General features: G+C 46.7%; 2 protein-coding genes and 1 long non-coding RNA gene across 3 annotated transcripts; 1 reads left to right on the top strand and 2 right to left on the bottom strand.

Annotated features, from left to right (window-relative positions):
* Nucleotides 1-27,125: 27,125 nt before the first annotated feature.
* Nucleotides 27,126-86,970, top strand: LOC142248839 (uncharacterized). The gene is made up of 3 exons (XR_012724950.1): nucleotides 27,126-27,236; nucleotides 59,117-59,253; nucleotides 86,675-86,970. It is a non-coding gene; the product is annotated as an uncharacterized LOC142248839 (long non-coding RNA).
* On the bottom strand, nucleotides 83,240-94,096 carry MKNK1 (MAPK interacting serine/threonine kinase 1). Its single transcript, XM_075320169.1, has 12 exons — nucleotides 94,011-94,096; nucleotides 92,387-92,488; nucleotides 90,490-90,587; nucleotides 90,287-90,366; nucleotides 90,090-90,163; nucleotides 88,587-88,691; nucleotides 87,278-87,333; nucleotides 87,112-87,207; nucleotides 84,264-84,458; nucleotides 84,017-84,181; nucleotides 83,872-83,915; nucleotides 83,240-83,523 (listed from the first exon to the last, which is right to left on the bottom strand). Exons 1-12 carry the CDS (start codon nucleotides 94,018-94,020, stop codon nucleotides 83,319-83,321), a joined length of 1,230 nt encoding a protein of 409 aa, XP_075176284.1. The 5' UTR covers nucleotides 94,021-94,096; the 3' UTR covers nucleotides 83,240-83,318.
* Nucleotides 94,097-106,662: 12,566 nt separating this feature from the next.
* On the bottom strand, nucleotides 106,663-132,988 carry MOB3C (MOB kinase activator 3C). Its single transcript, XM_075320166.1, has 4 exons — nucleotides 132,530-132,988; nucleotides 131,526-131,993; nucleotides 120,268-120,470; nucleotides 106,663-109,526 (listed from the first exon to the last, which is right to left on the bottom strand). Exons 2-4 carry the CDS (start codon nucleotides 131,941-131,943, stop codon nucleotides 109,497-109,499), a joined length of 651 nt encoding a protein of 216 aa, XP_075176281.1. The 5' UTR covers nucleotides 131,944-131,993; nucleotides 132,530-132,988; the 3' UTR covers nucleotides 106,663-109,496.
* Nucleotides 132,989-144,179: the final 11,191 nt, after the last annotated feature.

Genomic DNA, 144,179 nt, shown 5'->3' with positions numbered 1-144,179 from the left:
GTGTTGTCTTCTCTCCTGTGAGTTGTTTCCATACATGGTGTAACTCTTTGATCTGCTTCCTTTTCTCTTGCTCACCTGCTGTTCATCCTGTGTAATGAGACTGGTATAAATTTAGGCCATTAGGTCTGTGCACCTTGGTCTGTGTACTTCTACAAGTGCTTCATAAGTGCTCAGAAATATACCAGAAAGCAGAGATGTAATTCTGTGGAGTGACTTCTCCATGGTCATCATTCATCTATGATATTGACAATCCATCTGTCTCATTCACAGGTATGAACACTGTTCATTTGAACTGACCCTCTGAATTTCCTGCACAGATCCTAATCTATTCTCATGCTCTGTCTTCACACTTAAAGCTGTTTCTGATATTGGTATGTTAAACTGACCTATCTCTGCTGTGTAATTAGTTATGTGTTGTCTTCTCTCCTGTGAGTTGTTTCCATACATGGTGTAACTCTTTGATCTGCTTCCTTTTCTCTTGCTCACCTGCTGTTCATCCTGTGTAATGAGACTGGTATAAATTTAGGCCATTAGGTCTGTGCACCTTGGTCTGTGTACTTCTACAAGTGCTTCATAAGTGCTCAGAAATATACCAGAAAGCAGAGATGTAATTCTGTGGAGTGACTTCTCCATGGTCATCATTCATCTATGATATTGACAATCCATCTGTCTCATTCACAGGTATGAACACTGTTCATTTGAACTGACCCTCTGAATTTCCTGCACAGATCCTAATCTATTCTCATGCTCTGTCTTCACACTTAAAGCTGTTTCTGATATTGGTATGTTAAACTGACCTATCTCTGCTGTGTAATTAGTTATGTGTTGTCTTCTCTCCTGTGAGTTGTTTCCATACATGGTGTAACTCTTTGATCTGCTTCCTTTTCTCTTGCTCACCTGCTGTTCATCCTGTGTAATGAGACTGGTATAAATTTAGGCCATTAGGTCTGTGCACCTTGGTCTGTGTACTTCTACAAGTGCTTCATAAGTGCTCAGAAATATACCAGAAAGCAGAGATGTAATTCTGTGGAGTGACTTCTCCATGGTCATCATTCATCTATGATATTGACAATCCATCTGTCTCATTCACAGGTATGAACACTGTTCATTTGAACTGACCCTCTGAATTTCCTGCACAGATCCTAATCTATTCTCATGCTCTGTCTTCACACTTAAAGCTGTTTCTGATATTGGTATGTTAAACTGACCTATCTCTGCTGTGTAATTAGTTATGTGTTGTCTTCTCTCCTGTGAGTTGTTTCCATACATGGTGTAACTCTTTGATCTGCTTCCTTTTCTCTTGCTCACCTGCTGTTCATCCTGTGTAATGAGACTGGTATAAATTTAGGCCATTAGGTCTGTGCACCTTGGTCTGTGTACTTCTACAAGTGCTTCATAAGTGCTCAGAAATATACCAGAAAGCAGAGATGTAATTCTGTGGAGTGACTTCTCCATGGTCATCATTCATCTATGATATTGACAATCCATCTGTCTCATTCACAGGTATGAACACTGTTCATTTGAACTGACCCTCTGAATTTCCTGCACAGATCCTAATCTATTCTCATGCTCTGTCTTCACACTTAAAGCTGTTTCTGATATTGGTATGTTAAACTGACCTATCTCTGCTGTGTAATTAGTTATGTGTTGTCTTCTCTCCTGTGAGTTGTTTCCATACATGGTGTAACTCTTTGATCTGCTTCCTTTTCTCTTGCTCACCTGCTGTTCATCCTGTGTAATGAGACTGGTATAAATTTAGGCCATTAGGTCTGTGCACCTTGGTCTGTGTACTTCTACAAGTGCTTCATAAGTGCTCAGAAATATACCAGAAAGCAGAGATGTAATTCTGTGGAGTGACTTCTCCATGGTCATCATTCATCTATGATATTGACAATCCATCTGTCTCATTCACAGGTATGAACACTGTTCATTTGAACTGACCCTCTGAATTTCCTGCACAGATCCTAATCTATTCTCATGCTCTGTCTTCACACTTAAAGCTGTTTCTGATATTGGTATGTTAAACTGACCTATCTCTGCTGTGTAATTAGTTATGTGTTGTCTTCTCTCCTGTGAGTTGTTTCCATACATGGTGTAACTCTTTGATCTGCTTCCTTTTCTCTTGCTCACCTGCTGTTCATCCTGTGTAATGAGACTGGTATAAATTTAGGCCATTAGGTCTGTGCACCTTGGTCTGTGTACTTCTACAAGTGCTTCATAAGTGCTCAGAAATATACCAGAAAGCAGAGATGTAATTCTGTGGAGTGACTTCTCCATGGTCATCATTCATCTATGATATTGACAATCCATCTGTCTCATTCACAGGTATGAACACTGTTCATTTGAACTGACCCTCTGAATTTCCTGCACAGATCCTAATCTATTCTCATGCTCTGTCTTCACACTTAAAGCTGTTTCTGATATTGGTATGTTAAACTGACCTATCTCTGCTGTGTAATTAGTTATGTGTTGTCTTCTCTCCTGTGAGTTGTTTCCATACATGGTGTAACTCTTTGATCTGCTTCCTTTTCTCTTGCTCACCTGCTGTTCATCCTGTGTAATGAGACTGGTATAAATTTAGGCCATTAGGTCTGTGCACCTTGGTCTGTGTACTTCTACAAGTGCTTCATAAGTGCTCAGAAATATACCAGAAAGCAGAGATGTAATTCTGTGGAGTGACTTCTCCATGGTCATCATTCATCTATGATATTGACAATCCATCTGTCTCATTCACAGGTATGAACACTGTTCATTTGAACTGACCCTCTGAATTTCCTGCACAGATCCTAATCTATTCTCATGCTCTGTCTTCACACTTAAAGCTGTTTCTGATATTGGTATGTTAAACTGACCTATCTCTGCTGTGTAATTAGTTATGTGTTGTCTTCTCTCCTGTGAGTTGTTTCCATACATGGTGTAACTCTTTGATCTGCTTCCTTTTCTCTTGCTCACCTGCTGTTCATCCTGTGTAATGAGACTGGTATAAATTTAGGCCATTAGGTCTGTGCACCTTGGTCTGTGTACTTCTACAAGTGCTTCATAAGTGCTCAGAAATATACCAGAAAGCAGAGATGTAATTCTGTGGAGTGACTTCTCCATGGTCATCATTCATCTATGATATTGACAATCCATCTGTCTCATTCACAGGTATGAACACTGTTCATTTGAACTGACCCTCTGAATTTCCTGCACAGATCCTAATCTATTCTCATGCTCTGTCTTCACACTTAAAGCTGTTTCTGATATTGGTATGTTAAACTGACCTATCTCTGCTGTGTAATTAGTTATGTGTTGTCTTCTCTCCTGTGAGTTGTTTCCATACATGGTGTAACTCTTTGATCTGCTTCCTTTTCTCTTGCTCACCTGCTGTTCATCCTGTGTAATGAGACTGGTATAAATTTAGGCCATTAGGTCTGTGCACCTTGGTCTGTGTACTTCTACAAGTGCTTCATAAGTGCTCAGAAATATACCAGAAAGCAGAGATGTAATTCTGTGGAGTGACTTCTCCATGGTCATCATTCATCTATGATATTGACAATCCATCTGTCTCATTCACAGGTATGAACACTGTTCATTTGAACTGACCCTCTGAATTTCCTGCACAGATCCTAATCTATTCTCATGCTCTGTCTTCACACTTAAAGCTGTTTCTGATATTGGTATGTTAAACTGACCTATCTCTGCTGTGTAATTAGTTATGTGTTGTCTTCTCTCCTGTGAGTTGTTTCCATACATGGTGTAACTCTTTGATCTGCTTCCTTTTCTCTTGCTCACCTGCTGTTCATCCTGTGTAATGAGACTGGTATAAATTTAGGCCATTAGGTCTGTGCACCTTGGTCTGTGTACTTCTACAAGTGCTTCATAAGTGCTCAGAAATATACCAGAAAGCAGAGATGTAATTCTGTGGAGTGACTTCTCCATGGTCATCATTCATCTATGATATTGACAATCCATCTGTCTCATTCACAGGTATGAACACTGTTCATTTGAACTGACCCTCTGAATTTCCTGCACAGATCCTAATCTATTCTCATGCTCTGTCTTCACACTTAAAGCTGTTTCTGATATTGGTATGTTAAACTGACCTATCTCTGCTGTGTAATTAGTTATGTGTTGTCTTCTCTCCTGTGAGTTGTTTCCATACATGGTGTAACTCTTTGATCTGCTTCCTTTTCTCTTGCTCACCTGCTGTTCATCCTGTGTAATGAGACTGGTATAAATTTAGGCCATTAGGTCTGTGCACCTTGGTCTGTGTACTTCTACAAGTGCTTCATAAGTGCTCAGAAATATACCAGAAAGCAGAGATGTAATTCTGTGGAGTGACTTCTCCATGGTCATCATTCATCTATGATATTGACAATCCATCTGTCTCATTCACAGGTATGAACACTGTTCATTTGAACTGACCCTCTGAATTTCCTGCACAGATCCTAATCTATTCTCATGCTCTGTCTTCACACTTAAAGCTGTTTCTGATATTGGTATGTTAAACTGACCTATCTCTGCTGTGTAATTAGTTATGTGTTGTCTTCTCTCCTGTGAGTTGTTTCCATACATGGTGTAACTCTTTGATCTGCTTCCTTTTCTCTTGCTCACCTGCTGTTCATCCTGTGTAATGAGACTGGTATAAATTTAGGCCATTAGGTCTGTGCACCTTGGTCTGTGTACTTCTACAAGTGCTTCATAAGTGCTCAGAAATATACCAGAAAGCAGAGATGTAATTCTGTGGAGTGACTTCTCCATGGTCATCATTCATCTATGATATTGACAATCCATCTGTCTCATTCACAGGTATGAACACTGTTCATTTGAACTGACCCTCTGAATTTCCTGCACAGATCCTAATCTATTCTCATGCTCTGTCTTCACACTTAAAGCTGTTTCTGATATTGGTATGTTAAACTGACCTATCTCTGCTGTGTAATTAGTTATGTGTTGTCTTCTCTCCTGTGAGTTGTTTCCATACATGGTGTAACTCTTTGATCTGCTTCCTTTTCTCTTGCTCACCTGCTGTTCATCCTGTGTAATGAGACTGGTATAAATTTAGGCCATTAGGTCTGTGCACCTTGGTCTGTGTACTTCTACAAGTGCTTCATAAGTGCTCAGAAATATACCAGAAAGCAGAGATGTAATTCTGTGGAGTGACTTCTCCATGGTCATCATTCATCTATGATATTGACAATCCATCTGTCTCATTCACAGGTATGAACACTGTTCATTTGAACTGACCCTCTGAATTTCCTGCACAGATCCTAATCTATTCTCATGCTCTGTCTTCACACTTAAAGCTGTTTCTGATATTGGTATGTTAAACTGACCTATCTCTGCTGTGTAATTAGTTATGTGTTGTCTTCTCTCCTGTGAGTTGTTTCCATACATGGTGTAACTCTTTGATCTGCTTCCTTTTCTCTTGCTCACCTGCTGTTCATCCTGTGTAATGAGACTGGTATAAATTTAGGCCATTAGGTCTGTGCACCTTGGTCTGTGTACTTCTACAAGTGCTTCATAAGTGCTCAGAAATATACCAGAAAGCAGAGATGTAATTCTGTGGAGTGACTTCTCCATGGTCATCATTCATCTATGATATTGACAATCCATCTGTCTCATTCACAGGTATGAACACTGTTCATTTGAACTGACCCTCTGAATTTCCTGCACAGATCCTAATCTATTCTCATGCTCTGTCTTCACACTTAAAGCTGTTTCTGATATTGGTATGTTAAACTGACCTATCTCTGCTGTGTAATTAGTTATGTGTTGTCTTCTCTCCTGTGAGTTGTTTCCATACATGGTGTAACTCTTTGATCTGCTTCCTTTTCTCTTGCTCACCTGCTGTTCATCCTGTGTAATGAGACTGGTATAAATTTAGGCCATTAGGTCTGTGCACCTTGGTCTGTGTACTTCTACAAGTGCTTCATAAGTGCTCAGAAATATACCAGAAAGCAGAGATGTAATTCTGTGGAGTGACTTCTCCATGGTCATCATTCATCTATGATATTGACAATCCATCTGTCTCATTCACAGGTATGAACACTGTTCATTTGAACTGACCCTCTGAATTTCCTGCACAGATCCTAATCTATTCTCATGCTCTGTCTTCACACTTAAAGCTGTTTCTGATATTGGTATGTTAAACTGACCTATCTCTGCTGTGTAATTAGTTATGTGTTGTCTTCTCTCCTGTGAGTTGTTTCCATACATGGTGTAACTCTTTGATCTGCTTCCTTTTCTCTTGCTCACCTGCTGTTCATCCTGTGTAATGAGACTGGTATAAATTTAGGCCATTAGGTCTGTGCACCTTGGTCTGTGTACTTCTACAAGTGCTTCATAAGTGCTCAGAAATATACCAGAAAGCAGAGATGTAATTCTGTGGAGTGACTTCTCCATGGTCATCATTCATCTATGATATTGACAATCCATCTGTCTCATTCACAGGTATGAACACTGTTCATTTGAACTGACCCTCTGAATTTCCTGCACAGATCCTAATCTATTCTCATGCTCTGTCTTCACACTTAAAGCTGTTTCTGATATTGGTATGTTAAACTGACCTATCTCTGCTGTGTAATTAGTTATGTGTTGTCTTCTCTCCTGTGAGTTGTTTCCATACATGGTGTAACTCTTTGATCTGCTTCCTTTTCTCTTGCTCACCTGCTGTTCATCCTGTGTAATGAGACTGGTATAAATTTAGGCCATTAGGTCTGTGCACCTTGGTCTGTGTACTTCTACAAGTGCTTCATAAGTGCTCAGAAATATACCAGAAAGCAGAGATGTAATTCTGTGGAGTGACTTCTCCATGGTCATCATTCATCTATGATATTGACAATCCATCTGTCTCATTCACAGGTATGAACACTGTTCATTTGAACTGACCCTCTGAATTTCCTGCACAGATCCTAATCTATTCTCATGCTCTGTCTTCACACTTAAAGCTGTTTCTGATATTGGTATGTTAAACTGACCTATCTCTGCTGTGTAATTAGTTATGTGTTGTCTTCTCTCCTGTGAGTTGTTTCCATACATGGTGTAACTCTTTGATCTGCTTCCTTTTCTCTTGCTCACCTGCTGTTCATCCTGTGTAATGAGACTGGTATAAATTTAGGCCATTAGGTCTGTGCACCTTGGTCTGTGTACTTCTACAAGTGCTTCATAAGTGCTCAGAAATATACCAGAAAGCAGAGATGTAATTCTGTGGAGTGACTTCTCCATGGTCATCATTCATCTATGATATTGACAATCCATCTGTCTCATTCACAGGTATGAACACTGTTCATTTGAACTGACCCTCTGAATTTCCTGCACAGATCCTAATCTATTCTCATGCTCTGTCTTCACACTTAAAGCTGTTTCTGATATTGGTATGTTAAACTGACCTATCTCTGCTGTGTAATTAGTTATGTGTTGTCTTCTCTCCTGTGAGTTGTTTCCATACATGGTGTAACTCTTTGATCTGCTTCCTTTTCTCTTGCTCACCTGCTGTTCATCCTGTGTAATGAGACTGGTATAAATTTAGGCCATTAGGTCTGTGCACCTTGGTCTGTGTACTTCTACAAGTGCTTCATAAGTGCTCAGAAATATACCAGAAAGCAGAGATGTAATTCTGTGGAGTGACTTCTCCATGGTCATCATTCATCTATGATATTGACAATCCATCTGTCTCATTCACAGGTATGAACACTGTTCATTTGAACTGACCCTCTGAATTTCCTGCACAGATCCTAATCTATTCTCATGCTCTGTCTTCACACTTAAAGCTGTTTCTGATATTGGTATGTTAAACTGACCTATCTCTGCTGTGTAATTAGTTATGTGTTGTCTTCTCTCCTGTGAGTTGTTTCCATACATGGTGTAACTCTTTGATCTGCTTCCTTTTCTCTTGCTCACCTGCTGTTCATCCTGTGTAATGAGACTGGTATAAATTTAGGCCATTAGGTCTGTGCACCTTGGTCTGTGTACTTCTACAAGTGCTTCATAAGTGCTCAGAAATATACCAGAAAGCAGAGATGTAATTCTGTGGAGTGACTTCTCCATGGTCATCATTCATCTATGATATTGACAATCCATCTGTCTCATTCACAGGTATGAACACTGTTCATTTGAACTGACCCTCTGAATTTCCTGCACAGATCCTAATCTATTCTCATGCTCTGTCTTCACACTTAAAGCTGTTTCTGATATTGGTATGTTAAACTGACCTATCTCTGCTGTGTAATTAGTTATGTGTTGTCTTCTCTCCTGTGAGTTGTTTCCATACATGGTGTAACTCTTTGATCTGCTTCCTTTTCTCTTGCTCACCTGCTGTTCATCCTGTGTAATGAGACTGGTATAAATTTAGGCCATTAGGTCTGTGCACCTTGGTCTGTGTACTTCTACAAGTGCTTCATAAGTGCTCAGAAATATACCAGAAAGCAGAGATGTAATTCTGTGGAGTGACTTCTCCATGGTCATCATTCATCTATGATATTGACAATCCATCTGTCTCATTCACAGGTATGAACACTGTTCATTTGAACTGACCCTCTGAATTTCCTGCACAGATCCTAATCTATTCTCATGCTCTGTCTTCACACTTAAAGCTGTTTCTGATATTGGTATGTTAAACTGACCTATCTCTGCTGTGTAATTAGTTATGTGTTGTCTTCTCTCCTGTGAGTTGTTTCCATACATGGTGTAACTCTTTGATCTGCTTCCTTTTCTCTTGCTCACCTGCTGTTCATCCTGTGTAATGAGACTGGTATAAATTTAGGCCATTAGGTCTGTGCACCTTGGTCTGTGTACTTCTACAAGTGCTTCATAAGTGCTCAGAAATATACCAGAAAGCAGAGATGTAATTCTGTGGAGTGACTTCTCCATGGTCATCATTCATCTATGATATTGACAATCCATCTGTCTCATTCACAGGTATGAACACTGTTCATTTGAACTGACCCTCTGAATTTCCTGCACAGATCCTAATCTATTCTCATGCTCTGTCTTCACACTTAAAGCTGTTTCTGATATTGGTATGTTAAACTGACCTATCTCTGCTGTGTAATTAGTTATGTGTTGTCTTCTCTCCTGTGAGTTGTTTCCATACATGGTGTAACTCTTTGATCTGCTTCCTTTTCTCTTGCTCACCTGCTGTTCATCCTGTGTAATGAGACTGGTATAAATTTAGGCCATTAGGTCTGTGCACCTTGGTCTGTGTACTTCTACAAGTGCTTCATAAGTGCTCAGAAATATACCAGAAAGCAGAGATGTAATTCTGTGGAGTGACTTCTCCATGGTCATCATTCATCTATGATATTGACAATCCATCTGTCTCATTCACAGGTATGAACACTGTTCATTTGAACTGACCCTCTGAATTTCCTGCACAGATCCTAATCTATTCTCATGCTCTGTCTTCACACTTAAAGCTGTTTCTGATATTGGTATGTTAAACTGACCTATCTCTGCTGTGTAATTAGTTATGTGTTGTCTTCTCTCCTGTGAGTTGTTTCCATACATGGTGTAACTCTTTGATCTGCTTCCTTTTCTCTTGCTCACCTGCTGTTCATCCTGTGTAATGAGACTGGTATAAATTTAGGCCATTAGGTCTGTGCACCTTGGTCTGTGTACTTCTACAAGTGCTTCATAAGTGCTCAGAAATATACCAGAAAGCAGAGATGTAATTCTGTGGAGTGACTTCTCCATGGTCATCATTCATCTATGATATTGACAATCCATCTGTCTCATTCACAGGTATGAACACTGTTCATTTGAACTGACCCTCTGAATTTCCTGCACAGATCCTAATCTATTCTCATGCTCTGTCTTCACACTTAAAGCTGTTTCTGATATTGGTATGTTAAACTGACCTATCTCTGCTGTGTAATTAGTTATGTGTTGTCTTCTCTCCTGTGAGTTGTTTCCATACATGGTGTAACTCTTTGATCTGCTTCCTTTTCTCTTGCTCACCTGCTGTTCATCCTGTGTAATGAGACTGGTATAAATTTAGGCCATTAGGTCTGTGCACCTTGGTCTGTGTACTTCTACAAGTGCTTCATAAGTGCTCAGAAATATACCAGAAAGCAGAGATGTAATTCTGTGGAGTGACTTCTCCATGGTCATCATTCATCTATGATATTGACAATCCATCTGTCTCATTCACAGGTATGAACACTGTTCATTTGAACTGACCCTCTGAATTTCCTGCACAGATCCTAATCTATTCTCATGCTCTGTCTTCACACTTAAAGCTGTTTCTGATATTGGTATGTTAAACTGACCTATCTCTGCTGTGTAATTAGTTATGTGTTGTCTTCTCTCCTGTGAGTTGTTTCCATACATGGTGTAACTCTTTGATCTGCTTCCTTTTCTCTTGCTCACCTGCTGTTCATCCTGTGTAATGAGACTGGTATAAATTTAGGCCATTAGGTCTGTGCACCTTGGTCTGTGTACTTCTACAAGTGCTTCATAAGTGCTCAGAAATATACCAGAAAGCAGAGATGTAATTCTGTGGAGTGACTTCTCCATGGTCATCATTCATCTATGATATTGACAATCCATCTGTCTCATTCACAGGTATGAACACTGTTCATTTGAACTGACCCTCTGAATTTCCTGCACAGATCCTAATCTATTCTCATGCTCTGTCTTCACACTTAAAGCTGTTTCTGATATTGGTATGTTAAACTGACCTATCTCTGCTGTGTAATTAGTTATGTGTTGTCTTCTCTCCTGTGAGTTGTTTCCATACATGGTGTAACTCTTTGATCTGCTTCCTTTTCTCTTGCTCACCTGCTGTTCATCCTGTGTAATGAGACTGGTATAAATTTAGGCCATTAGGTCTGTGCACCTTGGTCTGTGTACTTCTACAAGTGCTTCATAAGTGCTCAGAAATATACCAGAAAGCAGAGATGTAATTCTGTGGAGTGACTTCTCCATGGTCATCATTCATCTATGATATTGACAATCCATCTGTCTCATTCACAGGTATGAACACTGTTCATTTGAACTGACCCTCTGAATTTCCTGCACAGATCCTAATCTATTCTCATGCTCTGTCTTCACACTTAAAGCTGTTTCTGATATTGGTATGTTAAACTGACCTATCTCTGCTGTGTAATTAGTTATGTGTTGTCTTCTCTCCTGTGAGTTGTTTCCATACATGGTGTAACTCTTTGATCTGCTTCCTTTTCTCTTGCTCACCTGCTGTTCATCCTGTGTAATGAGACTGGTATAAATTTAGGCCATTAGGTCTGTGCACCTTGGTCTGTGTACTTCTACAAGTGCTTCATAAGTGCTCAGAAATATACCAGAAATGTCCCAGAAGTGACCAGAAGGTGAACTCTACTTCTTTAACTGTGTGTCTTTCACTTGCATTTTGCTCCTTCCCCCTTATTCCCACTTGAAAACCCAATTCACACCATGTTCACTTACGCCCTCACAGTCTTTGCTCCACTCCTCCTCACTCTCCTTCGCTATCCCCAAACCCCAGCACTCTCCAAACAAATATTCATCTCCCCTTCCCTCTTACCTCCCCACCTGTCCTCATCTGCTGACCTGCTCCTAAACCGCAGATCGCTTCTAGTATCGCGCAGACCAGGCCGTCCACTCTCCTTCTCCCACCTGCTCTCCCTTTCTCTACTTCTCCTCGCTGCTGGCGACATATCTCCCAATCCTGGACCCCCACAGATGGGACACTCCTCTTTATCACCCCCCTACCGCTCCCCATCTAGTAGTAACTACCGCAACCTCTCCAACATAAAATCCATTCCCCTCTCTGCCACTCCGCAGCCCCCTCTCTCTGGAGCGCTCTGGAATGCCCGTTCCATCTGTAATAAACTGCACTTCATTCACGACCTCTTTATCTCTAGCAATCTATCCTTTCTGGCCCTCACCGAAACATGGCTGACACCATCCAACACTGCCTCCCCTGCTGCGCTGTGCTACGGCGGCCTCCACTTCACCCACACCCCTCGCCCTGGCAATAGACAGGGTGGAGGAGTGGGCCTCCTCCTTTCTAACAACTGCAGCTTCACCCCAATGCCACCTCTACCCTCCCTTGTCCTGCCTTCCTTTGAAGTGCACTCTGTCCGCATCTACTCTCCCTCCAACCTCCAAGTGGCCGTCATATACAGACCCCCGGGCCCAACCACTGCCTTTATCGACCAGTTCTCCGCCTGGCTTCTACACTTTCTCTCTGCTGACATCCCCACTATCATCATGGGTGACTTCAACATCCCCACTGACACCCGCCAGTCAGCGGCCTCCAAACTCCTCTCCCTCGCCTCATCTTTTGGTCTAACTCAGTTGTCCGCCTCTGCCACCCACAAAGATGGCCACACACTAGACCTTATCTTCACCCGTCTCTGCTCTCTATCTAACCTCACTACCTCCCCTCTCCCCTTATCTGACCACCATCTGCTGACCTTTTCAGCCCTGTCCTCCTCACCTGCCCCCCCTGTCCAGCACATATCACACCCCCGCAGAAACCTTGCACACATCAACATACACACCCTTTCTGACTCTATCCTACCGCTGTCCTCCATATCTTCACTCCACGACACAAACAGTGCCACCATTTTCTACAACGCCACTCTCACATCAGCTATTGATTCAGTCGCTCCTCTTGTGAACGGCAGAGCAAGACGAATCAATAGACAACCCTGGCACAACAGCCTCACTAAAAAACTACGGCAAGTGTCTAGAGCCGCAGAGCGGCGCTGGAAGAAAACGCACTCCCAGGAAGACTTCACCACATTCAAAAATGCAATTCACACATTTCGCTTGGCCCTTACCTCGGCTAAACAGAATTACTTCAAAAACCTCATATCCTCTTTAACACACAACCCCAAACAGCTATTTAACACTTTTACCTCCCTCCTTCGCCCACCGCTACCCCCTCCAACCTCCCTCATCTCCGCAGAAGAATTTGCCACATATTTCAAAGAAAAGATCGACCAAACCAGACAAGTCTTTTCTGCTGAACCACCACAACCCCTTTATATAACAGACCACTGCCCCTCCCCCATAAACTTCCTCCCCACTATCACCGAAGGAGAGCTTGCACATCTTCTCTCAAAAGCGCACCTCACTACATGCGCACTTGACCCCATCCCATCCCACCTCCTCCCCAACCTCACCACTATCCTTATTCCCGCCTTATCCCATCTCTTCAACCTATCTCTAACAACTGGTACCTTCCCTTCTGCCTTTAAGCATGCAACAGTCACACCTATCCTAAAGAAACCTTCCCTCGACCCAACCTCTACTACCAGCTATCGACCCATATCGCTACTCCCACTTGCCTCAAAACTCCTGGAACAGCATGTCCATGCTGAACTTTCCTCCCACCTCTCCTCTAACTCTCTCTTTGACAACCTACAGTCCGGCTTCCGTCCACATCATTCCACTGAAACTGCCCTGACTAAAATCACAAATGACTTACTTACCGCCAAAGCTAACAACCACTTCTCTGTACTCCTACTCCTAGACCTATCCTCAGCCTTTGACACTGTTGACCACTCCCTGCTACTACAGATCCTCTCTTCCCTTGGTGTCAGAGACCTCGCTCTCTCTTGGATCTCTTCATACCTCTCCAACCGCACTTTTAGTGTCTCCCATTCCCACACAACCTCTTCATCCCGTTCTCTCTCTGTTGGTGTCCCTCAAGGCTCTGTCCTGGGACCCTTACTTTTTTCTATCTATACATTTGGCCTGGGACAACTCATAAAGTCCCATGGCTTCCAGTACCACCTATATGCTGATGACACTCAGATCTACCTCTCTGGTCCAGATGTCACATCTCTGCTGTCCAGAATCCCAGAGTGCCTATCTGCTATATCTTCCTTCTTTTCCTCTCGCTTCCTAAAGCTCAATATGGCCAAAACTGAACTGATCATCTTTCCTCCATCTCCCCTGCACTCTCCACCTGATCTATCCATTACAATTAATAACATCACGCTCTCCCCAGCACCCAAAGTTCGGTGCCTCGGAGTGACCTTTGACTCTGCCCTGTCCTTCATACCGCACATCCAATCCCTCACCACCTCCTGCCGTTTTCAACTCAAAAATATCTCCAGAATCCGCCCTTTTCTCAATCCCCAATCTACAAAAATTCTAGTGCACGCCCTCATAATCTCCCGCATCGACTACTGCAACATCCTCCTCTGTGGTCTCCCTGCTAACACACTTGCCCCTCTCCAGTCCATCCTTAACTCTGCTGCCCGACTGATCCACCTCTCTCCTCAATACCACCCCGCGTCTCCTCTCTGCAAGTCCCTCCACTGGCTCCCAATCTTCCACCGTATCCAATTCAAATTACTAACACTGACCTACAAAGCTATCCATAATCTGTCTCCTCCATATATCTCTGAACTAATCTCTCGCTACACTCCAAAACGTAACCTCCGGTCCTCCCAAGATCTCCTTCTATCCTCCTCTCTCATTCGCTCCTCATGCAACCGACTCCAAGACTTCTCCCGAGCATCCCCAGTCTCCTGGAACTCACTGCCTCAACACGTCAGACTATCTACTACACTCGCAAGCTTCAAACGGAACCTAAAGACTCATCTGTTCAGAAATGCCTATAACCTTCAATGACCTCACTACTTCACCACCGTGCGGAGCTGCCGCCCCACCACCGTGCGGAGCTGCCGCCCCACCACCGTGCGGAGCTGCCGCCCCACCACCGTGCGGAGCTGCCGCCCCACCACCGTGCGGAGCTGCCGCCCCACCACCGTGCGGAGCTGCCGCCCCACCACCGTGCGGAGCTGCCGCCCCACCACCGTGCGGAGCTGCCGCCCCACCACCGTGCGGAGCTGCCGCCCCACCTACACCCCACCTACTGTCTCCTCCCCAAAATCCTTTAGGATGTAAGCCCGCAAGGGCAGGGCCCTCTTCCCCCTGTGCTAGTCTGTCTATTGTAACGTGTACATGTATTCTGTATGTAACCCCCTCATGTACAGCACCATGGAATCAATGGTGCTCTATAAATAAACAATAATAATAATAATAATAAAACAGGAAAGGCATACAAAAAGATATCCAAGGAATTGATAATGACAGTCAGCAGTGTTCAAACTGTGAAAATCAGGGGCTCTGTAAAAACCAAACCACGATCAGGTAGACCAACAAAACTTTCGACCACAACTGCCAGGAAAATTGTTCGGGATGCAAAGAAAACCCCACAAATAATATCAGCTGAAATACAGGACTCACTGAAAACTAGCGGTGTGGCTGTTTCAAGATGCACAATAAGGAGGCACTTGAAGAAAAATGAGCTGTATGGTTGAGTCGCCAGAAGAAAGCCATTACTGCGCAAATGCCATAAAGTATCTTACCTACAATATGCCAAACAGCACAGAGACAAGCCTCCAAACGTCTGGAACAAGGTAATTTGCAGTGATGAGACCAAAATCTAACTTTTTGGCCACAACCATAAACGTTACATTTGGAGAGGTGTCAACAAGGCCTATGATGAAAGGAACACCATTCCTACTATAAAGCGTGGATCACTGATGATGTGGGGATGTGTGAGCTACAAAGGCATGGGAAACTTGGTCAAAAGTTGAAGGAACGATGAATGCAGCACATTATCAGCAAATACTGGAGGCAAATTCACTCTCATTAGCCCAGAAGCTGCATATGGGATGTACTTGGACATTCCAACATGAGAATGATCCAAAACACAAGATCAAGTCCACCTATCATTGGCTACAGCAGAACAAAGTGAAGGCTCTGGAGTGGCCATCTCAGTCTCCTGACCTCAATATCATTGAGCCACCCTGGGGAGAACTCAAGCAGGCAGTTCACACAAGAAAGCCCGGGAATTTACAGGAACTAGAGGCTTTTTGGCAAGAAGAATGAGTCGCTTTACCATCTGAGAAAATAAAGGGCCTCATCCACAACTACCACAAAAGACTTCAAGCTGTCATTAATGTTAAAGGGAGCAATACACAGTATTAAGACCTGGGGTATGTGAACTTTTCATCAGGGTCATTTGGATGTTTTTGGTTGTCATTATGATTTAAAAAGAGAAACTATAGTAGTTTGACCATAAATGGCTTCACCCAACCACTAACCATGAGAGGAAAAAAGTTTTTGTGTTATCATTTATATTCTCTGAAAAAAGGCCAAGAAAGCAAAAAATCTGCTGGGGTATGTAAACTTTTGAGCACAATTGTATGTGATCCCCAGACATGCCAGCTTGTACAGAAAAAAGATTCTATGTGGAGCCTGAAAACAAATGCATTGAAAAAATAAAGCAGTTGCACTTGTACAAGTGACTCTGAAGCGAGGGCTGCATGAAACGCAGGCTGCAGATAAATGCAGAGTTAAATGCAATATCATAGTTTAAGATGAGCATAGTTTGGTGTTACCTTTCTAGTTTTCCATTGCTTTTATCTGTAGCGTTTATCCCCATTTAGCATGTCCTCCATTGACAATGCTACCAAGTTTGTGTCTTGTCAGATGTATGCATGCCTTGAACAGCCGTTCGAGGGTGAATATGTCTGCACTCAATGTCAGCGTGTTATATATATGGAAGCCCAGGTAACTGATCTAATTATGCAGCTTGCAACACTTACAGTGCCTTGTGAAAGTATTCGGCTCCCTTGAATTTTTCAACCTTTTCCCACATTTCAGGCTTTGAACATAAAGATAAAAATTTTAATGTTATGGTGAAGAATCAACAACAAGTGGGACACAATTGTGAAGTTGAACAAAATTTATTGCTTATTTTAAACTTTTTAAAAAAATAAATAACTGAAAATTGGGGCGTGCAATATTATTCGTCCCCCTTTACTTTCAGTGCAGCAAACTCACTCCAGAAGTTCATTGAGGATCTCTGAAAGATCCAATGCTCTCCTAAATGACTGATAATGATAAATATAAGCCACCTGTGTATAATAAAGTCTCCGTATAAATACACCTGCTCTGTGATAGTCTCAGTCTTCTGTTTAAAACGCAGATAGCATCATGAAGACCAAGGAACACAACAGGCAGGTCCGTGATACTGTTGTAGAGAAGTTTAAAGCCGGATTTGGTTACAAAAAGATTTCCAAAACTTTAAACATCCCAAGGAGCATTGTGCAAGCGATGATATTGAAATGGAAGGAGTATCATACCACTGCAGATCTACCAAGACCGGCCGCCCATCCAAACCTTCATCTCAAACAAGGAGAAGACTGATCAGAGATGCAGCCAAGAGGTCCATGAGCACTCTGGATGAACAGCTGAGGTGGGAGAGTCTGTCCATAGGACAACAGTTGTACACTGCACAAATCTGGCCTTTATGGAAGAGTAGCAAGGAGAAAGCCATTTCTCAAAGATATCCATAAAATGTGTAATTTAAAGTTTGACACAAGCCACCTAGCAGACTCACCAAACATGTGGAAGAAGGTGTTCTGGTCAGATGAAACCAAAATCAAACTATTTGGGTACAATGCCAAACGATATGTTTGGCGTAAAAGCAACACAGTTCATCACCCTGAACACACCATCCCCACTGTCAAACATGGTGGTGGCAGCATCATGGTTTGGGCCTGCTTTTCTTTGACAGGGAAGATGGTTAAAATTGATGGGAAGATTGATGGAGCCAAATACAGAACCATTCTTGAAGAAAACCTGTTGGAGTCTGCAAAAGACCTGAGACTGGGATGGATATTTGCCTTCCAACAAGACAATGATCCCAAATATAAAGCAGAATCTACAATGGAATGGTTCACAAATAAACTTATCCAGGTGTTAAAATGGCCAAGTCAAAGTCCAGTCCTGAATCCAATAGAGAATATGTGGAAAGAGCTAAAAACTGCTGTTCATAAACGCTCTCCATCCAACCTCACTCAGCTCGAGCTATTTGCAAAGGAAGAATGGGCAAGAATTTCAGTCTCTCGATGTGCAAAACTGATAGAGACATACCCCAAGTGACTTGTAGCTGTAATCGCAGCAAAAGGTGGCGCTACAAAGTATTAACTTAAAGGGAACGAATAATATTGCACGCCCCACTTTTCAGTTATTTATTTTTTAAAAAAGTTTAAAATAAGCAATAAATTTGTGGTGGTCGGGGACTCTATAACTAGAGGACAAACAGATGGTGGTGGTCAGGGACGCTATAATTAGGGGACAGACAGACGGCCGTGGTAGTGGGCTCTTTAATTAGAGGACAGACAGATGGTGGTGGTATGGGACTGTATAATTAAAGGACACAGGTGATAGTGGGTGCTCTATAATTAGAGGATAGACAGATGATGTGGTAGTGACTCTATAATGGACAGACTAGTGGTAGGTGGCTCTATAATTAGGAGAAAAGACAGATTGTGGTGGTAGGGAACTCTATAATGGACAGACTAGTGGTAGGGGCTCTATAATGTATAGACAGGTGGTGGTAGGGGGCTCCATAATTAGCAGGAAAGACAGAAGGTGGTGGTATCAGACTCTATAATCATGGGACAGACAAGTGGTGGTAGTGGTAGGGAGCTCTATAATAAAAGGACAGACAGATATTGGTGGTAGGGGATTCTATAATTAGGAGACAGAGTCATCTAAAGCCAAGAACGTGAATGCCAAACAGTGCATTGTCTGCTGGGTGCTCAGGTTCGGCATATTGCGGATCGGACAGATTGCTAGTTGAGGCTTTGGAAAATCCAGCGGTCATGATGGACATTGGTATTAATGACAAAGTTAGAGGGAGGTGGAAGGTTCTTAAAAATTATTACAGGGAACTAGGAGAAAAGCTGAAGTCCAGGACCTCCAAGGAGGTGTCATCAAAAATACTGCTGGTGCCACGATCGTCACTAAATAGGCAGCGGTAGCTTAGGGTGATAAGTGGTGCAAAAATTGGTGCAGGAAGCAGGTGTTTGGATTCATGGAGAACTGGGCCGACTTCTCTGTTGGCTAGAGGTTCTACGGTAGGGAGAGGCTGCACCTCAATGGGGAGGAGGCAGCAGTGCTGGGAAAAAATGGTCAGCCGGATGGAGTAGGTTTTAAACTAGATTCTCGTGGGAGGGAGGGTAGTTGTGCAAAAAATGAGATTGATTGAGCAGACAGAGAGAGTGGGTCCTTAGGGGTCAAGGCAGGTTTAGGGGGGGGCAGGGACAGGCCACGGAAATAGGGAGACGAGGAGTAAAAAATGTGTTAATAGTATTAAATGTCTACTGGCAAATGCAAGAAGTCTTGTAAACAAAACTGACTGACTTGAATGAGCTGTCATTTCGGATTTTTTTTGCTGTTTGTGATTATTTCTTTTCACTTACAAATTAGTAATGGGGGGGTCTCATAGATCCTCCCCATTACCAATCTAGGGCTTAAGCCTGCTTTACATGTTTCAATATGTCGTGTGATCGCATTTGCGATTGCACCCGCCCCCATCGTTTGTGCGGCACGGGCAATTTGTTGCCCGTGTCGCACAATGCTGTAACCCCTCGTCACATGTACTTACCTCCCGAACGACCTCGCTGTGGGCGGCGAACATCCACTTCCTGAAGCAGGAGGGACGTCCGGCATCACAGCGACGTCACACAGCGGCCGGCCAATAGAAGCGGAGGGGCGGAGATGAGCGGGACGTAAACATCTTGCCCGCCTCCTTCCTTCAGCATTGCCGGCGGGACGCAGGTAAGCTGTGTTCATCGTTCCCGGGGTGTCACACGGAGCGATGTGTGCTGCCTCAGGAACAATGAACAACCAGACGCTCGATTTTTATAAAATGAGCGACATGTCAACGATGAACGAGAAGGTGAGTATTTCTGGTCGTTCATAGCTGTCACACGCTATGATATCACTAACGATGCCGGATGTGCGTCACTTACGACGTGACCTCGCCGACATCTCGTTAGATATATCGTAGCGTGTAAAGCCCGCTTTAATGGCAGGGCATTCAGAAAGATCCAGGTAAAGTTCTGGGATTTTCACATCTAATGAGCGGCTACAGACTGCTATTTTTAAGTTGGAGGGGCTCAATAACCATGGTTATCCTCGGCCTGAGAATACCAGCCCCCAGCTGTCAGGCTTTATCTTGGCTGGGTATCAAACTTGGGGATTTTAACTGCATGCTTTTTTATAATTATTTATTTAAATAATTAAAATAAATGTGTCATGCGGTTCCCCTTATTTTGATACACTCAAGATAAGCGCACGACTGGTGGCTGTAGCGTGTGTAGACACACTGCCACTCAGGGTGGGGGCACTGTCTGACTGCAACCAATCACTGATGCCGATGGGTAGGGGAAGCAGTGAATATACATGAGGCTAATTAGCAACCTCGGATGCAGAATGAGAGGCCGCAGGAGCAGTGACCGCCACGCCAGAGACTCGGTTAGTATAACGCATTTGCTCCAATAATAGTGATCTAAGGATGAAAGATGTGTGTATTCTGCTCCAAATAACAAAAATAATGTTATTTCTAGTGTCATGATATTACACAGCACCTTACATGTACAGACAATAGACATCATATATAATAATAATAATAATAATAATAATAATAATAATAATATACGGTAATATACGGTAGTTCACCAGTTACGGGAGCGAGGGTCCGGCAAAAAAACTGCAATCTAGAAGGAAATAGAGGGTCACAATAGGTAGAAAATGCTGGTCATGTGCGGTCTGGACATCATATCATAAATAGGGGTCTTCATATAAAGCTGCATGAGCCGTCATCCACCAGGCTCTGTCTAATACAGGTACCAGGAGCTACTGGTGCAGGATGATGTGGAGACAGATGAATAGGAGGGAGCAGATTGTGAGTAACAGTCAGGAAGGGGGAACAGTAGAGAGTTAGATTAGTGAAGTGATCGGCTGGCTTAAAGAGATGTGTTTTTTAAAGTAGCCATCAACCTAGGAGGGGCAAAACACACGCATCCTACATTCTTAGGGATCAAACATGTTAAAATAAAGACATTTATGTAGTGGAATTGCTGTAATACTAATTAAATTGATACCTTTTCTTAAGAAATCCACCCTGTTGTTCTTCTTTAATCAGCATTTGAACTTTCTGCTAATTAGATTTCAGTGTGTAGGGGCCAGACATACATTGTGTTCACAGACCAGAGGCAGATGGAGAGGAGAGGGAATCCCAGACCGGAGGCAGGTGGACAGGCCAGGGAATCCCAGACCGGAGGCAGGAGGAGGTGTTGCGGGCGGAGGCCAGACCGTAGCTAAGGGGTTGCTTGGGGATGCTCGGATCCGGGGCTTTACTGTGGCTCGAGTGGGGACCGGACCCGGGCTCGAGCAACGGTCCGCCGCCCACAAGTGAAAAGGGGTTATTTACAAGGGGAATTATCTGTGACGCCACCCGTGGGTTACGGTGATGAGATGGTGGCACAGCCGCTGCCTCTGGGGACCGTGCCCGGGACTGATGGAGCGGGGCAACAAGGTGGGATCCCCTCCACGGGTAGGGGAGATGTAGTCCCGGGGCCCAGTTGGGAGTTGTGGTGGTGGCAGGGATTGCAGGGAATAGTACACTCACAGCTCGGTTGTCCTGGTGCTGGATGAGGCTGTATTGATGTGGAGGGTCAGTAAACACTGATGTGGTTAGTTCAATAAACACAGAGTCTTTTGTAAACCAAATTGCTGGTAACTGGTGCCCTCAGCTGCTGTGAGGACGGGCCCCTCACCAAGTGGTGTAATACGGGTGCTCTTCTCCTGCCTGAGGTCTGTGTCTGCTCCGTGCACAGGTCCGGACCGGGTCCCGACAGTCGGCACCGGCGGGCCACTACCCTGTCTCGGTCCACTTCGGGTCCCCACAAGCGGCTGGCCTATTCCTGAGGCCCTTACTGCCCCTCTTCCCAAGTTCCACACAGGAGCTCCTTCCAGACTCCACACTTCCTGCAGACTGACTGCTCACTGCAAACAGGAAACTCCCTATATAGTTTCCTCCCAGACACTTCAGACCTCTCAGCTCCGCCCACTGGTGTTGTGTGTCACTGTGTTAGAAACTCTCCTGGGGAGAGTGAGATCTGCACCAGAAAGATGGATGCAAACCTCTGTGACACCCTGGTTTTGCCAGGGCGGCACAGAGGGGCCAGGAAATCACAGAATGGAGGTAGGCGGTGGGGCCAGGGAATCACAAACTATACGCATGCGGTGGGGCCGGGTAATCACAAACTGGAGGCAAGCGGGAGGGCCGGGGAATCACAGACCAGAGGCAGGCAGATGATCCGGGGAATCACAGACTGAAGGCAGGTGGAGGGCCCGGGGAATCACAGACCAGAGGCAGGCTGAGGTTGCGTGAGAATTATAAACCAGAGGAAGGTGAAGGGGTCAGGGAATCACACACTGGACGCAGGCGGAGGGGCCAGGAGATCACAGAACTGAGGCAGGTGAATGGGCCAGTGACTCACAGAACAGAGGCAGGTGGAGGGGCCAGGGAATCACAGACTAATGGCAGGTGGAGGGACCAAGGAATCACAGACTGGAGGCAGGTGGGGGGGGCCAGGGAATCACAGAATGTATAGAGAGCGGAGGTAAAAACTTGCAGATGTGTCTTTGTAGAGAGTGGAGGGAAACTAATGGTTTACACTGTATACTGATCCTGATCATATCACTCCAGTCTAAAATATATACTGAACCCCACATTATTCTCCAGTCTATTATATATACAGCGGGTAAAGTAAGTATTGCACACGTCAATCATTTTCTAAGTTAATAGATTTCTAAAGCTTCTACTGACATGGATTTCTCACCAGGTGTCAGTCACAACCCATCCAATCCATTAAGGCAAAAAAAAAAATTAAACCATAGATGTCCGTAAATTAAGTGATGTGTAATAATGACAAATGACACAGTGAAAAAGTATTGAACATGCTTACTGATTTTATTTAATACTTCATACATTCTCCTTTTTTGGGTTCTCCTATATGGAAACACTAGTCACCAGCATTGCTCAGGTGGATTTTGGTCCATTCTTCCACACACACACTCCCAACATCCTGCAGGTCCCAGCTCCTTCTATGAACTCTGGGCTTTAGATCCTTCCCCAAACATTCTTTATTGGATTCAGCTTCGGTGATCGGCTCGGTCATTCTAGCAGATTTATTCTCTTTCTCTGAATCCAGTTGAGTTTCCATGGCTGTGTGTTTGGGATCATTATCTTGCTAAAATGTCCGCCCTCGTTTCATCTTCATCATCCTGGTAGATGTCAGCTGAGTTTTATCAGGAATGTCTTGGTACATTTGTCCACTCATCGTAGCTTTAGTTATATGAAGTTTGCCAGTGCCGTCTACTGATAAACAGCCCCACACCATGATGTGGAGGGGGAGAGCATACAGGCCATGTAAACGGAGCGCATACAGGCTATGGAGGGGAACACATACAGACCACGGAGAGGAAGTGCATACAGGCCACGGAGGGGGTGCGTATACAGGCCACAGAGGGGGAGTGTATACAGGCCACAGCGGGGGAGTGCATACAGGCCACAGAGGGGATCGCATACAGGCCACAGAGGGGGAGTGCATACAGACCATGGAGGAGAAGCGCATATAGGCCATGGAGGGGGAGTGCATTACTTACTGTTTTCTTTAAAACAATTGCACATGCTAATTCCAGTTCTTTCTGTAACTCTCCAAAGGTGGTTCTTGGCTATTAGATAACTTTTTTAATAATTCTTTTCACTCATCTGTGTGAAATCTTTCTGGGAGCGCATGGTGGTGGTCGGTTTATGGTGAAATTAAGTTCTTTCCACTTCCAGATTATGACCCCAACAAGGATCACTTGAGCCTTCAGTAGTTTAGAAATTTTTCTGTAACCAATGCCATCAGGATGTTTTGAAACAATAAGGTTGCAAAGGTCTTGAGACAGCTCACTAGTTTTACCGATCATAAGATGTTTCTTAAGCGGCACCTTGGTAATGAAAAAGTATTAGAAATACTTTTTCTAAAGATCTGTTTATTTATGCTAGTGTATACAGTGACACGCAGGAATCACTAATATGCACCCAGAACTGCTTGTGGTCCGGGGGCATATTGCACCTGACAGGTTCACTTTAATTTGTAGATATCAATGGTTTATTTCGTTGCCTGTGGGGACTGGATGGGTTGTTACAGACATCAGGTGAGAAATTCAGGTCAATAACAGTTTTAGAGATACTGTATATTAGAAAATTGGTGACGTTTTCAATACAAATTTCACCCACTGTATATAATGAAATCTGACATTATCTTCCAGTCTGTTATATACTGTATATATACTGACCCCTCACATTATCCTCCAGTCTATTATATATATATAGTACAGACCAAAAGTTTGGAAACACCTTCTCATTCAAAGAGTTTTCTTTATTTTCAGGACTCTGAAAATTGTAGATTCACATTGAAGGCATCAAAACTATGAATTAAAACATGTGGAATGAAATACTTAAAAAAGTGTGAAACAACTGAAAATATGTCTTATATTCTAGGTTCTTCAAAGTAGCCACCTTTTGCTTTGATTGCTGCTTTGCACACTCTTGGCATTCTCTTGATGAGCTTCAAGAGGTAGTCACCGGAAATGGTTTTCCAACAGTTTTGAAGGAGTTCCCAGAGATGCTTAGCACTTGTTGGCCTTTTGCCTTCACTCTGCGGTTCCAGCTCACCTCAAACCATTTCGATTGGGTTCAGGTCTGGTAACTGTGGAGACCAGGTCATCTGGCGTAGCACCCCATCACTCTCCTCCTTAGTCAAATAGCTTTTACACAGCCTGGAGGTGTGTTTGGGGTCATTGTCCTGTTGAAAAATAAATGATGGTCCAACTAAACGCAAACCGGATGGAATAGCATGCCGCTGCAAGATGCTGTGGTAGCCATGCTGGCTCAGTATGCCTTCAATTTTGAATAAATCCCCAACAGTGTCACCAGCAAAGCACCCCCACACCATCACACCTCCTCCATGCTTCACGGTGGGAGCCAGCCATGTAGAGTCCATCCGTTCACCTTTTCTACAAAGACACGGTGGATGGATCCAAAGATCTCAAATTTGGACTCATCAGACCAAAGCACAGATTTCCACTGGTCTAATGTCCATTCCTTATGTTCTTTAGCTCAAACAAGTCCCTTCTGCTTGTTGCCTGTCCTTAGCAGTGGTTTCCTAGCAGCTATTTTACAATGAAGGCCTGCTGCACAAAGTCTCCTCTTAACAGTTGTGCTAGAGATGAGAAGAAGGTGTGTCCAAACCTTTGGTCTGTACTGTATGTATATATATATATATATATATATATATATATATATATATATATATATATATACTGTATATACTAGCTGTACTACCCGGCTTCACCCGGGTTAATAACTGCTGTTAACAAAATAGAATGTATTAACAAAAATGTATTCTGCACACAAAAACCACAAAACAAATAGATATAAATGTAATTATAATGTCTGTCTCCCCCTCTGTATATATCTCTCTGTCTCTCTCTCTCTCTATCTCTTTGTCTGGCTGTCTCTTTCTCCTTCTGTCTCAATCTCTTTCCCTGTCTGTCTCTTTCCCTGTCTCTTTCCCTCTCTTTCCCAGTCTGTCTCTTTCCCTCTTTCCCTCTGTCTCTTTCCCTGTGTCTGTCTCTTTACCTGTCTTTGTCTGTCTCTTACCCTGTCTATTTCCCTCTTTCCCTGACTGTTTTCCTGTGTCTGTCTCTGTCTCTTTGTCTATGTCTGTCTCTTTACCTGTCTGTGTCTGTCTCTTAACCTGTCTCTCTCTTTCCCTCTCCTTCCCTGACTGTCTCTTTCCCTGTCAGTCTGTCTCTTTGTCTGTATATATATATATATATATATATATATATATACTGACCCTTCACATTATCCTCCAGTCTATTATATATATATTGACCCCACCCACATTATGCTCCAGTCTATTTTATATATATGTATGTATATATATATATATATATATATATATATATATATATATATATATATATATACTGACCCCTCACATTATGCTCCAGTCTATTATATATATACTGACCCCTCACATTAGGCTCCAGTATTATATATATATATATATACTGACCCCCCCCACATTATCCTCCAGTCTATTATATATATATATTGACCCCACCCACATTATGCTCCAGTCTATTATATATATACTGACCCCTCACATTATCCTCCAGTCTATTATATATATACTGCCCCCCCACATTATGCTCCAGTCTATTTTATATATATGTATATATATATATATATATACTGACCCCTCACATTATGCTCCAGTCTATTATATATATACTGACCCCTCACATTAGGCTCCAGTATTATATATATATATATATATATATATATACTGACCCCCCCCCCACATTATCCTCCAGTCTATTATATATATACTGACCCCCCACATTATCCTCCAGTCTATTATATATATACTGAACCCCCCCACATTATGCTCCAGTCTATTATACACACACATATATATACATATATATTTGCTATATGTAGATATACTATATATATATATATATATATATATATACTGACTTCCCACATTATTTTCCAGCCTTATATATATATATATGTGTATATATATATATATATATATATATATATATATACTGTATACTGTTCATAGAAATATATATATATATACTGACCCCTCACATTATCGTCGTCTTTTTGTATGTATATGCTTTACTTTCCCCCCATTATCCTCATCTGTTTTTTATATATATATATATATATATATATATATACACTGACCTCCCCCCCACACTATTATATATGCACTGACCTCCCACATTATTCTCCAGCCTAGTACATATATATATATATATATATATATATATATATATATATATATATATATACACATATGTATACTATATATACAACCCCGCACTATTATATATACTGACCTCCCACATTATCCTCCAGCCCGCTACACAAACATATGTATGTAGAGTGTACTGACCCCGTGTGAGCGGTGCTGCTCCCTGTGCGGGGCGGGCGGGCTCAGCTTCTGTCGCCGTGTCCTCCGTCCGTCAGGCGATGCACGTCTGGGTGTGATGGGCGATGCGCTGATCCAGGAGCTACTGAGCCCCTGCCCTTCTCCTCGCACTCTGCAGGGGGCGATGCTCGCCGCTGCCGGACACAGAGGCTAGAGGCCGACAATCCGCTGCGTGACGCCACCACGATATAGCCATGAGTAGCGATACTCGACAGCGCTGTCTTCCAGTGTAGTGAGCAGAGTTGGAACTGCGCCATCTTATTGCTAAAGTCGCAGCTGTGATTTGTCAACAGTTTCAAAATGATGATGTCAGGGTTAATTGTGACGTTAAAGTGATGAGGAAATAATGATGATGATGAGGTAATAATAACGATGATGAGGTAATAATAACGATGATGAGGTAATAATAATGATGATGAGGTAATAATTATGATGAGGTAATAATAATGAGGAGGTAATGATGATGATGATGATGATGAGGTAATAAAAATAATGATGAGGTAATAATGATGAGGTAATGATGATGAGGTAATAATGATGAGGTAATAGTAATGATGATGAGGTAATAATGATAATTAGATAATAATGATGATGAGGTAATAATGATGATGATGCGGTAACAATAATGATGATGATGAGGTAATAATGATGATGAGGTAATAATGATGATGAGGAGGTAATAATGATGATGAAGTAATAATAATAATGATGATGATGATGATGAAGAGGGTAATGATGATGATGTAATAACGATGATGAATAATAATGATGAGGTAATAATGATAATTAAGTAATAATGATGAAAAAAATTGTTTAACTAACACGGTACAAAGATATATTTTACTTGTAATAATGATGATAATGATGATGACGATCAAGTAATAACGATGATGAGGTAATAATGATGATGAGGTAATAATGAAGACGAGGTAATAATTATGATTATGATGATGAAGTAATAACGATGATGAGGTAATAATGATGATGAGGTAATAATTATGATTATGATGATGAAGTAATAACGATGATGAGGTAATAATAATGATGTTGAGGTAATAATGATGATGATGTAATAACAATGTTGCGTTAATAATGATGATAATGAGGTAATAATTATGATGATGAGGTAATAATAATGATGATGTAATAATGATGATGATGAGGTAATAAAGATAATGATGAGGTAATAATTATGATGAGGTAATAATAATGATGATGAGGAGGTAATAATGATGATGATGAGGTAATAATGATGATGATGAGGAGGTAATAATGATGATGATGAGGTAATAATGATGATGATGAGGAGGTAATAATGATGATGAAGTAATAATAATAATGATGATGATGATGATGAAGAGGGTAATAATGATGATGAGGTAATAACGATGATGAATTATAATGATGATGAGGTAATAATTATAATGATGATGATTAAGTAATAATGATGATAATGATGATGACGATGAAGTAATAACGATGATGAGGTAATCATGATGATGAGGTAATAATGATGACGAGGTAATAATTATGATGATGATGATGATGAAGTAATAACGATGATGAGGTAATAATGATGATGTTGAGGTAATAATGATGATGATGTAATAACGATGTTGAGGTAATGATGATAATGAGGTAATAATTATGATGATGAGGTAATAATAATGATGAGGAGGTAATAATGATGATGAGGTAATGATGATGAGGTAATAATAATGATGAGGTAATAATGATAATTAGGTAATAATAATGATGATGAGGTAATAATGATGATGATGAGGTAACAATAATGATGATGAGGAGGTAATAATGATGATGATGAGGTAATAATGATGATGATGATGATGATGATGAAGTAATAATGATGATGAGGTAATAATAATAATAATGATGAGGTAATAATAATGATGATGATGAGGTAATAATGATGATGAAGTAATAATAATAATGATGATGATGATGATGAGGTAATAATGATGATGATGAGGTAATAACGATGATGAATAATAATGATGATGAGGTAATAATAATGATGATGATGAGGTAATAATGATGATGAAGTAATAATAATAATGATGATGATGATGATGAGGTAATAATGATGATGATGAGGTAATAACGATGATGAATAATAATGATGATGAGGTAATAATGATGATGATGATGATGAAGTAATAATTATGATAATGATGATGACGATGAAGTAATAACGATGATGAGGTAATAATGATGATGAGGTAATAATGATGACGATGTAATAATTATGATGATGATGATGATGAAGTAATAACGATGATGAGGTAATAATGATGATGTTGAGGTAATAATGATGATGTAATAACGATGTTGAGGTAATAATGATGATAATGATGATGAGGTAATAATGATGATGATGAGGTAATAATGACAATGATGATGGGGTAATAATGATGATGAGGAGGTGTCACGGGGTCCTTCTCCCATATCACATAATCAACAGAGCGAGAGATGGATGAACAATCCAAAGTACATTTATTCCAAGCAAAATCAGATGGTCCATAAAATAATCCACCTCACAGAGGGTAAAACAGTCCAGAAACAAGGATACAGTCCAGTAAGGGATACATTTCCAGGTCTCTCTGGGGAGTCTCAGCTTCTCCCACAGAGGATGAATCTTCCTGCTTCTCTCTTGAAGTTCTCAGACAGAATGAATAATTTCCCAGGTAAACAGAGACTTTGGGTTAGTTCCAGGCTCCCCTACCGCAGACCTAGGGACAGAAGAACTGGAGGGGGTTATAACCCTGCAGACAGGACAAATAATACATAGAATTGACAGAGCACCATGCCTAAAATATGAACCTACACAAAATGATACACAACCCACCATATTCCACCATCACAACCACTCCCTCTTTCTTCCTAAGTGAGTGCGCAATGAGGTCTACACAGACCTCTGGCTACCTCACTTAAGTCCATGTTACTCAGCTGTCAACAGTCCCTTCTACAGCGGTAACATTGTAAGGACAAGTTTCTTTTTGTGTCCTCCTTCACTCAAACTGTGTTTCCTGCACCCACAAATCTGTATTTTAGATCTCCCACATCATTTCCTAGAATATCTGCAGGCAGGCCGCTCATCACCCCAACCATGCATTGCTTGACCCCCAAAGCCAAAGTCCAGATCTACAGTTGCCTTTGGGATATTCCTCCTTTGTCCTCTAGCCAATTCAATAACAATCCCTGGTCCAAGATGTATCGCCTCTGGTCGAACCACCCGGGGATCAGCTATTGTGAAAAATGCCCCATAGTCACAAAATCCAATGACTCTGTCCATCCAGCACAACCTCCTGTAAGTGCTTACTTTGATAGTAAGAGGAGCTTGGGGCTGTGGCTCACACCCCATAAACCCCTAGTAGTTGATTATGAGTGTCTGAGCCATTAGGCAAGTCAACTTGAAGGGGTGAGAACTCTTCCCCCATTGTATTTGGCTGCAGAGAATGAACAGGTCGATTTGGTGCAAGGTCATTCCTCAATCGACCAGCAGAGCAAGTGTTTTGCAAATGCCCAGGCTGCCCACATTGATAACATATGCGCTGCATCATACGGCTTCCAATGTAAATATATAAGAAAAGACAGAAGTCTTTAAATTTGCCTAAATATATCCATACATCCCATGATCACAAAGATAAACAGGAAAAAGCTCTATAATGAACATAGAAATTTATTTGAACATAGAGTACATGGGATATAAAAGTACACAGAAATATATCATGACCAGGAAAATGACACAAAAAGGTGAAAAACACCCCATGTGGGGCCACATGTCAAGACAATGTATATACTTTGCTCCCTGATAAAGTGCTGAGTGAGAAAATCACATATACAAGTAAGAAAGCCGTTTGCAGCAAAGCACCTTACTACATTCACTGAACAGAGTCAGAGGGCTGCATGCTGCAAAACAGTAAAGCATGAGTACCACCACAGCACTACTTAAAATGAGGGAGCTTACCAGGATAAAACACCTTGCATGTGGACACACATGGGGACAAGTCCCAACACGTGTTTCGTGTGACTTCTTCAGGGGACCGGTTCCCTGAGGAAGTCACACGAAACACGTGTTGGGGCTTGTCCCCATGTGTGTCCACATGCAAGGTGTTTTATCCTGGTAAGCTCCCTCATTTTAAGTGTAGTGCTGTGCTGATACTCATGCTTTACTGTTTTGCAGCATGCAGCCCTCTGACTCTGTTCAGTGTATGTAGTAAGGTGCTTTGCTGCAAACGGCTTTCTTACTTGTATACAGTCATATGTAAAAGTTTGGGCACCCCTATTAATGTTAACCTTTTTTCTTTATAACAATTTGGGTTTTTGCAACAGCTATTTCAGTTTCATATATCTAATAACTGATGGACTGAGTAATATTTCTGGATTCAAATGAGGTTTATTGTACTAACAGAAAATGAGCAATCTGCATTTAAACAAAATTTGACCGGTGCAAAAGTATGGGCACCCTTATCAATTTCTTGATTTGAACACTCCTAACTACTTTTTACTGACTTACTAAAGCACTAAATTGGTTTTGTAACCTCATTGAGCTTTGAACTTCATAGGCAGGTGTATCCAATCATGAGAAAATGTATTTAAGGTGGCCACTTGCAAGTAGTTCTCCTCTTTGAATCCCCTATGAAGAGTGGCATCATGGGCTCCTAAAAACAACTCTCAAATGAGCTGAAAACAAAGATTATTCAACATAGTTGTTCAGGGGAAGGATACAAAAAGTTGTCTCAGAGATTTAAACTGTCAGTTTCCACTGTGAGGAACATAGTAAGGAAATGGAAGAACACAGGTACAGTTCTTGTTAAGCCCATAAGTGTCAGGCCACGAAAAATATCAGAAAGGCAGAGAAGAAGAATGGTGAGAACAGTCAAGCACAATCCACAGACCACCTCCAAAGACCTGCAGCTTCATCTTGCTGCAGATGGTGTCAATGTGCATCGGTCAACAATACAGCGCACGTTGCACAAGGAGAAGCTGTATGGGAGAGTGATGCAAAAGAAGCCGTTTCTGCAAGCACGCCACAAACAGAGTCGCCTGAGGTATGCAAAAGCACATTTGGACAAGCCAGTTACATTTTGGAAGAAGGTCCTGTGGACTGATGAAACAAAGATTGAGTTGTTTGGTCATACAAAAAGGCGTTATGCATGGAGGCAAAAAAACACGGCATTCCAAGAAAAGCACTTGCTACCCACAGTAAAATTTGGTGGAGGTTCCATCATGCTTTGGGGCTGTGTGGTCAATGCCGGCACCGGGAATCTTGTTAAAGTTGAGGGTCGCATGGATTCAACTCAGTATCAGCAGATTCTTGACAATAATGTGCAAGAATCAGTGACAAAGTTGAAGTTACGCAGGGGATGGATATTTCAGCAAGGCAATGATCCAAAACACTGCTCCAAATCTACTCAGGCATTCATGCAGAGGAACAATTACAATGTTCTGGAATGGCCATCCCAGTCCCCAGACCTGAATATCATTGAACATCTGTGGGATGATGTGAAGTGGCTGTCCATGCTCGGCGACCATCAAACTTAACTGAACTGGAATTGTTTTGTAAACAGGAATGGTCAAATATACCTTCATCCAGGATCCAGGAACTCATTAAAAGCTATAGGAAGCAACTAGAAGCTGTTATTTGTGCAAAAAGGAGGATCTACAAAATAATAATGTCACGTTTATGTTGAGGTGCCCATACGTTTGCACCGGTCAAATTTTGTTTGAATGCGGATTGCACATTTTCTGTTAGTACAATAAACCTCATTTCAATCCAGAAATATTACTCAGTCCATCAGTTATTAGATATATGAAACAGAAATAGCTGTTGCAAAAACCCAAATTGTTATAAAGAAAAAAGGTTAACATTAATAGGGGTGCCCAAACTTTTTCATATGACTGTATGTGATTTTCTCACTCAGCACTTTATCAGGGAGCAAAGTATATACATTGTCTTGACATGTGGCCCACATGGGGTGTTTTTCACCTTTTTGTGTAATTTTCCTGGTCATGATATATTTCTGTGTACTTTTATATCCCATGTACTCTATGTTCAAATAAATTTCTATGTTCATTATAGAGCTTTTTCCTGTTTATCTTTGTGATCATGGGATGTATGGATATATTTAGGCAAATTTAAAGACTTCTGTCTTTTCTTATATATTTACACTAATTGAAGTTGTTGCCTGTGTACTTTCAATGAAATCCACTTTTGCTGCTCAAACGTTTTCCATACTCCTTCCAATGTGCATTCTGGAGAAGGCAGTAGGAGAAGCTGGTGACAAAGGCTGGAGCCCATACACTCCAACAGGGGCATCTATGGTGCATGGTTCAGCGGTACACCCCAGTGAGGGTGGTGGTACCTCTTCCTCAGGCGGGATGGAATGCACAAAATGCACCGGATGAGGTGGAGGTGCGCTGGGGTCCCTCCGAGTGCTTGCGGGACAACTGGATTGCAGGTGCCCAGGTTGCCCGCACTCATAACATCTCCGCTCTGTGATTCCCACAGGGCTCGGTTGCAACTGTTGGGGCCCAGAATTGTGAGCCGTGGTTGTTATCAGCCTGCAGCTGCATGGAGAGGCAGATATAACCGGTGAGGGCTGGGGTGCAGGAGCAGGCTGTGGCTTATTGTCCAGAAGCCTCCTCCATCGCGGTCGGATAGTAAGGGCCTCATCAACCAGGGCTGCAGCTCTATCCAAGGTGCATGGCGTGCGCTCTCTATCCTATTCCCGTATTTCTGAGGGACACTTGTAAAGAAATTGTTCTATAAGAAATACCTGTATACCGTCTTCTACAGTGAATTCGTTTTCCACTTTCAGCCATTAGGCATACATCCTAAACAATCCATGAGAGGTTTCAGGACTGTGCCCTATGTGAGTCTGGGGTGATAGCATGATAATCCAGGATAGTCCGCTTTACAATATTGTAATCCCGGTTCTGCTGTGAGTCAATGGTGCGCTAAGCCTCCGCCAGGCTTCCTTTCAGGAGTCCAACAAATGCATCCAGCCAGAGTGGGGCACCTTTATCACGGCACACTGCTGCTTAAAGTCCTTGAAGAACCCATCCACATCTCCAGAAGCTTCATCAAATAGCTTGAAATCCGCTTGGGTAATCCGTACAGGCTCCCGGATCGCTGGGTTTACACTCCAACTCATATTACTCCCTCTGCCGGACTCCATTGCTTCTTGTCTCCGCTGTGCTTGGCGAGAAGCCTCCTCCTTATACTCCTGAGATACACCTAGGCCCAGAACCACCATCTCTTCTTCGAACCACACCAACTACTGGCTTTTTGGGGTGAGGGTCCTAGTCTCCAGTGCTTGTCCGTTAGACATCTGGGAGGAGGGGGGTCTGGCTCGCACCCACCAGTAGATCAATTAAGGCCTCTTTACTCAGTCGCTGGTAGCTCAGGCCCAGATCTCTAGCTCTCTCCTGTAGACTGGAGCGTGGTCCAGTTTCTGTACTCACTCTGTGGGTGGATCCCCATTGGGCTGTGTTCTGTTGATCCCACCGCTGCCACCAGAGGTCACGGGGTCCTTCTCCAATATCACACAATCAACAGAGTGGGTGATGGGTGAACAATCCAGAGATCCTTTATTCCATGCAAATCAGAAAATCCATAAAATAATCCACCACACAGAGGGTAAAGTAGTCCAGTAATGAGATAAATGTCCAAGGAGGTTAGTCATTATCCTCCAGCAGTACTTTTCCAGGGAAATCGGGGTTTCTCAGTCTCTCTGGGGTGTCAGCTTCTCCCTCAGAGGATCAATCTTACTCCTTCTCTCGTCTTCTTCAACCAAAATGAATAATCCCCTAGGTAAGCAGAGAGTTTAGGTGGATCCCACACCCCCCTCCACCAGACTAAGGGACAAAAGCCCGGCAGGGGGTGATTACCTGAAAACAGGACAATGTAGACACAAGGAATACACAGAATGGACAGAGCACCATGCCTAAAATACAAACCTACACAAAATTATACACAACCCCCATATTGCACCATCACATCCTGTAACCCATCCCAGCCTTGTGCAGGTTTACAATTTTGTTCCTGGTGTCCTTAGATAGTTTTTTGGTGTTGTCCATGGTGGAGAGCTTGAAGTGTGATGGATTGTGTGGACGGATATCTTTTATACAGGTAATAAGTACTAATGGGTGCAATTAATACTGTTAGGGCCAGATGGATGGGCAGACCCGGGAGGTGGATCCACTGGACCGAACTCCCCGAAGAGGGAACGGAGTCCGGTAGCCGGAGCACTTTAGGTAGCAGAACAGTCCGTGCACTTAGAACACAATGGAGAAGTCCCTGGGACCACGGGGTCACTGATGGTGGTCCGGGTGACGGAGCTCAGGTTCGGAAGCCGGGATGATGTCAGGCGGGGTCCGGAACCGTTGGAGCGAGATGGCGGGTCACCGCAGGGAACCGGGATGGTACGGACTGTCAGGATGGTAGATAGGCAGCGTTCGGGGTTTGAGATACAGCAGGACCGGATGGCAATGCAGGATCGGCTCTAAAAGAGAGAGAGGTAAGTATCTCACAGGAACACAAGGAGACCTGACTCCTAGCTTGGGAAACACGAAGAACAGGCCCCGCCCCCTTGGACATTAATCCCCTTTATACCCTGTACCTGTGTGCATCATTTCCTGTCAGTGGACACTGGCCCTTTAAGAAAGGGTCAGTGACCGCGCGCGCGCCCTAATGCGCATGCGCGCGGCCCGGGTGCCAGAAGCCAGGGCAGGAAGCTGAGAGGAGGAAGCAGCAGAGCCGGCCAGGGGCTGGGAAGCCGACGGGCGCCGGGAGCGGGGACCAGGAGGCCTGGGAAGCGCGGCCAATGGAGGCTGGAGAGCGGGGAGCGTGGCAGGTGAGCCGGGGAGCGGAGCAGAGGACCCGGGGAGCGTGACAGTACCCCCCCCCACGCCCCCCTATCCCCGCAATCGGGACAGGAAGGCACGGATCAGCGGAGTACCCACATTCTCCTTGGGCTCCCAGGACCTATCCTCAGGACCATACCCTGCCCAGTCCACCAGGAAGAACTGTCGGCCTCGTACGGTCTTCATGGCCACGATATCCCTTACCGCATAGATGTCGTCCTCAGCAATAGGAGGAGGAGCCGGACTGGCAGCAGCGGAGAAGGGACCAAGGACAACCGGCTTGAGCAGGGAGACGTGGAAGGAGTTGGGTATCCTCATCGTGGCCGTAAGCTGTAGTTTGTAGGAGACCTCATTGATCTTGCCGATGACTTTAAACGGTCCGATTTAGCGAGGTCCCAGCTTGTAGGATGGTAACTTCAATCGGACGTACTTGGAAGCAAGCCAGACGAGATCTCCCGGAGAGAAACATGGAGGATCCAGACGTCTCTTGTCCGCGTGTCTCTTCATCCGCAGGGATGCACGAGCAAGGGACGCCTTAACTGACTCCCAAATGGTTGTAAAGTCACGGAGTACTGCATCAGCAGCAGGGATGTCCGAGGAAGAGGATACAGGCAATGGGACAGACGGCTGAAGTCCGTAGACGACATGGAAGGGAGAACAGGAGGAGGACTCACTGACGTGGTGATTATGGGAGAATTCAGCCCAAGGAAGAAGTGTGGACCAATCGTCATGATGGGCGTTGACGTAGTGACGTAAGAAAGAGGTCAATATCTGATTGACCCGTTCCACTTGGCCGTTCGACTGAGGATGGTAGGCAGAAGAAAAGTCCAGCGTTACTCCCAGATGTTTACAGAGAGCCCTCCAGAAGCGGGAGGTGAACTGAGTTCCTCTGTCGGACACAATGTGTGATGGAAAGCCGTGCAAGCGGAAGATGTGATGTATATAGGCGTCCGCGAGTTCCTGGGCAGAGGGCAGTCCAGCCATAGGAACGAAATGGGCCATTTTAGAGAACCGATCCACCACGACCCATATGACTGTGTGTCCGGAGGACAATGGCAAGTCCGTAATAAAGTCCATCGCAATGTGTTGCCAGGGAACTGAGGGTATGAGCAGAGGCAGTAGACGGCCATATGGCAGGTGTTTGGGCGTCTTATTCCTGGCACAAGAAGAGCAAGCAGAGACAAAAGAGGCGATGTCCGTGCGAAGGGATGGCCACCAGTAATGACGTACAATCGCACTCCATGTTCTCTTCTGACCAGCATGACCGGCTGTTTTCGAGGCATGGCCCCAGTGTAGCACTTTATGCCTGTCTGTCTCAGAGACATAGGTCTTCCCGGGCGGTATCTGTGCCAGGGTGACAGGAGCCACCGGAATAATCTTACTTGGACAGACGATGGGTTGGGATGTCTCCTCTTCCTGCTCCATGGGCATGAAAGACCTAGACAAGGCATCAGCGCGTACATTCTTGTCCGCTGGTCGGAAATGGAGCTGGAAATCGAACCGGGCAAAGAACAAGGACCACCTGGCTTGCCGGGGGTTCAGTCGCTGAGCAGACCGCAGGTATTCCAGGTTTTTGTGGTCCGTGTAAATAATGACGGGGTACACTGCTCCTTCCAGAAGATAGCGCCATTCCTCCAGAGCCAGTTTGACTGCCAATAGCTCTCGATCACCGATGGTGTAATTGCGTTCAGGGGCGGAGAAGCTCTTGGAGAAGAAACCGCAAGTCACCATCTTCCCGGAGGAGGACTTCTGCATGAGCACTGCTCCGGCTCCTGAGGAGGAGGCATCCACCTCCAAGGTGAACTGGCGGTTTAACTCTGGACGGTGGAGTACAGGAGAGGAGGCAAAGGCTCGCTTTAGAGAGCCAAACGCGGCGTCGGCCGCAGGTGACCAGTCCTTTGGATTAGCCCCCTTCTTGGTCAAGGCGGAGAGAGGAGCAGTCAGAGCAGAGAAGTGAGGAATGAACTGGCGGTAATAATTGGCGAATCCCAGAAAACGTTGGATTGCCTTCAGTCCAGAAGGAGGAGGCCAGTTGAGAATGGCAGAGACCTTCTTTGGGTCCATCTGCAGTCCGGTCTCGGTGATGAGGTAACCCAGGAAGGGGAGAGAAGACTGTTCGAAGACACACTTCTCGTACTTGGCGTACAGACGATTCTCTCTCAGTCTTTGTAGAACCAGTTGCACGTTCTCTCGGTGGGTCTGGAGGTCCGGAGAGAAGACAAGGATGTCATCCAGGTATACCACCACACAGACGTAGAGAAGGTCCCGGAACACGTCGTTCACTAATTCTTGGAAGACGGCTGGTGCGTTACACAGGCCGAAGGGCATCACGCAGTATTCATAGTGCCCATCACGAGTGTTGAACGCGGTCTTCCATTCGTCCCCCGAGCGAATACGGACCAGGTTGTAGGCACCCCGAAGATCCAACTTGGTGAAGACACGAGCTCCTCTGAGCCGATCAAACAATTCGGGGATGAGCGGCAGGGGGTACTTGTTTTTTACGGTAATTTGGTTCAATCCCCGGTAGTCTATGCATGGTCGTAGGTCGCCCTCTTTCTTCTTTACGAAGAAGAAGCCAGCTCCAGCAGGAGAGGAGGATCTCCGAATGAATCCCCTAGCCAGGCTCTCTGTGATGTATGTAGACATGGCCCTTGTTTCGGCTGGAGACAATGGATATATCCTTCCTCGAGGTGGTGTAGTTCCCGGGAGCAGGTCAATGGCACAATCGTAAGGACGATGTGGCGGAAGTACCTCTGACTCCTTCTTATCAAAGACGTCCACGAAGGACCAATAGGCTGAGGGTAGTCCCGGTAGGGTCTCTGGAACCGGAGGTCGCCGGATGGGTTTTATGGTCTTCAGACAGGTGTCATGGCAAGAAGACCCCCATCGAGTGATATCGCCAGTGCCCCAGCTGACTGAAGGTTCGTGTGTCCGCAACCAAGGAAAACCCAGCAGGATTTGATGTGACATGTGAGGGAGGACGTAGAGAGCGATGTTTTCGGTGTGCAGAGCACCGATACGCAGTTCAAGCGGCTTGGTGATCCAGGAGATGGTGTCAGAGAGGGGTCTCCCATCCACAGAGGCAATCACAAGAGGTTTGGCGAGTGGAGTAACAGGCACCTGGTATTTGTCCACCGTGGCCTGCTGGATGAAATTGCCTGCTGCCCCAGAATCGAGGTACGCCTCAGCCGTAAACCGCGTCTCTCCCGTTGTCACTTGCACAGTCCATGTAACCGGGTCTGAGAGAGTCCCAGCACCTAGGGTGGCCTCTCCTACCAACCCTAGGCTTTGGAGTTTCCCGGCCTCTCTGGACAGGCGCGTAGCAGGTGTGTGCCCTCTCCGCAGTAGAAGCAGAGACCCTTGGCGAGTCGCTCTGCTCGACGTTGTTCAGACTGTCGCACACGGTCGATCTGCATGGGCTCATGGACGGAGGCACCAGAGGTCGTTGACTGTAGTACGGCGGGCTTCCGTGGAGGAGAGGCATGCCGTACCGGACGTCTCTCACGGGACACCTCTTTGGACCGCTCCTGAAAGTGAATGTCCACTCGAGTCGCTAGGGTAATCAGGGCGTCCAGGGTGGACGGTACGTCACGTCCAGCCAGCTCATCTTTGATTCGACCCGAGAGTCCTTCCCAGAAGGCGGCGGTTAGGGCCTCGTTATTCCACCCGAGTTCCGAGGCCAAGGTGCGGAAACGGATGGCGTATTGACCCACCATCAGAGTTCCTTGACGTAACCGGAGAAGAGATGAAGCAGACGCGGAGGCGCGTCCTGGCTCGTCAAAGGTGACGCGAAAGGCCTGCAGGAACTCTTGGAGGTTCTTGATCATAGGGTCCTCCTTCTCCCACAAGGGGTTCATCCACGCCAGTGCCTCGCCCTCTAGGTGAGACATTATGAAGGCGACCTTGGCTTGGTCGGAGGCAAACAAATGCGGCAGCTGCGTGAAATGAAGGGAGCATTGGTTTATAAACCCCCTGCAGGTCTTGGGATCTCCGGAGTACCGGGGTGGTGAAGCCAAACGAAGTCTGGAAGCATCCGAAGAGGCTGCCACGGGAGCGGGAGCCGTGGATCGACTAGTGGAGACCCGGGGCGCTGAAGATGTGACCGAGGCTTGTAGCGTGTTCAGGCGGGCGTCCACGGAAGTCATAAAGTTCAGCATGCGGGTCTGGACTTCACGCTGGCGTTGGAGTTCCTCTTGCAAGGCCGCTAGTGCTTCGGCGGGATCCATGGCCTGTTCTTACTGTTAGGGCCAGATGGATGGGCAGACCCGGGAGGTGGATCCACTGGACCGAACTCCCCGAAGAGGGAACGGAGTCCGGTAGCCGGAGCACTTTAGGTAGCAGAACAGTCCGTGCACTTAGAACACAATGGAGAAGTCCCTGGGACCACGGGGTCACTGATGGTGGTCCGGGTGACGGAGCTCAGGTTCGGAAGCCGGGATGATGTCAGGCGGGGTCCGGAACCGTTGGAGCGAGATGGCGGGTCACCGCAGGGAACCGGGATGGTACGGACTGTCAGGATGGTAGATAGGCAGCGTTCGGGGTTTGAGATACAGCAGGACCGGATGGCAATGCAGGATCGGCTCTAAAAGAGAGAGAGGTAAGTATCTCACAGGAACACAAGGAGACCTGACTCCTAGCTTGGGAAACACGAAGAACAGACCCCGCCCCCTTGGACATTAATCCCCTTTATACCCTGTACCTGTGTGCATCATTTCCTGTCAGTGGACACTGGCCCTTTAAGAAAGGGTCAGTGACCGCGCGCGCGCCCTAATGCGCATGCGCGCGGCCCGGGTGCCAGAAGCCAGGGCAGGAAGCTGAGAGGAGGAAGCAGCAGAGCCAGCCAGGGGCTGGGAAGCCGACGGGCGCCGGGAGCGGGGACCAGGAGGCCTGGGAAGCGCGGCCAATGGAGGCTGGAGAGCGGGGAGCGTGGCAGGTGAGCCGGGGAGCGGAGCAGAGGACCCGGGGAGCGTGACAAATACAGCTAATCAGTGCATAGTAGGAGGGCTGCATAAAGAAAATTAACAGGCTTGCGAGAGATAGAATTCATACTGGTTGTTCAGTGATCAAATACTTATTTCATGCAATAAAATGCTAATTAATTATTAAAGAATCATACAATGGGATTTTCTTTTTGGATTCTGTAAGTCATAGTTGAAGTTACCTACGATTAAAATTATTTGTACAAGGGAAAATTTCTAAAATCAGCAATATATCAAATACTTATTTTCCGCACTATAGGCGTGTAATATAAGCAAGGTGCTCCATTCAACCGACTGATGCAGAGAGAGTGTCATTTTAGCATCTGTCAGGATGGGGTACTGTGCACCACCTCCATTTCTCTCTTCTTTCTATGCTATTTCAAATGGACCATTTATAATGTTTTCTTTAGATAGTTCATTCATTTACATGTTTAAATGTTTGTACATACAGTATATAAAGTGCTAATAGAAAATGTAGCTACCACCCCATCCCAAAACTGTCACTTATGCACTGTTAGTAGTTACCTGTCTTCTCCAAAATGGCTAATACAAACATGCTTGGTGCAAGCTAGTCAGTTTCCTAGAACCCATTGGTTGCCCTGGCCCTCACACTTTAACTCTAGTAAAAAGATCTGGCCTTAAACAAGCTGGCAAGATGGATATTCAAGAAGCCGTGTCAAATCCAGGAGGGCACATCAGAAACAGTACCCCCTCAAAAAAAAAATAGAGGAGGTAGTGAAATATAAAGCTGAGGTCAATGAACGGGAATAATCAGTTCAAAACACAGGGGCACAGGACAGAAGCACAAACCAGGATAGAAGATCTATTGACTTGGAATGGGAGCTAGCCTCTCTGGGGTTTATATACACTGACGAGCAAAGGGGTAACAATGTTTTAATTTTTTTACTTTCAGGCTCCATATCTCACACCATCCACTACAGCTTTGAGCATGAGTTCCACCGCGTGGGCAGGTCGCACATGAGTCGGTAAAGAGCAAATACTTGGCACTCAAATAGTTGAAGAAACTGGTGTTTTATTGAGTAAGCTTGACCAGATACAGCACAGATGTTTTGGTCTAACATAGACCTTCATCAATGTGCAGTGTAGATGGTCTGCTCAGCTTGTGAGTTAAAGTAGCACTGGTGTAGCTCATGGTGTCCACCGATGTGTAGCAAAAGTGCTTTTTCCACACAGCGGTGGTCACCATGAGTTACTGTGGCGCCCCTGACCTGGTCAGGCACCACTGAGTACTGCACCCATGCTGGGGACAGTACAACACAGGTAATCCAGAAGGCTGACAGGGGTGTGGAACACAGGCGCATAGTGATCAGGTCTCACACATGTACCCATGAGAGGACCCCTGGGGATCCCAGGAGGGGGCAAGCCTTCACCTTCACTGGAATAGTGGAGGGGGTAGAGCCTCCATCTCCTCTCAAGGGGTGTGGTGGAGAGTCTGGTTGCTAGGTGGCGTAGGCAAGAACAGGAGAGGAGGAGCAGTGAGTCAGTTAGAGCAGAACTCCAGAGGGCTCAGTGAGGAGCAGACCTGTGGGGCTGATGCTGTCTAACAGCGCCCGCGCAGTGACTACAGACGGGGGAGAACGGTCAACTAGGAGTGCTGCCTGAAAGCCAGCTTCAGCTAGAGAGTGCACGGAGTGGGAAGTAAGGAGACTTCTAGAGAGCACCAGGCCCAACCGGGCGGCAGATCCCGAAGCGAGGATAGATTCACCTTTCCCTGCTAAACCTGCCGGTGTGGGGCTCTTAAAGCCCACACCACAACACTACAAAAGCCGCAGCCACGTAACCGCAAGTAGGGCCCTTAGGTCACAGGAGGCAAGAGGCTGGAGTGGCCTGGCCTGGGGAACAAGCACACGGCAAAACAAGAAGGGGAGAGAGGCTTGGAGCATCTTCCCTGGGTGACCCCCATAGGGACTCAAAGTCGGGGTCACCCCAAACCACCAAGGGCTAAGGAAGGCGAGTTTGTAGTCACCCTCATACAGTCAGCCGGAAGGATACCTGGTTCCCACCTGGTTCATCCCAGCTACGCCCGGGTTACTCACCCTGCCACCTGAAGTGAGTAAAAACCCTGAAAGACACTCTGCCTGTGTGTGGTCATTCTGCGACTTGTGGTACTACAGCTTTACAAAGGGCCCTGGGGCTTGCCTCACTCTCAGGAGGCTACTACACCCGACTGCACCCACCATCAGCCCCAGGTGCCTCCTAATCTGCAGTGGCGGTCCCCTCTGACCGCAAATCTGAGAGTGGCGTCACGATCAAAACAAGAAGATTTCCTACCAGTGACGGAGATCCAGCAACGTGGAGTCCCTGAAGGTAATGCACCGACACCGACACAGCACCTGCGGGGCTTCACATCTGGCGTCACGAACAGGATAAGGACTAGACCTGTTCAGACAGGTGACCATGTGCCTGGGCGGTCCGCTTGAAAAATTGGAAGCGCCGCCATATTGCCACCATGAAAAGCGCGCTGAAAAACAACAGCAGCCCGCGCTGGAAGAAGTTACCGCCCACGAAGAGGTGTGGCTACCCAGAGATCCTCTGCAGAGTTCTGACCTTGCCAGCTATGAGAGTGGAAGCGTCGAGAGACGGCGGGAAGGAAAGGAAGCCACAAGCCTGCTGCTGGGAGAGGAGCTGCTGAAAGAGGCAGAGCAGAAACTGGACAGCTTGTTACAGGAGGCAGCGAAGAGTCCACTGCTGGGAGACCGTGCAGAAGACGGCGCAGAAGAAATGGCGTCTGACCGCAGGAACCCAGAACCAGGCTCCGCTGCCTGGTGGTACCGAGAGCTGGCCCAGTTTTGCAACCGGCTGGAGACCCGGGTCGTGGAGCAGATTCGGGAGGAACGGATGGAACTGCAGGAGATGACCGCGGCGGTTCGGGCCTATGAAGGGAGAGCTGCGCGCCGGGTGTCAGGCGGGACGGCGACGACGCAGACCCCAGTGCTACCAACAACGGGTGAGTCGAATGATGCCCCGGCCCGCGCAAGTGCCCCGACCCCTGCTGCCACGTCCGCGGTCCCTGAAGAGGCGTCCGGTGCGGCGACGCTGAAGCAGGCCGCAGCCACGCCAGGTGCGGCCCTCCAAGCCCCAGCGGCTGCAGCGATGCCCTGCTCGGCCCACCAAGACCCAGTCCCTGCAGCGATGCCCTGCCCGGCCCGCCAGGACCAGGCCGCCGCCATCCTGGGCGCGGCCCGCCAAGACCAGGCCGCCGCCATACAGGGCGCGGCCCGCCAAGCCCAGACTGCTGCAGCGACGTCCAGCCCAGCCTGCACAGAGCCCCCTGCAACAGCGACACTGATCCAGGCCGCCGCCATGCCAGGCGCGGCCCGCCAAGACCAGGCCGCCGCCATCCCGGGCGCGGCCCGCCAAGACCAGGCCGCCGCCATGCCAGGCGCGGCCCGCCAAGAAAAGACTACCTCAGCATTTACCCCGGCCTGTAAGGCCAGAGCAGACACCGCTCCCCGGTCCACAGAGGTTCCTGATAGGCAGCCCACGGTGGGTGAAGACCCTGCATATTGGCAGATGAGGGCTGACCTGGAGGCCAAATTTCCACAATGGTTGGTGAGCCAGTACATACCCCCTCCGCATACCCCAAAGAGTCTCCTGCTAACTCCTGCAGCAGCTACACCAAGGAGTCCCTCACCTGGGCCGGCCGAAGAGCAGCCATCCCCGGCACTGCCACAGCTGGAGTGCCAGGAAGAACTAAGGGGGAGAGGAGGCCAGGAAGCAGAAGGGTTGACTCCGACTCCAGTGCCACCAGTAGCAGTTGTGTGTTCAGAGCCGGAAATGCTGCCATACTCCCGCTGGGACGAGGAGGACCTGACCCCCTCTGCAGAAGAAGAGCTGCCTAAGAGCTTCACCTGGGAGCCCACAGGCATGGATCCAGCCCGCAAGACACGGCGCAGAAGAACACAGTTTGCTCCAGCACCACAGTCTCCTGAACAGAGAGCAGTCACCGCCAGAGACCTAAAGGAGAAGCGTTTGTTGAGAGAGTCCAAAGCCCAGGCTAGAGGACCCCTGTGTTATGGCGTAGTGGAAGACTTTAATCTGAAAAGCGGCTATGGATTCATTGTAGCACCAGGAATAAAAGAAGGGATATTTGTAAACCGCAGAGATGTGAACGCTCATCTGCCAAGAGGACACCCTTGCAGAAATCTAAAGATGGGAGATTCCGTTCAGTTCACCCTGCATCAAGGCGAAAGAGGATTGTATGCTCTGGACGTAACGCTATGTCCCAACAAACCTTACAGCCATCCCCTGCAACAAGAAAGACAAGAAAGACAAGACAGAGATAAAGAAACAGATACAGAAAAGGAATCAGATGCAGACCAAGAAAGGAAAGACACAGAACCTATAGATGAGGCAACCACAGATGAAGAAAGAGACAAAGAGCAAGAAAGTCACAGGTGCCAGTGCCCAACGTGCCCTCGCCCTAGTGAAAAAGAGGAGTAAAGTAAAGCAAGAAGTAAAGAAAGTTTGACCAGTTTTGACAAGTTTTGTTTGCAACGTTTAAGAAATGCGCCCACAAAAACTATTGTGAGAAATAAACTTTAAGGCTATGAACTTGCTATAGCCACAAACTCTCGCAGTGTAAATAGTTACACCAGTGGCACCACCACCAGGGCCAGCCTGTTTAGGGGCTTGGCTCGTCTGCAACCAGGGGGGCCCGTCCGTAGAAAAGGGCCTTGGCTCACCTGCGACCAGAGAGCATGCCTGTTTATGGGGCCTTGGCTCACCACCACAAAGAGGGTACCTGGTCAGCACCAACTGTGGAGGCCGCCTCTGAATCCTGCCAGAAGAGGCTGACGGCGCGGATCCACCAGGCCAGGTATACCCTGAAACCACCAGCCCATGAAAGCCGCCTCTACATCCTGCCAGAAGTGGCTGAAGTCGCGGCCAACGGGAGAGGAAGATTGGAGGAAAGGTCTGGGGAAACGGATGGCCCAGACCTGGTTACCAACAGGACCGGTGACCTGCCTCCTGAGAGGGTTTTGGGTGGGTTAACGGACTTGTGGGTGGAGGGTGGTGATGTCTGATACCTGGTGGTTTTAAAAATGTTTTACATGTTTTAATGTTTTATGCATTTTAAAATGTTGTCTTGCAGCCCGAGGACGTGCTGGTGATAACTAAGGGGGAATGTGGCGCCCCTGACCTGGTCAGGCACCACTGAGTACTGCACCCATGCTGGGGACAGTACAACACAGGTAATCCAGAAGGCTGACAGGGGTGTGGAACACAGGCGCATAGTGATCAGGTCTCACACATGTACCCATGAGAGGACCCCTGGGGATCCCAGGAGGGGGCAAGCCTTCACCTTCACTGGAATAGTGGAGGGGGTAGAGCCTCCATCTCCTCTCAAGGGGTGTGGTGGAGAGTCTGGTTGCTAGGTGGCGTAGGCAAGAACAGGAGAGGAGGAGCAGTGAGTCAGTTAGAGCAGAACTCCAGAGGGCTCAGTGAGGAGCAGACCTGTGGGGCTGATGCTGTCTAACAGCGCCCGCGCAGTGACTACAGACGGGGGAGAACGGTCAACTAGGAGTGCTGCCTGAAAGCCAGCTTCAGCTAGAGAGTGCACGGAGTGGGAAGTAAGGAGACTTCTAGAGAGCACCAGGCCCAACCGGGCGGCAGATCCCGAAGCGAGGATAGATTCACCTTTCCCTGCTAAACCTGCCGGTGTGGGGCTCTTAAAGCCCACACCACAACACTACAAAAGCCGCAGCCACGTAACCGCAAGTAGGGCCCTTAGGTCACAGGAGGCAAGAGGCTGGAGTGGCCTGGCCCGGGGAACAAGCACACGGCAAAACAAGAAGGGGAGAGAGGCTTGGAGCATCTTCCCTGGGTGACCCCCATAGGGACTCAAAGTCGGGGTCACCCCAAACCACCAAGGGCTAAGGAAGGCGAGTTTGTAGTCACCCTCATACAGTCAGCCGGAAGGATACCTGGTTCCCACCTGGTTCATCCCAGCTACGCCCGGGTTACTCACCCTGCCACCTGAAGTGAGTAAAAACCCTGAAAGACACTCTGCCTGTGTGTGGTCATTCTGCGACTTGTGGTACTACAGCTTTACAAAGGGCCCTGGGGCTTGCCTCACTCTCAGGAGGCTACTACACCCGACTGCACCCACCATCAGCCCCAGGTGCCTCCTAATCTGCAGTGGCGGTCCCCTCTGACCGCAAATCTGAGAGTGGCGTCACGATCAAAACAAGAAGATTTCCTACCAGTGACGGAGATCCAGCAACGTGGAGTCCCTGAAGGTAATGCACCGACACCGACACAGCACCTGCGGGGCTTCACATTACACCAGTGCTACTTTCACTCACAAGCTGAGAAAACCATCTACACTGCACACTGATGAAGGTCTATGTTAAACCGAAACATCTGTGCTGTATGTTGACAAGCTTACTCAATAAAATGCCAGTTTCTTCAACTATTTGAGTGCCAAGTATTTGCTCTTTGCTACATATGGGACTGGATCATACTTGAGCATCTACCATACAGAAATGCCATGTCTATCCACAGCATGAGTCGTTGACTTGGAAAATTCAAGCGCTGTTGAAGCGCTGTTAGCCAGGCAAAAGCGGTAGAGGAATGGCGGAAATGGGCGCTAATACCACGCACCTTCTCAAGTAGGTATGGCAAGACAGGGTGTGTTTTGAGAAATTTCTGAACAACTAGGCTCTGCACGTGAGCCATGCATGGCACGTGTACCAGCTTGCCGACCTTTAAAGCTGCCACCAGATTACGCCTATTACATACCTCCCAACCGTCCCGGATACAGCGGGACAGCCCCGATTTTATAGTCCAGTCCCGTTCTCACGCCCAGGAGCTCCGTAATCCCGCAGTGTAGTGAGAGGCAGCTGCCACGCCCCCGCACTCTGCCGACCACGCCCCCTCCGGATGCCGGCCACAATCTCTGGATGCCTTCCATGGCATCTATCCTGATGGCCACGCCGCTTTGCTGTCGTCCACGCCCTCTCTGAATGCTGGACACATACACTCCTCGGGATGTCTTCCTTGTCCCCTCCTGCTGCTCGCTCTATGCTGGCCACGCCCCCTTTGCCTGTCTCTTCTGCCCAGGATCCTCACATGTGACCGGCTCTCCACAGCGGCTGCTTCGTTTGTTCTGCAACTGAGGTAAGAGCAGCAGCAGGGAGAGAGCAGAGTGAGTGCAGGAGGATAGTGCAGAGTGAGTGCAGGAGGATAGTGCAGAGTGAGTGCAGGAGGGGAGAGCAGAGTGAGTGCAGGAGGATAGTGCAGAGTGAGTGCAGGAGGACAGTGCAGAGTGAGTGCAGGAGGACAGTGCAGAGTGAGTGCAGGAGGACAGTGCAGAGTGACTGCAGGAGGACAGTGCAGAGTGAGTGCAGGAGGACAGTGCAGAGTGAGTGCAGGAGGACAGTGCAGAGTGAGTGCAGGAGGATAGTGCAGAGTGAGTGCAGGAGGACAGTGCAGAGTGAGTGCAGGAGGACAGTGCAGAGTGAGTGCAGGAGGATAGTGCAGAGTGAGTGCAGGAGGATAGTGCAGAGTGAGTGCAGAGTGAGTGCAGGAGGATAGTGCAGAGTGAGTGCAGGAGGATAGTGCAGAGTGAGTGCAGGAGGACAGTGCAGAGTGAGTGCAGGAGGACAGTGCAGAGTGAGTGCAGGAGGACAGTGCAGAGTGAGTGCAGGAGGATAGTGCAGAGTGAGTGCAGGAGGATAGTGCACAGTGAGTGCAGGAGGACAGTGCAGAGTGAGTGCAGGAGGACAGTGCAGAGTGAGTACAGGAGGACAGTGCAGAGTGAGTGCAGGAGGACAGTGCAGAGTGAGTGCAGGAGGACAGTGCAGAGTGAGTGCAGGAGGATAGTGCAGAGTGAGTGCAGGAGGATAGTGCAGAGTGAGTGCAGGAGGATAGTGCAGAGTGAGTGCAGGAGGACAGTGCAGAGTGAGTGCAGGAGGACAGTGCAGAGCGAGTGCAGGAGGACAGTGCAGAGTGAGTGCAGGAGGACAGTGCAGAGTGAGTGCAGGAGGATAGTGCAGAGTGAGTGCAGGAGGATAGTGCAGAGTGAGTGCAGGAGGACAGTGCAGAGTGAGTGCAGGAGGGGGAGCAGTGTGCCTGCAGGAGGACAGTGCAGAGTGAGTGCAGGAGGAGGGAGCAGTGTGCCTGAAGGAGGACAGTGCAGAGTGAGTGCAGAAGGGGGGAGCAGGGGAGAGTACAGCACTTGTCTTCTCAGGTCCCCCTGTACCTGCAATAGAAAAAGCAGAAACAGAGGGGACTGTGAGTGCTGCCATCCTGTGCCCTCAGTGCCCCCCAGTGCTGCCAGCCTGTGCGCTCAGCACCCTCCCCCCCAGTACTGCCAGCCTGTGCCCTCAGCGCCCCGCCGCAGTGCTGCCAGCCTGCGCCCTCCCCGCAGTGCTGCCAGCTTATGCCCTCAGCACCCTCCAGTGCTGCCAGCTTGGGCCCTGAGCGTCTTTCAGCCTGTGCCCTAAGCATCCCTAGGGCCAGTATGTATGCCCCACAGGCCACCACTGTCAGTATGTAGGCTCCACAGGCCCTAGTAATGTGTATGCCCCCCCACTGACCCCAGTAATGTTTATGCCCCTAGTAATGTGTATGCCCCCCCCCCACGGACCCCACTAATGTGTATGCCCCCCCCCCCACTGACCCCAGTAATGTTTATGCCCCTAGTAATGTGTATGCCCCCCCCACGGACCCCAGTAATGTGTATGCCCCCTCCACTGACCCCAGTAATGTTTATGCCCCTAGTAATGTGTATGCCCCCCCCACGGACCCAAGTAATGTGTATGCCGCCCCCCACTGACCCCAGTAATGTGTATGCCACCCGAGTAACATGGATGCCCTCAGTGATGTCTATGCACCCCCAGTAATATGTATACCCCCTGGTGACCCCAGTAACATATATGTCCACCCAGTGCTGTCTATGCCCCCTGTGCTGTATTTGCCCCCAGCCATCACACAGTGCGGCCTGCACAGCCACATACCCTGGAGGAGCTGGACGAAGACAAGCGGGGGAGGTGAGTAAGGCTGCTGCCGACTTCCCCATATTAATACCTCTAATGTGTCTGTGTGTATGATGTGTGTATGACTGTGTGTAGATTTACGTCTGTTTATGTGAATTTTGTGAATTTTTCTTCAAATATATGTGTGTACTAGCTGTACTATCGTCGGTCGGTCTCTCTCTCTCTCTGTCGGTCGGTCTCCCCCCCTCTCTCATACTCACAGCTCACTGGCGTCTCGCTGCACAGCATTCACACTGCTCCGGCGGCTTTTCCTCTTATGAAAATGCCGGCCGCTCATTATTCCATCTCATATTCCCTGCTTTGCCCGCCCACCAGCACCTATGATTGGTTACAGTCAGACACGCCCCCACGCTGAGTAACAGCTGTCTCACTGCAACCAATTACAGCTGCCGGTGGGCAGGTCTATATTGTGGAGTAAAATAAATAATTAAAACAAACGACGTGCGGTTCCCCCCCCCCCCCAATTTTGATACCAGCCAGGGTAAAGCCACACGGCTGAAGGCTGGAATTCTCAGGATGGGGAGCTCCACGTTATGGGGAGCCCCCCAGCCTAACTATCAGCCAGCAGCTGCGCGGAATTGCCGAATCCATTAGATGTGCCAGTCCCGGGACTCTACCCGGCTCATCCCGAATTGACCTGGTGCGATGGCAATCGGGGTAATAAGGAGTTAATGGCAGTCCATAGCTGCCACTAAGTCCTAGGTTAATCATGGCAGGTGTCTCCCTGAGATACCTTCCATGATTAACCTGTAAGTTAAAGAAAATAAACACACACATCCAAAAAATCCTTTATTTGGAATAAAAGACAAACCCCCCCCCCCCTTTTTCACCACTTTATTAATCCCCAAATACCCCTCCAGCTCCGACGTAATCCACATGAGGTTCCGCGACGCATCCAGCTCTGCTACATGAAGATGACAGGAGCGGTCACAGACCAGACCGCTCTCTATCAGCTCCACGCAGCAACTCTAGTGAGCCGCACGATCAGCAATGACGTCACTCATGTTACCCGCGGCCACCGCTGGATCCTCCAACTGTTACAGCAAGTTGCCCGAGTGACTGAAGTGAGCAGCGCGATCAGCGATGACATCACAGGTGAGTTGCGGTCTCAGATGGAGGACTCCAGCTGGCCGCGGGTAACTTGAGTGATGGCACCGCTGATCGCACTGCTCACTTCAGTCACTCAGGGGATTTGCGGTCACCGGTGAGTCCTTCACCGGTTGACCGCTAACCAGGACGCAACAGACAGAGCCGCGGGGTGACAATGAAGTCTGGTGAAGTTCATCCGAGTTCATTCTCATCGCGCGACTCGGTCTGTGTCTGCTGTCCGCGGGCATGTAGCAGAGCTGAATTGACGAGGGAACGCACTGCCAAAAATGCATGCAAAACACATGCGTTTTGGATGCTTTTTTTTTTTTACAAACACAGTGTTTACATTTCTCCAGTCTGCCAGAGGGTGTGTTCTTTTCCGCACTGCGCACATACCAAGCTGAGGTCACACTGGCATATCACATGTGATGCGATATGCTAATGACCCTCGGCTCCTGCTGTGCTATGAGCGTGAGCCATTACACTGTGATCTGATCCTGCGATCGGATCACAGCTGAGGAGGAGAGGGAGGGATTAAGGATGTCAGGCGTTCAGTTGGGATGAGCCCTGGGCCTTGCTGTCTTTTTAAAGGCGACTGGATCAGCAGACGAGAGCGCCCACTGACCCCTGTGTCTCTACAATTGGAACAATCAGAACAGTAAGTCGCCCGTATTCACTAATTCCTCCCATTAACCAAAAGCACAGTATTACAGATATTTTATCTAATAGAGCAGATCTGTCATGAAGTCTGCAGTTTTGAACATGGGGCAGATTTAGGGGAAAGATCTGCTTTAAAACAGAATTTTGTGGTCTAAAACATTCTAGTTTAAATGTAACACGGCTAAGTTTGCATTTATATTTTAATTTACTACTTAGAAATAAATCTCTGTATTTTTTTTAATTATTGTTTCTAAAACAATGATTGTCATTGCTGACTGGGCGTGGTTAGAGGCGTGGCCATGGGTGTGGCCTAAAAATTTGCAGCGGCCCTCTTTACTAGTTACTTCGGCCCTCTTTCCATTCTTTCAAAGTTGGGAGGTATGCCTATTATTGCAGACAACCAGACCGGGTTGGAGGTGCAGTGGGGAGACCTACTGATCAGTCTGTTTTTTTATACCTTGCCACACCTCGGCTGCAGTGTGTGGTGTCTGACCTAAACAGATCAGCTTCAGCAGAGCATGTTGCTGCTTTGCCGATTTGCTGCTGCACATCTCCCAGCTTGGCAATGATGGGGAGGATAATTCAGCAGAGAATGAGGAGGAGGAGGAGAGAAAGGAAGTGGCATATGATGAGGCGGAAAACGTGATAGTAGGTGGGCCCTCTATTCTTGGCGTCGGTAGGATGTGTGATGTTCCAGTTTGCAACTTTGTCCCAGTCTCCACCAGGTAAACCCAGTGTGCCATGACAGATACAGTGCCTTGCAAAAGTATTCGGCTCCCTTGAATTTTTCAACCTTTTCCCACATTTCAGGCTTCAAACATAAAGATAAAAATTTTAATGTTATGGTGAAGAATCAACAACATGTAAGACACAATTGTGAAGTTGAACGAAATTTATTGCTTAATTTAAACTTTAAAAAAAATAACTGAAATGTGGTGTGTGCAATATTATTCGTCCCCTTTAAAGGGAACCTGTCACCAGTTTTTTAACTATTAAACCAAAAGTGTCACCTTCTGCAGCTCCTGGGCACAGATACATCACCGGCGTGCGTGACGGAAACTGTTTTCTGCTCGGCCTGCGATATGGGCAGAGCGAACTGTGCCTGTGCGAGACTTGTCCAGCAGCATGTATGAAGGCGCGCGTGCCAATCATGACAGGAGGATGGTTAGCAAGGCCAAAAGGAGGGACAGGAGCCAAAATAGAGCCCGCCAATCTGGCCAACACAGCTCATTAACATACAAAACAGTGAGATTTTATAAAGTTCTTTTTGCGGTCTGCAAGTGGGGACAGCAACAAGGTGCATGTTCATAGAATGGAGCCTAGGAGCTGCAGAAGGTGACACTTTTGGTTTATAGTAAAAAAGCTGGTGACAGGTTCCCTTTAAGTTAATACTTTGTAGCGCCACCTTTTGCTGCGATTACAGCTGCAAGTCACTTGGGGTATATGTCTATCAGTTTTGCACATCGAGAGACTGAAATTCTTGCCCATTCTTCCTTTGCAAATAGCTCGAGTTGATTGAGGTTAGATGACAGCGTTTGTGAACAGCAGTTTTTAGCTCTTTCCACAGATTCTCGATTGGATTCAGGTCTGGACATTACTTGGCCATTCTAACACCTGGATAAGTTTATTTGTAAACCATTCCATTGTAGATTTTGTTTTATGTTTGGGATCATTGTCTTGTTGGAAGTCAAATCTCTGTCCCAGTCTCAGGTCTTTTGCAGATTCCAACAGGTTTTCTTCAAGAATGGTCCTGTATTTGGCTCCATCCATCTTCCCATCAATTGTAACCATCTTTCTGTCCCTGCTGAAGCAAAGCAGGCCCAAACCATGATGCTGTCACCACGTTTGATAGTGGGGATGGTGTGTTCAGGGTGATGAGCTGTGTTGCTTTTACGCCAAACATATCGCTTGGCATTGTGCCCAAATAGTTCAATTTTGGTTTCATCTGACCAAAGCACCTCCTTCCACATGTTTGGTGTGTCTCCCAGGTGGCTTGTGGCAAACTTTAAACAACACTTTTTATGGATATCTTTGAGAAATGGCTTTCTTCTTGCCACTCTTCCATAAAGGCTAGATTTGTGCAGTGTACGATTGATTGTTGTCCTATGGACAGACTCTGCCACCTCAGCTGTAGATCTCTGCAGTTCATCCAGAGTGATCATGGGCCTCTTGGCTGCATCTCTGGTCAGTCTTCTCCTTGTTTGAGATGAAAGTTTGGATGGACGGCCGGGTCTTGGTAGATTTGCAGTGGTATGATACTCCTTCCATTTCAATATGATCGCTTGTACAGTGCTCCTTGGGATGTTTAAAGTTTTGGAAATCTTTTTGTAACCAAATCTGGCTTTAAACTTCTCCACAACAGTATCACGGACCTGCCTGTTGTGTTCCTTGGTCTTCATGATGCGATCTGCGCTTTAAACAGAACACTGAGACTATCACAGAGCAGGTGCATTTATACGAAGACTTGATTACACACAGGTGGCTTATATTTATCATCATCATCAGTCATTTAGGACAACATTGGATCATTCAGAGATACTCAATGAACTTCTGGAGTGAGTTTGCTGCACTGAAAGCAAAGGGGACGAATAATATTGCACGCCCCACTTTGCTGTTATTTATTTTTTTTAAAAAGTTTAAAATAAGCAATAAATTTTGTTTAACTTCACAATTGTATCCCACTTGTTGATTTTTCACCATAACATTTTTTATCTTTATGTTTGAAGCCTAAAATGTGGGAAAAGGTTGAAAAATTCAAGGGAACCTAATACTTTCGCAAGGCACTGTATGTATCGTCCCTGTCCACGCGACTGTTGTTAGGCGGACCTTCCCGGTTAAGGTGTTGGTGAGAGCATGGTTGAGATTGTGTAACACGGGGACGGCACAATGGGCAAAATAGTGGTGGCTGGGAACACTGTATCGTGGGGCAGCCACAGCTAAGAGATCATGGAAACACTGTGTTCCCCCAAGCCTAAACGACAACATCTCCACGGCTAGCAATTTGGCAGTGTGCGAGTTTAGGTTTTGTGCATGTGGGTGCGTGGCTGGGTATTTAATGCTTTCTTTTGAAGCTCTCAGGCACGGACAACTGGATGCTTCGTTGGGACAAGGAAGTGGATGTGGTTGATGTTTGCTGTGGCTGTGTAATCGCAGCTTGTGGGCAGAATGTATGACAGCAGATTGTGAAGGACATAGCACAGGCGACATGGCAGTGGATTGACCTGCACACTCAAATTTGGTATCCTGGTGTTCTGCCCATCTACTGGGGTGCTTGGCTGGCTTCTTCACATATCTTCAGGGCACCATTCCAGTTGTATAACATGCATTATCTCACAATTACAAAGCATATGAGCCACCTCCACTGCCGTATTTATCGCGCCAGAACAGATAAACCTTGTGATGAGCGACTTGCTGACTCCAATATTTTTAATAAACATCCACCATTTTGCTTTTGAATAGATGGACAGCCTTCAGTCAGTATTCTTCCAGCAGTCATGGGACTCACATGATAAAGTTTGACAATTTTGTTGGCCGAGAGACTGCTATGCAGTTTCTCGGGAAATCTTCATGGCTGCTCCTCAATTCGAACCAGTGACCTTTCACTTGGTAATCAATAGACTGTTACTGGAGCTGAGCAGGTCAGACTCTCTGAAAGTGCTCAACTCAAGTAACGAGTATAATGGAAGTCACTATTTGGGCAGTTCAGCTCGCTGCCCACATACAGTCAGCCATAAACAGAGCATTTCTGGGGGCAAGGAGGGGAGTTTTTCTTTTTTATTTTGAACTACTGTACATCCAAAAACATTGTTTCATCCCCAGTGAGAGTCATTAAAAGACTCTCCCTGGGGTGCCTGCCCACATTATGCAGTGAAGCTACTCTGTGCTTTGTGCTTGTTGTTTCACGGACAACACAGCCAAGCAGCCACGATACTCAGCCGAATACCCTGGTACTCGATCGAGTACCAAACTGGTGAACATGCTCGTTCAACACTAGTAATCAACCTAATTATACACTGAGCTATTAGGGAATGTGAGAACAGAATGAAAATTAATTTTCTCTCTCTATACTACAAATTTCAAATACCAGGAGCAAAACAGTAACAATGCACTGCCATGAGAAGAATTTTCATAACTAATTATATGCTGAATAGTTGAAAGTAAAATTTATATACGAGCTAACCAAGATGATGGTCTGTAAAATGAAGGGCGTCTCATGCTGAAAGCTGTAGTAGACCGTGAGATATGGACCCTGAAAGTCAAAAGCTCAAATCATGGTTACCCTTTTGCTCATTAGTGTAGAACAGCTCCAACCATTGCTGACAGCAGGAAGAAACCAAAACAACAAGAATAAAATACGATTGATGCCATCAAGCATCGGCCACAACAACAGGGTGGCGACGCCTAGCGGCCGAAGCAGAAATCAACACAGATGTTACAGAAACACATTATAGAGGTTGGCCTATCCTTAGGATAGGTCATCAATGTCTGATCGACTGGAGTCCGACTCCCAGCGCCCCCACCGATCATTTTTCTTGGTCTCAGCAAGCTTCAATTCCATGTTTCTGCTTGTAGAATGTATTATTAAAAACAATAAATGACTAAATCCTGTCAAGATTACTGAAAACACAAGATATTTAATATCCTTACAATCCTTGTGCTATGCAGTCGTCATGGTTACTTGGTTTCTATGGAAGCAGAGAAGTCAATTTTGGCGTCAGAAACAGCTCCAGCTCTCAGGTCATAGCAATGCTTGTCTGTTCCGAGTCTGGGAGATAATAAAGAACAAAGTGGACTCCAAGAATTGTTCCTAGTGTCTCCAATGAGTGAAGAGACTATTGTTGTGGATCTCATCTCACTGGTGCTTCATGACTTCAGATAACCTCTTCTCAGAATTATCAAACCCCAACCAGTTTGGCAATCATCACCTAGACACAAAGCCTATCACATAGTACACGCCTATTTCACCTGGTGTGGACTTATTCACCTGGTGCATGAGAGAGAGAGACAGAGAGAGAGACGGATTCCCGGGTCCAGGTCGGACCCTGAAACCGCGCGGATCCGGACTTTTACAGTTAGTGCCGCAGTCATGTGAGAAATACTCTTCTTTCATGCCCCTCCACGTTACATAATAATGAAGGTCTTTTTTTAGGTGTGTGTGTGCTGTTGGTTTTACAAGGGCAATACACCTCTCCAGACTGCATGCTGCCATTGGACAAGGGAGGCCAGGACCAGATCAAGTACAGCGAATTGAGGGAGATCAAAGTCCAAAAATAACCTTTTCTTAACATTAAAGTAAACCTGTCAGTTGCAATATGCACCCAGAACCACGAGTAGTTCTGGGTGCATATCCCTGCCTAACCGTCCCTGCATCCAGTAGCCAAAAACAACCAACTCATTAAAAAACAAACTCAAAAGAATAATAATATAGATTTTTATGAATTAAAGAAAGGAAAGATAAGGTGTAATGACATTGATGACACACAAGATGGCGCACATCCACAGGCCGGAGAAAACATATCAAAGAATAACTGTATAACAACCAGGCAAAAAGCAGATGTATAAAGTGGCCAAAAAGTAATCAAAATCGCTAATGACTAGCCTGTGAAGGTGTCCACTCAGAAGTTCAGACAATGAATAAACAGTGCAAATAAATAAGTCTAAATCGCGGACAGACCTGTGGACATCATTCCCTGCTAGGATGGTGTCAGCTCCCTATGCGCGTTTCAGTACAGGGCCTTCATCAGGGGCCCTGTGCTGAAACGCGCATAGGCAGCTAGCAGGGAATCAGGTCTACAGGTCTGTCCACTTTTTAGACTTATTTATTTTGATTTACTCAACAAACGATTATTATACAAAACAATGGATACAAGAAACTCATGCAAAAATATTTTAATAATAATATTTCTGAAAAAATACAAAAAATACACAAACATCAAACAAACACATTCCTATGAGGGAAAAGGATGCATGCAGATAATATATTGAGTCAATGCTGCTATATCAAAAATTTAGGATCGCGGAGTCCAAGATAAATATATTTAAACGCATATTAGACAGTACATAGCACATGCATGTGAATGCAGATATATGTAGATAATTTTATGCTAATAATTCATACGGGACCCGCGTTATAATAAGGCACTAGTTATAAATATGAGTACCTCGACCTGAATAATCATTATAATTGTTCATGTGCACATATAGTAGCTCAAGGAAGCGGAGATCAATAACTCCAATCAATACATAAGGTGCTCGCTGTTTGCAAAACGCATATATGTTCCTGCTAAGGAGAACGGGCATGGCCTCCTGAAAGAAGCCCAGAGGCGAAACGATCGTCGAGGTGGAGAGACGTGTATGCTGCTAATGGTATATTATTTGCCCTTATTTTTCCGCTGCTATTAAGGTATTATATCATGTATATTTTCTAATGTGCCTTGACCTGCACAGATTCATTATGTAGCACCTGATATCTTTCCATTCCATAGATCTGGTGTTTTTTGCATGAGTTTCATTAGACAGGTGAATGCGCATGGCATTACTATGTAAACTTCACCTGCAATTTCTGCGATAGCTCTAAAAAAAAATATTTTAGGCTCCAAAATATTTTTTTCATTAACTGCACTGTGCACTAGGTATTAAATCAATGTCTACTACGCTAGCAGATTATATCATTGTGATGTTCAGCTTTTAGCCCATCACTGATTTTCTGCCTTATGGATTAACTTGCAGCATCGCATGCGTTTTCTCCACACTTGGATTTATTATAGCAAGTTTTTTCCATATTGTGCTATAGATTATTATTACATAATTTTTTCCTTTTACCTATAATATGCCATGCCCGTTCTCCTTAGCAGGAACATATATGCGTTTTGAAAACAGCGAGCACCTTATGTACTTATTGGAGTTATTGATCTCAGCTTTTTTGCGCTACTATATGTGCACATGAACAATTATGATTATTCAGGTCGAGGTACTCATATTTATAACTAGTGCCTTATTATAACGCGGGTCCCGTATGAATTATTAGCATAAAATTATCTACATATATCTGCATTCACATGCATGTGCTATGTACTGTCTAATATGCGTTTAAATATATTTATCTTGGACTCCGCGATCCTAAATTTTTGATATAGCAGCATTGACTCAATATATTATCTGCATGCATCCTTGTCCCTCATAGGAATGTGTTTGTTTGATGTTTGTGTATTTCTTGTATTTTTTCAGAAATATTATTAAAATATTTTTTCATGAATCTCTTGTATCCATTGTTTTATATAATGGTTTGTTGAGTAAATTAACGATGAAGTGTCTTGCACTCATGCTGTTTGGGACTAACATAATACTTATTTATTTTGATGCAGTTTTTTTCATTGTCTGAACTTCTGAGTGGACACCTTCACCTTCACAGGCTTTTCTTTACCGATTGTTTAGGACCAGTCAAGTGCAGGAACAGCAATAAGTGATCCATTACACTATCCTGAACCAGAACATTCAAGGGAGACCTGGTGTATCCATCCATGACTGCCAAATCTTATAGCATTTCTTTTCAAGTACTCATGGCTTTCCAAGCAAATCGTATTATTCATTTTGTTTTAAGGTTCTTCTATAGTCGGAGGTGAAGCGTCCAACCAATGATATGCGAATAGTTTCCTGGCCTGATAAGGAATGCGTGTGATGTCTGGAGCCACCGGAGAATTCAAATCCGATCCCTCTTCCCAGAGGCCTAGAATACAGGTGCAGGGAGTTGGCTGTATTTAATGTGACACACCTGTTCTAACAGGATCAGGTTTTTTTTTTCTCAGTATTCTCTAATATTTCCACACTCCCACATCATATGCATAAGATATGCATTCTCCTGTCCACATGTAGCACATTCGGCATCGGCTCTAAAGGCTGCTTTACACGGTACGACCGATTGTGCAATTTCACAATCGATCGTACCCGCCCCCGTCCTTTTTGCGGCACGGGCAAATCGCTGCCCGAGGCGCACAAAGTCGGTTACCCCCCGTCACACGTACTTACCTCCCGTCCGACCTCGCTGTGGGCGGCGAACGTCCACTTCCTGGAGTGGGAGGTACGTTCGGCGTCACAGCGACGTCACACGGCCGCCGGCCAATAGAAGCGGAGGAGCGGAGATGAGCAGGATGTAAACATCCCGCCCACCTCCTTCCTTCCACATAGCCGGCGAGAGCCGCGGGTCGCAGGTAAGCGATGTTCATCGTTCCCGGGGTGTCACACGGAGCGGCGTGTGCTACCCCGGGAATGATGAACAATTAAATTAAACGATATTATGAAACCTAGCGAGCAGTACACGACTCACGATTTGTGAGCGATACTGCGTAGCTAGGAGGTGTCACACAGGCCGGCATCGCAAGCGATGCCGGAAGTGCGTCACAAAAACCGTGACCCCGACGATCTATCGCACGATAGATCTTCTGGTGTAAAGCAGCCTTAAGTCCCATTTTAAATACGAAGCTAGGTGTTTTGTAAGCCCTATGAAGGAGAAAGAGCTGAGATAATCTCTGTCTTTAAGAAACTGATAATTTAGAAGTTTTCTCCCAAATATCTGCCCATTGGTCACCAGTCAAGAGACCAAGATCCCTTTCCCACTTGTCTCTTACATATCTTCCCATCCCTTAAACCCCACAAGTTTCTGGATTGCTCATAAATCTGAATTACACCGTAAGGGCAAATTCTCTGTGAATTCTGCTATATTCAGAAGATATTTGCCTCTGTCCCATACCCTAAAAATAATGGCTAATGTTGGATGTTTCACATTATTCACTTATCGGTTCCCCACTTCTAAATAACTCACCAGGTACATTGCATCCTATTCCCTTCTCGCCCACCAACCAACCACCTACATCATATGCACCCTCCTTCCCCAACCCCTTGAAATGCTGCATTTGAGAGGCAATATGGGCAGCTCTGTTCCCCGGTACCGACGCCTCCTCTTCAGGCCATCTTTGTTGTCCTTCTTCTGAAGCCGGGGTGCATGACGCATCTTACGTCATCCACACTCGCCGGCATTGAGGTCCTGCACAGGCGCACTTTGATCTGCTCTGAGTAGGGCAGATCAAAGTATTGTAGTGCCAACAAATATAGAATCCATAGGATGAAAGGCACTCACCGGTGTTACTGTACCAAAAAGGTTTTATTCCTGAATCAGGTTACATGTGAAGGCAAGTGGGGTGGGGGAGACACAAAACACATAGGCTAACGGCCGTTTCGCACCTGCACACGGCGCTTCCACGCGTCCACCTTGCAGCCGTTTTGCACCTGCACATATGTGCAGGTGCGAAACGGCCGTTGTCCTATGTGTTTTGTGTCTCCCCCTCCCCACTTGCCTTCACATGTAACCTGATTCAGGAATAAAGCCTTTTTGATACAGCAACACCGGTAAGTGCATTTCATCCTATGGATTATTTATTTTGTGGCATGATTTATCTTTGAAAAAAGCACCACGGAACTTTGTATCGACACTGCCTGTATGTTGGTCTGGTTTTACACGAACATTAATGTTTTGACTCTATTCTGAAGCAAAAAGCATGAAATATATGCATCCCATCAGTGTGAATAGTGCCCAGCATTTCATTCTATGAACTCTGTAAGGTATTGTAGTGCGCCTGCGCGGGACCGGCGAGTGTGTATGACATAGGACGCGTCATGTACACAGGTTTCAGAAAGAGGACGAAGATGGCCGAAAGAGGGAGCGCCGGCATTGGAGACACCCATATGACCCAACTCCACCGCAGCGACCGTCTAGCTAAGTATTACAAAGTGATTTTTACGTTCTACACAGCGGCCTGGGCTCTTATATACAGCATGTTAGAATGCTGTATATAAGAGCCCACTGGTGGTGGCCGCAGCTTATAGGCCCCCAATCTGCTGACATGTTCCCTTTAAGCCCCTTTCTACTACTACTGTGGAACATTACGAACAATGACTAGTCCTCCCTCTAAGCACTGGTGACTAACAAATATTCTTTAAGGCAACGCCTAACATCCAGGCAATGCTACCCTTTCTCCTCCTGATTTATTGGACTATCAAAATGAAGGAATCAAACAATCGCCTGAGACTAAAGGCCCCGTCACACTAAGCAACATCGCTAGCAACATCGCTGCTAACGAACAACTTTTGTGACGTTGCTAGCGATGTTGCTGTGTGTGACATCCAGCAACAACCTGGCCCCTGCTGTGAGGTCGTTGGTTGTTGCTGAATGTCCTGGGCCATTTTTTAGTTGTTGCTGTCCCGCTGTGAAGCACAGATCACTGTGTGTGACAGCGAGACAGCAACAACTAAATGTGCAGGCAGCAGGAGCCGGCTTCTGCGGAGGCTGGTATCCAATGTAAACATCGGGTAACCAAGAAGCCCTGTCCCTGGTTACCCGATATTTACCTTTGTTACCAGCCTCCGCCGCTCTCAGTCAGTGCCGGCTCCTGCTCTGTGCACATGTAGCTGCAGTTAATTAACCCGATGTGTGCTGTAACTAGGAGAGCAAGGAGCCAGCGCTCAGTGTGTGCTGCTCCCTGCTCTGTGCACATGTAGCTGCAGCACACATCGGGTTAATTAACCCGATGTGTGCTGTAACTAGGAGAGCAAGGAGCCAGCGCTCAGTGTGCGCTGCTCCCTGCTCTGTGCACATTTAGCTGCAGCACACATCGGGTAATTAACCCGATGTGTGCTGTAACTAGGAGAGCAAGGAGCCAGCGCTAAGCATTGTGCGCTGCTCCCTGCTCTGTGCACATTTAGCTGCAGCACACATCGGGTAATTAACCCGATGTGTGCTGTAACTAGGAGAGCAGGGAGCCAGCGCTCAGTGTGCGCTGCTCCCTGCTCTCTGCACTTGTAGCTCCGTGCGGTGGTAACCAAGGTAAATATCGGGTTGGTTACCCGATATTTACCTTAGTTACCAAGCGCAGCATCTTCCATGCGGCGCTGGGGGCTTGTCACTGGTTGCTGGTGAGCTCACCAGCAACTTGTGTAGCGACGCTCCAGCGATCCCTGCCAGGTCAGGTTGCTGGTGGGATCGCTGGAGCGTCGCAGTGTGACATCTCACCAGCAACCTCCTAGCAACTTACCAGCGATCCCTATCGTTGTTGGGATCGCTGGTAAGTTGCTTAGTGTGACTGGACCTTTATGAAAGTGACAAACTACTTTTGGGAGATAAGCCAGGTCAGGTTTCAGGACTACTCTATCTTCAAAAAATTGAGTAAAGAGTGGATCTATGGATACCACCATGACTACCCAGACATTCATTGGGAAACTCTCACAGGTAAGAGTAAAAGCTCCATCCAATTTTTATGTTGCCTTGCAGACAACTTCATCTCCCTGCTGGTAGAAGAAAATACGAGGGGACCAGCCATCTTGGACCCAGTACTAACAAACAACAAGTATATGGTTAAGGGACTAAGGGTAGCAGGGACACTGGGACTCAGCGATCATGCTTTCCTTGAAGTTGGGGTTGCAGGAGGGGGAACACCTGAGAAGACACAGACTTCAAAGGCTTGACTTTAGCAGACTGACTTCAAGAGGCTAAAGGCAAAGATTGGTAGAATTCCATGGCACTTAAACTGCACACAAAGGATGGGAAATTTTCCGTAGGGAAATCCTTAATGCACAAGAACTAACAATACCTAACAGGAAGAAAAATAGGAAAGACTTAAAGAAATCAGAATGGATGACCAAAAATTACATCACCTGCTAAAAAATAAAAAGGAAACATACATCAAGTGGAAGATGGGGGTTATACCTAGGGAACACATGGCAGTTTGCAGACTCTTCAAGACAAGTGTCAAAGGATCTAAGGCTAAACACGAATTGAGACTTGCAAAAGAGGCCAAGAGTTAGGTAAAAGGATTTTGGGGGTATGTTAAAAAGCAAAAGAAAGGTGAAGGAGACCATTGGAGTCCTGCAGAATCCAAAAGGTGAAACAGTCAAGGTAGAACAGCAGGTGGAGATACTAAATTTGTATTTTGTATCTGTCTTATCCCAAAAAGAAGGGAATTTTGTTTACTTACCGTAAATTCCTTTTCTTCTAGCTCCAATTGGGAGACCCAGACAATTGGGTGTATAGCTACCGTGTTTCCCCGAAAGTAGGACCCCCCCGAAAGTAAGGCAGGGTGGGGGTTTCGGGGGGGTCCGCCAATGTAGGGCACCCCCCGATTGTAAGGCAGGGTAGCGGGGGTGCCCGGGGAATGTAAGGCCGCCTATGGGTGGTGGTCGCGGCGTAATGTATACCTCCTCCGGTGAATGGCCCCCGCAATCTCGCCGGCCTGCGGCGCGTCCCGGGTCAACGCTCTTCCTGCTTGATGCTGATTGGCCGATCAGCCTGTTCGTCACAGGCTCCCTGCTGGCCATCAGCTCGAGCTGTGATTGGCCAGTCAGCCGGCTCGCAGCTGATTGGCCGAATCAGCCGCGACGTCACCGCCTGCAGGCTCGCTCCCATTGGTCCAGCGTCCCCGGCGTCCCCGGCAGAAGGAAAGTAACGGTAAGTTACTCTCTCTCTGTGTGTGTACGGTAAGTGTATGGGGGCTGTATGTGTCAGAGTGTGTGTGTGTGTGTGTGTGTGTGTGTGTGTGTTTTACCGGTACGATATGTGTGTGTGTGCCGTGTGGGTCTGTACCGGTACCGTATGTGTCAGTGTGTGTGGTGGCAGAGTGGGGGGCAGAACCACTGTATGGGGAGGCTGCAGGGGGGAGGATGGGGTGGGTGGATTCCGGACTCTCAAACAATGGGGAGGCTGCAGGGGGGAGGATGGGGTGCATGCCGGACTCTCAAACAATGGGGAGGCTGCAGGGGGGAGGATGGGGTGGGTGGATTCCGGACTCTCAAACAATGGGGAGGCTGCAGGGGGGAGGATGGGGTGGGTGGATTCCGGACTCTCAAACAATGGGGAGGCTGCAGGGGGGAGGATGGGGTGCATGCCGGACTCTCAAACAATGGGGAGGCTGCAGGGGGGAGGGGGAAATTGTTATTTTTTTTTTCCAATGTAAGGCCTCCCCCGAAAGTAAGGCAGGGTGGGACTTTTGGGGGTAAAATTAATGTAAGACAGGGCCTTACTTTCGGGGAAACACGGTATGCCTCCGGAGGCCACACAAAATATTACACTAAAAGTGTAAAGCCCCTCCCCTTCAGCCTATACACCCCCCGTACTGCTACGGGCTCATCAGTTTTGGTGCAAAAGCCAGAAGGAGGAAAAAATTATAAACTGGTTTAAAGTAAATTCAATCCGAAGGAATATCGGAGAACTGAAACCATTTAACATGAACAACATGTGTATACAAAAAACAGGGGCGGGTGCTGGGTCTCCCAATTGGAGCTAGAAGAAAAGGAATTTACGGTAAGTAAACAAAATTCCCTTCTTCTTTGTCGCTCCTAATTGGGAGACCCAGACAATTGGGACGTCCAAAAGCAGTCCCTGGGTGGGTAAATAATACCTCATAATAGAGCCGTAACGGCTCCGTCCTACAGGTGGGCAACTGCCGCCTGAAGGACTCGCCTACCTAGGCTGGCATCTGCCGAAGCATAGGTATGCATCTGATAGTGTTTCGTGAAAGTGTGCAGGCTCGACCAGGTAGTTGCCTGACACATCTGCTGAGCCGTAGCCTGGTGTCGCAAGGCCCAGGACGCTCCCACGGCCCTGGTAGAATGGGCCTTCAGTCCTGAGGGAACCGGAAGCCCCGAGGAACGGTAAGCTTCGAGAATTGGTTCCTTGATCCACCGAGCCAGGGTTGATTTGGAAGCTTGTGTCCCTTTACGCTGGCCAGCGACAAGGACAAAGAGAGCATCGGAGCGGCGCAGGGGCGCCGTACGAGAAATGTAGAGTCTGAGTGCTCTCACCAGATCTAACAAGTGCAAATCCTTTTCACATTGGTGAACTGGATGAGGACAAAACGAGGGTAAGGAGATGTCCTGATTGAGATGAAAAGTGGGCAAGGCAAATGGCCAGGGATAAAACGCCTGAGCAGAGCACCACGACAGGAATATTTTCCACGTCCTGTGGTAGATCTTGGCGGACGTTGGTTTCCTAGCCTGTCTCATAGTGGCAATGACCTCTTGAGATAATCCTGAAGACGCTAGGATCCAGGACTCAATGGCCACACAGTCAGGTTGAGGGCCGCAGAATTCAGATGGAAAAACGGCCCTTGAGACAGCAAATCTGGTCGGTCTGGCAGTGCCCACGGTTGGCCGACCGTGAGATGCCACAGATCCGGGTACCACGACCTCCTCGGCCAGTCTGGAGCGACGAGGATGGCGCGGCGGCAGTCGGCCCTTATCTTGCGTAACACTCTGGGCAACAGAGCCAGAGGAAGAAACACATAAGGAAGCTGAAACTGCGACCAATCCTGAACTAAGGCGTCTGCCGCCAGAGCTCTGTGATCTTGAGATCGAGCCATGAATGTTGGGACCTTGTTGTTGTGCCGTGACGCCATTAGGTCGACGTCCGGCATCCCCCAGCGGCAACAGATCTCCTGAAACACGTCCGGGTGAAGGGACCATTCCCCTGCGTCCATGCCCTGGCGACTGAGAAAGTCTGCTTCCCAGTTTTCTACGCCCGGGATGTGAACTGCGGATATGGTGGATGCTGTGGCTTCCACCCACAGCAGAATCCTCCGGACTTCCTGGAAGGCTTGCCGACTGCGTGTCCCACCTTGATGGTTGATGTAAGCCACCGCTGTGGAGTTGTCCGACTGAATTCGGATCTGCTTGCCTTCCAGCCACTGCTGGAACGCTTTTAGGGCAAGATACACTGCCCTGATCTCCAGAACATTGATCTGAAGTGAGGACTCTTGCTGAGTCCACGTACCCTGAGCCCTGTGGTGGAGAAAAACTGCTCCCCACCCTGACAGGCTCGCGTCCGTCGTGACCACCGCCCAGGATGGGGGTAGGAAGGATTTCCCTTTCGATAATAAGGTGGGAAGAAGCCACCACCGAAGGGAAGCTTTGGTTGCTTGAGAGAGGGAGACGTTCCTGTCTAGGGACGTCGGCCTCCTGTCCCACTTGCGTAGGATGTCCCATTGAAGAGGACGCAGGTGAAACTGCGCGAAAGGGACTGCTTCCATTGCTGCCACCATCTTCCCCAGGAAGTGCATGAGGTGCGTCAAGGGGTGTGACCGACCTTGAAGGAGAGATTGTACCCCTGTGTGTAGTGAACGCTGTTTGTCCAGCGGAAGCTTCACTATCGCTGGAAGAGTATGAAACTCCATGCCAAGATATATGTCAGTGATTGGACCGGTGTCAGATTTGACTTTGGAAAATTGATGATCCACCCGAAACTCTGGAGAATCTCCAGAGTAACGTTGAGGCTGTGTTGGCATGCCTCTTGAGAGGGTGCCTTGACCAGCAGATCGTCTAAGTAAGGTATCACTGAGTGACCCTGAGAGTGGAGGACCGCAACTACTGTAGCCATGACCTTGGTGACAACTCTTGGGGCTGTCGCCAGGCCGAACGGCAGTGCCGCGAACTGAAGGTGTTCGTCTCCTATGGCGAAGCGCAAGAAGCGCTGATGCTCTGGAGCAATTGGTACGTGGAGATAAGCATCCTTGATATCGATCGATGCTAGGAAATCTCCTTGGGACATTGAGGCGATGACGGAGCGGAGGGATTCCATCCGGAACCGCCTGGTCCTTACGTGTTTGTTGAGCAGTTTTAGGTCCAAAACAGGACGGAAGGACCCGTCCTTCTTTGGAACCACAAACAGGTTGGAGTAGAAACCGTGACCCTGTTGCTGAAGAGGAACCGGGACCACCACTCCTTCTGCCTTCAGAATGCCCACCGCCTGCAGAAGAGCCTCGGCTCGCTCGGGAGGCGGAGATGTTCTGAAGAATCGAGTCGGAGGACGAGAGCTGAACTCTATGCTGTAACCGTGAGACAAAATGTCTCTCACCCAACGGTCTCTTACTTGTGGCAGCCAGGTGTCGCAAAAGCGGGAGAGCCTGCCATCGACCGAGGATGCGGTGTGAGGAGGCCATAAGTCATGAGGAAGCCGCCTTGGTAGCGGCACCTCCGGCGGTCTTTTTAGGGCGTGATTTAGACCGCCATGCGTCGGCGTTCCTCTGATCCTTCTGAGGCCTTTTGGACGAGGAGAATTGTGACCTGCCCGCACCCCGAAAGGACCAAAACCTCGACTGTCCCCTCCTCTGTTGGGGTGTTTTTGGTTTGGCTTGGGGTAAGGATGTTTCCTTTCCCTTGGATTGTTTGATGATTTCATCCAATCTCTCACCAAACAAACTGTCGCCAGAAAATGGCAATCCAGTTAAGCACTTTTTTGGAAGCCGAATCTGCCTTCCATTCCCGCAGCCACAAGGCCCTGCGTATTACCACCGAATTGGCGGCTGCAACCGCCGTACGGGTCGCAGAGTCCAGGACAGCATTAATAGCGTAGGACGCAAATGCCGACGTTTGAGAGGTTATGGACGCCACCTGCGGCGCAGACGTACGTGAGTGCGTCAATTTGCGCCTGACCCGCTGAGATAGCTTGGAGTGCCCATACGGCTGCGAATGCTGGAGCAAAAGACGCGCCGATAGCTTGATAGATGGATTTCAACCAGAGCTCCATCTGTCTGTCAGTGGCATCCTTGAGTGAAGCTCCATCTTCCACTGCAACTATGGATCTAGCCGCCAGTCTGGAGATTGGAGGATCCACCTTGGGACACTGAGTCCAGCCCTTGACCACGTCAGGGGGAAAAGGGTAACGTGTATCCTTAAGGCGCTTGGAAAAACGCTTATCTGGATAAGCTCGGTGTTTCTGGACTGCCTCTCTGAAGTCAGAGTGGTCCAGAAACATACTCTTTGTACGCTTGGGAAACCTGAAACGGAATTTCTCCTGCTGAGAAGCTGACTCCTCCACTGGAGGAGCTGAGGGAGAAATATTCAACATTTCATTGATGGACGCAATAAGATCATTCACTATGGCGTCCCCATCAGGAGTATCAAGGTTGAGAGCGGCTTCAGGATCAGAATCCTGATCAGCTACTTCCGCTTCATCATACAGAGAGTCCTCTCGCTGAGACCCTGAACATTGTGATGATGTCGAGGGAATTTCATAGCGAGCTCGCTTAGTCGGTCTGGGGCTGCGGTCCGTGTCAGAGACCTCACCCTGGGATCCATGAGACACCCCGGGAAGACATTGCTGTTCCAACTGAGGGGAACCAGGGGACAATGATAACACAGTGCCCCTGGCTTGAGATGCCGGCCTGGACTGCAAGGCTTCTAATATCTTAGCCATAGTCTCAGAAAGTCTTTCAGTAAAAACTGCAAACTCTGTCCCTGTCACCTGGACAGTGTTAACAGGTGGTTCTCCCTGGGCCACACCTAGCAGAGGCTCCGGCTGAGAAAGTGCCACAGGGGCCGAGCATTGCACACAATGAGGGTCAGTGGAACCTGCCGGCAGTATAGCCGTACATGCTGCACAGGCAGCATAGTAAGTCTGTGCCATGGCACCCTTGCTATTTGTGGACGACATGCTGTTGTCTCCTCTGAGCAATACAGGAGGGTAAATAGCCACAAATCAACAGTGCACCCTACAGTGTAAAGTATAGACTATAATCATATAAACTATAAATACACTTCTGCACTAGTGGGGCCAGCACCACAGGTGCTGCTTACCGCCTGCGCAAAGCGTTTGTGTGGGCACCAGAATTCCTGCCTGGGTCTCTTTGAGCTTGTCTCTCCTCTCCAGCGTTAGCAGAGCTGAGAGGAATGGCTGCCAGCGTCCTGGGGAGAGGAGGGAGCCGTGGGCGTGACCCAGAAAAGTGCGGGAACTGGTGCCCCACTGTGCAGAGTGAGGGGGGTGGAGTATGCAAAGCATGCTCCAGCCCTCAGTGCTGCCGACCTGTACAGCGTCCCGCCCTTCCCCTGACTGGCAGGGCTGGGGGCGGGAAAAGAATGAGACTAGGCCGCAGAAGCCGGGTACTATAGTTATAAGCGCGGCCGCCGTATAAGCGCGGTCGGCGCGGAAGTCCCCGGCGCACTAACAGTCCCAGCCGCGCCGCAGGCATAACCATGGCAGCGGCGGTCAGCGCGGCAGTCCCCCTACACAAATACACTCAGCGACGCTGAGTGTATAGTGGCACAAACGCAGCCAGCGCTGCTGTCCCCGGTGCACTAGCACACCCAGCAATGCTGGAGTGTTGCTGTGCGCAGTCCCCACGGGGACACAGAGTACCTCCAAGTAGCAGGGCCATGTCCCTGAACGATACTCGGCTCCTATCCAGCAGGGTCCTCAGGAGCTGTGGATGGAGCACGGTCTCCTGTGCCTGGAGACCGATGGGATCCCACTTCAGCCAGAGCCCTAATTGAGGGATGGGGAAGGAAAGCAGCATGTGGGCTCCAGCCTGCGTACCCGCAATGGATACCTCAACCTTAACAACACCGCCGACAAAAGTGGGGTGAGAAGGGAGCATGCTGGGGGCCCTGTTATGGGCCCTCTTTTCTTCCATCCGACATAGTCAGCAGCTGCTGCTGACTAAGCTGTGGAGCTATGCGTGGATGTCTGACCTCCTTCGCACAAAGCATAAAAACTGATGAGCCCGTAGCAGTACGGGGGGTGTATAGGCTGAAGGGGAGGGGCTTTACACTTTTAGTGTAATACTTTGTGTGGCCTCCGGAGGCATAGCTATACACCCAATTGTCTGGGTCTCCCAATTAGGAGCGACAAAGAAATTAATGCAAGCATCAACAATAATCATGATAGAAATGATAGTCAGGAGTCCAAGTTGACAATAAGCAAAGAATTGATATTAGAACATTTAGCAAAGTTAAAGGAAACCAAGTCCTCAGGTCCTGATGATTTACACCCCAGAGTCCAGGAATAGAGAAAGGAAATAATAGCACCGCTGCCATAATCTTCAATGAGTCTTGGGAAACAGGAGAGGTCCCCCTAGATTTGTCCTTTTCTAAAGTGGTTCCCATCTACAAAAAGGGGAAAAAGGAAGATTCAGAGAATTACAGGCCAGTAAGCCTGACCTCTATAACAGGAAAAATCTTTGAGCACATGGTCAACATTTACGTAAGATACCTGGATGTGAAGCCATTACCCAGAGCCAGCACAGCTTTATGACCAATAAATCTTGTCAGCCCAACTTGATTTCCTTCTACGACAAAGTCACTGAATGGTAGGCCAGGGGAATGCTGTGGATATAGTATATACCTGGACTTCAGTAAGGCTTTCTATAAAGTATCTCATGACATCCTCATTGAAAAAATGATCAATTATGGAATCGACCAAAAAAAAAAAATCTAAGATGGATTCAAAACTAGCTTAATGATCGGGCACGAGTAATAGTAAATCACTACACATCAACCTTGAGGAATGTCAAAAGCGGGGGCCGCAAGGCTCTGTCCTGGGGCTAGCGCTGTGTAATCTATATATATAATTGCCTTATTCTGTCTGTCTGTCTGTCTTGTTCCAAAATTGTGTCGTTACAGTGACAGTGTCGTTACAGTGACAACCGTCGGATTGGCCGCTGGGCTCGGCCTGTCCCCGCCCCGCCCCCCCACACGGATTGGCCACTCGCCTTGGCCTGGCCCCGCCCCCCGCATGGATTGGCCGCTCGCCCCGGCCCTCCGCACGCATCGCCCGCTCGGCCACGCCTCTTCCCTTGAATTCTAACGAAGCCCCGACTTCCAGGTGACTGCTGCAGTGCACTCTCACGAGTCCACACCCTCAACCCAGCCCAGACATAAGAGCCGGTGTATGCTGGTAACCATGATACACATTGGGTAACTATAGGAAGCGCTTCCCTTAGTTACCCGATGTGTATCATGGTTACCAGCGTACACTGGCTCCCGGTACACATAAGCAGGGAGCCGGCATACGCTGACGACTCGCCCGCTCGGCCCTGCCCCAGGCACACGTTTGCCCGCTCGGCCCCGCCCCCGGCACACGTTGGCATGCTCGGCCCCGCCCCCGGCGGCCCGCTTAGCCCCGCCCCGGCACACGCTGGCCCGCTCGGTCCCGCCCCCAGCACACGTTGGCCCGCTTGGCCCCGCCCCCGGCGGCCCGCTCGGACTCGCCCCCGGCACACATTAGCCCGCTCGGCCCCGCCCCGGCACACGTTGGGCACCTATACACCTCCCCCCCAGGACTACTCCTCCCATTATACTCCTCTTTCCCCAGGAGTACTACTCCCATTATACTCCTCTTTCCCCAGGACTACTACTCCCATTATACTCCTCTTTCCCGAGGACTACTACTCCCATTATACTCCTCTTTCCCCAGGACTACTACTCCCATTATACTCCTCTTTCCCCAGCCCAGGACTACTCCTCCTATTATACTCCTCCTCTCTGAGTATAATAGGAGGACTATTATAGCATGAGGGATGGAGCATGATGGGGGGTGCGCAGCATGAGGGATGGAGCACGATGGGGGGTGCGCAGCATCGGGGATGGAGCACGATAGGGGGTGCGCAGCATGGGGGATGGAGCACGATGGGGGGTGCGCAGCATGGGGGATGGAGCACAATGGGGGGTGCGCAGCATGGGGGATGGAGCACAATGGGGGGTGCGCAGCATGGGGGGGATGGAGCACAATGGGGGGTGCGCAGCATGGGGGGGATGGAGCATGATGGGGGTGCACACCTCCCCCCAAAACACACACACACCGCCACACGCGCACCGCACAACACACCACACACTGGGAACCACAAATACCGCCCTACACAGACACCCACACACACAACACCCAACACACAAACACCGCGGCATACACAAATATATGCACATACCGCGCAACACACACACATTGCACAAAACATACCTCCCCCCAAAACACACACACGCACCCCACACCCACACAAACCGGGCAACACACAGCACCACACACAGACAACACTGCAGACACACAGCGCTCCACACACAACGCAACACACAAATAACACCGCTCTCACATACCCCCACACCCAGAACATTTACAGCGCCCTACACAAACACTTGGCAACTACCCACAACAACATCTCTATATATATATTATATAATATATATATATATATATATATATTATATAATATAAATATATATATATATATATATATATATATATATATATATATATAAACAAAAATCATACATTAACTACACAATAAATTGTAGAATACCAGATGCGTTAGAATCGGGCCGCCTTCCAGTATATTTATAAATGATCTGGATAACGGACTTATTGGGAAACTCAAAATTTGCAGAGGATACTAAGATAGGAGGCGTAGCCAACATTAGAGAGGAAAGCGTGTATTCAAAAGGATCTAGACACACTCGAACAATGGGCTGAGGACAACAGAATGGTTTTTAACAGAGACAAATGCAAAGCCCTACATCAGGGCGGCATGGTGGCTCAGTGGTTAGCACTGCATTCTTGCAGCGCTGGGGTCCTGGGTTCAAATTCCACCAAGGACACCATCTGCAAGGAGTTTGTATGTTCTCCCCGTGTTTGCGTGGGTTTCCTCTGGGTACTCCGGTTTCCTCACACACTCCAAAGACATACAGATAGGGACTTTAGATTGTGAGCCCCAATGGGGACAGTGTTGCTGATGTATGTAAAGCACTGCGGAATATGTTAGCGCTATATAAAATAAAGATTTGATTTGATGTATAGTGTGGGATTAATAGAACTAGGAGATAGCACCGGGGAAAAAGACTTCGGCATAATACTGGATCCCAGATATAACATGAGCCAATAGTGCAGAGCTGCAGCTAAAAAGGCCAACAAAATTCTGGGATATATCAAGACAAGCATTGAATCTACATCAAGAGAGGTAATTATACCCTATACTCTGCCCTGATCAAACCCCACCTGGAATACTGTGTACAGTTCTGGGCACTCCAATTCAAGAAAGATATTGATATTTTGGAGCAAGTCCAGAGAAGAGCAACCAAGATGGTAGTAGGTCTGCAAACCATGTCCTATGAAGACCGGCTACAAGAACTAGGGATGTTTAGTTTGAAAAAGAGAAGGCTGAGAGGAGACTTAATAGCGGTCTACAAATATCTGAAAGGTAGTCACAGTGCAGAGGGAGCCACCCTATTTTCATTAGTACAAGAAGCAATGGGATGAAACTTAAAGGAAGGTGATTCAGATAAGACCTTAGGAAGAACTTTGACAGTGAGAGCAGTCAGGGAGAGGAACAGGCTACCACGGGAGGTGGGGAGCTCTCAATGGAAATTTTCAAGCGGAAACTGGACAAACATATAGCTGAGATGATTTAGGAAAGCCTGCACCTCGCAGGGGATTGGACCCGATGGCCCTTGAGGACCCTTCCAACTTTACCATTCTATGATTTTATGGATAGGGCCTGAATGTCACTAATCCTGCGCGCTGATGTTAAGGCTACAAGGATATTAGTTTTGAGGGAAAGATTTTTGAGTGATATAGACTCAGGGCTCAAACGGGGGCCTTGTCAAGGCTGAAAGGACTAGATTACGATCCCATGAAGGCAATGGTATACTGCGCCGGGGTCTGGATCTAGAGCAGGCCCTGATAAATCAGGAAATCCAGCAGTCTCCTGCTAGGTCATAATTATTATTGTTATTAGAAGAAAAAAAAATTAAAATATAAATAATGCACATAGCTGTGTCATTGTTAAGTCCATAAAAATACCAGTGGAGATACAAAATGTATTAACCCACCTGTCCTCATCTGCTGACCTGCTGCTAAATCTCAGATCTCTCCTAATATCACGCAGACCATGCCGTCCACTCTCCTTCTCCCACCTTCTCTCCCTTTCTCTACTTCTCCTTACTGCTGGTGACATATCTCCCAATCCTGGACCCCCCACAGATGGGATACTCCTCTTTATCACCCCCTTATTGCTCCCCACCTACTAGTTACTACCGCAACCTCTCCAATATAAGATCCATTCCCCTCTCATCCACTCCGCCGCCCCCTCTCTCTGGAGCACTCTGGAATGCCCGTTCTGTCTGTAATAAACTGCACATCATTCACGATCTCTTTACCTCTATGAAACTATCCTCTGTGCCTCACCGAAACATGGCTGACACCCTCCAACACTGCCTCCCCTGCTGCGCTGTGCTACAGCGGCCTCCACTTCACCCACACTCCTCGCCCTGGCAATAGACAGGGTGGAGGAGTGGGTCTCCTCCTTTCTAACAACTGCAGCTTTAACTCAATCCCACCTCTACCCTCCCTTGTCCTCCCTTCTTTTGAAGTACACTCTGTCCGCATCTATTCTCCCTCCAACCACAAAGTGGTCGTCATATACAGACCCCCGGGCCCTACCAGTGCCTTTATCGACCAGTTCTCTGCCTGGTTTCTACACTTTCTCTCTGCTGACATTCCCACTATCATCATGGGTGACTTCAACATCCCCACTGACACCCGCCAGTCAGCTGCTTCCAAACTCCTCTCCCTCGCTTTATCTTTTGGACGAAGGCTACTTTCACACTTACGTTGAGCGGCATCCATCACAATGCATTGTGTAACACGTGACGGATGCCTTGGAAAAAGTGTGATAATAAAGGCCACACATTCCAGTGAAATAACGCGTTGCGTTAAAGTTTTCTTTAGCCGAGAGAGAGCCCTCATCTTCCCCGCACACATCCCGACATTACCACCTATATCACCGCACACATCCAGACACTACAGCCCTCATCATCCCCGCACACATCCCGACACTACAGCCCTCATCATCCCCGCACACATCCCTCATCATCCCCGCACACATCCCGACACTACAGCCCTCACCATCCCCGCACACATCCCGACACTACAGCCCTCATTGTCAAGGGAGGAATTTGCATTGAAGACTGCTAATGGAGTCCTCATTTGGGATATCCAGAGACGATGCCATATTAGCTGTATATCAGTGCCAATATATATATATATATATATATATATATATATATATATATATATATATATATATATATATATATATATATATATATATATATCTCTCAATGTATATAAGACAAAGAACACAGACATGCTCTCTTTTCAGCCAGCGTCACCAACTGACTCATGTATTCTATTGTTCCAGCATTACACACATCATTTCAGCCTGAAAGATATTTACAAAAACTTTTCCATTTGCTCACACATACTGATAAAGAATAATTAGGGGGTTTTGCATATGGGCATCATTGGGAGAATGCATAAGATCATACATCATCCCAAATAATACACTTTGAAGGCAGTAAGCGACGATGAGTTTCTGTAGAAATAGTACATGGGAGTATGGGATCACCCGCCTCATCCCACAAATACTACATTCCTTCTCCTGTGAATTTTACTGATAAGGCTACCAATTAACTTAATGAATATCTCCTTTGATCATTTATACTTTGGCTAACTTTTTCAATATACAGCTTAGAATTATATTATGGGTCCATGCAATGGCTACATAGACAGACAGATAATTTTGCATCTAAATCTACATTTTGATTATTTACATACACAGATATTCTTATTACGTTTAAACAAACATACTACAGCTCCGGTGACCTCCACATCATCTTCACCGCACTTACACCGGCACTACCGCACCCATCATATATATATACATATATATACACATACACACACACACACACACACACACACACACACACACACTACCTCAGTGACGTCCCCGCTGACAGCGCGATTCACTTCAGTTGCTGCGTGGAGCTCACAGGAGCGGCGGTGTTTTACTGCCGCTCCTGTCAGCTTAATGTAGCAGAGCTGGATGCGTCGTGAGACCTCGTGTGGATTACGCCGGACCTGGAGGGGTATTTGGGGATTTTAATAAAGTGGTGAAAGAGGGTGTTTTTTTTTTTGTCTTTTATTCCAAATAAAGTTTTTTTCGGGTGTGTTTATTTACTTTCACTTACAGGTTAATCATTGAATGTGTCTCAAAGACGCCTGCCATGATTACCCTAGGACTTAGTGGCAGCTATGAGCTGCTGCCATTAACTCCTTATTACCTCGATTGCCACTGCACCAGGGCAATTTGGGATGAGCAAGGTAGAGTCCCGGGACTGTCGCATCTAATGGACGCGGCAATTCCGGGCGGCTGCTGGCTGATATTTTTATGCTGGGGGACTCCCCATAATGTGGAGCTCCCCATCCTGAGAATACCAGTCTTCAGCAGTGTGGCTTTACCTTGGCTGGTATCAAAATTGGGGGGGAGGGGGGGGGGGGGGGACACACGCTGTTTTGTTTTTTTTTAATTATTTATTTATTTTACTGCACAATATAGACCCGCCCACCGGCAGCTGTGATTGGTTGCAGTGAGACATCTGTCACTCAGCGTGGGGGCAGGTCTGACAGCAACCAATCATAGGCACTGGTGGGCGGGGGAAGCAGGGAATACCAGATTGAATAATGGGCGGCCGGCTTTTTCAAAAGAAAAGCCGCCGGAGCTTTGTGACAGCTGTGCAACGCCGCGCCTGTGATCGGTGAGTATGAGAGGGGGGGGGGGGGGGGGAGAGAGGGATGAGAGAGAATGCGAGTGATTTTAAACGATTTCGATCGTTCTGCTGGACATGCTGAGCATGCGCAGTAGATCGTGACAAAATCCGTCAGCGGATTCCGCCGCATAGTGGCAGATACCGCCGCCATAGACAATTAGACACCGTGGCGAATTCCAACGGAATCAGTCAAGGTGCGCTATTTTAACGACAAAGAACGCTACATGCAGCGTTCCTTCCACCAGACGCAGCATAAAATAACGACGCTGCACCGTGCAGCAGATGCAACGCAAGACCATCCGTTGCTATCTGTAGCTAATAGAAGTCTATGAGGAATATAACGGTTTCCTGCAACGGTTACCGTAATTCCTCAAGGCTGCGGATAGCAACGGAAGCCGTCCAACGCAAGTGTGAAAGTAGCCTAACTCCGTGGTCCTCCTCTGCCACCCATAAAGATGGACACACACTAGACCTTATCTTCACCTGGCTCTGCTCTCTATGTAACTTCACAACCTCCCCTCTCCCCTTATCTGACCACCATCTACTGATCTTTTCAGCCCTGTCCTCCTCACCTGCCCCCCGTCCAGCAATTCGCACACCCCCGCAGAAACCTTGCACACATCAACATACACACCCTTTCTGACTATCCTACCACTGTCCTCCATATCTTCACTCCACAACACAGACAGTGCCACCATTTTCTACAACGCCACTCTCACATCAGCTATTGATTCAGTTGCTCCTCTTGTGCATGGCAGTGAGACGAATCAATAGACAGCCCCGGCTGGCACAACAGCCTCACTAAAAAGTCTTGGCAAGTGTCTAGGGCTGCAGAGCGGCAGTGGAAGAAAACGCACTCCCAGGAAGACTTCACCACATTCAAAAATGCAATTCACTCATTTCGTTTGGCCCTTACCTCTGCTAAACAGGATTATTTCAGAATTCTCATATCCTCTTTAACACACAACCCCAAACAGCTATTTAATACTTTTACCTCCCACATCTCTGCAGAAGAATTTGCCACATATTTCAAAGAAAAGATCAACCAAACCAGACAAGTATTTTCTGCTCAAGTACCACAACCCCTTCATATAACAGACCACTGCCCCTCCCACAAACTTTCTCCCCACCAAAGGAGAGCTTGCACATCTTCTCTCAAAAGCGCACCACACCACCTGCGCACTTGACCCCATCCCACCTCCTCCCCAACCTCACCACTAACCTTATTCCCTCCTTAACCCATCTCTTCAACCTATCTTTAACAACTGGTACCTTCTCTTCTGCCTTTAAACATGCAAAAGTCACACCCATCCTAAAGAAACCTTCCTTCGACCCAACCTCTACTACCAGCTATCGCCCCATATCACTACTTCCGTTTGCCTCAAAACTCCTGGAACAGCACGTCCACGCTGAAACTTTCCTCCCACCTCTCCTCTAACTCTCGCTTTGACAACCTACAGTCCGGCTTCCGTCCACATCATTCCACTGAAACTGCCCTGACTAAAATCACAATGACTTACTGCCAAAGCTAACAACCTCTTCTCCATACTCCTACTTCTAGACCTGTCCTCAGCTTTTGATACTGTCGACCACTCCCTCCTACTACAGATCCTCTCCTCCCTTGGTGTCAGAGACCTCGCCCTCTCTTGGATCTCTTCATACCTCTCCAACTGCACTTTTAGTGTCTCTCACTCCCACACAGCCTCTTCATCCCGCCATCTCTCTGCTGGCGTCCCTCAAGGCTCTGTCCTGGGACCCTTACTCTTTTCCATCTATAGATTTGGCCTGGGACAACTCAAAGTCACATGGCTTCCAGTACCACCTATATGCCGATGACAGTCAGATCTACCTCTCTGGTCCAGATGTCACTTCTCTGCTGTCCAGAATCCCAGAGTGCCTATCGGCTATATCTTCCTCCTCCTCTCGCTTCCTAAAGCTCAATGTGGCCAAAACTGAACTGATCATCTTTCCTCCATCTCACCTACCTGATCTACCTATTACAATAAATAACACCACGCTCGCCCCAGTATCCAAAGTATTTCTCCTCTCACTTACTAAAGCGGGCTTTACACGCTACAACAAATCTAACGATGTGTTGGCGGGGTCACGTAAGTGACGCACATCTGGCATCGTTAGTGTTGTTGTAGCGCTTGACAGCTACGTGCGATTGAACGTAAAACCGTTCATCGCATAGACATCGTTCATTTCCATAAAATTGCACGTCGGGTTGTTCAATGTTCCCAAGGCAGCACACATCGCAGTGTGTGACACCCCAGGAACGATGAACAGATCTTACCTGCGTCCCACGGCTCCCGCCGGAAATGCGGAAGGAAGGAGGTGGGCTCATCTACGCTTCTATTGGCCAGCTGCCGCGTGACGTCGCTGTGACGCCGAACGTCCTTCCCACTCCAGGAAGTGGATGTTCGCCGCCCACATCGAGGTCGTATGGAAGGGTAAGTACGTTTGACAGCAATTAATCATTTGTGCGACATTGTCAACAAATTGAACATGCCGCACATACGATGGGGGCGTGTCACTTCGCATACGATATCATATGCAGAATTGAAAGGTGTAAAGCAGGCTTAAAGCTCAATGTGGGCAAAACTGATCATCTTTCCTCCATCTCACCTACACTCACTACCAGATCTACCCATTACAATAAATAACATCATGCTCTCCCCAGTACCCAAAGTTCGGTGCCTCGGAGTGCCCTTTGACTGCCTTGTCCTTCGTACCACACATTCAATCCCTCATCACCTCCTGCCGTTTTACAAATATTTCCAGAATCAGTCCTTTCCTCAATTCTCAATCTACAAAAATACTAGTGCATGCCCTCATAATCTCCTGTCTCGATTACGGCAACATCCTCCTCTCTGCAAATCCCTCCATTGGCTCCCAATCTTCCATCGTATCCAATTCAAACTACTAACACTGACCTGCAAAACCATCCATAATCTGTCTCCTCCGTATATCTCTGAACTAATCTCTTGCTACACTCTAAAACGTAATCTCCGGTCCTCCCAAGATCATCTTCTCTCCTCTTCTCTCATTTGCTCCTCATGCAACCGCCTCCAAGACTTCTCCCGAGCATCCCCAGTCTTCTGGAACTCGCTGCCTCAACACGCCATACTATCGACTACACTTGCAAACTTCAAAACGGAACTTAAAAACTCATCTGTTCAAAAATGCCTATAATCTTCAATGACCCCACTGCCCCACCACCGTGCGGAGCTGCCGACCCACCTACTGTCTCCTCCCCAGAATCCTTTAGAATGTAAGCCTGCAAGGGCAGGGTCCTCTTCCCTGTGTACTAGTCTGTCTACTGTAACTTGTATATGTATTCTGTATGTAGTCCCCTTCTCATGTACAGCAACATGGAATCAATGGTGCTCTATAAATAAATAATAACAATGGTGTGAATGCAACGAGCAAAACTTCCTATATACCACAAAATGGCAGCAATAAGGTGGTCCAAATGCAAAACAAGACCTTCCCCCCTCCCAGCAAAAAAAAAAAAAAAAAAAAAAAAAAAAAAAAAAAAAAACAATTACCACGGTCTGAAAATGGAGACTAGGTACATGCTTTTAGAAAAAATAAATAAAGTAAATTTTCACCACATAAACAGTAATTGTACAGTAAAACAGATTTGGGAGTCTCCCAGTTAGTACAATGAACACTAAAAACACCACCCGCCACAAAAAACAAAAATAGAATTGTGCCTTTTCCCACCCCCCAGTTTCGCCGCACTCCGAATTTTTCCCCCTGCTTTCCAGTTCATCACATGATGAAATGGATACAATCATTGAAATGTAGAACTCGTCCCACAAAAAACGAGCCCTTACATGGCACAGGACAGTCCGGGCATGTGAGGCACCATGGTGTGGCCACTCAGTTACATGACCTTCCCACGTGCTGATTTTCCTTCCTTCTTTGGCCGCCATGATGCACAAGCGCCTGTATGTGAATTGAACAGTCATTCCATTGCACGTTGCCATCGGCCATACTACTGTTCTACACAGCCCTCCATGATGCATGCAGCCGTTTGTTTTTAATTTTTCTTCCGAAACAAAGAATTAGATTCTGACAAAATAAAAACCTGGAAGTTTATTTGTGTGTTAAATAACAATGCCAACCTCCTGGAGGTTGAAGATTCCAGAAACTGCATCACGTCCATCAGCCGCACAATCCCCCATGTATAAAGTCATAGTCGTGAATTTAAGTCTTAGATCCCAGCGGAGATTAATCGGTCCTTAGGACACTGCAGGTCTGTGATAAATAAAACTTGGTATACACAAGAAGAAACACACAGAATAGGAGGGGAGACTAGGGGGTGACAATATTTGATGGGATGGATTTACATTAATTTCCTGGTAACTCCACATGCTATGGCAGATGCACGAGTCATGGAGGACACACGCTCATGTGCAGTTCAAGGTCACAGTTATTTACAGGGAACCTATCAGGTCAGATAACAATATAGGGTTAAGCTGCGGGTTAATAGTATTATGAAAGTTCCTGGCCGCTATACCAAAGTGCAACTTCCTGGAGAAAATGAACTTTATTCCTCCCAGGAGCTGTTGGTTTTCAGTCATGCAGATGTGCTGACGCGGCCCCAGTCTCCACTCACAGGACTGAGCGGCAGGTGACTCAGCTGGCTGTCAGTCAGCTCCAGGGCACACGTATACTGTGAGCAGTGACTCCACCCCCTCCTATAGAACTGAAAGCCAGCAGCTCCTGGGAAGAAGTTATATTTTTCCAAGGTGCTGCACTTTCAGTACAGTGGCTGGGAACCTTCATAACACACAACCGGAGTAGTAACCCTATTTCGCCATGTTCTCCGACATGGTAGGTCTTATTTACAAACGAGCATTCTTCTAATAATAAAAAAAAATGAATTAACAAAGTTAAATAAATGGGTAGAGTGCTCAAAAAGGGACTAACATGTAATCTCAACCTTATTTTAATATGTGCAATTTTTATTAATATTCACTAAAATGTACCCACAAACAGACACACAAACATATAAATGAGAATGGATCACATTATCCTTGTAAATAACCAAGGAGTTTTATATACACACTCACTTTAGGAAAGGGAAGGGAAACTAATATAGCCCTATAAAGGGTAGTGTATCCCTACCTAACAACGGAGGGTATGACACCATAAGTTACCGGGCGCCCCGTTCCACGTCGGCTCTCCCTGATATAGGGATGGGATGGAAAGCCCTATATAGTGGTGCTTGCACAGTACAATATATATGAGTTCCCAAATGGTAATACTCCTCCCTATATTGTTTTTCTTTGATCAAGAAGGTATCGATTTACTGATCTATAACCAGGAATTCCTATTCATACTGGCACTGTACAAGACGTATAGACTTCTATTCCTAATAAATTATCTTTATGCAAGGTAGTGATCCATAACAGTTATTTACAGCCCCATGTGTTACAGGGTGGTATACCCCAAAAGTATATTACAGTCACCTAGAGTCATATCACAAGGGGCTCAGATAATTTCCAGCCATGGCTGTTACTGAACAGGACCCGCTGCCGTCTCCCCTTAGCCTCCTGATGAACCTCTGAAGGGAGAGGAGAAACGCGTTGAGGCCTGAATTCCTGCTTCTCAGGGAAGCAATTAATCGTTTCTCCCCGTTATACTAGATTATATAGAATATGATTGGAGCAACCTTTTCTATTTTGCCATAATTTGCAGGGGTGTTTGTATCCCAATTTTCTTTCAGCTCCTGGGGTATAATGGGGAAATTATCTGAGCCCCTTGTGATATGACTCTAGGTGACTAAAATACTTTTGGGCTATACCACCCTGTAACATATGGGGTTGTAAATAACTCTTATGGATCACTACCTTGCATAAACAAAATTTATTAGGAATAGAAGTCTATACGTCTTGTACAGTGCCAGTATCATGAATAGGAATTCCTGGTTATAGATCAGTAAATTGATACCTTCTTGATGTAAGAAAAACAATATAGGGAGAAGTATTACCATTTGGGAACTCATATATATTGTACTGTGCAAGCACCACTATAGGGCTTTCCATCCCATCCCTATATCAGGGTCAGGGAGAGGGAGAGCCAACGTGGAACGGGGGCGCCCGGTAACTTATGGTGTCATACCCTCTGTTAGGTAGGGATACACTACCCTTATAGGGCTATACTAGTTTCCCTTCCCTTTCCTAAAGTGAGTGTGTATATAAAACTCCTTGGTTATTTACAAGGATAACGTGATCCACTCTCATTTATATGTTTGTGTGTCTTTGTGGGTACATTTTAGTGAATATTAATAAAAATTGCACATTTTGAAATAGGGTTGAGATTACATGTCAATAAAAAAAAAAAATTAAAATGAGAATAAAAACATTGTAGAATGGCAGCTAGAGGGCGCTCTCTTTACTGGCCAGGGCTTGTGCTCTGCGCTTTGCCAAGCGGGATTTGGAGGGAGGGGAGAGCCGCATGGAGCAAATCTTCTGGATGAAGCTCTCATTCTCTTCGCTCAGGTCACTGTCATGCTGAGAAAGCTGACGATTTACTGCAATGGCTTCTGCTGCAAACAGGGTCAAGTCCTTCGTGCTGCTGTTCCTGTACGATAAGAATATATAAAGGTACGACAGTTACAAATCCCCCTGGGACGCTACGCTAGCTCGCTAACACATCCGCCAATCACACAACTTCATGCCACATCTCGGGAAGTGTTCTGGAGATCAGATGCAATTTACACCTCAGCCAGATACAACCTATATTCTAGTAAGGATCTTAAAATGCACAAATCTGATGCAAGACATGCAATTCTTGGGGGCAATTTAAGACAGAATTTTGGCATGTTTGTTAAGTAACCCTTCACCCATTGTGATTAAAAGTGCCTGGAAGAAGCCCATGAAAGTACATGTGATGTACAGGTCCCCAGGGTCTGCACATGGAGCTACTTACTTCTGAAGGACTAGCGGCGTCGGCAGTCCTCTCTCTGGAGCACCCTTAAAAAACACAAAACACAATCTAAATTAAGTCTTCCAATGTGCTTGGGTCAGAGCGGCTCCGGCAGGTTGTGGAGGGTATGGGAGGACACATTACTTACCCCTTGGACCCAAGGGTGCTGAAGAACTTGGGCAGCACTGAGGCGATTTTTGGCATCACGTACCAGCAGATTGGAAATCAAGTCCTTGGCCTGGTTGGAGATGTGAGCCCAGTCTTTATCGGGAAACTCATATTTTCCTTCTTGAATACTTTCAAACAACTTGTTCTAGAAAGTAAATGTGACGCTAGTAAAGATAGTGTGTGTTCACAGAATGGACTGCCCGATACTGCAGCCCTGGGGTGGTTACCTGGCAAACCCTGCAGACTTCTCCTCGGTCCCAGCCGCAGTCAGTCCCACAATGCCCCACGAAGGGAGGGTAGCCGCTCAGCATTATGTACAGGATGACACCCAGGCTCCACAGATCACAGCGCTTATCATAAAACGTGGCTTCGTCTGTGAAGACTTCCACCACCTCCGGGGCCATGTACTCCGCAGAGCCACACTGATAAAAGATGGCAAGTTTTAGGCAACTGCAGCACCCAAGCAGCTCATCCCTAGAGGTTACCCAATCAACTGCAGAAAAAGTGGGGGGCAGCTGCTCCAAACCAAGGGGGACAGTGACCCTGTAATGTGAAGCAGTTGCTCCAACCCCAAGGAGCAGTGATCCTGTAGTGTGGGCCAGTCACTCCACCCTGGGGGGCAGCTGCTCCAGCCCTGGGGTACAGTGGGACAGTAGCAAGGGAAGGGGGAGTTTCTCGGACCTGACAGTAAATGGATGCTGCCTATGGTATGAATGTACCAGACACCCTGTATGATTTCAGTTACATATGTTTGACAATGTAACCTTTTAAAAAGTATCTTTCAGCCATTATGTGCAGACAGAGTCCATTTAAAAGGTGCCGGAGACTAGTTGGGGCAGCCGAGTACCCCAGAAGTGTCTCCCCTCCTGTCCCCGAAATGACGAGTCTCACTGTGATCGTATATAATATATCTATATCTATCTCGATATATCAGTCACTGGCAGCCGATGGGGAGAAGCCACCAGGGCGTGACAGTCCCACTAGTGTGCTGGTCCCACTAGCATATATAGAGAAGATAGAGAAACCACGTGCCGGTCCCTCGAGTATGTATATATAGGGAGAGACCACGTGCTGATCCCACTAGTATACAGACACATCCCTCACACTTTATATGAGGAGTCCACACACTACAGATAAAAAAAAAAAAAATAAGATAAATAATCCTACCATTTTAACAAGACAGAAACCTGGCAAGAAGAATCATTTCAGAACTTTTTCCCCTTTAATGTCGCCAATAATCTGTACAAATCCATTGAAAGAAAATCTATTTGTAGGGGGAAAATATAATAAAAATATAAACGCTGTGATTGTATAAATCAGCACACCCTTACAGCAATATTGGTGAATTTCTGGCACGTTCAGTCTTTTTGGGTCGAGGTCTATGAGATCCCGAGAGGATGATCTTTGCTCCAAATCTGTCATATTGCAGGCTGTCTCAATGTACAGCGCCCTCTGCAGGTTACTTGAACTCTGGTTGTTGCAGAACTTCCATCTTCTTTTACCTATTTGGAGGTCACTCAGCGTCGTCGTCATACTGAAGGGTGACATTCATCTTGACCTTTCTAGCAGAGGCCTGAAGGGTCACTTGCAGAGTCGACTAGTTTGTTCAATTCAGATTTCCCTCTCCCTTAACTAAAACCTCATTTCCAGCTGCTGAAAATTAGCGCCAAAAGCACAATGCTCTCCCCCAGGCCTCACTGTGGGATGGTGATCCTCTGGGGAGTCGAGTTGTTGGCTTTCCATCAAACACTCCATTTATAATTACAGCCCACAAGTTCCACCTTGGTCCGAGACCGAACACGTTTCGCTTATGCTTTATTTGTTTATCCGTCAGTATTTGAGGAACATCTAGTTTCACTGTTGTGCTACATTTGAACCCTCCTTGATGACATCTTCAGTGTCCATGGTATATGTAATGCCTCAGAAATGTTTTGGTACCTTCTCACGACTGATAACTTTCCACATAGACCTTTTGCTGTGTTGTCAGCTGTGTACAGATCATAAAATGAGTGTAAAATCCTCCTTGAGCAGCGATACAGAGTATAATCAGAATGGCTGTATGAGTGCGGCCGAGCACAGACAACAGTGTAACATGGTGGTAAATATGATTGGGGAGTCTAAGCACAACAGCCCCAATTATAAAAGGATGCGCAAACTTATGCAACCACAGTCTTCATTTCCCCCCTCAAATGGTTTTAGTTTCTTCTCTTTCAATGCAGGAAAGGAGAAACGGGGTTAATGCTGCGCTGCTGCCGAAGTAATAGGCTGTTGATTTAATCAATTATTTATTTTACAGGTCTATGCATTTCAGAGATCAGAGCCTCCATCAGGACAAAGGACATATCAACAATGTCCTGATGGAGGCTCTGATCTCTGAAACGTGTAGACCTGTAAAGTAAAGAATTGATTAAATCAACAGCCTATTAGTTAGGCAGCAGCGCGACATTAACCCAATTTCTCCTCTCCAACATTAAAGTTTAATTCATGAGGGGCAGCAGCAGCCATTACCTCAGGCTTGCATAGGGGTTATGACTTACACAACCTCTTAAGGGGAGTATCTCTTTATGTACATATCCCTATATCTGGTAAGACCCTATTGGCGCTCTATTCCCTTCAGCTTTGTTTCATTTGTTTACAGGAGACATTAAAGAAGAAGAGGAAAAACTGAAATGATTCTGCGCAGTCTGATTAATTTACATGACAAAGCTTGACATTTAATATAGAAATAACAAAAGGGCTGAAAAATCTTCAACCCCCAGATTGTTATTCAGCCGATATAGAACACACAAGAAACAGAAATTGCCGTTCTGTTTGTTTCTTGTGCGAAACCTTCTATCGCTTCACCTCTGATCTATAGACAAAGGCTGTCCTGGCACAAGGCCTACACAAAACCCGTCTGATAAAAACAGTCCATACATTGCTAAATAAAAGAATTTTATCCGATTGTTGTGCCAGCCTCTCTTCAGACGTCAATATTTTGACTGCTTGTCACCAGTAGGACATTGCCCCCACTGGCAGCACGATCTCAGTGCTGCACATGATGTCTGACCAAGTCAAATGGCGGCTGGCACTTACCGGTGTGGTGAGCTCCGGCGTGCTGATCGGCGTGCACGCACTGTTTAATTTCACGCCACTTCCAAGATCGAAATCACAGATTTTCACAGGCGACACCTACAAAAGCCAAGAGAGTATGAGTGATGGCACCTCGTCACATCGGTCAGCCCTCCTCTCCCCCCCGCACCTTGTCTTCACATTCACACAGAATGTTCTCCGGTTTCAGATCACGATGTGCAATCCCTAAAAGACAAAGAAAAAATAAATGTTTTATAAACACAATATTGTGTTTTAGGAAGGCCTAGAAGAAACATTGCAGGGGTTAGTGTTCATTTAGTTTACTCAAGACAAGAAATGATTAGGAAAAAAGAAATAGAAATCCATCACGGGATCCTATCAGGGGGCATTGATCAACTCTAAGGGCGGCATCACACGGTACGATCTATCGAGCGATCGTTCCCGCCCCCGTCGTTTGTGCGTCACGAGTAATTAGTTGCCCATGGCGCACAAAAGTAGTTTACCCCTGTCACATGCACTTACCTCCCGGACGACGTCGCTGTGGGCGGCGAACATCCACTTCCTGAAGGGGGGGGAGGGACATTCGGCGTCACAGCGACATCACACAGCAGCCGGCCAATAGAAGCGGAGGGGTGGAGAGGAGCGGGACGTAAACATCCCGCCCATCTCCTTCATTCCGCATTGCCGGCAGGACGCAGGTAAGCTGTGTGCGTCGTTCCCGGGGTGTCACACGGAGCGATGTGTGCTGCCACGGGAGCGACAAATAACCGGCGCGCAGAAGGAGGACCGACATTTTGAAAATGAACGACATGTCAACGAGCAACGATAAGGTGTTTTTGCTCGTTCACAGTCGTTTGTAGCTGTCACACGCTACGACATCTCTAACGATGCCGGATGTGCGTCACGGAATCCGTGACCCTGACAACATATCGCTCGATATATCGTAGCGTGTGACGCCGCCCTAAGATTATTCTGCACCCGAGGGTGTGAGGGACGGCCACCGGAGCCCAGAGGCGAGGGACGGCCACCGGAGCCCAGAGGCGAGGGACGGCCACCGGAGCCCAGAGGCGAGGGACGGCCACCGGAGCCCAGAGGCGAGGGACGGCCACCGGAGCCCAGAGGCGAGGGACGGCCACCGGAGCCCAGAGGCGAGGGACGGCCACCGGAGCCCAGAGGCGAGGGACGGCCACCGGAGCCCAGAGGCGAGGGACGGCCACCAAAGACTGAGGACGATGTTTCGAAGCACATAGTTTACAGTGGTCTGATGTGTGAAAAGGCTATTAAATAACCACCTATCAGTTCATTTTTACCTCTCGATGGTCGTTTAGTGCTGCCGGTCAGCCCATGTAAACAGACCCTTACTTACAAATACCCTTACTTAAAATATTGGTACAGAACGGTATGTTGAGATACAGAGGTGTGTGACAAGGACGTCACAATCCAATTCTAAATGTCCTTTACAGACAACTTGTTCCCACCTTTTGTGTGAAGGTAGTCCAGGGCTGTGGCGATGTCACGGACCACCATACTGGCTTCCTTCTCATTAAAGTGCTTCCTCCTCTGGATATGAGACAGGATTGAACCTAAGGGAAAAGGCAAAAAAATCTCCCATAATGCTCATCTCAATTAACCCCTTCACTCCGGACGATTTTGCGTTTTCTGATTTTTGCTCCCCCTTCTTCCGAGAGCCATAACTTTTTTTTTTATTTTTCCATCAATCTTGCAATATAAGGGCTTATCTTTTGTGGGACGAGTTGTGCTTTTGAATAAAATCATTAAATTTTACCATATTGTGTATTGAAAAACTGAAAAAAAAATCCAAGTGTAGAAAAAAAGTGTGATGGCCTGATTGTTTTGGGGATATTTTATTCACTGTTAACTATATGGCAAAACTGATGTGTCGCTGTGATGCCTCAGGTCGGTGCGAGTTCGTAGACACCAAACATGTGTAGGTTTACTTTTATCTAAGGGGTAAAAAAACCAAAAATTCAAACACGTCCAAAAAAGTGGTGCGCTTTTGTGGCCATCTACTGTGACCCGTAGCGTTCTCATTTTTCAGGATCTATGGCTCAGTAACAACTTATTTTTTGTGTCTCGGTCTGATGTTTTTAATGGTACCATTTTTGCGCAGATGCTACATTTTGATCGCCTGTTATTGCATTTTGCGCAAAATTTGCAGCAACCAAAAAACTTAATTTTGGCATTTAGAAAGTGTTGGCTGCTACGCCATTTACCGATCAGATTGACTGATTTTATATTTTGATAGCTTGGGCATTTCTGAACGATACCAAATATGTGTATTTTTTTATCCCTTTAATTTTCAATGGGGTGATTTGAACTTTTAGGGTTTTTTTTGTTTGAGTTTTGTTTTATAAAACTTATTTTATTTTACTAGTCCCCCAAGGGGACTATAAGGATCAGCAGTCTGATCACTCATTTCTACTGATCAGAGCAGTATAGCTCAGATCTGCAGAAATGCTGCTCTCCTCTTACTGCCGCTACGCTGGAACTATATCATGATAGCGACAGGAGTTATCACTTGACTCCAAGCTACCATGGCACCCATCATCGATCACGTCACAGGGTCCCGATGGTGGCTGGGAAGTGCACATTTTAAATTGCGCCGTCACATTTTGATAGCGCAAATTATAGGGTTAAGAGGCGCGATTAGAACGCGGATCCACCTGCGAGACACATGTCTACTGTACAAATCAGCAGGCTGTGCAGGAATCACCACCGCCTGACCACAGCAGCCGGCGGCGATTTCCCCTTCATGATTTAGGATCTACCGTTACGTCCTCAGTTGTGAAGGAGTTAAACCCCAGGACGGTAGAGGCTCTAATGTACAGAAGTGTAAAGAGCATGGACACAGGACTGCCATGTTCAACTAGGGCATGGTAGATCCGGGCCCACTAGAGAGCACAGCAATGCCTGTATAGGGAGGCTCCCCGACAACCACAGAACATCACTGGGTAAATTACCTCCACGTAACCTCTCAAACACCAGATAGAAATGAGCGTCATCTTCACAGAACTCGATCAGCTCCAAGATATTCCTGCAAAATAAAAAGACAGTAAGGGCTGTGAACGGGAGGGGACCACGGCGACAGAGGGGGTCTTCCTAGGTGGAAAGTATCGCATGTCTTTATGCCGTGGAGAAATCTTCAGCAAGATCTTACTTGTTGCCTTGACACTGATACAAAGTTTCCACCTCTCGGAAGACGCGGCCACGGCTGTGCCCAGCTTTCTTCTCCACAATCTGCAAAGGGAAGGAATAGTTACAGGCCGCACAACTCACAGCCGCCCCCCAGAAGACGCACAATCACAAGGCCACAATCTGCCTGTGGAAGAGAGCAGGAACAGAGGTTTAATGGTGCTGCACCTTGACGGCATAGTCCTTCCCATTCTGTAGGCTGATGCAGCCCTGCACCTTGGCGTAGGCACCTTCTCCGAGCAGCTCATCCGTCAGTCTGTACAAATCTAGAAAGATACAGGACATCGTCATACAGCGCTCCGCCCTCACACCAAAGCAGCGAGACACAGGACGTCGTCATACAGCGCTCCGCCCTCACACCAAAGCAGCGAGACACAGGACATCGTCATACAGCGCTCCGCCCTCACACCAAAGCAGCGAGACACAGGACGTCGTCATACAGCGAACCGCCCTCACACCAAAGCAGCGAGACACAGGACGTCGTCATACAGCGCTCCGCCCTCACACCAAAGCAGCAAAACACAGGACGTCGTCATACAGCGCTCCGCCCTCACACCAAAGCAGCGAGACACAGGACGTCGTCATACAGCGCTCCGCCCTCACACCAAAGCAGCAAAACACAGGACGTCGTCATACAGCGAACCGCCCTCACACCAAAGCAGCGAGACACAGGACGTCGTCATACACCGCTCCGCCCTCACACCAAAGCAGCGAGACACAGGACGTCGTCATACACCGCTCCGCCCTCACACCAAAGCAGCGAGACACAGGACGTCGTCATACAGCGCTCCGCCCTCACACCAAAGCAGCGAGACACAGGACGTCGTCATACAGCGCTCCGCCCACACACCAAAGCAGCGAGACACAGGACGTCGTCATACAGCGCTCCGCCCTCACACCAAAGCAGCGAGACACAGGACGTCGTCATACAGCGCTCCGCCCTCACACCAAAGCAGCGAGACACAGGACGTCGTCATACACCGCTCCGCCCTCACACCAAAGCAGCGAGATACAGGACGTCGTCATACACCGCTCCGCCCTCACACCAAAGCAGCGAGATACAGGACGTCGTCATACACCGCTCCGCCCTCACACCAAAGCAGCAAAACACAGGACGTCTTCATACTGCGCTCCGCCCTCACACCAAAGCAGCAAGGACAACGACTCCCTCCCAGAACACGCTGTCTTCTACCATTTCGATGTATAACCGCCATGTCAACCCTGAACCTCAAAGTGTTAACGCCGCGCATCAGCCAGATGAAGATGTAGAGTTGTTGATAAATTAATATCTTTTTTATTTCATAGGTCTACATGTTTCGAGGTTGAAACCTCTTCCTCAGGACCAGAATATCAACAAAGATGCTTTGTTGATGTTCTGGTCCCGAGGAAGAGGTTTCAACCTCGAAACGCGTAGAACTATGAAATGAAATAAAAAAAAAAAAAAAAAAAAAAAAAAAGATTAATTTATCAACAACTCTACATCTTCATTTGGCTGATGCGCTGCATTAACCCCTTCTCTTCTCCTGTTTGAATACTCATCCACGTGGGGCTGCGGCAGACGCCATTATCTGCTGCTTGGCAGTGGTTGTGACTTTAGGTGAGTGTATATTTTTATATATTACTCCTGTTATTTGGTAATACCCCATTCAGCACTTCTTTGTTCTAGTCTTAACCCTGAACCCCAGCAAGAATGTGAACAAACGGCAGCATGAACCAGAGCTCCTGCAATATGGAGAGCCGAGCACAGCATCAATACACAGCCGACACGTCAGAGCACCCTCCGTCAGACGAGAAAGGCAGCCCTATACAGATAACGACACTGAAAACAGAGTGCAGCTCTGGAGTACAATACAGGAGCTAACTTCAGATCAGTGATGTAATGTATGTGCACAGTGACTGCACCAGCAGAAAAGTGAGTGCAGCTCAGCTGACACATGACAATCCCATTTTGGGGAGGGGGGGGGGGGGTTGGATGTAGCCTTGACGAGGCTGAGAAAGGTCCCTCAGAGAAGATGTCTGAGCTCATTATGTGCGGTGAGCTAAGGCAGAACAGCGAAGCACAGACCTGTAAAGCTCCCGGTGAAGGTCTCCGCTGCCCGCACTCGTTTCTTCTTTTTTTTCCGCTTCCCAGCACCATCTATTGGGATGTGCTGACTGCTGACCATCTCTGTAAACGGGAAAACGCCGGATGAGAGGGAAAAGCGAAGGACAAAGCTCCCAGAGTGACATCGGCGAAAAGGTTCCTTCTCACAGACACCCCCCCCAGGGTCGTCACAGCTCCCCACCCCTGAGGAACAGGAGGCAGCGGCCATGAAGACAGCCCTCTCCGAAACAGGAAGCGGCCGCAGAGCCAACCCTCCCCCGGGCACAGTAAAAGGCCGCAGAGCCGGCCCTCCACCCCCCCAACACGGGCACAGGAGGCCGCGGAGCCGGCCCTCCACCCCCCCCCAACACGGGCACAGGAGGCCGGGGAGCCGGCCCTCCACCCCCCCCAACACGGGCACAGGAGGCCGGGGAGCCGGCCCTCCACCCCCCCCAACACGGGCACAGGAGGCCGGGGAGCCGGCCCTCCACCCCCCCCCAACACGGGCACAGGAGGCCGGGGAGCCGGCCCTCCACCCCCCCCAACACGGGCACAGGAGGCTGCGGAGCCGGCCCTCCACCCCCCCCAACACGGGCACAGGAGGCTGCGGAGCCGGCCCTCCACCCCCCCCAACACGGGCACAGGAGGCTGCGGAGCCGGCCCTCCACCCCCCCAACACGGGCACAGGAGGCTGCGGAGCCGGCCCTCCACCCCCCCAACACGGGCACAGGAGGCTGCGGAGCCGGCCCTCCACCCCCCCAACACGGGCACAGGAGGCTGCGGAGCCGGCCCTCCACCCCCCCCAACACGGGCACAGGAGGCTGCGGAGCCGGCCCTCCACCCCCCCCAACACGGGCACAGGAGGCTGCGGAGCCGGCCCTCCACCCCCCCCCCAACACGGGCACAGGAGGCTGCGGAGCCGGCCCTCCACCCCCCCCCCAACACGGGCACAGGAGGCTGCGGAGCCGGCCCTCCACCCCCCCCCCCCAACACGGGCACAGGAGGCTGCGGAGCCGACCTCCACCCCCCCCAACACGGGCACAGGAGGCTGCGGAGCCGGCCCTCCACCCCCCCCAACACGGGCACAGGAGGCCGCGGAGCCGACCTCCACCCCCCCCCAACACGGGCACAGGAGGCCGCGGAGCCGGCCCTCCACCCCCCCCCAACACGGGCACAGGAGGCTGCGGAGCCGACCTCCACCCCCCCCAACACGGGCACAGGAGGCTGCGGAGCCGGCCCTCCACCCCCCCCCAACACGGGCACAGGAGGCCGCGGAGCCGACCCTCCACCCCCCCCAACACGGGCACAGGAGGCTGCGGAGCCGACCCTCCACCCCCCCCAACACGGGCACAGGAGGCTGCGGAGCCGACCCTCCACCCCCCCCAACACGGGCACAGGAGGCTGCGGAGCCGGCCCTCCACCCCCCCAACACGGGCACAGGAGGCTGCGGAGCCGACCCTCCAGCCCCCCACCGCGGACACAGGAGGCTGCGGAGCCGGCCCTCCACCCCCCCAACCCGGACACAGGAGGCCACGGAGCCGCCCCTCCACCCCCGCAACTTGGGGACAGGAGGCCGCTGGTAGAACTCCGCACTGCGGTCTCTCACCTGCGGGCATTCCCTTTCCGTCCGGCCAAGTGGGTCCCGAGAAGATTCCAGGAAACAGCAGTAAACCATTCTCCCGCCCACTACTATACTTTTCACTCATTGGCCATTATTTTACTTTTCCCGCCCATTTCACATTTTCGCTCCTCCCAGTGCTGCGATTGGCGCCTGTATTGCTCGCCCCTTAGATGATTGGCCAATGGCCACGCATAACGTATTGGCGACTTATAGCGTCATCGATTGTCTCCAGCCATGTCAGTACCGGTACTACCGGAGAGAATAACGAACGCAGCAAAGAAGGAAGGAAGTGCCGCAGCTGTCACCTGCCGGTGGCTCCCACGGGACGGAAAATGGCGGGACGGTTACAAAATGGCGTCCACTTTTATAGCTAAGTTAGAGCAGATCGATTTCAGTAGGTTTTCAATACTTTTCTCAGTAAACGTCACTATGAGAGAAAGACAGTGCATTCCTCGAGCGATGTCCGGTAATACATGCGCCCCCCAGAGATGATATTGGGTAATACTTGCGCCCCCAGAGGTGATGTCCGGTAATACATGCGCCCCCCAGAGGTGATGTCCGGTAATACATTTAACCCCTTCAGCCCCCAGCCTTTTTTCACCTTAAAGACCCGGCCATTTTTTACATTTTTGACCAGTGTCACTTTGACAGGTTATAACTCTGGAACACTTCAACGGATCCTGGCGATTCTGAGATTGTTTTTTCGTGACATATTGTACTTCATGTCAGTGGTAAATTTAGGCCGATATGTTTTGCGTTTATTTGTGAAAATTTCGGAAATTTAGCGAAAATTTTGAAAATTTTGCAATTTTCAAAATTTGAAATTTTATGCCCATAAATCTGAGAGAAATGTCACACAAAAAAGTTACTAAATAACATTTCCCACATGTCTGCTTTACACCAGCGCAATTTTTGGAAAAAAAAAAAATTCCGTTAGGAAGTTAGAAGGGTTCAAAGTTTATCACCAATTTCTCATTTTTCCAACAAAATTTACAAAAAAAAATTTTTTAGGTACCACATCACATTTGGAGTGATTTGAGAAACCTAGGCGAAAGAAAATACCCAAAAGTGACCCCATTCTAAAATCTGCACCCCTCACTCTGCTCAAAACCACATCCAAGAAGTTTATTAACCCTTTAGGAGTTTCACAGCAACCAAAGCAATGTAGACGAAAAAATGAAAATTTTACTTTTTTAACACAAAAATGTTACTTTAGCCATAAAAATTAGTATTTTCACAAGGGTATCAGGAAAAATGCATCATAAAATGTATTGTGCATTTTCTCCTGAGTACGCAGATACCCCATATGTGGTGGAAATCAAATGTTTGGGCACATGGCAGGACTCGGAAGGCAAGGAGCGCCATTTGAATTTTTGAGTGCAAAATTAGCTGCACTCATTAGCGGACGCCATGTCGGGTTTGAAGACCCCCTGAGGTGCCTAAACAATGGAGCTCCCCCACAAATGACCCCATTTTGGAAACTAGAGCCCTCAAATATTTTTTCTAGATGTTTGATGTGCACTTTGAACCCCTGGGGGCTTCACAGAAGTTTATAACGTTGAGCCGTGAAAAGAAAAAAAATTTTTTTTACCACAAAACTGTTGCTTCAACCAGGTAGCTTTTTTTTATCACAAGGGTATCAGGAAAAAATGCACCATAAAATTTATGGTGCATTTTCTCCTGAGTACGCAGATACCCTATATGTGGTGGAAATCAAATGTTTGGGCGCACGGCAGGACTCGGAAGGCAAGGAGCGCCATTTCACAGCAAAATTGGTTGGAATTATTAGCGGACGCCATGTTTCATTTGGAGACCCCCCTGAAGTGCCTAAACAATGGAGCTCCCCCACAATTGACCCCATTTTGGAAACTAGACCCCTCATGGAATTTATCTAGCTGTTTAGTGAGCACTTTGAACCCCTGGAGGCTTCTCAAACGTTTGTAATGTTCAGCCGTGAAAATATTTTATTCTTTTTTTTACCACAAAATTGTTTTTTCAAACAGGTAGCTTTTTTTTCCACAAGGGTATCAGGAAAAAATGCACCATAAAATGTATTGTGCAATTTCTCCTGAGTACACAGGTACCTCATATGTGGTGGAAATCAATTGTTTGGGCGTACGGCGGGGCTCAGAAGAGAAGGAGCGCCATTTCACAGTAAAATTGATTGGAATTATTAGCAGACGCCATGTTTCATTTGGAGACCCCCCTGAGGTGCCTAAACAATGGAGCCCCCCCACATGTGATCCCATTTTGGAAACTAGCCCCCCCCCCCCATACAAAAAAAATTAGTTTGGCGAAATAAAAAATACAGACATCAGTAAAAAAAAAAAAAAAAAAAAGAGCGCCTGCCACTAAGACCAGTGCCAAACGTGAGAGCAATGCACGAGTCTCGTATCGCATCATCCACTGCAGTCTGGAAGCGAGCAACTGCGCTGGATAATGCGATGCGAGAGGGCGGGGCGGCAGATGAGAAAGGGCGCAGCGGATGGAAGATGGGAAAGGGCGCAGCGGATGGAGGAGCGGCAGAGGATGGGGGGGGTGAGATGGGGATACCTACCTTACAGGATGGATCTAGGCAGCAGGATCACAGCAGACAGAAGAGGCAGCAGATGAAGGAGGGTGAAAAGGATGGGAGAGAGCAGGCAGCAGATCAGGGAGGGGGGCAGAGTCTGATGGGAGGGGGGAGGCAGCACATGGAGTGGAGGCAGCACATGGAGGGAGGGGGGAGGCAGCACATGGGGGGGGAGGCAGCACATGGGGGGGGAGGCAGCACATGGGGGGGAGGCAGCACATGGGGGGGAGGCAGCACATGGGGGGGAGGCAGCACATGGGGGGAGGCAGCACATGGGGGGGGAGGCAGCACATGGGGGGGGAGGCAGCACATGGGGGGGGAGGCAGCACATGGGGGGGGAGGCAGCACATGGGGGGAGGCAGCACATGGAGGGGGGGGGAAGGCAGCACATGGAGGGGGGGAAGGCAGCACATGGAGGGGGGGAAGGCAGCACATGGAGGGGGGAAGGCAGCACATGGAGGGGGGGAGGAAAGGGGGGGAGGGAAGGCAGCACATGGAGGGGGGGAGCCGATTAGGTGCAGTGGCAGCCGATGGAGGCGGCGGCCGATCGGGTGCAGCGGCGGCTGAAAAAGGTGGGTGCGACTGAAAGGGGACGGTGGCGGCAGGGACAGCGGCGTGTAAAGCGGCGTGGCGGCCAGGGACAGCGGCGTGGCGGGCAGCAGCGGTGGATCGGCGGGCAGGGACAGCGGCGGGAACAGCGGCGTGGCGGGCAGGGACAGCGGCGGGAACAGCGGCGTGGCGGGCAGCAGCGGTGGATCGGCGGGCACGGACAGCGGCGTGTAAAGCGGCGTGGCGGGCAGGGACAGCAGCGGTGGATCGGCGGGGAGCGGCGGTGGATCTCGGCGGGGAGCGGCGGTGGATCTCGGCGGGGAGCGGCGGTGGATCTCGGCGGGGAGCGGCGGTGGATCTCGGCGCGGGGAGCGGCGGTGGATCTCGGCGGGGAGCGGCGGTGAATCTCGGCGGGGAGCGGCGGTGGATCTCGGCGGGGAGCGGCGGTGGATCTCGGCGGGGAGCGGCGGTGGATCTCGGCGGGGAGCGGCGGTGGATCTCGGCGGGGAGCGGCGGTGGATCGCGGCGGGGGATCTCGGCGGGGAGCGGCGGGGGATCTCGGCGGGGAGCGGCGGGGGATCTCGGCGGGGAGCAGCGGTGGATCGGGGGGGGGGGGTGCTATAACTTACCGATGGGCACCTGCAGCGACCGCTCTCATCAGCTTTCACGGACGGAGTGAAGCTGAGGGTCGCGGTCACATACAGGTCACCGGCACAAGATCCACAGTGATTGGGAGAGATCGGTCACAAGGCCGGTCTCTCCAATCAGAGCTGGGGGCGGGTGAAACAAAGTTCACCCAGCTCCAGCCAGTCATCAGTGCTACAGCAGCACTGATTATGGCTGGATTGCAATGTGTTAGCCATTTTCAATGGCTGACACATTACAGTGACTGTAATTGGCTGAGCGGCGTTCGTCAGCCAATCACAGCCTCTGTAGGTTCGGGGAGGAGGCACCACCCCTCCTGAGGTCAGGCAGAGGTCCCCTCCTTCCCGAATCCACCGTTTAGGTAAACAAATTTCACTCCCCGGGGCTCCGGGACCGCGATTTCGCCAGGACGTACTGAGTACGTCATGGGTCGTTTAGCACCATGTGACCATGACGTACTCAGTACGTCCAAGGTCGTTAAGGGGTTAATACATGCGCCCCCAGAGGTGATATCGGGTAATACATGCGCCCCCAGAGGTGATATCGGGTAATACATGCGCCCCCCAGAGGTGATATCGGGTAATACATGCGCCCCCCAGAGGTGATGTCCGGTAATACATTTAATACATGCGCCCCCAGAGGTGATGTCAGGTAATACATGCGCCCCTAGACGTGCTATCGGGTAATACATGTGCCCCCAGAGGTGATATCGGGTAATACATGCGCCCTCAGAGGTGATGTCAGGTAATACATGTGATACATGCGTTCCTAGAGGTGGTCAGGTATTAGTGCATGCCCTCATCATCTCCCGCCTCGACTACTGCAACCTCCTGCTCTCTGGCCTCCCTTCCAATACTCTTGCACCCCTCCAATCTATCCCAAACTCTGCGGCCCGCTTAATCCACCTCTCCCCTCGCTATTCCCCAGCCTCTCCACTCTGCCAATCCCTTCACTGGCTTCCCATCGCCCAACAACTCCAGTTCAAAACATTAACCATGACATACAAAGCCATCCACAACCTGTCTCCCCCCTACATCTGTGACCTAGTTTCCCGATACCTACCTGCACGCAACCTCAGATCCTCACAAGATCTCCTTCTCTACTCCTCTCTTATCTCCTCTTCCCATAATCGCGTACAAGATTTCTCCCGTGCCTACCCCATACTCTGGAACGCTCTACCACAGCATATCAGACTCAAGACCCAACTCTTCCAACAAGCCTACAACCTACAATAACCCTCAGTCCAGCACACCACTGCTCAACCAGCTCTGTCCTCACCTATTGTACCATCACCCATTCCCTGTAGACTGTGAGCCCTCGCGGGCAGGGTCCTCTCTCCTCCTATACCAGTCTGTTTTGTACTGTTAATGATTGTTATACGTATACCCTCTTTCACTGAAAAGCGCCATGGAATAAATGGTGCTATAATAATAAATAATAATAATACATGTAATACATGCGCCCCCAGAGGTGATGTCAGGTAATACATGCGCCCCCAGAGGTGATGTCAGGTAATACATGCGCCCCCAGAGGTGATGTCAGGTAATACATGCACCCCCATAGGTGATTTCAGGTAATACATGCGCCCCCAGAGGTGATGTCAGGTAATACATGCACCCCCAGAGGTGATGTCAGGTAATACATGCGCCCCCAGAGGTGATGTCTGGTAATACATGCACCCCCATAGGTGATTTCAGGTAATACATGCGCCCACAGAGGTGATGTCAGGTAATACATGCACCCCCAGAGGTGATGTCACGTAATACATGCGCCCCCAGAGGTGATGTCTGGTAATACAAGCGCCCCCAGAGGTGATGTCACGTAATACATGCGCCCCCAGAGGTGATGTCACGTAATACATGCGCCCCCAGAGGTGATGTCACGTAATACATGCGCCCCCAGAGGTGATGTCTGGTAATACATGCGCCCCCACAAGTGATGTCTGGTAATACATGCGCCCACAGAGGTGATTTCAGGTAATACATGCACCCCCAGAGGTGATGTCACGTAATACATGCGCCCCCAGAGGTGATGTCTGGTAATACAAGCGCCCCCAGAGGTGATGTCTGGTAATACATGCGCCCCCACAGGTGATGTCTGGTAATACATGCGCCCACAGAGGTGATTTCAGGTAATACATGCACCCCCAGAGGTGATGTCACGTAATACATGCGCCCCCAGAGGTGATGTCTGGTAATACAAGCGCCCCCAGAGGTGATGTCACGTAATACATGCGCCCCCAGAGGTGATGTCACGTAATACATGCGCCCCCAGAGGTGATGTCACGTAATACATGCGCCCCCAGAGGTGATGTCTGGTAATACACGCGCCCCCACAGGTGATGTCTGGTAATACATGCGCCCCCACAGGTGATGTCACGTAATACATGCGCCCCCAGAGGTGATGTCACGTAATACATGCGCCCCCAGAGGTGATGTCTGGTAATACAAGCGCCCCCAGAGGTGATGTCTGGTAATACAAGCGCCCCCAGAGGTGATGTCAGGTAATACATGCGCCCCCAGAGGTGATGTCTGGTAATACATGCGCCCCCACAGGTGATGTCAGGTAATACATGCGTTCCCAGAGGTGATAAAAAATTGTTTAAAAGAAAAAAAAAAAGAGAGTCCTCGGTGGTTAATACCTTTTAATGGCTAATTGAAAAGATGGTAATAGCAAGCTTTCGAGACTACTCAGGTCTCTTCATCAGGCTCAGTATAACACAAAAGAGTCACATATTTATCTACAACAGGACAAAGAATGGAAAAGTAAAAAGATTATGTGAAGCAGAACTATCACTATGGCAAGAGGACAAACTTGTGGCCATAAATATTGCTGCAGTTCATAGATAAGGAGTGGAAAAGTTTTATTGTCCTCTGATAAGGGTCTGGTCCAGGCTGTGATGCCCCCGGATGGTCTGAGGAGCACATTTCTTAATTGATGTAAAAAGACATGAATCCATGTGACACATTCATTCCTGCTCTGAATGTGTCAAAGGTCATCATACGTTTGTACTCCCATAGTCTCCTATCTCTCTGGGACTTGATATTTCCTTTCAATGCCAGCAATTTCATGTCCATGATGCTGTGGTCGGGGTTGCAAAAATGTTTGGCCACAGGTAGATCCATCCTTTTTTCTCTAATTGTGTGGCGGTGAGAATTCATCCTTGTCCTGAGCTGTTGTCCTGTCTCCCCTACATACAGACCCCCAGTTGGACATTTGGTACATATAATTAAGTACACCACATTAGTTGTGGTGCAGCTGACGGTACCTGGGATCTTGTAGTCCTGATGTGATCTGGGAATCTTTATCTTGTCCGTTGTCAATATAAATGGACAGGTCTTACATTTTTTCTGGTTGCAGGTAATTGTTCTTGTTGTTGTTGGAGAGGACAGGGAGCTTCTGACAATGATGCTTCTTAGATTCGGGGGCTGCCTTAAACACAGAAGTGGGGGGTCTGGAAAAATAGATTTTAATCGGTGATCTTTTTGCAGTAATGGTTGTAGTTTCCGTACAGCTCATCTTAACACCTCCAGATGTGGATTGTAGGTGACTACAAGAGGGACCCGGTTGTTTTCTTCTTTAGTTGTATAATGTAGGAGATGGTTTCTTGATATTCTGGTGGCTCTTGTAATCTGGTTTTAAATTGTTCTTGGGTGGTAGCCTTGATTCAAAAAGGTCTTTCTGATGCCCTCAAGGTGATTGTCTCTATCTGTAGTGTTGGAACATATCCGATTGTACCTGATGGCCTGACTGTACACTATAGAGTTTTTTCTGTGTTTTGGATGAAAACTGTCCCATTTCAGGTATGTTGGACGGTCAATTGGCTTCATGTACAGGGATGTCTCTACTTCATTGTTCCTTAGTTTAATAATGGTGTCCAAAAAGTTGATTTCAGTGCAGAGTAGTTGAGTGTTAGGTTGATGGTGATGTCAGGTAGTACATGCGCGCCCCCATCCAAGGTGATGTCAGGTAATCCATGCGTTCCCCCAAGGTGATGTCAGGTAATCCATGCGCCCCCCACCCAAGGTGATGTCAGGTAATCTGTCCTCCCCACAGAGGTAATGCCAGGTAATCCGTGCTCCCCACAGAGGTGATGTCGGATAATATGTGTGCCCCCCCAAGGGGTTTGTCTGGTAATGCGTGCGCCCCTTCCCTCGAGGTGATTGTCGGGTAATGCGTGCATCCCCCTCCCCCGAGGTGCTTGTCAGGTAATCTGTGCTCCCCACAGAGGTGATGTCGGATAATATGTGTGCCCCCCCAAGGGGTTTGTCTGGTAATGCGTGCGCCCCTTCCCTCGAGGTGATTGTCGGGTAATGCGTGCATCCCCCTCCCCCGAGGTGCTTGTCAGGTAATCCGTGCTCCCACTGAGGTGATATTGGATAATCCATGCGCTCCCCAGAGATGATATTTCGTAACTTGCTCTCCTCAGTTTTTTCCCACGCTCTTGCCCTGATGTCACCTTTGGGAGCATGCTGTGAGATTTTCCCACGCTCTTGCCCTGATGTTACCTTTGGAAGCATGCACTGTGAGTTTTTTCCCATTCTCTTGCCCTGATGTCACCTTTTGGGGGCATGCGCTGTGAGATTTTCCCACGCTCTTGCCCTGATGTTACCTTTGGGAGCATGCTGTGAGATTTTCCTACGCTCTTGCCCTGATGTTGCCTTTGGGAGCATGCTGTGAGTGTTTTTCTCCACACTTTTACACTTGTTACCTTTGGGAGCATGCTGTGAGATTTTCCCACGCTCTTGCCCTGATGCTACCTTTGGAAGCATGTGCTGTGAGTGTTTTTCTCCACACTTTTACACTTTTGTTACCTTTGGGAGCATGCTCTGTGAGATTTTCTCATGCTCTTGCCCTGATGTTACCTTTGGGAGCATGTGCTATAAGTTGTTTTTTTTTTTCGCACTCTTGCCCTAATGTTACCTTTTGGAGCATGCGCGGTGTCTTTTTTTCCCACACTTTTACCCTGCTGTTACTTTTGGGAGCATGCGCTCTGAATTTTTTCCCACACCTTTGCCCTCTTATTACCTATTGAGCATGAGCTGAGTTTTTTCCCACACCTTTGCCCTCTTGATACCTTTGGGAGCATGCGCTGTCAGTTTTTTTTTTCCTATGATCTTGTCCTGATGTTACCTTTGGGAGCATGCGCTGTAAATTTTTGCTACGCTCTTGCCCTGATGTTACCTTTGGGAGCATGCGATGTGAGTTTTTTTCCCATGCTCTTGCCCTGATGTTACCTTTAGGAACATACACTATGAGGTTTTTTCTCACACTCTTACCCTAATGTTACCTTTGGGAGCATGTGCAGTTGATCCAGCCTAACAAATTTTGTTTTGCACAGGCTCCCTTCTCCTATTTCATGGTTTTTCTTTCACGGTTCTACCTTTCCTGCATGTAAAGATTCTTATATTTTAATTTCATTTTTTCCACAATTCACTTTTTACATTGAGTGGAGATAAATATAAAGAAATATATTCTACTCTTCTGTTCACTTGTGTCCCTGTCCTTCACTTACTTTATTATACTGTGGCCCAGATCCTCTTCACCACTTACAATTATGATTTTCTTTCAGATCCACTTATAGTAATATACTTCTCCACAGGCGATGTCCCGGCTCCTCCCCTCAGTGCAGTGAATAATTAAATTAAATTATCATCAGCTCTGGATTTTCAGGGCAGCCGGGAACCCGGGGAACTGTGAGTTCATTCAAAGGCAGCAGCTCTACCACTGAGCTACTGCCTGTATTGAAACCCATGGGAAGATTTTGTTATCTTGACCTCTATACTGCAGGTGAGACACCAGAAGCAGATTATTCAGCTGCAAAGATGGATGGATGGAGGGATGGGTGAATGGAGGGATAGAGGGAGGGATGAATGGATGATAGAGGGATGAATGGAGGGATAGAGGGAGGGATGAATGGATGATAGAGGGATGAATGGAGGGATAGAGGAAGGAATAGAGGGATGGATGGATGATAGAGGGATGAATGGATGATAGAGGGATGGATGGATGATAGAGGGATGGATGGATGATAGAGGGATGGATGGATGATAGAGGGATGGATGGATGATAGAGGGATATATAGATACATGACAGATAATATATAGATACATACATGATAGATAGAATCATAGATAGATAGAATCCTAAATAGATAGATAGATAGAATCCTAGATAGATAGATAGAATCCTAGATAGATAGATAGAATCCTAGATAGATAGATAGAATCCTAGATAGATAGATAGAATCATAGATAGATAGATAGATAGAATCATAGATAGATAGAATCCTAGATACCGTATTTTTCGCTTTATAAGACGCACTTTTGTTCCCCCAAATTTTGGGGGAAAGTAGGGGGTGCGTCTTATAATCCGAATATACGGGGGGGAGGGGGGTGTATATATATATATATATATACACACACTACAGAGTCCAGGGGAGGTGCGGGCAGCTCTGGAGCTCTGCTGGGGGACTTGTGAAAGCTGGGAGCAGCAGACTTTGATCTCCTGCACCCGCTCATATAATATGCACAGCTGCTGTCCACCACCATGGTGCTGAAAGTGCACCGCGGCGATAGGCTGGGGCAGCAGTGTATATTATATCTGCCTGCCCCTTCTTTGATTGCACATGCCCCCTCCCCCGTGTTAGCTATGTCCCCTATGCTGCTGCAAACAGTAAAATAATAAACTTTTTACTCACCTCCTCCAGCGTGTCTGCCAGGCCTCCCTCCTGCTGCTGTGATAAGGCACAAGAGATTTCACTCTGCCGTGCCGATCACATGACCGGCCGAGAACCAGGAAATGCAGGAGGCCGGAGATCAACCCCGAGGAGGGGGACACAGACAGGACAATGCTGGAGAAGGTAAGGAAAGTTTATTTTCCTAAAAGCAGCAGCATGGGGCGATATATAACACAGGGAGCTGTGTGCCAGCAATAGTGGGCCATGTGCCAGCAATAGTGGGCGATGTGCCGCTACATGGGGCCGTGTGCCGCCACATGGGGCCATGTGCCAGCAATAGTGGGCTGTGTGCAGCCACATGGGGCCATGTGCCAGCAATAGTGGGCTGTGTGCAGCCACATGGGGCCGTGTGCCGCCACATGGGGCCGTGTGCCGCCACATGGGGCCATGTGCCGCCACATGGGGCCATGTGCCAGCAGTAGTGGGCTGTGTGCCGCCACATGGGGCCGTGTGCCGCCACATGGGGCCGTGTGCCGCCACATGGGGCCGTGTGCCGCCACATGGGGCCGGGTGCCGCCACATGGGGCCATGTGCCAGCAATACTGGGCTGTGTGCAGCCACATGGGGCCGTGTGCCGCCACATGGGGCCATGTGCCAGCAATAGTGGGCTGTGTGCAGCCACATGGGGCCGTGTGCAGCCACATGGGGCCGTGTGCAGCCACATGGGGCCATGTGCCAGCAATAGTGGGCCGTGTGCAGCCACATGAGGCCATGTGCCAGCAATAGTGGGCCATGTGCCGCCACATGGGGCTGTGTGCCGCCACATGGGGCCGTGTGCCGCCACATGGGGCCGTGTGCCGCCACATGGGGCCATGTGCCAGCAATAGTGGGCCGTGTGCAGCCACATGGGGCCGTGTGCAGCCACATGGGGCCGTGTGCAGCCACATGGGGCCGTGTGCAGCCACATGGGGCCGTGTGCAGCCACATGGGGCCGTGTGCCGCCACAGTGGGCCGTGTGCCGCCACAGTGGGCCGTGTGCCGCCACAGTGGGCCGTGTGCCAGCCACAGTGGGCTGTGTGCCAGCCATAGAGGATGTGTGCCAGGCATAGGGGACATGTGGCATCACTGGGTCATATCCAGATTCAGAGGGCTAATTTTAGGATGGGGGGGGCTATGAGGGACATATACCCTATATGATTTGTCAGACGGACACTGGCATAAGACGGACCCCATTTATTAAAAAATTCTCTATTCCTTCACCAAATTTGGGGGTGCGTCTTATAATCAGGTGCGTCTTATAAAGCGAAAAATACGGTAGATAGAGGGATAGATAGAATCATAGATAGATAGATAGATAGAATCATAGATAGATAGAATCCTAGATAGATAGATAGAATCCTAGATAGATAGATATAATCCTAGATAGATAGATAGATAGAATCATAGATAGATAGATAGAATCCTACATAGATAGAGGGATAGATAGAATCATAGATAGATAGATAGATAGAATCATAGATAGATAGAATCCTAGATAGATAGATAGAATCCTAGATAGATAGAGGGATAGAGAGCTAGACAGACAGACAGATAGATAGAATCCTAGATAGATAGATAGATAGAATCCTAGATAGACAGAATCAAATAGAATCATAGATAGATAGAGAGATAGATAGAGTCATAGATAGATAGATAGAGTCATAGATAGATAGATAGAATCATAGATAGATAGATAGAATCCTAGATAGATAGAGGGATTGATAGATAGACAGAGAGACAGACAGATAGATAGAGGGATAGATATAGACAGATAGATAGAGGCATAGATATAGATAGATAGATAGAGGGATAGATATAGACAGACAGAATCATAGATAGATAGATAGAATTATAGATAGAATCATAGATAGATAGAGAGATAGAATCATAGATAGACAGAATCGTAGATAGAATCATAGATAGATAGAATCATAGATAGATAGATAGAATCATAGATAGAGGGATAGATAGACAGACAGATAGATAGAGGGATAGATATAGGTAGATAGATAAATACTGTATCTCAATGTAGGTGAAGGAAAGAGTCAGATTCATTTGTTCCCATAAAACTACTATAAAGAAATGAGGAAAAAAATACAAATACAATTTTTTTCTTTTTATCTTCACCACATTGGATTCAAACCAGCAACATTCAAAACTTGTGTCCAGCAGCCTCCTAGCTTTCCTAGCTGCTCTAGCTGTTGAGCCACTAGGATTGATGATGTCAGAGCGAGGATTTTACATAAATGAACCTACAATGCAGCCTCTTACACAGCAGATTACACAGGACACAGCTCCATTGTACACAGCAGTGTCTCTATCTCCTGTATTCTAGAGAGAGAGGAAAAGAGGAATTTTTTTTCTTCTAATAAAATTACTAAAAATAATTAAAAAAAATAGAATAATGTAATTTTATTACACTTTTTTTTATAAAATAATAAACATCACAAATCAGCAAATAACATGGACATATTTGGTGTCCCTGTAATCGTAATGACCTGAACAACACAGTGATCAGGTTATTTATGGGGATCGGTAAATGGAGGGAAAAAAATGGCGCAATTTATTATTTTTCTTTATTAAAACCCATAAAAAATGTAATAAAAATGTATCACTGAGGCTGTGTTCACACTTAGCGTAAATGCTGTGTTTTTTCTGCAGGTGTCCGTGCCACAAGAGCAATAACAATCTCCTCTGATTATTGCGTGTCTGCGGTATTTTTTATGCATTGTCGCCCTTATTTGATACATGTTTGGTGCTGATGTGAATCCTAAAGCTTATAAAGAAGGAAACACCAAATCCGCACAGTTTAGCGGCGTCTTTCCACGCACCAGGGGCGGAGATTTGATGACGTCTCATCCACTTTGCTTGGACAATTAGTCCATATTCCCATGTAGTGTAAATGCTGCACTTTTTTCTGCTGTTTTTTTGCACATTTATTCTGCTGTTTTTAATTGTCCAAGCAAAGTGGATGTGATTCCATGAAAAGACGCCGCTGAATTCTGCGGTTTTCGGGGTTTTTTTTTCTCTGGAGGTTTCTATGTGGAGCTTAAAAAAATGCAGGAAAAAGCTTCTCAGTACAATAAAAACACTTAAAAACGCAGATTCACATATGAACCAAAAACACATTAAATAATGGAGAAAAGGCAGAAAAAATGCAGCAAAAATGGAAAAAACAGACATAGTCATTGTGTAGTTTGGTGCAGACAGAAACAAAACGAAACAATTTATGCAACGTGTGAACACAGATTTATAGGCACAAATAAGCAACATGTCATATAGTGACACATAGAAATATAAAAAAAATTCTGACTGCTATGAATATGAATGAACAGTCCGGGACATCTGCTGAATGACCCTTACTGCCAAATGGGTGTGGCTAGGGGCGTGGTCAAAATTTGCGATAGTTTTATAGGTCTGTTACAGACTCGGCAATACCAAATATATGTAGTTTTTTTGGGGGTTTTTTTGTTTTTTTTTTACAGAAATATAACTTTATTGGAACAATTTTTTTCTTTTGTTTATTTTTTACATTTTTTTAATACCTAATTTTTTTTTAACTTTATTTCTACTTTTTTATTTAGTCCCTTTTTGGGACATTACTTTTCTACAGTCTGATCACTCCTATAATAATCCACTGCAAAGCTTGATCACTGCAGTGGATTACAAGTGTGAGAACTGCAGCAGCCTTGACACTTCGCCTCACACATCATTCATACAGCATAGCCTGTGAGGCAATCCGTAGCTGGGTGACCTGGGGTTGTCTTGGTGACGCTTTAGTGACGACCCAGGGTTGCCATGGCAGCAATTGGGTCCCTGTATTCTCATTACAGAGACCCAATTGGCAGGCAGAGGTAAGCGATTCCTTTCCTTACCTCCTGAATGCTGCGATCACATTTAGGGGGTTAAACTGCCGGGAGCGGCGCGGGACCACTCCTGGTATTGAGAGCTGGGTCCTGGCTACAAGATAAGCAGGTGACCCAGTGTAAATCACGGGGGTACAGCGCAGGAACCCCCACGATCGCCGTGACGTACTGGTTACGTCCATGGTCACAATGGCACTGATTTTCATGACGTTCCCAGTACGTCAAATATCGTGTAAAGTCTAAGATGAAAGAGAATTAACAACAATGAAGAGTGTTCTTAAAAATCAATCAGTAGAGTTAATAGCACATGTCACTGATACACTGTATGTACTGTAGGAAAAGCTTTAACCAAGGCACAAGCCATTCCACTGAGGAACTTGTCTAAAGGAGAAAAAAGGATAGGAATTCTAAGAAGTAAGGGAAGTTTCAGCTTCAAATATGGTTCCCTGGATAGGAATATCAGCGCATCCTTTGAAAGGAGTTGGCATCTCCTTGCAAGTGTAGCACTCTAGAAGAAGTAACTTTCCGAAACCCGTTAGTGACTTGTCGAAGGTGCAGTAACCTGAAAGATATGCTAGTCTGCAACAGATTGAAATATCAATCTAATTGGTTGGAAAAAGCTAGTCCAACAATCAATATCCATTGTGGTAACTGCCAATTTTGTAAATTGCATACTATTTACAATCCCATAAAAGTTGGTTCGCACATACAGTACATCATGTAAATCAGTTCATCTCTCGTGAAAGTAAATTTGTGGTATACATCATCTTTGTCCGTGCAGAAGATTTCACATTGGAAAGACGATCAGACTTTTATATTTACAGTTCAGGGAACATTACCATTCCATCACTTCAGGAAAGGGATTGCCCCGTGTGATTGACCATATACGTGAGGAACATGGAGGTAATCCGGAGGTGTCCTTTGCTGGTCTGGTAAAGCTTAATCTTCCTCCATAATCAACTATTTCCATGACGTAACGTTTCAAATACCTAATTAAATGTGGTCCTCGATATCAAACACTGATAATTATTACCATTGTCAAATTCACATTGGATGCTGTTAATATGGATTTATCTTCAGAATAAGCACTTGGATCCGTCAGGGCCAGAACATGTCCAATGTCATTGGCAGATTCGCTCTGTCATTTCTTTCTACAAAAACAAGAGTAAGCACCAAAGTACAAGATTATTTAATACACTGTATTAGACCGGACAACACAGAGGAAGAGAGCACAGTACCATGTACACAACCATGCGGGACTTGACGGAAAGAAGAGAGCACAGTACCATGTACACAGCCATGCGGGACCTGACGGAAAGAAGAGAGCACAGTACCATGTACACAGCCATGCGGGACCTGATGGAAAGAAGAGAGCACAGTACCATGTACACAGCCATGTGGGACCTGACGGAAAGAAGAGAGCACAGTACCATGTACACAGCCATGCGGGACCTGATGGAAAGAAGAGAGCACAGTACCATGTACATAGCCATGCGGGACCTGACGGAAAGAAAAGAGCACAGTACCATGTACACAGCTATACAGAACCTGACGGAAAGAAAAGAGCACAGTACCATGTACACAGCCATGTGGGACCTGACGGAAAGAAGAGAGCACAGTACCATGTACACAGCCATGCGGGACCTGATGGAAAGAAGAGAGCACAGTACCATGTACACAGCCATGCGGGACCTGACGGAAAGAAGAGAGCACAGTACCATGTACACAGCCATGCGGGACCTGATTGAAAGAAGAGAGCACAGTACCATGTACATAGCCATGCGGGACCTGACGGAAAGAAAAGAGCACAGTACCATGTACACAGCTATACAGAACCTGACGGAAAGAAAAGAGCACAGTACCTGTACACAGCCATGTGGGACCTGACGGAAAGAAAATAGCACAGTACCCTATGTACACAGCCATGCGGGACCTGACGGAAAGACAAGGGCACAGCACCGCGTACACAGCCATGCAGGACTGAGGGCACAGCACCATGTACACAGCCATGCGGGACCTGATGGAAAGAAGAGGGCACAGTACCGCGTACACAGCCATGCGGGACCTGACAGAAAGAAGAGAGCACAGTACCACGTACACAGCCATGCGGGACCTGACAGAAAGAAAAGAGCACAGTACAATGTAAATTCACAGACAATATATATAAACAATAAGATTGTATCAAGAAAATGAAGGCAATAGAGAAGTTAAACGACCCCATTATATATCATGATTGAAATATGTGTATTAAAAAGAAAACAAAAAGAAAGTTGTCCACTCAAATACAGCGCTAGGACTATGTGTGGCGCCCCTGCGGCTTCAGGTGCCACAGGGTACTACACCCCCATTAGGGTGTAGTACTTATCCCGGGTCCAGGGAAGGTCGATGCCGGTTTCCATTCACACAAACATAGTCATTGGGTTGCCCTCCCCAATGGGGACCGGGCCAGGGTCAGATCACAGTAGGGGGTTACTACAGCGGTGGGTTTACAAGACGCCACCGCACCAGGGGCTTCCTGATCCACTGGAACCGGGGACTCAGGGTCAGGGAGAAGCAACCACCAGGGGGAGTCAGGAGCACACAGTGGAAAGAGCAAGTTGACCTAGTGAGAGTAGTGAACCAGCCGATGGCAGCGGCTGGGGGCAACATCTCAAAACACAACACAACTACCACAGAGAAGAGAACAGCTTCAGACACAGAGCAGAGCGGACATGCCGAGAGCAGATTTGTGCACCAAGGCGTTCAATGCGGTCACTGGGGAGAAGCAGGCGGCTGCTTCCACAGGACCGGCGCTGTCGGGATACAGAATCCTAGGGCAGATATACTTCACGTTATCTACCAACTCTGCAAGGGTCGCGGGGAACGGCTAGAACAGTTACCGGACCTGTCCCAACGAGTCTGCAGCCAAATAGCATATAGGATCCGGGGTTGAGGACTGGCCCCATAACGGAACCGTGCTATCAGCATACAAGTCACTAACGACCTACTAACCGCAAAAGCCAAGTGACACTACTCTATCCTCCTCCTCCTGGACCTGTCTCTGGCTTTGACACAGTAGACCATTCCCTTCTACTACAGATTCTCTTGTTCTGGGCATCACAGACTTGGTGCAATCTTGGATCTCCTCATACTTAACCAACCGAATGTTCAGCATCTCCTACTCTCACACCACTTCGTCATCTCACCCCCTAGCTGTCGGTGTCCCCCAAGTTTCAGTTCTTGGACCCCTGCTGTACTCCATCTACACCTATGGCCTGGGACAGCTCATAGAGTCCCATGTCTTTCAGTATCATCTCTACGCTGATGATACGCAGATCTATCTTTCTGGACCTGACATCACCTCCCTACTAACCAGAATCCCACAATGTCTGTTTGCTGTTTCATCTTTTTTCTCTGCTCGATTCCTAAAACTGAACATGGACAAAACAGAATTCATCATCTTTCCTCCTCCTCACTCAACCCCCCCACCTTACATATCCATTAATGTGAATGGCTGCTCACTTTCCCCAGTCCCACGTGCTCGCTGCCTGGGAGTAACTCTAGACTCTGATCTCTCTTTCAAGTCACACATCCAAGCCCTCTTCACTTCCTGCCGCCTCCAACTTAAAAATATTTCCCGGATTCGTACATTCCTTTCCCAAGAAGCTGCAAAAGCCCTAGTACATGTCCTTATTATCTCGCGTCTAGATTATTGCAACCTCCTGCTCTGTGTCTCCCTTCTAACAGTCTCGCACCCCTACAATCTATTCTAAACTATGTTGCCCGGCTAATCCACCTGTCCCCACGATACTCCCCAACCTCTCCTTTCTGCCAATACCTTCACTGGCTTCCCATTGCCCAACGACTCCAGTTCAAAACCCTAACCATGAAATACAAAGCCATCCACAACCTGTCTCCTCCCTCCCTACATCTGTGACCTAGTCTCCCGGTACTTACCTGCACGTAACCTTCGATCCTCACAAGATCTCCTTCTCTGCTCCCCTCTCATCTTCTCTTCCCACCATTACATCCAAGATTTCTCCCTTGCCTCCCTCATACTCTGGAATGCTCTGCCACAACATATCAGACTCTCGCCTACATTGACAAGCTTCAAAAGGAACCTGAAGATTCACCTCTTCCGACAAGCCTACAACATGCCGTAACCCTCAGTCTGATGTAACGCCGCACAACTAGCTCTACCCTAATCTACTATATCCTCATCTATCCCTTATAGGCTGTGAGCCCTCGCGGGCAGGGACCTCTATCCTCCTGTACCAGTCTGTGCCTTGTATTGTTTATGACTATTGTACTTGTCCCTATTATGTGTACCCCTTTCACATGTAAAGCGCCATTGAATAAATGGCGCTATAATAATAATAATATGAGAGACAATCCCTCAATGGTACACATCGACACACACATATATATATATATGTCGCAAATGTTGAACACCATAATTCCCGTTGATCTAGATGTTACAACATATCCTACAGCATACAATGTGCTCAATGTTAATTGTCATTGTACATGCAAGAAGTGAGGCACATTACTGTAAAGCAAAACAAAGAAATAATAAACCAAAAAAACTCAAGTTGTCCTTGCCAGTAGTATTTAAACATATCACAATGGTGACAGAAAGGACCGGTCCCAATAGTGCCTGAAAAGCTATAATTATTTATGAGAAATCACAGTGGTGTCTCAAAAATGTTAACTTCAAAGGCCGCAAGGACCAGTCCAACAGTGAGAATCAGTTATTAGGAATATTCCCTCAATAGCTATTGATTCCCCCACTCCCCAGGGAGGGACAGGACAGGAGTGTGATGAAGCCCACAGATAAAGACAGACAAGGGAAAACCAAAGCTCTGTCACACAGCACGCGCACACACACAGGATAAAAGAGATTCAGTAGGAAAAAGAAGAGCAGGAAGGACGCTACAAAATAGCAGGGGTAAACTTCACAACTGCACCAAGCAAAGAGCACAACTTTTACCAGTAAATCTGGGACACCACGTTCACAGTGCAACATAGGATAAAGTATAGTTGGCATGGATGGAAGGTTTAAACCAGCATAAATAGGAGGGGAGCAGATATGATAGGTCTCCCCACAACATCTGACTAAAGGAGCAAGCAGACTAGCAGAGATTAACTTGCTGGCCTGCCTATGAGTCAGCAGACAGCTGAATAATCTCTTTAGCTTTTCCCTGAGGTTTGTGTTTCCTGTCCCAGTATCCTTCCCTTTCTGTTACGTTTCGGATTTGGGGGGTTTCCACATATTCAGTAAATATTTTCAGTTTCTTTTGTTTTCCTCCATTTTCCTTGTACGACTGTGTTTACATGTTCTTAGCCCTGTCTCTCACCCTTCGCCTATGTACACTTTATTTATGTCTAATTTTGTTTGGTGTTAAACTTTATTTATAGTTGAGGGCACAGTTAGGGTTAATCGACATTTAGTGGTGCGTCATTGTGTAATCTTAGGGTGCCAACCTCCGCTGTCAGGCAGGGACAAATCAGGGTCAGATTTAGGGCTTCTTCTAGTCCAACTAGGGACCTGTTGATTGCAGGTATTATATACCTCCTGGTTTGTTCATCCGTTTGTCAATTATAGTTTAAAAATGTATGACATGCTTATAATTTTACTACAGTAATCATACAAACATCTGACTAAAAGATTGAAAAACACTGGAACAGCAAACTGTGAAAAAAAATATTTGTGTCAGTCTCAAAACCTTTGGCCATGACTATAGAAGAGAGAGCAATGGCACATACAGCACCTTGAAAAAATATTCATACCCCCTGAATGGTTACATCCTTGTATATGATTTTATCAGGGTTACATTGTTCACATTTACAGCACATTCCTATATGAATCCATTCTTTACATTTATTGTATACTAGCTGTACTACCCGGCTTCGCCCGGGTTAATAACTGCTGTTAACAAAATAGAATGTATTAACAAAAATTTATTCTGCACACAAAAACCACAAAACAAATAGAAATGTAATTATTAAAACGCAAAAACTAAGCTAATAGAAGCATTTCACAACATATATTTCAACACCACAGATATTCCGCACAGATTTAACTAAATTGGCCAAGTAATATGCTCCGTCTGTCACTTTCCAGGTCTGTCTCTTTCCAGGTCTGTCTCTTTCCCCGTCTGTCTCTTTTCAAGTGTCTCTTTCCAGGTCTGACTCTTTCCAGGTCTGACTCTTTCCAGGTCTGACTCTATCCCCATCTGTCTCTGTCTGTCTCTTTCCCCGTCTGTCTTTCTCCGTCTGTCTCTTTCCCCGTTTGTCTCTTTCCCCATCTGCCTGTCTCTGTCTGTCTCTTTCCTTGTCTGTCTCTATCTCTCTGTTTCTTTCCCCATCTGTCTCTTTCCAGGTCTGTCTCTTTCCCCGTCTATCTCCCCGTGTCTTTGTCTGTGTCTTTTCCTGTCTGTCTCTTTCCCTGTCTGCCTGTCTCTTTCCTTGTCTGTCTCTATCAAGGTCTGTGTCTTTCCCCATCTATCTTTGTCTGTCTCTCTGGCTGTCTCCTCCTTCCCTGTCTGCCTGTCTCTGTCCCTGTCTGCATGTCTGTCTGTCTCTTTCCCCATCTGTCTCTTTCCAGGTCTGTCTCTGTCTGTCTCTTACCCTGTCTTTCTCTGTCTGCCTCTTTCACCATCTGTCTCTGTCTCTTTCCATGTCTGTCTCTATCTCTCTTGTCTCTTTCCTGTCTTTCTCTGTCTGTTTCTCTCTCTGTCTGTCTCTGTCTGTCTCTCTATCCGTCTCCCCACCGACATCTTATTACCTCACATATAATCTTCTTACACTATGAATGTCTTTTGTTCCTATAGCAACCAATCACAGCTCCTGCTAATAACCTGTAGTTCCAGGCTCCATTTACTTTAACCCCTTAACGACCGCGGGCCGTAAAATTACGTCCTAGCGGTCATAATGTTACTGCCCGCGATCTGCTGGCGGCAGCATGCCGCGATCGGCACACATCTCAGCTGATTTTCACAGCTGAGATGTGTGCCTGCTAGGCACGAGCAGATAAAGATACAGTCCCAGAACTGTCCCATCTAATGTATGCGGCAATTCTGGGCGGCTGCTGACTGATATTGTTAGGCTGGGGGGCTCCCCATAACGTGGAGCTCCCCATCCTGAGAATACCAGCCTTCAGCCGTATGACTTTATCTGGCTGGTATTAAAATTGGGGGGGACCGCACGCCATTTTTTTAAATTATTTATTTATTTATTTCACTGCACAGTATAGACCCGCCCACCGGCTGCTGTGATTGGTTGCAGTGAGACACCTGTCACTCAGCGTGGAGGCGTGTCTCACTGCAACCAATCATAGGCGCCTGTGGGCGGGGAAAGCAGGGAATACGAGATTTGTCTTTTTCAAAATAGTAAAAGCCGCCGCAGCAGTGTGAACGCCGTGCAGCGCCGCGCCGTGGATCGGGGATCGGTGAGTATATGAGAGAGGGCTGCTCACTTCAGTCACTCAGAAGTTTAGCGGTCACCAGTGAGCCCTTCACAGGTGACCGCTAATCATGACGCGGCACAGACAGAGCCGCAGCATGACAATGAAGTCGGGTGAAGTTCACCCGAGTTCATTCTGATTGTGCGGCTCTGTCTGTGTCTGCTGTCATCTGCCATTAAGCTCTGCTGCATGGCTGTCTGTGTCTGCTGTCAGCGGCCATGTAGCAGCGCTGAATGGCAGATGACATAGTAAAAAATACGCATTACACACGCATTACACACGCTAGTAAAATCATTAATTTATTCAGAAAAAGCATCGCACTTGCGTTGCACTCAGACCTAACGTGAACTAAAATCAGCCGAGTTTTTTTCAGCCCAGTCAGACCGATTTTACTCGCATAGATGTGTTTCCACCCTTAGGCCGGAGTCACACTTGCGAGTGTCTCGCGTGTAACTCGCGCGAGTCTCTCATTGAATCACCCGGCACGGCCATACACTCTCTGGACAGGAGCATCTTCGCTGCATAGAGATACATGCATCTGACCCGCTCCTGTCAGGAGAGTGTGCGGCCGTGCTGGGTAATTCAATGAGAGACTCGCGCGAGTTACACACGAGACACTCGCAAGTGTGACTCCGGCCTTAAAATGCAGCATTTTCACTACGTGTGAACAAAGCCTTACAAACATGTTTGGCAATTAAAAAACAAACAACAGCTTGTCTTTTTTTAAAACGTTTGCCTGTCAGACTAATTTACTGGCATACTTCTTGTGTTAAATTAATTATATCAGGTGGTGGGCTTTGATTTTTGCCTTGTTGAATGATCCCTGAAACAGTCAGTTCCTTGGTGAACACTGATGAGAAGTGCCTGTTTAATATCTCAGTCTTTTCTTTGTCCTCTATAATTAACTTATTATATTTAAAGGCGCGGATTCCATCCTTTGTTTTCTTTTTGGCATTAATGCATTTATAAAAAAATGTTGGGATTAATTTTAATTTCCTTGGCAATTTTTGTTTCAGTACCTAATTTTGCTTGCTTGATTTCTTTTTTACATTTACTATTAAGATCTTTATACTTTTGAAATGCTATTTCTGTATTCTCAGCCTTCAAGATTTTGAATGCCCTTTGTTTTTGTTTTATTAAACTTTGTACTGTCTTATTTTTCATAGTGATTTCTTTTTATTCCTGGACATTTCATTACCAGAGGGTATACGTTTTTTACAGGACTCTAGTAGTATATCCTTAACCCCTTAAAGACCGCAGGCAGTAAAATTATGTCCTAGCGGTCATAGTGTTAATTCCCACCTGCTGCGGGCTGCAGGCGGGGATCAGCGCACATCTCAGCTGATTTATACAGCTGACATGTGTGCCTGCTAGGCACGAGCAGAATTGCTATACGCCAGTGCCTTTAACGCCTTAAATGGTGATGTTAGAATGTGACAGCGCCATAGTAACGGCGATAGCGATAGATCTGTACACAACGCTCGATACCGGAAGTCACGTGACGTGATCACGTGGATCCGGTGGTTGTCATGGTAGCACAAGGTCATGTGATGACTGCTGTGCTCACATGACTCAGGCCCTGTAAGAAACAGCTGAGTGCTGGTTCTTACAAGAAATGATCATTTCTCCCGTTCTGAGTGGTGCTGCTCTGATCAGGAGAAAAGAATGAGCGATCAGAATGCTGATCGGCTTGATCGTTATAGCCCCCTAGGGGGACTAGTAAAATAAAAAATAAAAAAAGTTTTAAAAAAGGTTTTAAAAAATTAAAAAAAAATAAAAAAACCTAAAAGTTCAAATCACCCCCCTTTCGCCCCATTGAAAATTAAAGGGTTAAAAAAATAAAAAAATATACACACATTTAGTATCGCCACGTTCGTAGGTGCCCGATCTATCAAAATATAAAATCAATTAATCTGATCGGTAAACGGCATAGCGGCAAAAAAATTCCAAATGCCAAACTTACACTTTTTGGTCACCATAAATTTTGCGCTAAATGCAATAACAAGCGATCAAAACGTAGCATCTGCGCAAAAAATGTACCGTTAAAAACGTCAGCTCGAGACGCAAAAAATAAGCAGTAACTGAGGCATAGATACCGAAAAATGAGAACGCTACGGGTCGCGAAAAATGGCACAAAACGTACACCACTTTTTTCTAACAAACTTCAGATTTTTTTTTAATCCCTTAGATAAAAGTAAACCTATACATGTTTGGTGTCTACGAACTCGCACCGACCTCAAGCATCACACTGACACATCAGTTTTACCATACAGGGAACACAGTGAATAAAGTATCTCAAAAACAATAGTGCAATAGCACTTTTTTTGCAATTTTTCCGCATTTGGAATTTTTTTGACGTTTTTCAGTACACCATATGGTAAAACTCATGATTATATTGAAAAGTACAGCTCGTTCCGCAAAAAACAAGCCCTAACATAACCAAATTGACTGAAAAATAAAAACGTTACGTCTCTCAGAAGAAGAATGGCAAAAGAAAAAACGGAAAGTGCAAAATCGCCCAGTCATGAAGGGGTTAAACCTACCCCATTTATGTTCGGTATCCCCAGTTACCATGACATTGTCCCAATCTACACAATTAAGCTCTTCCCTTCATTTGTTGAAATCAGCTTTCCTAAAATTCCAGGTTTTAGCATTTTCTCTTTCAAATGTTCTACTGACTATTACTTTGAAGCTTACCATAATATGATCACTGGTGTCCAAGTGCTCCCAGACCTGTCAAATGCTCCCGAACCTGGAGATCTGAGATTGTATCTGGTCTATGTGACAGGACCAGATCCTGTAGATTATCTCCCCTTGTTGGTTCATCTACCATCTGAGAGATGTAATTGTCTTGAATTGTAGTTAAGAACTTGCAGCTTTTAGCACAACCAGACGATTCTCTGTCCCCTGAATGTCTGTAGAGTTGAAATCCCCCATAATAAGGACCACATGATTATTATTATTATTATTATTATTATTATTATTATTATTATTATTATTATTAATAATAATAATAATAATAATAATAATAATAATAATAATAATAATACAAATATTAGCTGCCTTTTCCATTTGTTGCAGCATTTCACCCTATACCTGTTCAAGTATGTTCGGAGGCTTATAGCAAACTCCAATTTGCAGCTTTCCATTATTACCCGCCCCGTGTACAATTTACACATACTGACTCTACATTGTTGCAGTTCCCCCCAATGTTGTCATTGAACACAGGTCTTAGGTTAGATTTGATAAATATACACACCCCTCCACTTCTTTTGTCTTTCCTGTTCTTCCTGAATGTAGTATAACCCTCTACGCTTGTCACCCAGTCATGGTTCTCATCCAGCCAGGTTTCCATAATGCCCACCACATCATATTCCATGGTTGACATAAGAGTCTCCAATTCATTAATTTTGTTTGCAAGATTCCTGCATTTGCCAGTAGACATTTAATACTATTAACACATTCCTTACTCCTTGCCTCCCTACTTTCCTTGCATGTTCCAGCCCCCCTAAACTTTCATTGACCCTTACTGTCTCTATCTGCTATATGTATCCCCTTATTTGCTCCACTACCCTTCCTCCTCCCCAGTTTCTAGTTTAAAAGCTCCGTCACACGTCCACATTGAGGTGCAGCCCGGTTCTACCGTAGAGCCTGTAGCCGACTGAGAAGTCGTCCCAGTTCTCCATGAACCCAAACCCTTCCTTCCTGCGCCAATTTCTAAGCCACAGAGTTATCTCCCTAAGCTCCCGTTATCTTTCTAGTGACGCTTGTGGCACCCGTAGTATTTCTGAAAACACCACCTTGGAGGTCCTGGACTTCAGCTTCTCTCCCAGTTCCCTGTAATCATTTTTAAGGACCTGCCACCTGCCTCTAACTTTGTCATTAGTACCAATGTGCACCATGACCGCTGAATTTTCACCAGTTCCACCCAGCAATCTGTCTATCCAATCCGCAATATGCCATTCCCGAGCACCCGGCAGACAACACCTGCATCATCCTAGCACCAAGAGCAAAACAATTGGTCTAAATCCAGCTACTTGATCATTCCCTCCCCAAAGATCTGCTGTTTGGCCACATGAGGCCCCTACATATATAAAATGGTCATTGGTCTCAATAAAATTGTGTATGACCAGTTTAAGGGATTATCACGATGTGCAGAGTGCAGGAGTCTTTATGGATTGATTGTGAGGTTGTCCCAAAAGTCTTATCCATATTCCAGAAAAGAAATAGGAAACAAATCACCAGTACTAATGGAGACACCTCATCCCAGCCCCCATACAGCTGTTCAGTTGTATTATACTAGTGCGTCATGAGTACATACCAATATCTTTAACCATTGTTAAAATACAGATGTAATTATAGGTTAGCACTGAGTATGGGATTTACCAAAGTATCTCTGTCTCCCGAGTGAATAGCGGACACCCAGTATCCCGGACACTGGCACTTACCAATGGCACAAGCTCTCGATGATCCACCAGGCTGAACTCTGTAATGAAGTAGTAGAAATGCTTGTAGCAGGTATTGACGTGAGCCTCGGCTCCCACACTGATAATCCCATCAAAATGATGAATGTACACATGGACAAAGACACGGAATAACCGCGTCAGAATCTTGGTGCAAACTTGCTGAAAGTTCTTTGGGAAAGGCACCCCTGCAAAATGGTAAAAGAAAGAACCTGAATAGTAAAAAACAAACTCCAGCACACGATAATAAGATGTTTAGTCCACATAAGTGACCCCAAGGAGAAAGTGACCATAAAATTGTCTTTTCACATAAAGCCTGTAAAAAAGTAATGTCCTGCTGTTCTTCTTCCCCACAACGTCTGATATGCCCCAAACCTCATGCTCTGTAAATTCCAATAAAGGTGGCCTGTTACTCTTCATCAGGGTTTTGGCAGCACTATAGCCGCTGGAACTTAATTTCCCTAACTATTCAGAATGCATTGCTGCTTCCCTTGACCAAGGGTTTGATTCCCCTAAACTGAAAACCTTCATTTCTTATAAGTCCATAGGAAAATACCAGAGCAAAAACCAAGACCCAGTCCTACTTCCTGATAGGAGACAGAGCAACAAATGTATTTACTGAAGAAAGACAGTCCACTTCCTGCAGTGAGCTAAAGACCCGCCCCCACTTCCTAAATAGCCATATGGAACCACCCACATTTCCTATACAGCGACAAAAACCCGCCTCCACTTTCTAAAGAGACCCCATGGAACCACCCACATTTCCAATACAGAGACAAAGACCCACCCCCACTTCCTAAACACACATGGATATGCCCTCATTTCCTATACAGAGACACAGTCCCACCCCCACTTCCTAAACAGATACATGGAACTGCTTACATTTCCTATACAGAGACAAAGACCCACCCCCACATGGAACCACCCACATTTCCTATAAAGAAACAAAGACCCACTCCCACTTTCTAAACAGACACATGGAATCACCTACATTTCCTATACAAAGACAAAAACCCACCCCCACATCTTAAATAGACACATGGAACCACCCACATTTCCTATACAGAGCCCAATATCCACTCCCACTTCCTAAACAGACAAATGGAACTGCCCACATTTCCTATACAGAGACAAAAACCCACCCAAACGTCCTAAGCAGACACATGGAACCGCCACATTTCCTATACAGAGACAAAGACCCGTCTTCACTTCCTAAACAGACACATCGAACCGCCCACCTTTCTTATACAGAGACAAAGACCCGCCCCCACTTCCTAAACAGACACATGAAGCTGCCCACATTTCCTATACAGAGACAAAAAGCCGCCCCAACATCCTAAGCAGACACATGGAACCTCCACATTTCCTATACTGAGACAAAAACTCACCCCAACTTCCTAAGCAGACACATGGAACCTCCACATTTCCTATACAGAGACAAAGACCTGCCTTCACTTCCCAAACAGACACATGGAACGCCCACATTTCCTATACAAAGACAATGACCCACCCCCACTACTTAAACGGACACATGGAACCACCCACATTTCCTATACAAAGACAAAGACCCACCTCCACTTCCTAAACGGACACCTGGTACCGCTCACATTTTGTATACAGAGAGAAAAAGACTCGCCCCCGCTTCCTAAACAGACACATGGACCCGTCCACATTTCCTATACAGAGACAAAGAATCGCCCCCACTTCCTAAACAGACACATTTTTCAGAGATTTACACGTAATCCCCTGTATAAGCGCTCAGCGTAGAGCGCAGGATAAATGTGAGCAGCGCTGTACTATGATCTTTGGGAGACAGAATAAACAAATCAACAGCAGTTGAAGAATTGGCTTTATTATTAATTACGGATTTTATTTCACCTTGCGTTATAAGTGATTAGGCGGCTTTATTCCTACGGTCAGTACGATTACAGTGATGCCAGATTTCTAATGTTTTTTTTTAGGTTTGGCTACTATCACACTTTACAAAATATTTTTTTGAATCACCGGATTTTGAAGGCTATAGTGTTTTTTTGTTTGTCTGCCGACAAAGTCATGTGAGGGCTTGTTTTTTACGGGATGAGATTTTATTGGTACCATTTTGGGCCACATAATAATTTTTTATCGCTTTCTATTCTGCTTTTTGTGAGGCAGAATGAAGAAGAAACAGCAACTCAGGAATAATTTTATTTTGGGGGGTTTTATGCTGTTCACCATGTAGTAAAAATGACAAGACAGTTCTCTGCTGCTGCCTTCTACGCTCACTCTCTGCTGACATTCCCACTATCATCATGGGTGACTTGATTTCAACATCCCCACTGACACCCGCCAGTTGGCAGCCTCCAAACTCCTGTCCCTCGCTTCATCCTTTGGTCTATCTCAGTGGTCCAACACTGCCACCCATAAAGATGGACACACATTGGACCTTATCTTCATCTGTCTGTTCTCCATCTGACCTCACAACCTTCCCTCTCCCCTTTTCTGACCACCAATTCCTGACCTTTCAGCCCTGTCCACCTCACCTGTTCCCCTTGTCCAGCGCCTAACACCCTCCCGCAGAAACCTTACACATCTCAATATTCACACCCTCTCTGACTCTATTCTACCGCTATACTCAATATCCTCACTCCATGACACAGTGCCACCATTTTCTACAACGCCACCCTCGCCTCAGCTGTTGGTTCAGTTGCTCCTCTTGTGCATGGCAGAGCAAGACGATTCAATAGACAACCCTGGCACAACAGCCTCACTAAAAAGCTTCGGCAAGTGTCTAGGGTTGCTGAGTGGCGGTGGAAGAAAAAGCACTCGCACGAGATTTCACCGCATTCAAAAAAGCAATTCACACATTTTGTTCTGTCCACCTCTGCTAAACAGGATCAATTCAGAACCCTTGTATCTTCTCTATCCCACAATGCCAAACAGTTATTCAATATGTTTAACTCCGTCCTCTGACCACAGCTGCCCCCTCCAACCTCCCATCCCTCAAAATAGACTTTGCCACATATTTCAAAGATAACAGCAATCAAACAAGGTAAGTCTTTTCTGCTCAATCACCACAACCCCATCACATAACAGACCTCTGGCCCTCGCCCCTAAACTTCCTCCCCACCATCACCGAAGGAGAGCTTGCACATCATCTCTCAAAATCGCACCTCACCACCTGAGCCTTGACTCCATCCCATCTCCTCAACCTCACCACTACGGTTATCCCAGCCTTAACCCATCTTTTCAACCTAACTTTAACCTCTGGTACCTTTCCTTTAGTTTTCAAACACGCAACAGTCACACCCATCATAAAAAAGCAACCCTCGATCAGACCTCTACTACCAGCCAATGCCCCATATCGCTGCTTCCATTTGCTTCTAAACTCCTCAAATAGCATGTCCATGCTGAACTTTCCTCCCACCTCTCATCTAACTCTCTCTTTGACAACCTACAATCCAGCTCCATCCACATCACTCTACTAAAACTGCCCTGACTAAAATTACAAATTACTTACTACCAAAGCCAACAATCACTTCTCCATACGCCTCCTTTTAGACCTGTCCTCAGTATCAGACACTGTCGACCACTCCCTCCTATTACAGATCCTCTCTTCCCTTGGTGTCAGAGACCTTGCCCTCTCCTGGATCGACTCATACCTTTCCAATCGCACTTTTTATGTCTTCCACTCCTACACAACCTCTTCATTCCGCCTTCTTCTTGTTGGAGTCCCTCAACGCTCTGTCCTGTGACCCCTACTCTTCTCCTATATATTTTGCCTCTCAACTCATAAAGTCCCATGGCTTTCAGTACCACTTATATGCTAAAGACAAGCAGATCTACCTCTCTGGCCCAGATGTCACCTCTCTTTTGTCCAGAATCCCAGGGTGTCTATCTACCATATCCTCCTTCTTCTCCTCTCGCTTCCTAAAGCTCAATGTGTCCAAAACTGAACTAATCATCTTTCCCACATCTCACCTATGTTCCCTATCTGATCTATTACAATAAATATCATCACACTCTTCCCAGTACCCAAAGTCCTCTGCCTCCTATAGAAATAGACACAGAGACCCACCACCACTTACTGTAGAAACAAAGACCAGCCTCGCTTCCTATAGAGATAGAGACCGAGACCCGCCATCACTTACTGTAAAAAAAGAAAAGACCAGCCTCGCTTCCTATAGAGAAAAAAAACAACCTTCACATCCTATAGACAAAGACCCATCCTCATTTCCTATAGATAGAAAAAACCTGCCCTTACATTCTATAGAGAGGCAAAGACCCACCGCCACTTACTGTGGAGAGAAAATCACCTCTCAATTACTAAAAAGGGACAAGACGTTTTCCCACTTCCTCTAGAGAGACTAAAGCGGGCTTTACACACTACGATATTGTTAATGAATTATCGTCGGGGCACGGTGTTTGTGACAAACATCTGGCATCATTAACGATATCGCAGTGTGTGACACTTATGAGCAACCTTAACCCCTTCATGACCGGCCGATTTTTCGCTTTCCGTTTTTTTTTTCGCCATTCTTTTTCTGAGAGACGTAACTTTTTTATTTTTCAGTCAATAAGGTCATGTCAGGGCTCATTTTTTGCGGAACGAGCTGTACTTTTAAATGAAACTATCAGTTTTACCATATAGTGTACTGGAAAACGGCAAAAAAATTCCAAATGCAGAAAAATTGCAAAAAAAGTGCGATAGCACTATGGTTTTTGAGATATTTTATTCACTGTGTTCACTATATGGTAAAACTGATGTGTGGGTGTGATGCCTCAGGTCAGTGCGAGTTCGTAGACACCAAACATGTATAGGTTTACGTTTATATAAGGGGTTAAAAAAAATCGGACGGCTTATTTTTTGCATCTCGAGCTGATGTTTTTAACGGTACCATTTTTGCGCAGATGCTACGTTTTGATCGCCTCATAGCATTTTGCGCAAAAGTTGTGGCGACAAAAAAACATCGTTTTGGCGTTTGGAATTTTTTTGCCGCTACGCCGTATACTGACCAGATTAATTGATTTTATATTTTGATAGATCGGGCGTTTTTGAACGCGGCGATACTAAAAGTGTGTATATTTTTTATTTTTTTAACCCTTTAATTTTCAATGGGGCGAATGGGGGGTGATTTGAACTTTTAGTTTTTTTTTTTAATTTTTTAAAACTTTTTTTTAACTTTTTTTTTTTATTTTACTAGTCCCCCTAGGGGGCTATTGCGATCAGCAATCCGATCGCTCTGCAGTATCTGCTGATCACAGCTACACAGCTGTAAACAGCAGATACGCTCTCTTTCTCTTTTGCTGTGCCACTGGCACAGCGAAAGTGAAAGCAAGTCATGTGTAGTACAGGAGTCATCACATGACCCTGTGCTACCATGACAACTATCGGAAGTCACGTGATCGCGTCACGTGACTTCCGGTATCGGGCGGTAAGTTAAAGTTTACCGCGATCGCGCTTATAATGGCGCTGTCACATATTGACAGCGCCATTTAAGGAGTTAAACGGCACGAGCAGATAACGATTCTGCTCGTGCCTAGCAGGCACACATCTCAGCAGTGAAAATCAGCTGAGATGTGTGCCGATCGCGGCATGCTGCCGCCGGAGGACCGCGGGCAGTAACATTATGACATTTAGGACGTAATTTTACTGCCCGCGGTCGTTAAGGGGTGAAACAATCGCAAAAGCGGTCAAAATCGTTTGCCGCGGAGAGGTCGTCCTGAAACAAAATATTGTTTTCTGCTTATTAGCGTTGTTGTTCCTCGTTCCTGCGGCACCACACATCGCTGTGTGTGACACCACAGGAGCGACGAACATCTCCTTACCTGCCTCCACCGGCAATGCGGAAGGAGGTGGGTGGGATGTTACGTCCCGCTCATCTCCGCCCCTCCGCTTCTATTGGACCCCTGCCGTGTGACGTCGCTGTGACGCCGCAAGAACCGCCCCCTTAGAAAGGAGGCAGTTTGCCAGCCAGAGCCACGTCACAGGGCAGGTAAGTGCGTGTGACGGGGTTAAGCGAGGTTGTGCGGCACGATAAGCGATTTGCCCGTGTCGTACAACCGACGGGGGCGGGTACGATCGCTTGCAATCTCACTAGCGAGATCGCAGCGTATAAAGCCCGCTTAAGACCTGTCCCACTTTCTATAGAGAAAGACCTGCCCCACTTTATATGGAGAGACAAATAATCACTCTCACTTCCTGTAATCTTTCTGTGTCCAATCAAAGGCTATGTGCGCACAGTGCGTTTTTCGCGGCGTTTTTGCGCGTTGTTCGGGTGCGTTTTTGGCCTCAAAACTGCAGGACTTTGCTTCCCCAGCAAAGTCTATGAGTTTTCATTTTTGCTGTCCGCACACATGTTTTTTTTACCTGCGTTTTTAAGTTAAAAAAAAAAAATGGACATGTCAGTTCTTTCCTGCGTTTTTCCCCCATGCAATGCATTGGAAAAACGCAGCAAAACGCAGAGATCAAAAACGCAGCAAAACGCAGCCAAAAACGCACCAAATCGCGGCAAAAACGCATGCGTTTTTTGATGCGTTTTTTCGACGCAGGTGCGTTTGTGCGTTTTTAGCGGCCAAAAACGCACAAAAACGCAGCGTCAAAAAGACGCAGTGTGCGAACCTAGCCAAAAGGTGGTGGAAAAAAAAATCAGGACAGAGTGAGTCCTAGATATGAGGTATGAGGACTGAGCAAAGATATGAAAAATAAGATAGGGCACGCAACAGATCACCAAAAATTTGAACTCCATCGAATTTACATTTTAATTTTATGTATCATTTTAGGTGGATTCTATTTACGCATTTCCAATGGTTACTAAGAAATACCAGTAGAAAGTAGAAAACCAGCAGTAGTCCTAGAAATAAAATCCAAGGCCTTGCTCCTAGCCTATGCTCTGTTCTGATTAACTTTTATTTACCTTTGGATTTTATCTAATTGAATAAAGCTTCATGGATTTTATTCCCAGGACTAGTGCTGGTTTTTCTACTTTCTACATTTTGGAGCCCTTTTACCGTGCACTTTGTGGGTAAGCTGATTTTGTTTTTGTTTCCATATTAAATACCAGTGTGCACAGGATGAATGAGAATCTTAGACCATACGAGTGACCATAACAAGCTACAAGTATTCAGAGGATAGTGATAGAGGACGAACAAGAGGGTTAGTCTAAATGAGCGACCATAGAGCTGTACAAGTGTCCTGAGGATGGCAATAGGGGGAAAGTGAGAAGTTTAGTTCATAAGATGTTACAAGTGTCTAGAGGATAGTGATGGTAGGGCGAGCAAAAAGGTTAGTCCATACGAGCGGCCATGGCATGGTATACGTGTCAAGAGGATGGTAGTGTACGAACAAGAAGCTTAGTCCAAATAACTGAACATAGGATGCTACAAGTGACTGGGCAGAAGAGGGGCAGCCACAGTGAGGGTCAATTGTGGACTGCCCTTCTAAGGGAGGGAGCTGTTTTGGGTTTAGGGTGATTATATCTTTCCCCATGTGAAATCAACATGCCCACTGACAGCACCATCCAAGGACGCTGAGTGTACCAAGGACAGGACCTATCCGCTGAATGGGTAAGAAGGTTCTATGTCTGTCCGTTTTATAATGCCGATGGGAGAATAACTAATGTCTGACAGGTCCACTGTCCATGTATGTTCAGGACCGATACTCCCTATTTTTGTGCCCTGAGGTTGTTGTTTGCATTTACAGAAGTGGTTGGGACCCAGGTGACTACTATCACTATATCCATGTGTTCTACCTATGCATTCCCTCTCGTAGGCAATTGTTTGAAGTTTGTTTTTACTCCACTGTAGGATGTATGTGCTACACTAAATTTAATTTAGGAACATTAAAAGTTACATTTTAATATTTATCCTCACTTAGTGCTATATCTGAGGGTTATCTAATATCCAGGGGATACGGTATCTGTCTCTCGTCTTGACTATTTATTTGATGCTACAAGTGTCCAAAGGCTGGTGAAAGGAGGAGGTACGAGAAAGTAAGTTCATACAATTGCCCAAAGATTGGTTATAGGGAGCGAATGAGAAATGTGGTCCATTTTAGTGGTCGTAGAATGTTAACAGGTTCCAGTGGATAGTGAGAGGAGGGGTACAAGAAGCTTAGTCCATACAAGTGACCATAACATGCTACAAGTGTCCAGAAGATGGTGATAGTAGATGAACAAAAGGTAAGCCTATATGAGCAACCAGAACACTCTAAAAAAAAACAATTTCTATATGGTTGGATTGAGTTCAAATGTGTAAACGGAAAAAACCTCAAATTCCAATTAAAATGACTAACTTTATTAATATATTATTAAAATTGAACAAAACACCCAGTGATATAGTGCGCATAGGGTCACATGAGGGGAGGAGCTGGAAAATATGGGGTCCCTAAAGTTTCCCTAAAGGGGACCTTGCTCCTACCTGCCAACGGAGGGTTTGACACCGTAACTGTTTTGGGCGCCCCCGTTCCACGTCGGCTGACCCTCACTAAGCCCTAACTCTTTAGTGAATTAAATTTTAATTACACTCCTGATGGCCAAACCACAGTACTCATGCATACACAAAATTGGTAATTATTAATCCCAATATGTCAAACTACAAGCTGCCTCCAAAGATTGAGAACAGCTAAACAGGACAGATTAAGGGAACCATACCCAAGATTAATGTATACACTATTACATCAGACGGTTATTTCACGCCCTTCCCTGTCCTGATATGTTATGGCCATCAAACATGGAAAACATCATCACCAATATAACTTATCTTAATAGACACTGCATAGCCCCAATCTGGGCAGGTGCATGCAAAACAGTGCAGCGTCCAAAGACAATCAGATAAACATTACAAAAGCATATAAAGGTGAATAAAATACACCCAAGGGAAGGAAAAAATGATTACTTCCCTTTAGGATATGCTTCACATCGCCTCGACGCGTTTCCCCTTCAGGATACAAGGATCATCAGGAGGCTGAAGTATCATGAACAAAAGATGTGGACAGAGATGTCATCCATGGCTGTGCGCCTGCCATGGATGACATCTCTGTCCACATCTTTTGTTCATGAATTTAATTCACTAAAGAGTTAGGGCTTAGTGAGGGTCAGCCGACGTGGAACGGGGGCGCCCAAAACAGTTACGGTGTCAAACCCTCCGTTGGCAGGTAGGAGCAAGGTCCCCTTTAGGGAAACTTTAGGGACCCCATATTTTCCAGCTCCTCCCCTCATGTGACCCTATGCGCACTATATCACTGGGTGTTTTGTTCAATTTTAATAATATATTAATAAAGTTAGTCATTCCAACCAGAACACTCTACAAATGTCCAGAGATTGGTGAAGGATAAAGAAAGCTAATTCATAAGCGGGACCCTACCATACTATGGGACTATGGAATATGAACAAGGACCTCTCAGAGGTTAACATTCAAGCCTTGAAATGCTGGGATTCTGGGCTCAAATCCCACTTAGGACAAAATTTGCAAGATGTTCTCTCCATAATTGAGTTTCTTCCAGATACTCCGAAATGCTTGTCACGCTCCAAAGACATAATGATAGATAGTGAGCCCCAATGGGGGACAGTTGTTATGTCTGTAAAGCACTGTGGAATTAATGGCACTCAATAAGTGAGTAAAGTAAAGCATTCCTCGCTGTCCTCAAGTCATCACCTCTGCACTCATCTCTGCCCTCAGGCTGTCTCCTCGGCGATCCTCTCTGCTCTCAGGCTGTCTTGGCGCTCCACTGTGCCCTCAGGCCGTCTCTTCGGCACTCCTTACTGCCCTCAGGTTGTCTCAGTGCTCCTCTCTGCCCTCTGAGCATCTCAGTCATCCTCTCTGCCCTCAGGCTGTCTCCTCAGTGCTCCTCTCTGGCCTCAGGGCATTTCAGCTTCTCTCTGCCCTCAGGCTGTCTCCTCAGCGTTCCTTTGCCCTCAGGCCATGTCCTTGGAGCTCCTCTCTGCCCTCAGGCCTTCTCAATGCTCCTCTCTGCCTTCAGGCCATCTCCGTGCTCCTCTCTGTCCTTAGGCTGTCTCCTCGGCAATCCTCTCTGTCCTCAGGCTGTCTCCTCAGCGATCCTCTTTGCCCTCAGACCGTCTCCTTAGCTTTCCTCTCTGCCCTTAGTCCATCTCCTCAGCGTTCCTCTTCCCTCAGGCTGTCGTCTCCTTGGCGCCTCTCTTTGCCCTTGGACCGTCAGCTTGGCGCTCCTCTTTGCTCTCAGGCAGTATGTCTCCTCGGCGCTCCTCTCTGCACTCAGGCCATCTCCTCGGTGTTCCTCTCTGCCCTCAGGTGGTCTCCTCAGCATTCTTCTCTGCCCTCAGACCATCTCCTCGATTTTCTTTTCAGCCCTCGGCCCATCTCCTTTCTTCGGTCACCTCCTCAGCATTCTTCGTATGGATACATATTAGTATGTATGTTTTTGTTATTTAACATATATAATAAACTGTTATCGTATTATATTATATTACTTTTGAGGGTTGGGGGCTTTTTTTTTTATTAGATATTTGCTACATATGTACATATGTGATAGAATAAATAGATAGACATAAGATAGATAGATATGTATGTAATAACATAGATAAATAGATGTATTTCTTTTCTTTTTAAATATAAGTTGTCCCTCAAAAGCACATAGTAGATGTCTAGGGGACATATTTATTTTTCTCTTGTACTTATATTCTAGTATAAGTGAGACATCTATAAGAGTGTACAGGGAAAACATCTAGTGAGAAATCAACAGCAGAACTAATCTGATTGTGGTAGGACCAAGCAGCTCTGTGTATGGGAGAGACCCCGCGATCATGTAACTTCTGGGTCTAATAGAAGCCTCGACTGTCTTGATGGCTCTATTTAGAAAACGTCAATCATCGAGCGCTCTGTGCCTGCAGGAATGAAGGTAGAGCGCGACGATAACCCGCTTCTGTGTTTTCAGTGGCTCCTGGCATCATTGGAGGATGCTGCACACAGGAGTTGGCTCATCTGACATATGGTAGACCGTCCCGGGACACAAATCCGGGACTGGCCCACTGGATCTGAGATGGTTGGGAGCTATGTACTTCTGCTCTTGATAAACAGTTCTGGGGAGCCAGTGGGAAGATTATTTGTTAACTCATTGGGTTTCTGACATTTGATAAAACAGCTTGTGAGGCCCCCTCAGGTATTGGCCCCTGGGGACATTGCAGAGCAACCCTTCATAACTATTGTATATTTCATGATTAAATTGCTCACTCACACTACTCTACTGCATGTAGATTTTCCTGTCAGAGGGCACCATGAACGTGACTCACCTGTTCTGGTTGGGAAGATGTCTTCATTGTTGATCAGCATCTCTATCCAGTCCATTAGTAAGTTCATATAAAGTGGAGCCGACACCTTTGTGGGCTTCTTGTACTTGAGCTCATCCTGCCACCTGTATTCATACCTGAGACCTCCAGACATGATGGGACAACTCCTCTCTGTGCAGAACTCAGACATTGTCCCATAAATTAGGTTGATCCTATTGAAGAAGTCGACGACGTGCACAGCTATCCAGTCATTGATGTTCTCCCCCGGAGGAAGCTGCACCACACTCCTTAGATCTAGACCAGATTTCAGGGAGGCCTGAGCCTTTTTATAAAGCTCAAAGCGTTGGGTTCCAGGCTCAAACCTCTTATTTGGACGGAAAGTTCTGTCTTTATTAAAAACTTGAGTGAGGCACAATGCCATGGTGACGAGACCACACCAGGATGCCGGTCACCGACTGAAGGACAGCAGGTCTGAGATAAGAATAATGGACAAAGTTATAGTCTGTTGACAGACCTTATATCACCATAATAACAGCCGAAGAATCTCATACAACACATTAAGTACTTCAGGGGTAGTTCTCCCCCAACACCCATTATCATTAACCAATTGTATCCGTGTTCAATTGGCAATCAACAATATTAGTAACTCAAACCCATGCCCAAGACACGCAGTAGAGGAGGTGTGCGGGCTCACTCCACATACTGTCACCATGTACAACAAGTAAACTAAACTTACAACTTCCAGAAACTTCAATACCCCTCTAATCTGCAAGTAGGAACATCCAAGTCTTTGCCTATTAAGTAGTTTAGAGGATTAGGGTATCTTGGAAACCTTCAACTACAGTGTTCCCCCCTCATGTCACTATAACTCCTGGACATGACAGATGTGACATCACAGGAGTATCATTTGGTATACCTGTCACTATTATCCCTGGATATTATACTAGAGATTTTTGTGAGACCCTAACCAACAATTTATGTCTGTGATCACCTCCTTCTCTCCTTACCTGCGAGGATGGAAGACCTGTCCTGTGTGAAGTTCCACAATTCTTCCAGCACTAGTGACTGAGGACCTCCAGAAGTGTGAACATACGGAACAAACACACTTGTCTCTGCTCCTCCAGAAGTGCGAACACACGGAACACACACTTGTCTCTGCTCCTCCAGAAGTGCGAACACACAGAACACACACTTGTCTCTGCTCCTCCAGAAGTGCGAACACACGGAACACACACTTGTCTCTGCTCCTCCAGAAGTGAGAACACACACACTTGTCTCTACTCCTCCAGAAGTGGGAATACACGGAACACACACACTTGGCTCTGCTCCTCCAGAGAAGTGTGGATACACAGAACACACACTTGTCTCTGCTCCTCCAGAAAAGTGCGAACACAGAACACACACACTTGTCTCTGCTCTTCCAGAAGTGTGAATACACGGAACACACACACTTGGCTCTGCTCCTCCAGTGATGTCACATCCTGACTGTCTCCTACTGCACGATTGTTCTTGTAAAGTGTGCGCAAGTCAGATGCATCCGGCTGTGCATACTCAACACAATCTCATCATCTACAATGTGCACAACACACACTGCTCGGTGTACACACTGCACATTGTACATACTACACATTGTGCACACCACTCACTGTACACACTGCACATTGTACATACTACACATTGTGCACACCACTCACTGTACACACTGCACATTGTACATACTACACATTGTGCACACCACTCACTGTACACACTACACATTGCATACGCCACTCACTGTACACACTACAAATTGTACACACCACTCACTGTACACACTACATATTGTACTCACCACTCACTGTACACACTACACATTGCATACGCCACTCACTGTACACACCAAACATTGTACTCACCACTCACTGTACACACTACACATTTTACACACCACTCACTGTACACACTACATATTGTACACACCACTCACTGTACACACTAAAAATTGTACTCACCACTCACTTTACACACTACACACACCACTCACTGTACACACTACACATTGTACTCACCACTCACTGTACACATACATGTTTATGTATATGATATGTATGTGTATATATATATATATATATATATATCGTGCATCCCCCATACTCTGGAATGCTCTACCTCAGCATATCAGACTCTCACCTACCGTGGAAAGCTTCAAGAGGAACCTCAAGACCCACCTCTTCCACCAAGCCTACAACCTACAATAGCCCTCAGTCCAGTACACCACTGCGCAACCAGCTCTGTCCTCACCTATTGTACCATCACCCATTCCCTGTAGACTGTGAGCCCTCGCGGGCAGGGTCCTCTCTCCTCCTATACCAGTCTGTTTTGTACTGTTAATGATTGTTGTACGTATACCCTCTTTCACTTGTAAAGCACCATGGAATAAATGGCGCTATAATAATAAATAATAATAATGTATATGAGCCTCCTGAATTGTAAAGCTCTGCGGAATATGTTGGCGCTATAGGAATAAAGATTATTATTATACATTGTACTCACCACTCACAGTACACACTACACATTTTACACATAACTCACTGTACACACTACACATTGTACTCTCCACTCACTGTACACATTACATATTGCCCACACCACTCATTGTACACACTACACATTGTGCACACTGCTAAGTGCACACAGCTTCCTCCTCCACCAGAATTTGCAGATGTATCCCTGCCTCTCCCTGCAGCTGCTCTTCTCCTCCACCATTGGCAGATGTTATGACACAGTCTCTCTCTCTCTGCAGCTGACCTCCGAGTTGACAGGTTTCCCTGCAGCTGTTCCCTCCTCTTCTTCTGTTGACAGATGTCATATTATTCCCTCTCTACAGCTGCTCCTTCGTTTTTTTGTGTTGACAGCTTATGTCTCTGCAGCTGCTCTCCTCAGTTGGCAGAGGCTTTATCTCTGTCTTTTCTCCGCAGCTACTCTCCTCGTTTGGCAGAGGCTTTAGCCCTGGCTTCCTTTCTCTGCAGCTACTCTCCTCAGTTGGCAAGAAGCTTTATCTCTGTCTTCCTTTCTCCGCAGCTGCTCTCTTCAGTTGGCAGAGGCTTTATCCCGGTCTTCCTTTCTCCGCAGCTACTCTCCTCAGTTAGCAGAGGTTTTATCTGTGTCTTTTCTCTGCAGCTACTCTTCTCAGTTGGCAGAGGCTTTATCTTTGTCTTTTCTCTGCAGCTACTCTCTTCGTTTGGCAGAGGCTTTAGCCCTGGCTTCCTTTCTCTGCAGCTGCTCTCCTCAGTTGGCAAGAGGCTTTATCTGTCTTCCTTTCTCCACAGCTGCTCTCTTCAGTTGGCAGAGGCTTTATCCTGGTCTTCCTTTCTCCGCAGCTACTCTCCTCAGTTGGCAGAGGTTTTATCTGTGTATTCCTTTCTCTGCAGCTGCTCTTCTCAGTTGGCAGAGGCTTTATCTCTGTCTTCCTTTCTCTGCACCTGCTGTCCTCAGTTGGCAGAGGCTTTATCTCTGTCTTCCTTTCTCTGCATCTGCTGTCCTCAGTTGGCAGAGGCTTTATCTCTGTCTTCCTTTCTCTGCATCTGCTATCCTCAGTTGGCAGAGGCTTTATCTCTGTCTTCCTTTCTCTGCAGTTGCTCTCAGTTGGCAGAGGCTTTATCTCCGTCTTCCTTTCTCTGAAGTTGCTCTCAGTTGGCAGAGGCTTTATCTTTGTCTTCCATTCTCTGCAGCTGCTCTCCTCAGTTGGCAGAGGCTTTATCGTTGTCTTCCTTTTTCTGCAGCTTCTCTCCTTAGTTGGCAGAGGCTTTATCTCTGTCTTCCTTTCTCTGCAGCTGCTCTCCTCAGTTGGCAGAGGCTTTATCCCTGTCTTCCTTTCTCTGCAGCGGCTCTCCTCAGTTGGCAGAGGCTTTATCCCTGTCTTCCTTTCTCTGCAGCGGCTCTCCTCAGTTGGCAGAGGCTTTATCCCTGTCTTCCTTTCTCTGCAGCGGCTCTCCTCAGTTGGTAGAGGCTTTATCTCTGTCTTCCTTTCTCTGCAGCGGCTCTCCTCAGTTGGTAGAGGCTTTATCCCTGTCTTCCTTTCTCTGCAGCGACTCTCCTCAGTTGGTAGAGGCTTTATGCCTGCCTTTCTTTCTGTGCAGCTGCTCTCCTCAGTTTGCAGAGTCTTTATCTTTGTCATTTCTGTGCAGCTGCTCTCCTCAGTTTGCAGAGTCTTTATCTTTGTCATTTCTGTGCAGATGCTCTCCTCAGTCGGCAGCTTTATCTTTGTAACTGCTGTGCAGTAGTAATGTGCCCTTTTTTGTACCCATCCTGTAGTATTGTGCCAATCCTTGTGCACATCCTGTAGTAATGTGCCCATCCTGTAGTAATATGCCCGTTCTGTAGTAATGTGCCCATCCTTGTACCCATCCTGTACACTGTGTGCACAATTATTGGGCAAATGAGTATTTTGATCACATGATACTTTTTATACTTGTCCTACTCCAAGCTGTGTAGGCTTGAGAGCCAACTACTAATTTACTACCAATTAAGTAAATCAGGTGATGTGCATCTCTGTAATGAGGAGGGGTGTGGTGTATTGATATCAACACCCTATATAAGGTGTGCTTATTTATTAGGCAACTTCCTTTCCTTTGGCAAAATGGGTCAGAAGAGAGATTTGACGGGCTCTGAAAAGTCCAAAATTGTGAGATGTCTTGCAGAGGGATGCAGCAGTTTTGAAATTGCCAAAAGTTTGAAGCGTGATCACTGAACAATCAAGCGTTTCATGGCAAATAGCCAACAGGGTAGCAAGAAGTGTGTTGGGCAAAAAAGGCGCAAAATAACTGCCCATGAATTGAGGAAAATCAAGCATGAAGCTGCCAAGATGCCATTTGCCACCAGTTTGGCCATATTTCAGAGCTGCAATGTTACTGTAGTATCAAAAAGCACAAGGTGTGCCATACTCAGGGACATGGCCAAGGTAAGGAAGGCTGAAAAATGACCACCTTTGAACAAGAAACATAAGATAAAACGTCAAGACTGGGCCAAGAAATATCTTAAGACTGATTTTTCAAAGGTTTTAATACACTGATGAAATGAGAGTGACTCTTGATGGGCCAGATGGATGGGCCAGAGGCTGGATCAGTAAAGGGCAGAGAGCTCCACTCTGACTCAGACGCCAGCAAGGTGGAGGTGAGGTACTGGTATGGGCTGGTATCATCAAAGATGAACTTGTGGGACATTTTCGGGTTGAGGATGGAGTAAATCTCAACTCCCAGACCTACTTCCAGTTTCTGGAAGACAACTTCTTTAAGCAGTGGTACAGGTATAAGTCGGTATCGTTCAAGAAAAACATGATTTTCATGCAGGACAATGCTCCATCACATGCATACAACTACTCCACAGCGTGACTGGCCAGTAAAGGTATAAAAGATGAAAAAATAATGACATGCCCCCTTGTTCACCTGATCTGAACCCCATAGAGAACCTGTGGTCCCTCATAAAATGTAAGATCTACAGGGAGGGAAAACAGTACACCTCTCGGAACAGTGTCTGGAGGCTGTGGTGGCTGCTGCACGCAATGTTGATTGTAAACAGATCAAGCAACTGACAAAATCTATGGATGGTAGGCTGTTGAGTGTCATCATAATAAATGTGGCTATATTGGTCACTAATTTTTGGGGTTTTGTATGTCAGAAATGTTTATTTCTAAATTTTATGCAGTTATATTGGTTTACCTGGTGAAAATAAACAAGTGAGATTGGAATATATTTGTTTTTTATTAAGTTGCCTAATAATTCTGCACAGTAATAGTTACCTGCACAAACAGATATCCTCCTAAGATAGCTAGCCAAATCTAAAAAACGGCACTCCAACTGCCAAAAATATTAAGCTTTGATATTTATGAGTCTTCTGGGTTGATTAAGAACATAGTTGTTGATCAATAATAAAAAAATCCTCTAAAATACAACTTACCTAATAATTCTGCACACCGTGTAGTATTGTGCCCATGCTTGTGCACATCCTGTAGAAATTTGCTTATCCTGTAGTAATGTGTTCATCATATAGTAATGTCCTCATCCTGTAGTAATGTGCCCATCATGTAGTAATATAGACTCATAAATGTTGGGGAGGCTATAATGCTATAATGAATTGGGCAAATATATAGCATACTGCAGAAAAAGAAATAAAAAGAAAAATAGATTTATAATTAAATGTGCAGAAAGTATGGCTATACCATGTAAGACCTAGTATGGGTCACTGCATTTAGTGATTTTAATATCCTATGTGTGTTCATATTTTTAAAAAATTAGGAATAAAAGTTATATATTATTTAGTCTCTAGGTTAGGGATTTAGTTGCCTTAGGCAAATTGTGAATAGCATCCTGTAGTAATGTGCCTCAGAACAAAAAAAAAAAATTCTATCAATACATATATAAAGTCAACAATAAGTACCCTGTTACTATACCATAGCGGGCCATGAACTAGATCATTTTAGACAACAAAAAGGACAAAGTATAAGTCCTAAAATATTCAATTTTTATTAATATATTTTCTTAAAGACAATAAATAATAGTTATTATGGTGATACAGGTATGAGGACCGAACGAGAGAGCATTAAAACAGTCAGTGTGTGGAGCAGATGCGTCAGAAGGGTGTCTCCATTCTCTGGGTGCGGCGCCTCCTCTTTCGGCCATCTTTGTCCTCCTTCTTCTGAAGCTGGTATGGATGACGTGTCCGACGTCATCCATAATAGCCGGCATTGAGGTTCCGCACATGCGCACTACAACACTTTGATCTGCCCTGCTCAGGGTAGATCAAAGTGCGCCTGCGCAGGACCTCAGTGTCGGCGAGTGTGTATGACATAGGATGTGTCATGCACCCAGGCTTCAGAAGACGGAGAACAAAGAAGGCCGAAAGAAGAGGCGCCGCTACCGGAGACGCCCATCCGACCCATCTGCTCTGCACCGAGTGTTTTTTACTTTTTACATAGCGGCCTGGGCTCTTATATACAGTATGTTAGAATGCTGTATATAAGAGCCCACTCGTGGTGGCCGAAGCGTATAGGCCCCAAATCTAGTGACAGGTTCCCTTTAATCACAAACATTAATGCCGGCGTCACACGGTACGATATATCGGGCGTTATGCCGTTGGGGTCACGTCGTTAGTGACGCACATCCGGCATCGTTAGACATATCTTACTGTGTGACAGCTATGAACGACTGTGAATAAGAAAAAATACTCACCTTATCGTTGCTCGTTGACACGTCGTTCATTTCCAAAATGTCGGTCCACCTTCTCTGCGCCGGTTGTCCATCATTCCCAAGGCAGCACACATCGCTCCGTGTGACACCTTGAGAACAACGAACAACAACTTACCTGCGTCCACCGGCAATGAGGAAGGAAGGAGGTGGGCGGGATGTTACGTCCCACTCATCTCCGCCCCTCCGCTTCTATTGGCCGGCTGCTGTGTGACATCGCTGTGACGCCGAACGCCCCTCTCCCTTCAGGAAGAGGATGTTCGCCGCCCACAGCGACGTCGTTAGGGAGGTAAGTACGTTTAACGGGGGTTAACGACATTGTGCGCCACGGGCAACGAATTGCCCGTGACGCACAAACGACGTGGCCGGGTACGATCGCTCGTGCGATCGCACGATAGATCGTACCGTGTGACGCCGGCATACCAGTTGTAGTACTCTTGGTCACCACATCAGCCTGAGGGAGGTAGGGCACTATTCTAAATCTGAGAATCACTTGGATCCGTTGACGCTCCAGAGTTAATACATCATAAAGTGACACTGGTCAGAATTGAAAAACTTGGCTGGGTCATTAAGGTGCAAACAGGCTGGGGTTAAGGGGTTAAACGAACATTAGGGTTTAGGAGAGACGTGAGGCCAGGAAGGCCCAATTAAAGGAAAGTCAATCATATGAGCTGAAAGGCCAGGAGGCCTACTTATAGGGAGTTATTCGAGACTGCTGGAGGCTAAGACTGCTTTCACACATCCGGTTTTTGCCGTTAGGCACAATCCGTCGAAATGCGGATAAAACTGATCCGGCGCTGAACCCGTTTTATTCCCCATTGACTTGTATTAGAGCTGGATGGCCTTGCGTTGCATGCGGCGTCCGTCAGATCCAGCGAAACTTCTTCGTCCGGCTGCCGGAAAGGATGCAGCATGCAACATTTTTTTTTCTCCGGCAAAAAACTGTACCACGCTGGATCCGGCGCCGTCCGGCATGTTGTATAATGGAAGCCTATGGGTGCCGAATCTGTTGTCATCCGGCATACGACGGAATCCAACGACGGATCCGTTTTTTTTAACTGAGCGTGCTCAATATCACAAAGGATCCGTCAAAAAACGGAAGGAACGCATGTGAAAAACTGATGCGACAGATCGTGCCTGACGGCAGGAATAGCTCATGGGTTCAGGGCATTACTAGTGGATTGAAGTGCAGGACTGGCAGCTTAACATGAAAAGAGTGAACTCCGGTTAGAGCTTGTCATGGTTACCGACGATAGTCCAAGGGTTTTGATAAAGGCCCTTATAGTGATGGTAGAAATTTTGATGGACCACGGACAGTGCATTTTTCCTTAATATTATTTGGTGGATTCTAAAACGTGTATTGCACAGCAATTTAACCTTATACTAGTTGTGAAGTGACATTTACTTAATACTGAATTTTCTGTGCATCTTACACCTCTTGTATTGGAAGACAATGCATCCCTTCTCTGCAGTTTTTCTCCTCTCTCGATAGAAGAATAAAAAAACTGTGAAGAAACGCAATAGGGTCTTACCAGGTAACAATAGGATATATAAAAAGTGAGAAGACTCACCTAGTGCCTGTCACAACCCCTATAAAAGCAGAGAATCTGGGTGAATCAGCTGCAGCCCCGAGGTGAACGCGAGGATTGCAGAGAGGAAACGGGTATTCACCACATCAGGACGTATTAATAATTTATGTCTTTTATTCTGTATGCTCAGGTCAACACGTTTCAGGGGTCACAGCCCCCTTCATCAGGACAACAAGCAAAGAACATAAACCAGATCGTTTTGACAGGAATGAGATGATATAAATACATCCTTCGGTGACGTCATGGGACATCCCACCTTTCAAATCTTGGCGGGATGCTTCATGGTAACATAACGGTGCAAGACTTGTAAAGGAGTTAATCAAAACACATCAAGCTTATGATCAAAAAATTGATATTTGAATTATGGCTAATTTTCCTGAATTAAATTTTCTTTTTTAACAAAAACATTACATTTACAAAAAATAAAGCAAAAAATAAAAAGGATCAATGGTGCCTCGAACTCAGAAAATGTCAGAATTGTTGCTGTATACATACTTAGGAGGGAAAGCCTAAGTGAATGTTTAAGCCCATGAACCAAACTGGTTTTTGAAAAATTAAGGAAAAAAGTAACTCCTTTGGCAGATGCTTTATCCCTACTTTTCTCTCTGCAGCTGCTCATCTGTTCTCCTCCTCCATTGGCGAATGCTTTGTCCCTGCTTGTTCTCATCTGTTCCTTCATTGAACGATGCTATATTCCTGCCGTGCTCACTCCAGACATTCCCTCCTGTTGACAGATGCCATATCCTTGCTTCTAGCTGTTCTCTACTCTAAAGGGTGCTTTACACGAGACGATCTATCGTGCGATAGATCGTCGGGGTCACGTTTTTTGTGACGCACATCCGGCATAGCTTGCGACGTCGGGATGTGTGACACCTCTGAGCGACGCAGTATCACTCACAAATCGTGAGTCGTGTACTCATTGCTCGGTTTCATAATCTCGTTTAATTAAAATGGCGCCGGTTGCTCATCGTTCCCGGGGTAGCACACACCACTCCGTGTGACACCCCGGGAATGATGAACAGCAGTTTACCTCCGTCCTGCGGCACCCGTCGGCTATGCGGAAGGAAGGAGGTGGGCGGGATGTTTACGTCCCGCTTATCTCCGCCCCTCCGCTTCTATTGGCCGGCCGCTGTGTGACGCCGAACGTCCCTCCCCCTTCAGGAAGAGGATGTTCGCCGCCCACAGCGACGTCGCACAGCAGGTAAGTGCGTGTGACGGGGGTTAACGACTTTGTGCGCCACGGGCAACTAATTGCCCGTGACGCACAAACGACGGGGGCGGGTACGATTGATTGTGAAATTGCACGATAGATCGTACCGTGTAAAGCAGGCTTAAGGCTATGTGCGCACGTCTGTGTATTGCATGCAGTTACGCTGCGTTCTGCTCCACAGCGTAACTGCATGCGTCCTGCGTCCCCAGCACAATCTATGAAGATTGCGCATGAGACGTGCGCACGTGGCGTATTAGAACGCAGCGATTCGGCTGCTGCCCGAAGCGTGCGTTCTAAGAAGTGACATGTCACTTCTTTCGTGTGCTTTGCATGCTGTCTATAGGGAGAGGTACCATGCAAAGCGCACGAATTCTGCAGGCACCAGGCGCTTCAGAACTGAGCTTTTCAGCTGCGCTCTGAAGCGGACCTTTTGTGTGCGGTGCAGAGCGCACATAGCCTTATTCTAGTGACAGATGCTGTATTTTTACAGCTGTGCCCTCCAGTTTCATAGGTAGATGAAGTATCCCAGCCTCTCATATTCATGTCTCTCTCTACAGCTGCTTGGTCTCCTGTTGACAGATGCTGTATCTCTGCACCTAATCTCACCTCTTGTCAGTGTGGTATGGCTTGATGTGATCTCGGTGCATTGTGGGATCAGGTCACAGCGTATTGTGGACCGTAAAAGTGAACGCTCGCCATTTACCCGAAGTTGGAGCATATTTAATTCCATCTAGCACTAAAGGGGTTAAGGTTCATTTCTATCCTGCAGTTCTCACAGGTAGTTGTAATCTCAGCTGCAGCCACTCCCTTCCGCTATACAGTGGAGCCTTGGATTACGAGCATAATTGGTTCCGGGAGTGTGCTCTTAAACCAAGTTACTCTTATATCAAAGCAAATTTTCCCATAGGAAATAACTGAAATGCAGACAATTCGTTCCACAATCCAAAATATTTACTGTATTTATACAAACTTATTACAGTAATACAAAATAATGTCCTGTATTCATATAAAATTATTACAGCACACTAATACAAAATACTGTACAGTAAAAAACAAAGCAAATTAATCTGCACATTAGCTTACAATAAAATTGTTGGTGTGCGAGAGGAACAGGACAAGCAATGTGCTGCACTGGTTAGCAGAAAAAAAAAAAATACAATACTGTATCCACAAATGGAAATTGATAGACATGCTATATAGTATATACTGTACAATGGTATACTGTATACAGTATATATGTACAGAGAGTTACCTCCAGAGTGGCGCAGAGTGCGGTGAAAGGACAGAACCGGAAGTATTTGCTCTTATTGCAAATCATTGCTCTTAAACCAAGTTACACATTTCTAAAAAAGCTTTGCTTGTCTTGCAAAATGCTCTCAAACCAAGTTACTCTTAATCCAAGGTTCCACTGTATCTGCTTCTCCTCCCTGTGACGGTTATAGCTCATTCCTTAGCTGTCCATATTGAAGGAACTTGCGTCTACAGAGCTATGGAGTTGTTACTGTTGCAGCTGCAAAGTTCCTGCTGAAGAAATTTTGGAGTGCTCTTTGCTGTGCCTTTCCTCACCTGTTGGTCTTACCTACCTCATGTTCTCTCATTTGCAGTGGCTTCAGTAGCTGGGAGGGGGGAGGAACCGTCGGACGTTAGGGAGTGCAGGGATCAGCCTCAGGTGAGTGTTAGGAGGTGTCCCCACTCCCTTTTAACCAAAGCTAGAGCCCACAGTTGTATTTTGTACCCATTGTCTTGTGTCGCTTGACGGGGGTCTTTCCCCTCCCCCGGTGTAACACTAACCATGTGTTCCCACTGTGCTACGCCTTCACCAGGAGGCCCCACTCATACCTGGCCTGACATCTGTAATCATATCGTGACATAACAGCCAGCCCAAAAAATATTTTCAGGATTTCATAATGAATCCAGTCGCGGCACTGGCACAACAGATGGAAGCGACGGTGTTGCGGTCACAGGTTGTGCTGCAGCAGACTGCGGATCTGCTAGTCTCGACTCGCAGCCTGATTAAACCAGAACCCAAGATAGCCCTCCTGGACAGGTTTTCTAGGGGAGGGATACATTTGCGGTTTTGAGGGAAGCTTGTTAACTATTTCCAGCTTCACCACCACTAGTCTGGTAGGAACAGCAGGTGGGGATTGTTTGGGCCTCTCCTGCAAGGAGATTCCCAGTAATGGGCTTTCGCTCTTCCAACCAATTTTCAGTAAGTAGACAAGTTCTTTGTGGCCCAGAGACTTATTTATGATGACCCAGACTGAGTGTCCCTTGGTGTGTCCAAGCTACGAAAGCTTCGGCAGGGAGGTCAGTCAGCAGAGGAATTCTGTTCAAAGTTCCACATATGGGCAACTATCACCAGGTGGAAAGACCCTGCCCTCAGAAGCCATTTTTGTCAGGCCATGTATGAAAAAGCTTAAGAATGTTCTGGCTATGTATGAAGCGCTGTAGTCTTGACGGGCCACCATGGTTTTAGTCATTCCGATTGACAGATGCCTAAGTGATAGACCTGTGTTGACCCCTTTTGTTATAGATCTCGCAGGGGTGAATGCTCTCTCGTGGTTCCAGATGAACCCATGCAGTTAGGTAGAGTCTCTCCTCAGCCTGGATCAACTGTGGTTCACCGCAAGATGGGGTT

The sequence above is a fragment of the Anomaloglossus baeobatrachus genome, chromosome 8, assembly GCF_048569485.1.
Source record: "Anomaloglossus baeobatrachus isolate aAnoBae1 chromosome 8, aAnoBae1.hap1, whole genome shotgun sequence".
Lineage (NCBI taxonomy): Eukaryota > Metazoa > Chordata > Amphibia > Anura > Aromobatidae > Anomaloglossus > Anomaloglossus baeobatrachus.
Note: the sequence above shows the minus strand (reverse complement) of the source record. Positions and strands in the feature narration are given on the sequence as shown.

Coding starts and splice junctions, on each gene's coding strand:
- MKNK1 (XM_075320169.1), bottom strand. Junction 90,588..92,386: donor CTTCACCGGGAGCTTTACAG/GTCTGTGCTTCG, acceptor GTATCTTTCTAG/ATTTGTACAGACTGACGGAT. Junction 84,182..84,263: donor AAGTCTGCAGGGTTTGCCAG/GTAACCACCCCA, acceptor TTTACTTTCTAG/AACAAGTTGTTTGAAAGTAT.
- MOB3C (XM_075320166.1), bottom strand. CDS start 131,943: ATGGCATTGTGCCTCACTCAAGTTTTTAATAAAGACAGAACTTTCCGT. Junction 120,471..131,525: donor CATCTTCCCAACCAGAACAG/GTGAGTCACGTT, acceptor ACCATTTTGCAG/GGGTGCCTTTCCCAAAGAAC. Junction 109,527..120,267: donor ATCGAGAGCTTGTGCCATTG/GTAAGTGCCAGT, acceptor TTGTTTTTGTAG/AAAGAAATGACAGAGCGAAT.